This window comes from Phascolarctos cinereus, unplaced genomic scaffold (genome assembly GCF_003287225.1).
Source record: "Phascolarctos cinereus isolate Bilbo 61053 unplaced genomic scaffold, phaCin_HiC Scaffold_1;HRSCAF=81, whole genome shotgun sequence".
Classification (NCBI taxonomy): domain Eukaryota; kingdom Metazoa; phylum Chordata; class Mammalia; order Diprotodontia; family Phascolarctidae; genus Phascolarctos; species Phascolarctos cinereus.
In genome coordinates this window covers 27,610,407-27,754,585 of record NW_027555514.1, presented here as the reverse complement: position 1 = coordinate 27,754,585, position 144,179 = coordinate 27,610,407, and the positions used below count along the sequence as shown (strand labels likewise).

General features: G+C 41.3%; 1 protein-coding gene across 3 annotated transcripts; it reads left to right on the top strand.

Annotated features, from left to right (window-relative positions):
- The first annotated feature begins 36,915 nt into the window (after positions 1-36,915).
- LRRC3B (leucine rich repeat containing 3B) lies at positions 36,916-140,996 on the top strand. 3 transcript variants are annotated; one of them, XM_020993311.2, is made up of 2 exons: positions 36,916-37,405; positions 139,565-140,996. In XM_020993311.2, the coding sequence occupies exon 2, from the start codon at positions 139,732-139,734 to the stop codon at positions 140,509-140,511; it is 780 nt and encodes a 259-aa protein (XP_020848970.1). In that variant the 5' UTR covers positions 36,916-37,405; positions 139,565-139,731; the 3' UTR covers positions 140,512-140,996. The 3 variants fall into 3 exon arrangements, with proteins under 3 accessions (XP_020848970.1, XP_020848971.1, XP_020848969.1); XM_020993312.2 differs by lacking the exon at positions 36,916-37,405 and adding an exon at positions 38,009-38,118; XM_020993310.1 differs by lacking the exon at positions 36,916-37,405 and adding an exon at positions 119,402-119,877.
- The last annotated feature ends 3,183 nt before the right edge of the window (positions 140,997-144,179 follow it).

The window sequence follows — 144,179 nt, the reverse complement described above, 5'->3', positions numbered from 1 at the left end:
AGCAGCTGAGAAATGGCAACTGTGTGATTAGAGAGAAAGTCTTGGATGTAAGAAATGTTGTGGTTGTGGAAATGGTAGGATTTGACAACTGACTGGATATGTGGAGTGAGGACAATGCCAAGATTATAAACTTAGGAATCTAAAAGACACCTGAAGCAATAGGGAACTTTGAAAGAGGGAGGGGTTAGGGAGAAAGATCCATTTTCCATGCTTAACTACCCAAGGTCTTTGATTGTTGCTTGTCTGGGGTGATCGTGAAACTCCTCACCATCTCTTCTGGACACACTTCGATTTGCCCACATCCCTTATTGCAGGACTACATTGAAGAGTTCAGAGGATTGCTTATTCCCTTCCAGGTTCTAGACTTCCTCCATCTATTAATGTAGCCTGCTCTTGCATGAGTGTTTTGGCAACCAAACAACATCCTTAACTCATGCTGATCTTGTAGTCAACTACAAACCCAAAACATTTTTCACACAACAGCTGCCAAACTATGTCTGCATTAATGCTACGTGTAGAGTTGATTTTAACGAACTTAAATAAATGACTTAACAAGATAAAAATGTAACGGGGACAAATGTCATTTCAACCATTCTTCTGATGAGGGCTGAGAGGTTGAGAAGTTGTGACCCCTCAAAGACTGAAGTACACGATGGGTCGTCTGGAATGAATTCACAGACTCAATCAAGCATTCTTTAAGTCAAGGAGGCAAAGTTTGTTGTTACGCTTTTTAGCGGGCAAGGATTCTTAAGGATTCCTGCAATCTTAGAGTGGTACAGTTAAAGTTTATATAGAATAAAATACAATAAAATACTAGGGGATTCAGGGCAGGATTAGGGAGTGGTTAAAGAGTGGACAGTTCTTAAAAGAACATGCACTTCTTGTACCTACTGAACAGGCGTTTTACCCAGAGTTCACTGGGAAAAGCCCACAAGGGGGGCCACATGGAGGTGTGGTTTTAGGCCTGCTACATCACTAAGTTAACTAGAGTTCAGGGTAACTATGAGTTGTCCAGTCTGCCACTAATCAATGTCTTGTTTGACAAGATAGATGTAGGGAGTATACATATGTCTTAAGTCTAGAATGCACTTAATGAGGAGCTCAGGATATAGATAATGAGGTAGGGTGGTAGTATGTCTTTATGATCCAGTGCAAAGCCAGTCCAAACTAATAATTCCTTCAGGTGCTGTTTGTAACTGCACCAAGGAGAGAGATAAGGGGCTTGCTGGGGCCCACTCATGAATAATTGCTAGGCACAGTGTCCTTGGGCTGGGGAGAAATTGTCAGAGACAGCGTTTCTGAGGCTAGGGAGAAATTGGGGTCCAAGTACAAGCACCCAAACACAAGCACCCAAGTACCCCATCGCTTCCAGGCTGTCAATATCTTTTTGAATTCCTATTATCGTCCAATACCTTATTCTACCCCACTCCCCAGTCCGTGTCACTTAAATATTTAATAATGCATGCCTTCTATAGCTTCATCCCAATCAACCATATAAATGTTGAGTAGGACTCAGCTGAGGACAGAACCCTGTGGCACTCCATTAAAGACTCCCCTCTCCAAGTGAATGGGTCTGTGATCGCAGTGACCTGAATATTTGTGCCACCAGTGGAGTCCCTAATCCAGTCTCTACCTCTTTTAGTCCTTATTTCACAGAATCATAGAATTGGAGTTGAAAAGAGCCTTCAAGGGGACCTAGACTAGTGTGTATTGTTGTTGTTGAGTAGTTTCAGTTGTGCCTGACTCTTCGTGACCCCATTTGTGGGTTTTCCTGGAAAGATAGTGGAGTGGTTTGTACCTGAAAAGAAATCCTTTCAATAACATCTCTGATAAGTGGCCATTAAATCTCCACTAAAGCACTTTGCAAAAATAAAAGTATTTTGTAAACTATATATATATATATATGTTATATATTATATATTACATATAATTTCATGTATTTCTATTTAATAATTTCTATACATTTCTATTTAAAGTATAAGATACACAAAATACATAAAAATGTGGGTTTTTCTGATGACCAAGACAGAAGCAACAGAAGAAGGAAAAAGCCTTATTGTGACCTTCTGAATTTGACATGAAGAGACCCTGCCAGTCCCTGCTTCCACCTAAGTAAAAGGGAGTAATTTTCCCCTCTATCAACCTTGGCTCGGCCCCTTTGAAGTGAGAGTTTGTACTACTCCTAATCTTCATTGAATGAATAGTCCTTTAGCAACTGTGGCACTTGGGATTACTTGTTTCAGATACAAAACTGAATTCTGAAAGGACCTTTGGAGTTACAGAAACAAGCTTACTCGGAGGAGCTACTTTAAAAGCATTTAAGCAAGATTTTTAAACAGAATTAAAGTGAGTTCGGCATAGGGCATGATGGTTGGGTTTAAGGTTGAAGTGGAGTCTTGTTTATCTGCAGGCTAAGTGTAATAACATCTTCTGTTATTTTTATTGTTCTGAGGGAAGCTTTATGAAATGCTGTGACTAGTTTTTGTTAAACCGTCGGACTCTTTCATGGGCAGAAATGTCAGTGTTTTACAGACAATTCCATTCAATTTAATAAAGGCAAACTAAGTGTTCACTAGCCCCAACTCACTGTTTTAGGTACTAGAGATAAAAAACACAAACTACACATGCCTGCCCTCAAGAAGCTTACATTCTACTGGGAGAAAATACCACGGTCACAAATAGGTTAGTAGAAAGTGTGCTATTTCAAAAGAGGGAGGGTCCTAACAATTTGGACACGCACACTATTTCCCCAATGGGAAGGGTTTGAAAATTCATGCAGTAGAAAATTAAGAACTCAGATATGTCCCTCTAGACTTGCTGTAAACAACATTCCTAAAACTAGAGAAACTTCCACTAGCTTAGGCTATTGTAAAAGGGAGTTGAGTGTTTGTTTTGCCTCTAGCTATTTCTTATGTTCCTATCTCTCCAGAGTCTGGCAGACTCATGAAAGAAAAAAAATAAACAAAGTAAGCATCAGAGAGAATAACACGTGCTTCTTTCTCCACAGTACCACTCTTTGCCTTTTCTCTACAACCCATTGGGCATAATTAGAGATGAAAGCAAGGATTAAATGAAGCATAGGGATCTAGGTTCACAGCAGCAAAGTTTTCTTTGAATCCATCTTCTGCCTGCTGGGACAGTGGCTGTTAGGAAAGTGACTCCCCAGATTTGCCCCTTCCAGAGACTGCCAGTCCATCCCTCTTGGCAAAGAATAGAGCCCCAAAGCAGCAATGAGAATCACCCCATATCCAACTCTCATTGAAGTTAATGAGGTGAGGAATTATTCTTACTTCTTCTACACTCTGGTATTTACACATTTAAAATGTTAGCATTCACTTAAAAGTACTGCGGTAGTTTCTTAACAATATCGTCATTAAAAAAAATGAATAGAGGTGTATTAAATTGAACTTCCTTTTTTTTTTTCCTCCCTCCTTGTTCCTGATTCCTGTAATCTGATAACAAGGATGTAGGAAATGAGTGAGGCCCATTTGTGTAATCCAAATCTGCAGAAATTAAGCCAGTTATTAAACAATTAAAACCACTGTTCAGGCTGCTTTCTTCAGCATAATGCAACAGGAAATCATAGGTGAGCTGAGGAAATTCCGATAACCCTTAAGATGATGTAAAAATGCAGAACCATCAGATTGAGGGGAAACTGCTGTTTGGGCACTTCACTTTCTCTGGTTCCACCCATGCTGCCATGGGTTTTTCTTGAACTGATTTTTAAAAGTCCTTCAAAAGCATGGTGTCTGAGCTTTAAATGGTGTACTTTCTAGGTGGGGTAGGGAAGCTGTGCTTAGCACTGTGAGATAAGGTGCAAAGATTGAAGAAATAACTTTTCCAATCCCCGACCTCTATCTTGGCATCCTGGGAAAAGTTGATAATTGCCTCTTGTTCCTTAGAGCTCTTCTCAATGTTAATAATACTGTAGTCAGCAACAAAATTTAATTCACTATAATTTGACTTTAGCTTATGTTTCTTTATTGTACTAGATTAATAAAAAGACGTGGGATAGTAGAGGGCTAGGAGCTGAGCCCTGAATTCTCTTCCTGGCTGTGTCACTAGTTATTCTTTTTTTTTTAAATATAAATTTATTTATTTTTAGTTTTCAACATTCACTTCCACAAGTTTTTGAGTTCCAAATTTCTCACCCCTCCCCCTACCCCAAGATGGCATGCATTCTGAATACCCCTTCCCCTAGTCGGCCATCTCTTCTATCGCTCCCCCTCTCCTTTCTCTTATCCCCTTCCTCTTCTATTTTCCTGTAGAGCAGGATAGACTTCTGTACCCCATTTCCTGTATTTCTTATTTCCTAGTTGCATGTGAAAACATTTTTTTAAAACATGTGTTTGTAAAACTTTGAGTTCCAAATTTTCTCCCTTCCTCCCTCCCCATCCACCCTCATTGAAAAGGCAAGCACCTCAATATAGGTTGTACATGTGCAGTTATGCAAAACACTTCCTTAGTAGACATGTTGTGAAAACCTAACTCTGTTTCCCTTAATCCTATCCTGCCCTCCCATTTATTCTATTCTTTCTTTTGACCCTGTCCCTCCTCAGAAGCATTTGCTTCTGATTACCCCTTTTCCCAATCTGCCTTCCTCTCTATCATCCGCCTGCTCTCTTGTCCCCTTCTCCCCCTATTTTCCTGTAGGGTAAGACAGATTTCCATACCCAATTGAATTTGTATGTTTTTCTCTCCTTAAGCCAAATCCTATGAGAATAAGATTCCCTCATTCCCTCTCACCTTCCCCTGTTTCCCCTCCACTGTGAGAGACTTTTCTGTGTTTTTTTTTTTGTGAGATAATTTACCCCATTCTACCTCTCCCTTTCTTCTCCGAGTATCATCCTCTCTCATCCCTTAATTTTATTCTCCAGATATGACCCCTTAATCTTCAACTCACCCTGTGCCCTCTATCTATCTATCTATATATACATCTGTGCCCATGCATAATGGAAGCCCCTGTCGAGGATGTACATGGATATAGACATGGACATGGATAAGGGTCATGTAGAATGGGTCACTATCTGTATCACTGAAGGGAGTGCCCACCTCCATGATATCTGATGTCCATTGAGGTAATAAAACATTGAAATATTGAAATAAAACATAGGTTAGAATTCCACATCTGCTCCTAGTATCCACAAAACCTTGGGCAAATCATCTTTTCTCTCTGGGGCTCAGATTCAAGTCATTTCAATCCAACAAGCATTTATTAAGTGCCTACTATGTATGCTACTCTGGTCTAGGCATCAGACACAGGCAGAAAAAAGAAACAGTCTCGACCACAAGGAACTTACATTCCTCCTCTGTAGAATGAAGCAGATGGAGTGGGGGATCCAAATCTTAAGGCAGCTTTAAATGTTAGGAATTGATATTTCTGGGTGTTATTGCTTTGTCCTTGTATCTCATATCTATTCCTAGATAAAATTCCAAAATCATTGACATTACTTTCAATTGCTTCTCCTTCCTTTTGAGTTTATCTTGTGTCCCCTTTCCAGTGATTTCCTGTTCCCTGCTAGCTGCCCAGGGTCTACTCTGTGGTATGCCTGCTTTGGCCTATAGACTTTTCACTCCCTCTATCAAAACTTATATATGCTGTGACCCATTCTGTCAATATTCAACCTACTGCTGGCTTTTTCTAATAACATTCTTGATGCAGAATTGTCAGCCTCTCAACCTAAACCATCCTTCCTTTCTTTATGAATTCCCACATAAAAATGATTTATCATTCCCCAAGACAATTTATTTCATGCTTACTATATTCCTTGGTCCACAAAAATTTCATCCATATTTGTACAGTATTAGGTGGGCTTATGAATGGTAAAAATGCCCCTTAACCAGATGGAAATTATCCATATTTGTTTATCTAGCTTTCCTTTCTTTGGGAATTGACTTCCGTAAGATTTCAAGTAAAGAGTAGAGACTTAAAAGTATCTCATTAGTACAAATATAGAATTAGACTTTCTGCTGGGACTGTAGGGGGAAAAGACCAATTATAAGACTCATTTTCTAAATCCAAACTATAATTTGAAGCTGGGAAAAATTTGTAATAGGCATTCCCAGTTTCTGAAATTGCTTGTGCAATTTTTCTCTATTTATAGGGCAATCAGGGACCTACAACCCCAGCTGTCCACATATGATTTTTGTGGCCCTACTTGAATAATCTAGTCCAACCATAGTGAAATTTTTGGCTGGAGATGTTGAATGATTACGGGGGTTATTTTGCTGTAGTATACTCCTGTGCCTGATTAGAGTAGCCTGTAAACAGATAAAGCCATCATCACATCAGGCAGAAGGGTATAAAAAGGACTGCCTCTTAATTACCATGCATGACTCCAGAGAATTTTTAGAAATGTTCCCTTTAAGTAATTTTAATAAGTTCTTTTATCTATAAAGAGACTTAATGTCAGATGAGTCTATGGGCAGAACTGTACCCAGCTCTTTGCTTTTCATAGCTAGGGAAGAGCCTCAGTTATGCCATCTGTCACAGGGAGATTCCCTTAATCAGTTCCGTTTGCTGCCTGGTCAGCCCCTCCCTCTTCTGAATGCTTTTAATCACCTATCAGAATCCCTGGTTTCCTCCAAAACTCTGCTTAAACTACCTTCTATACAAAACCTTTCTGGGTGTTCTCAACTGCTAATGTTCTTTTCCTCCCAAACAAAAAAAAAAATCTGTTTTTTTAAATTTTGTATATGTGTGTGTGTGCGTGCATTTACGATTGTATATTATTCCCTCAATAGAGTCTAACCTCTTACTGATTGCAGGAACTAGTTCTTCCATCCTTCCATTCTTCCTTTTTTTCTTTCTTTCTCTTCCTTTCTTTCTCTTCCTTCCTTCTTTCTTTCTTTCCTTCTCTCTCTCTCTTTCTCCCTCCCTCCCTTCTTTCCTTCCTTCCTTCCTTCCTTCCTTCCTTCCTTCCTTCCTTCCTTCCTTCCTTCCTTCCTTCCTTCCTCCTTCCCTCCCCCTCCCTCTCTTCTTTTTAATGCTTAATACTGTGCTTGGCACATTTATTAAGTAGGTACTTAATAAGTACTTGTTAATTGATTGATCAAATAGTTTCTGCTAACTTCTTTATGTCATAAACCCCTTTGCAGTCTGGTAAAGTCTATAGAGCCCTTCTCAGAATCATGTTTTAAAGGCATAAAATACATTGAAATACAAAAGGAACTAATTATATTGAAATACAGTTTTATACACACACACACGCACACACATATATATACACACACACATACCTATTCATACATTATATCTATCTATATCTATATAGTTCAGATACCCAAACTTAAGGACCCCTGGATGTAACAAAGGGTAAGATATCTATGCCCCTCCTTAGTACCACTATGATTCAGACTGTCCCTGACAATAAAGTTGAAAAACCCAAGGGACAAAGGGGATATGGCCTACTCTCTTGGCCACTGAAAACTGGAACTGAAGAACTCTAGGTGAAGGAAGTGAGGGAGCACGATGGCAGCAGTAGTACTTCCTGCTGGGGTCCAGCCTCAAGCTGGGTTCTCCTCCTCCATGAGTAATGAACTAGCCACATCAAGGAACAGTCAGGACTCCCTGATGGCGACGGGACATAGAACAGACACATACCGACTATAGGAATTTCACTATATTTCAGATACACGCCCAATGCAACTGCGAGTGTAACATTGGCTGAGATCTGTTGTCCCCTTCTAAGAAGGGTGGCTTTGGAGAACCAAACTCAAGTTGGGCTTTCCTCAGAAATTGTGAGTCCCAAGGAACTTCTCTATTGTTGGGTAGCTGCCTGGGTCTAAGAGAGCAGAAAACATGTGGCTACACATAGATCCATCATGTTTTGTTTATTGCTACATTTGATTTTATGCAAAGAGTAAAACACTGTATTTGGTTAAGTCATGTTCTATCTCTTCCTATGGGGAAGCAATTACATTATGCCAAGATCATGAAGCCAAAACTTAATTTTTTTTTGCCAGTTGAGTGGAAGCTCAGAACTAATTGATTGTGTAAGTTTACGCTAACCCCACTTCCTCAGACTAGCAAATTGGTGTGATTGCCTAGAAAGAAGTAAAGATGGGAAATAGAATTCATCTTCCCTTCAAGGTCCACAGAGAGCCAGGGACATACCCAGGATTTCCACTCATCAGAATAGAATGTATAATCATTAGGGTAAAGATGGAACACTCAGTCCCTCATCCTTTCTGTTGAATAGGATCAGGTTAGTAGCTAGTGGCAGCACCTGTTGGTTAAACTGACATCATGCTCTAAGCCTGCTTTTCTTCACCTTTCACCCCCTGCTCCTGGTTCTGCTGTATCAGCCAAACAGAAGAAATCTAATTTTCGTTCCATGAGCCATCCCTGAAAATACTTGAAGATGACTATCGGGTTTTCTTTTCCATCTCCAAACACATCATTGCCAGTTCCTTTAATCAGCCAGTCCCCAGGCATTTGTGAAATACTTAGTATTAGGTGGGCACTGTGCTAAGCACTGGGGACACAAAGAAAAGTTAAAACAATGCCTGCTCTCAAGGAGATAACATTCTAATAATATGGCATGTTATTAAAGCTCTTTCCCACCCTGGTAACTCAAGAAATTATCAGTGATTTTCTCAAAATGTGGTGCCCAGAACTGAACATAATACTCCAGGTGTGGCTGACTGGGACTGAGTATAATGAGACTCTTATTCCTCTAGTCCTCTTTCAATATACTCCACAGGGAGAAGCCAAGTTGGTAGAGTACAGGCTGGAACCTAGCTGAACTCTCTCTCAACACTCCCCTCCATATAACTTTGAAATAATACCTTAAATCAAATTTTGGAGCTGCAGAGCCAACAAGAGGTCAGAGGGAGTTTCCATCTAGCCTAAGACAAGCAGCAAGACAGATCTGTAACACCAGGGTGAGTGCAGGCCTGGGATGTAGTAAGAGCACCAGCAGTGAGCCTTGGAGTCAGCTGTGTGCAGCTTTGGGAGTTACCCCAGAGATGATAAGTGGGTTTGTTCAACTGGTCAGAAAGAGATTACAGGGAACCCTTTGCTGACACTGGGTACAGTTGGCACTGATTGGCAACTTTATTGCCCATAAGCAATTCTGGGTCATAGTTCCAGAGCAGAGAGGAGTACTAGTGCTTCTGGCTACAGGGGAACAGTGTAAAGATCAGAGTGCAGACCAGGAGAGCAGTGACCACACCTCTCCACAGTTCACACCACCTTGGAAATATCAAAAATTTGAAGACCCCTAGCACCAGCTCTAAAAACAGCAGCACAAAAAAAGCCTGAAGCTGGGGACAGTGCTTCTCCACTCTGAGGTGAACAGAGTCCAACTTTAACATAGACCTCAAAGTCAATAAATGGTCTGGAAAAATGAGCAAACAAGAAAAAAGGAATCTGACTATAAAGAGCTACTACAGTGGCAGAGAAGACCAAGAAATAAACTTAAAAGACAATAATGTGAAAATAGTTACAAGCAAAGCCTTAAAGGCAAACACTAATTGAACTCAAGGCCAGCAAGAAAGAATTAAAGAAAGTAATAAGAATGATAGAGAAAAAAATCAGGAAAGAAATGAGAGTGATGTGCAAAAAAAAAATATGAAAAGGGAATTAATAGCTTGGAAAAAGGCACAAAAATACTGAAGAAAGTAGCACTTCAAAAAACAGAACTGGCTTAATGGTAAAAGAGGCACAAAAATTCACTGAAGAAAAGAACTGGAAAAAGAAGCACTGGAAAAAAGAAGCAAAAAACCTCACTGAAGAAAATAATTCCTTAAAAATGAGAATTGAGCAAGTGGAAGCTAAGGACTCTATGAGAATTCAAGAAATAATAAAATATAGTCAAAAGAATAAAAAAAGAGAAGAAAATGTGAATTATCTTATTGGAAAAACAACTATCTGGAAGATAGATCCAAGAGAGATCATTTAAATTTATTGAATTATCTGAAAGCCATGTTAAAAAAAAGTGCAGACATCATATTTCAAGAAATTATAAAGGAAAACTGCCCCAGTATCTTTGATATAGAATATAAAAGGGAAATTGAAAGAATCCACAATCAGCTCCTGAAAGAAATCTGAAAATGAAAGCTCCCAGGAATATTATACCCAATTTCCAGAGCTCCCAAGTCAAGGAGAAAATACTGCAAGAAACCACAAAGAAATAATTCAAATATTGTGGGGCCACAGTCAAGATCACACAAGATTTAGCAGCTTCCATGTTAAAGGAGTGGAGAGCTTGCACTATGACATTCTGGAGGGCAAAGGAGCTAGGATAACAACCAGGAATAACCAACCCAGCAAAACAGTATAATCCTTCAGAGGGGGAAATGATCACTTACTGAAAAAAAAGACTTCCAAGTATTCCTGATGAAAAGGTCAGAGCTGAATAGAAAATCTGACATTCAAAAAAAGGACTCAAGAGAAGCATAAAATGGTAAACATGAAATGGTAATCATGAGGGACTCGATAGAGTTAAACTGTTTGCATGCCTATATTGAAAGATGGTGCTTGTAACTCCTAAGAACTTTATCATTATTAGGGTGGTAAGAAGGAGTCTACATAGACAGAGGTCACAGGTATGAGCCAATTATGGTCTTGGAGATCATACTGGCATGATCTCCAAGAAAAAAAAAATGGTAATGAGAAAGAGGGATGCACTGGGAGGGAGGGGGGAAGAGAGAGGTAGAATGGTTTCCTTATTTAAATTTGTGGGTGAACTCCCACGAATGAACTCTCAGACCGGTTTTTGTAGGAAGCTTTAACTGGGTCAATTTAGTGGCAGTCAGGAATGTGCAGGAAATCTAGAATTAAAATGATGTGCTATTAATTGAGTCACAGTTTAATTAGCACTTCCTGTTCCTTCAGTTCCCTGTTGCTTTAACATGTAGTCCATGACTCCCTTTAGGCAATGTTTGTTGTACTTTGAAGACAGTATTTGGGAAAAGACTTCACCAACATCACATGCTGGAATGTGAACATGGATCTCTGCCCTTTTTATGGCCTGGAAATGCCAAGTAACAATAAGTCTCTACAGAATGATACAATAAGAGGATGAATCACTTAACCAGACTTTTTTGCTTCAGTGCTGTCAAAGGGCCAGAAGCCCACTCATTTTGGTGTATGTACTGTGTGTGGTTATCCGATTAGGCAGTGGGGCATTTTATTAAATGGACAGGTGCTTTTTATTAAATGAAAAATGAAGCAGGTCTGTGTATTTATCCCAGCATTCTGCCTTCTCTGATGTCAGTCTGTGCCAGATTCTTTTAAGGAATGCAAATCGGCTATCATGCATCTGGCCTATCTGCTGATTCAAGGAGGATCAGGGATTTCCTTCTTGGCCCTAAATGTGTGCACATTTGGAGGTTACCAAATGTTTGAATTCATTAGTTATAATTAGTAGTATTGTTGGTGGGGGAGGGGTAATGATCTAGACCTGTGATTTCATTAGTGTAAGGAGTTCCCTGTACGTAAACTCTCTCTTCTAATTTGCATTTTAGTTTTAGAGAGTTGTCTAGAGACACTGAGAGGTTAGATGACTTCCTAGTGGACACTTAGTCCATATGTGGTGAAACCCAGGTCTTACTTCAAGGCTGGTCCTCTAGCCACAGTGTGATAGGGCCTATTATTTATCGCTCATTAAATAATTATGTACATGGTGAAAGCATTTTGTAAACCTTAAAGTATTATATCGATGTAACTTATTGATTTATCTATGTATAAATCTATATTATATATACTTCATGTATATATACAAATTATATATATATACATATATATATTATAATGATAATTACTCCTCCTCTTCTTCCCACTGCTAGTACTATTACTACAACTACTACTATTACTACTACTACTACAATTAAACCATCAGATGATATAATGAATTCACAGCTCAAGAAGCAGTTACCTATTTAGCTAAGTTAGCTATATCATCTATTGATTTTAGTGTTTAAAATATTATTCCATTTTAGGGATTCCCAACCATCATTTTCTGATGAATGTTTTGTGCTTGAAGTTTAAGGCTATTATAAAATTAAAGTAGTCTGTCCCTCTCCCTGCACTGAAATCAGAGAACAAGCCCTGACAAGATAGCCATGTCCTGAACAGCCAGTCAATGCAACATAATGTTAGAAGCATGAAGAATCAGCTACTCACCCCGCTTCCCCTGAGCCCGTTTTTTTCGACATGATGTCAGAGATGGGTTTTTGGAATCGATAGCATTCATTCCTTCATTAACCATTCTTAGCCAAACTTGATTGAGAAATTTGCTTGAATACAAAACTATTGCCCTCTCTTTCACTTACTACTGAAAGACACTAAAGTATTTGGGTTCTGTCCAATCACTGCAACACAGGGAAATGAAAAGACTACTGAATTTTGAGTCAGAGGTTTCAGGTTCAAATCCTGTTCTGTTCCTTACTGTGAAACTTAAGCACCACTTTTATTTTCTTGTCCTCAGTTTCCTCATCTGTAAAATTAAAAGATAAATTAGATGATCCACAGAGCCCTTTTAAGCTCTAACTGCTATAGGAATTACAGTCCTACTGAAGTAGGGGATGGTGCTACTCCTCCCCTTGGCCATGATTTCTTGTTCAGCCACAGCCTTGACACGCTCTCTTGGCGTGGATTTCATTTCAGACAAAGCCTGGGAAGATTCAAAGGCTGTCTCAATGCCACACCAACTGGTTAGAGCAGCCCCAAACATTGCTGACTCATTGCCCAAGGAAACCCTAGTATAAGGCCTAGGAAGTTCTGAAAATGAATCAATAGCTGTCTTCTGTAGCTCTGAGCCCCCAGTCAAAGATCAAGTTCCGGCAAAATAATGGTTGTAAATATCTCTCTGTTCTCTCCCTAGACACACTATCCCCATTTCATCCTCTCCACTGCATTCTCAAGAATACATTGAGAATTAGTAGAGACAGTGAGTTAACAAATTTTATCACAATTGCCAGCTTAAGAGACAAAGTAAATATTTAAATACAGAAAAGTAATCAAACTTTTAAGAAGCATTGTAAGCCTCTTGCTTGACAAAAATAAAGTAGACTTTTGCCCTCTCTGAAAATAGAGGGGGAAAGTGGGAAAGGGAAGTGAAGGATCACCAGCTTCAGTCTCAGGAGTCCTATTCAGTTCCAACTGCTCAGTGTCTGCCCCTGGCTGTACTAACTCTCATTAATGACGTGATCATATGGCCTCAGTCAGTCTCAAGAGTTCCAGTGTTCATTTAGCATGATAGCTGCCCTCTTTCAGCAGCTTCTGCTCTCTCATTACTGTGTGGCTTCTTGGATTATCCTTTCTAAGATCACTTAGGATGATGTGACTGATCTGTCAGTCAAAGTCAGGACTTACCAGTCTCTTTCCAGAAACTATAGCTTCATACTTTAAAAAAAAATGTTGTTAGGCTAATATGACCCCATTTTCTTCTTATTTTTGATGACCCTATCATTTTCCTGAAACAAAAGACTATCTTTTTCACAACAATATTCTTCCAGTAGTTCTCTGTGGATATATTTTTGTAATACTAGTCTCCAAAGGATTAAATTTGTGGGTCATCCATAGGGCAGTGGAGAGGCACGTAACAGGTATAAGCATGTTGCAACACATTACTAGCATCATGAAGAAGAAATAGAAAAAGTACCTCATTGGAGAGATGTAGAACTAGAAAAGGAGATGGACCATTCATGGAATTTGAATAAGGGTTAGCTGATGGGAGTATTGTAGCAAGCTATAAAAGGTATTTGTCCTAAAAATAAATGCAAGTATGTATAGATTCCACTAATCTTCACAAATAAATATATTTGAAAGGGCTTCAACAAATGTTCTTTACTTAGTCTTACTTGAGCATAGAGATGATTCAGACCCCTTCTTCATAGTAAATAACCTTGTTTTGTATTGTCTCCACTGGAGATCAATTCCCTATAGAAAGTTCATTGACTATATTGTTGATGTCAACGTAGAATAATGCTGTCAAATTCAAATAAAAATAGACCCCTTATTTAGAAAACTACAAATTAACTTTACCTATATTGTATTGTATTTTTATCCATTTCATCAGATGTTTCCCAATTATATTTTCATTTGGTTTAGGCCTCACTCTTTGTGGGTTGCAAATTTGAGACCTAAAAAGATGGTCGATTGTTTTCCACTGAGCCTAGACTTTATGATTTTCCTGGCATATGAATAATATAATGGTGGAGAATGGGGATGGAGAAGAGTCTTCTCACTACATTTTACCTAGTTCCTTTGTAATTTTTCCAGTAGGATTGTGAAAAAATTACTTAATGGGACAAGAGGTTTGTTGGAATTTAAAAGAAATTTCTGATTGTAACTTAAATAAGAATGAAGTTAAGACAGCTAGGTGACTCAGTGGATAGAATTTTGGGCCTGGAATCAGGAAGACTCATCTTTCTGAGTTCAAATGTGGCCCCAGACACAAGCTGGGGGACTTTGGGCAAATCAGTTAACCCTGTTTGCCTCAGTTTTCTTGTCTGTAAAATGGATTGGAGAAGGAAATGGCAAACCTCTCTAGTATCTTTGCCAAGAAAACCCCAAATGGTGTAACAAAGGGTCAGGCACAACTGAAAGAACTAAACAACAATAACCAGAATGAAACTGAGTAATAGAATAAAGCAAAGAGAAAGGCTAGTTCAAAGGATAGAATTACAATACATAAAAGCTTTCCCTATGTTGCTGACTGGGTTTAGCTGGCTGGTATCTGAGTTTGAGGAAAAAAAACTGCCCTGGGTCTTTGGACTTTAAGAACTGAGAACCTAGCAGTAACAACCCAGCCAAGACATTGTATGTAAGCATAAATAAGCAGACAGTAGCAGACACCACTCAGTAGAAGGTGGTAAGGCAGACATATCAGACTAACAGAAAAAAGCTCAGCAGAAAAAGCAGATTACTACATTATAGACAGCTCTCCTACATCATGAGTTGTCCCTTGACATACATGTGGCAGGGCAACACATGTTCCCTATCGATGCATCCCTGTCTTTGCATACTTAGCTTGTTCACACATGTCCCCTGCATATATCCCTTCCCTCATTGGTTATATGATAATCCATGGTAAAATGTAACTTTGTGTGTATGAAGACAAATCTTTCTGTTCATTTATATTTCTATATTGTTAAATTAGATATATTTCACTTTTTTATAATGTGGCTTCTACTTAGTTGATATAAGAAACCTCTCAGTGGGGGCTTATGAGCTATGGTTTTGAATGAGTGCTTATCTATACCCACAACATACCTCAAGCCTAGAATAGCTTTCACAGACATCATGTAAATATAAGAGTATCTCTGGGTGTTACATCTACCTGAATAAGTTTTGTGGTGGATAAGTTTTTGCAGAGTCCATTTGGTCTAGGAGGTTATTGCCAGATGGCATGATGCCAATCACAGCACTAGAGTCTATGTTCAGAAGATGATGATAACTTAGAAAATTCTGCTCTTGAATATGTATAATATTAAGACTATGTCTCTATGTCATCTATTTATTCTCTTTCAAGAAAGTCTAAATAAACCAGCATAACCACTTGTACTGCTTGAATCCCAGTCTTAATATCATTCATTTTAATATAATTCATCTTAAAGCACAGCTTTTGAAGAAAGAAGCTGTTCTCTCAAGTCCTCCACCTCTTAAAATCAGGCTGCAGTGGCCCCAGGAGAGGCTGTACTGTCTATTCATATGGTATGCTAAATGTGACATTTGCAAAAAGGTCAAGATCATGGCTGCTCACTTGTCCAGGGTCACTCTATTTCCAAAGGGAGTTATTAAATTAACAAAACAGAAAAGAAGTTAGACCACTGCCAGCTTAAAGTGTGTGAAAAAAAAATTGCACCTTTGCCAAACAAATGCCTTCCTCCCCAGATTGCTTGCAGTGGGAGGTTGAAATGGTCAGGTGGGAGTCATATATCTGAAAGTCAATGTAGAATTCAACCTTTGGGCTATAAAGAGAAGAGCACGAAACTTGTTGATAAAAGTACATTTAAACTATAAGGCATTGTGAACCTGGAGCCCTAGATCTGTTTTATTTTCCTGGACTTCTTAATTATTGTAGAAATTAACATCACAGCAAAGGCCTGTGGGCAGATTGAAAAAACTATGAGGAAGCATGTTCCCATTGGGATATACCCCTAGTTAGGACAATGGACAGCAACTACTCAGCATATAGTATTCTTAGAATATTCCAATCATCACTTAGTCACTGTACCCTATTAATGATACTCTCATCAATATCCTAAATTTGTACTTCTCTGGCTCAGGATTGTATTTTTTCAACTCTATACTATCCATGTTTATTCTTTGTATCCTTAACTCATTTGTAATACTATAAATTAATCAGCTGTATTTCACTTGGTTGGGAACATGACTACGAAACCTGCTTTCATGATCATATACAGTTCTTCCCTTATGTATATAAGTAATAAAAATGTTTTGACTAACCAAGGAAAAATGTGAAGGATTGAAATAATTCTGCAGCAGTGATATAATCTAAGATTTTTTTTGGCTTAATGATGCCTTTTGATTTTATACCAGTTATTTCCTACATTCCCCAATATAATCTCTCTACCACCACATGAATTGAAGCCTCATTTGTCAATATTTAAACAGAAGTAACTAAGACAGCAGTATTATCTGACAACATAGCAACATTCCATACTCATAACTCCCCACCAATCTGCCAGGAGAATATAAGTTCTTTGAGAGCACGGATTGCTTTGTTTTTGTATTTGTATCTCTAGCACCTAGCACAGGGCTCAGCACATAATAAGATAATGGTTGAATTGAGGAAAGACTTGTGTTTCATCCTCTATTCTCCTGAATCCCTCATGGTCATTTTTTTAAGTGGTACAATAATATGGCATGGTATTCATACTGCCATTTGTTCAGCTATTCTCCCTGATGCTTTCTTTGAGCCTTCCTCCACACTGTAAGGCCCAGTAACAGGGCTAAACAAACTTAGTCTGATTAGTATTATCTGTGTTCTCATTTACTCCCAGATACTTAGTAATTGGGCAGCTAGATGGTGTAGTGGATAGACTGCCAGGCCTCTAGTTGGGAAGATTCATCATCCTGGCCTCAGACACTTACTAGCTGTGTGACCCTGGGCAAATCACTTCATTCTACATGCTTCAGTGTTCTCATCTGTAAAATGAATTGGAGAAGGAAATGGCAAACCGCTGCAGTATCTTTGCCAAGAAAACTCCAAATGCAGTCATGAAGAATCAGACATGACTGAAAACAGCAGAACAACAACAACATCTGGTCATTGGAAAATGGATTGGGAGGTTTTAGTATCTAAAACCTAGAAAATTACTCTTGATGTAATGAGCAGATCTCTCATTCTGGCAACTGATGACCCAAAGGGAAAGTCACTCACTGCCTAGGATGATACAATGTCCTTTCATTTTGTTTCTACCAGAATGTGTCACCAGGAGCTTTGTTTCTCTATGTGATAGGACCATGGTGTTCCATTTCCCCTCAAACAGGGACTAGTGTTGCCTAAAAGTGAACAAAACTTTCCCTAGGTTTAGATTGGTTGCTACCTCCTTTGACATAGTTTCCTGGTCCCCAAAGGTCATAACAAGTCCCACCCACAAGGAATTGGAAGACTACCAAATTGGTAGATATCTGAAGGAGTGGGCACTCTCTGTCCTTCTGCAGACCTGCATGGAACAACATCTGTAAAAGTTAAGCCCTACTGTATCTTTGTTGCATAGCCTTTCTTGGTTTCACCTAAGTAAATCTTTTTTTGACTGTTCAATAACTTAGGAATGGCTCATTTTGTCCCCAAATCAAACCTGAACTAACAGGGTGCTGGCATCAGGCCTGCCCCTAACACTCTACCTTTTTTTATTTGTTGGTCTTTACCGATCTTGTCTGATCATCAAACCTAAAGGTCTTTGGGGAAGTTGGTTATTCTTTAATCAGGTATGTTGGATTGTTAGCACCTCTCATTCTTGTGTTCTTGACAGATAGATGACAAGCAGATCATTCGTTTCAGCACAAGAAAATCAGAAAAGCTGTGTCCTCCCAGCAAGTTTCCACTTTGCTGAATTTCCTTCCTGTCTTAATCTAAGAAGAATGGTATTTTCCATCTTTAAAGGTAGGTCCACTCCAGTCCAACCAAGCCACACGGATCTAAAAGTGGGACATGGCTACCCATGAACAGGACTCTTTTCCTCTTTTGTGTGATCTCTAATTTTATTGAACAATTGTCAGTAGGCCATGTAGAATTGCCAACTGGGAACCAAAAATAGAATGAAGGTAATTACCTCGGCAAAGATTAACACAGAGAGCAAAACTGCACTTATGTAATGTTCATCTTCTGGCTATATGCCATAGTTTATAGTCCCATTCTGTGTATTTGATTCATAATAAAAATGAAAAAAAAATACCAGTTTCCCACTCATGGGAATTCAATCTCTAAATAATATTCTCTTTTCACTTTCCATAAACCTTTGCTGAGAACAATGCCTAAGATGTAATATCACTTTATTGCTCTCCTCACCTAAATCTCAGTAAGATGCTGTAAAGACAGCAGATGAAAAGACACGTATTTATTAATAAAATATCAACACACCCTTGGAGTTTGGAATCTGATCATCACTAAACTTGTGAATATGCTTCCTGGAATGAAGAGGTTTGAACTTCCAACTTCAACTTCTAAGGGAGGATTAATCTGTGTCAATGTAATCAGTGTGATGGAGGAGTAGTTGTTTTTTGCATGCCTCTTCAACTCAAAAAACCTTAGACAAAGAGACTATGGACAAAGCATATAATAATTAAAACTGAACCCACAAGATCAGAAGATGGAAACAGCATACAAGGTTAGAATCTCATGGGAAAAAATACATACTAGAGAATTCAAATTTCTAAAGCTCTCACTCACCATCCTCATCTTCAGTCCATCCAATGTAGTGCACAGACAGCCAGTTAAAGTAGTATTTTATGCTTTCTTTAGGGTATGGTTGCTGGGGCCCCTGCCTGGATCTCCTCATGGCAGCGACAGTCAGAAACCTACCACACCCCACATGAGGTGAGACTTTAGTTCCACCCAGCCATGTAAAAGAAGGGGACTGCAAGTGGTAATGGGTGTAAAGACCAGATGGGAAAGAGACTGGGAAACTAGCTGGGGCTCAGTCCTTCCAAACCCAAGAAGGACATTGATCCTTGAGTATCTGTGTAGTAACTGACAAATAGAAACTGAAGGATGAGGAGAGAATCCAGAGACAAGCTCCTAAACTGCAAGGCAAAGTACAAAAGGTCCAGTTTAAGAGAGAAATGCTTTTTATAAGCTTAGCTCCCAAGCAGATAAACCAACAGTTAAACTCATAAATACAGAGAGTACAATAAAGGGGAAAATTGTAAAAGCCATAAAATGTTTAACACAGGTTATACTACAAAGGAAAAATGAACCCCAAATCTCCAGTAACAAAAAGAATTCTGTGGACTTCTCAGAAACCATGAAACAACAAATGAAAAATTTTAGAATAGTCCAAAAGAAAATGAAATTTAAAAATAAGATATATGGATAGGAATTTATCAGAAAGAAGTACTTTTTAAAGAATTAAGACAAGAAACAGTTGTATTCTAATGAAACTCAGAATACAATATAGAAAATGTCTCCTAAGAATAAAGGATCTTAAAAAAGATGATCATTTTGGAACTCAAAAATACAGAAGTGAAAGAAAACTTGGCAGAAGAGAAGGAAACGATCATAGGTCCTTTAGAAGAACACAATGAATTAAAAAATCCTCAACACCATATTGCAGAAAATAATTTTTAAATTCCCATAACTTTTGAATATAAATGAAAAAGTATTGATTGATTGAATTCACAAATCAACTCCAGAAGAAAACCTTATGCTTGCAATTCCAAGGATGTAGTGATTATATTTCAGTATTTCAATATCAAATGACAAATTTTGCAAACAGTCAGAAGACTTTTGGCTATAAAAATCCAACTCTTTAAATAAGATAAGATTACTCCATAGCCATGAGAAATCAGAAAAACACATGGGATAGAATATTTCAAAAATCAAAAAAGCTCAAATTATAATCTAGAATAACATAGCCTGAAAATCTAAGCTTAATAATCAGTGGAAAAATATGGAAATTCCACCAAAGAGAAGCATTTAAGGTATTCCAACCAATCCCACAAAACAGAGGTCAGCAGAACATTTGACTTGCTAAAGTAGATACTGTAAATAAGAAAAAAAAAACAAAAGAGGTATCAGTAAGTGCAATTATCAAGAAAAAATTAAACATTGGGTTAATTGCTTCCTTTTTACAAGATGCTTTTAAAAATCAGACAAAGGGGTAAAAGAAAGAACAAAGAAGCATCACCAATAGACCAAAAGAAAAAGAAATCTAAAAGACTAAATATATAAGGTGATTTCAAAGAATAGACACACATATACTTACATATTTAGGAGTGTGAGTGTGAGTGTGAATGTGTGTGTGTGTGTGTGTGTGCATGTGAGCACACTGTACTGGATTTTATCAAGGAGGAATGGGTACAATATGAGACCACCTTGTTCAAAGAAAAATGCAGTCCCCAGAACTCTATCCTACTCCAGAAGAAGAGATAAATGGGTACTCAGAGAAAACCAGAACTAAAGATGGTTGGACAAACAAAGAACCAGAGATGGATATTTCACCTTAAGATATGAAAATGAGCATGGTAAGGGCATAAGTTTAGACCTAGGACTAAACCACATGACTTAGGATACAGAATAATTCCCAGCATACCACATCCTTTCTTTGATGAATTTGTGTATGTAACAGAAAGGCAAAGCATAAAAGGCCCAAAAAATGGCCAAAAGAAGCCCTAATCCATATAAATGTACATACACAGAACATATATGAAGTTAAAGATGGATGAAGTGAGATTTACCATTGCAGTAACGTAGAGATTATATAAAGGAGGTAGTTTCATTTTGGCATCTTAAAGCTCTACCTTCAAGAGTTTCATAAAGAAAGAAAATAACAAGTAAAGATATAGACCATGAATGGGAAGATAAAGTACAGAGAAGGCTGGAGAAGAATAAAAATAAGGAGGATGACAAAATAAAAGAAAACTTCTTGGCAAAGAGTTCCACAAAAAAAATTTTAAGCTAAGATGTTTTAAAGGGGAATATTTTTTCTGAAGATATTTTTATTTAATATTTTACTTTTCCTCAGTTACATGTAAAACAATTTTTAACATTTGTTTTTAAATTGTCTCCCTCCCCCTGTTACTGATAAAGCAAGCAATTTGATATAGGTTACACATGTTGAGTCATGCAAAACAGATCTATAATAGTCATGTTGTGAAAAAAATAGACAAAAAAACTCAAGAAAAATAAAGAAACTTTAAAAAGTATGCTTCAATCTGTATTCAGACACCATCAGTTCTTTCTCTGGGGATGGACAGCATTTTTCATCAAAAGTCTAAAGTGAAATATTTTGAAGCATATTCTTTTCTAGTTGGGAAAAGGGAAGGGCAAAAGGGGGGTGGGATAGTGAAAACAGAAAAAAAATGAATACATACTACATACACAATTCTTACAGACATACAGAACATGTTAAGAAGAGGAAAAAACACTTGGTCTGCTCCAAATGAAGAATGGAAAAAACATTTTATATGAATGTAATGCAATATTATTATGTAGGAAGAAATTATAAAAATTAGGAATTCAGAGAAACATGGAAAGATTTGCATGAACTGATGCAGCATCAAATAAAGAGATTACAAAGAACAATGTTGATTACATGATTACAACATGGAGATGAAAACAATGTGAACTAGAAACAAATGAAGATAATAATGGTCTCTATGAACAAATTCTACCTCTGTCTTCTCAGTAGCAAGATCAATGACTACTAGGGCAGAATATTGTACACATTGTCAGATGCAGTCACTCTATTGGGTGGTTTTGTTTAAATGTTTTTTCTTAGTTACAAAAGAGGGTTCATTGATAGGGAATATTTCCAGAAATGATCATGACATAAAAAAGAGTACCAATAAAATTTGAAAAATGAAAAACAAAAGTTAGTAAGGGGAGGCCTCATAAAGGAAGTGAGATGTGATCTTGACCTTGCAGTATGGTAAGATTTAGAGATATGAAGAAAAAGGAGGAAACAGATAGAGCAAAGGCACAGGGCCAACATCTTTTTTCTATAATGTATGCTTCACTGGGCTACCAAAATAATGTTTCAGGACAAAATTTTGGCCCACATTACTCCCCTTAAAAACCTTCACTGCTGGGGCAGCTAGGTGGCACAGTGGGTAAAGCTCCAGCCTTGGAGTCAGGAGTACCTGAATTCAAATCTGGCCTTAGACACTTGACACTTGCTAGCTGTGTGACCCTGGGCAAGTCACTTAACCCCAATAGCCTCACCAAAAAAACAAAAAACAAAAAACCTTCACTGCTTCCCTTTCCCTTTTCCTTCTAGGATAAAATGCAAACTTCTCAATTTGACATTTGAGATCCTTTGTAATCAAGTTCCAATCTAGTGTTCTTGTATTAGTTAAAATTACTTCCCTCATTGACTCTGTAGGGATAGCAATAAGGATGGTAATAGGGATAGTGATAGGAATAGGGATGGGCATAGGGATAAGGATAGGTATTGATTGTATGGTCAGTTGGGATTGCTATTGGGAATTCCCAGATGAGGAATTTCCCTCCGCCAATACAGGTTGGCATCTTCCCTCTGTAATTACCAGTCTTAGAGAGTTAGCTAGAGCATTGTGAGATCAAGTGACTCTTCCAGGGTCCTACATTCTATATTTATGCCAAACTGGGTTGCCTATCTCTTCCCTCTTTGTAATCGCATAGTCTGTCCCTCATGCATGAAAGACTCTCCTTCTTCCTCTCCAGTTCCTTCAAGACTTGGCTTCAGGACAACCTGCTGACAGCTTTCCTTCATTCCTCTGGCTGTTAGTGTTTTCTCCTTCCTCACATATTCTCCAGGGAATGGGAGGGGGGTGAAGAGGTCCTCCTCTTAGTTCCCTTAGTTTATGCTCTATCCTTTATTATACTGGGATTCATTGAGGACTATTGTCCTAGTAGTCCCAGGCTATCCTGGATTATAGAAACTTAGACTTAGAGCTAGAAGGTCCCTTAGAATTCATCAAATCCAACCCCTACATTTTACAAATAAAGAAGCTGAGGCTCAGAGAAAGGCATCCCAAGGACGCAAAGATAGTAAGTAAAAGAGGCAGAATCTGAATCCAAGTCCCCTGACTCCAAAGCCAACATACATTCCAATGAACTGTACTGCCTTTCAACCAAGAAGACCTTGGTTTTGGCATTGATTCATTGATTTTTTGGGGCATGCCCAATGGGTATGTGTTTTCCTTGAATATGAATATTTGTTACAAGGGTTTTGCTTATTTTTTATTTTTTTCCAGTGGGGCAGAGGGGAAAGAAAAATAAATGCTTCTTAATGAAAAAGTAAAATAAAATAAAAGTTACATATTAAAAAATAACCCTGGCACTAATTAAGGGGGTGACCCTGGACAAGTCACTTACCATCTCTCAGCATCACATTACCCATCTGCACAACGTGGGCAGTAAGAACTGTAACCCTTCATTTTGTTGTTCTGAAGCTCAAATGGGATAAAGTAAATAAATCTAAACACACAGCTCTAGGACCTGATTATTCCCAGATGTCAGTGCTGTCTTCCTGACGTGACTTGACATGTACTTTGCAGGCAGCTAGGTGGGTCAGTGGATTAAGTGTTGGATTTGGAGTCAGAAAGACTAGAGTTCAAATACAGCATCAGCTTAGTCAGGTCACTTCTGTATGCTTCAGGTTCCTCATCTGATAGGGATAGCACCCACCTTCCAGGACTGTTATACAGATCCAATGAGCTAACATATATAAAGCACTTTGGAAACATTAAAGCCCTATATAAATGCTAGCCGCCATCATCACCATCATCACCATCATCATCAGATTTCTTGTGTCTACAGGTTGAATCATCATCACCCAGTAGCATAGAAGTGCCCTGAGGGGTTGCCTCTGAAGAGGTGATGGATTTCCTGTCCTTGGAGGTCTTCAAGCAGAGTATGGATTCTTTTCCTATATAGGCTAGATTAGATGTCCAGTGAGATCCCTATCAGTTGCTGTCAGATTCTACCTAGTGGTAATTCCATGACAGAGACAGTTTGGCTTTTGTCTTTGTATCCCCAGGGCTTGATTTTGTCTTCTACCTAGTAGGGTCTTTCTTTATAATGCTATTAAATTCTAACTATTATATAATTTATATCTAACAATTTATCTATATGGCTAGATACACACATATATACACCCAGACATATACAAATATGTACACACGCATGTATATGTGTATACATGTGCATGTGTGTATATCTATATGTACTGTGTACATACATATGTACATATATGTATATATACACATATATGATAGCTAGCATTTATATAACACATTAAGGAAAACCTATTATTTATACCTAATACTTTAAAGAAATAGATGAAATATATTATATACATATTCTATACACATATGTGATTTATACATGCACTATGTGCATGTATATATGTGTGTGCGCATGTTGAATTGAATTAAAAGCACTTTATCAAAGTCAGTGTTTAATATTAGCTGTGTATTCATTGAATGTAAGGTCTATTTCCTGTTCCTGTTGACATCCCCTGAACTTAACACTAAAGTACTTTACACACAGTAGGTCTTTGGTAAATAGTTATTGAGTTAAATTAAAAGTGCCTGAAACCACTTCCTTGCCAAATCCCTGCAGTGCCCTTTCATATGATGCTAGAGAAAAGTCTTCGTACAAAAGGAGAGAACCCACACCCATAATTACCCGCAGAATTGACTCCCGAATCAAGTAACAAAAATATCTCTGCTGGCATCTATAACCATTGAAAGCCAGAGAAGAAGATGCCTGCCTTAGCAGCTCAGGGCTTAGGCACAGGTTCATATAGAACTGAAGCATTTTCATAAAGCACAGATAAATAAAAGGGCCATGACAGAGCCCTCAAAATGCAAGAACAAATAATTACTAAGGAAAGCCATAAGGCAGAATGTTTGTCCACTTCTTTTCAGCCTTAACTGCTAAGGTTTTGCAGCTATTCAAGTAAGTCTCTGGCTTTGCTGAGAGTGTGGGCTCAGGAAATCCATTAAATAGGAGGAAGAAAAGTATTGACCACAAGTTTCTGGGCCAAGGCCTGCATCTGGAACTTAGGAGGGGAAATTAAAGCACAACTGAGCTCTCAAGAGGAAATGGGCCATCTACCAAGCAGTTGCCTGAGCCAAAACTGAGGTGTTGCCATATACATAAATCATGGGATCATATATTTAGAGCTGGAAAGGACCTTAGAATTCAATCACCTCAGTGTATACGTGAGGAAACCAAGACACAGAGAGGTTAGGTGACTTTCCTAGGGTGACCCAACTAGTAAGTATCTGAGGTGGGATTTGAATCCAGGTCTCTATGTGTCTAAGTCACTGCTACCATCAACAAGCATTTATGTGCCAAGCACTGCTAAGCACTAGTGGTACAAAGAAAGGCAGAAAACCCTCTCTAAAGGGTGGAGAACCTGTGGCCCTCGGCCCCAGGCCACATGTGGCCCTCTAGGTCCTCAGGTATGTCTCTTTGACTGAATTAGGATTGACTGAAATAGGATTCCTAATAGGATTTGTTCTTTTGGATTCAGTTAAAGGTCCATACTTGAGGACCTAGAGGGCCACATGTGGCCTCGAGACTGCAGGTTCCCCACCTGTGCCTTATCTACTGCAAGCTTCCTTGAAACAACCCTTAGGTTGTTGATTTAGGTATAAGAACTGGAGGGACAAAGAGGAGGATGGGTATGAGTAATGGATTGAGAGGTGGGAGTCTACCTCAATTGGAAGGGGCATATTTGCTGTCAGGGTTCTTCTAACCAGTGATCCCTTCCCTGCTTGAATGAATGAATCAATCATTCAATCAATGGACAAGTGTCTACTGAGCACACCCTAAGTACCAGGGACAAAGAACTATAAGAGAGTCTTTGTCCATGGATCTTAGAATCAATCTGGGGAGGCAAGTCATTTACACCCAAGAAGTTCCATAACAAGACAAAAATGAAATAACAATAAAATACAAAAAATGCTAGAGATGCCTCACAGTATAGTGAAAAAGAACAGATGGAGTTCCATCATTTAGTGACTCTAGATACTTGGGCAAATTATTTAACTATCTGAGCATTGATTTCTCCATTTGCAAAATAAGGACTAAAAACATTTGCCTCCCTCCACTAATGTCCATCTTTGATGCTTCATTGGGGTGTGTTGGTGGCCCTGTATTCCAGTTCTGTCAGTCTACTATCCAACCCAGAAAGGCTTCAAGCACAGAACCAGTGACAGAAAGGCTATCCACCATTCGACAATGTTGCTTAATTAACTTTCAGAGAGGTTCATCACTTGGTTAATTGTGAGGTGAAGAAGTTTTCACCCTAAGCATCTCTCAAAGATCATTTGCCATCCACAAAATTATAGGACTGCAATCTGCATCAAGGAACAGTGGCACCTCTTTCAGGACACCATCCCAGCCCACAGATATTGTCCAGGAAACAATCCCTGCTCTGACAGTCACTGTTTGTTTAGGCATCACTATTGCTAGCTGTCACTTGTCACCTATAGGCAGATAAGCACCCCTAGCTGAAGTGGCAATGTGGCCTGAGATTAAGAGAGGAGGTCAGAATTTCTCAGGTGGCACAGAACACCACCACTACCTCAAACATCAGCTTCCCCTGGACCCTAGTGGAGATAGTGCAGGACCCAAAGACACCACACATCCACCCCTCCTACCTCCAGTCATGTTTTTTTTTTTTATTTTTTTGTGAGGCAATTGCCCAGGTTCACATAGCTAGTAAGTGTCAAGTGTCTGATCTGAGACTGAATTTGAACTCAGGTCCTCTTGACTGCAAGGCCAGTACTCTATCCACTGTGCCACCTAGCTGCCCCTCCAGTCATGTTTTTAGACAGGACCCATGGCCGTTATTATTGGTGATGGTGGTGGGCAACCCTTGTAAAGAAGGAGTCCAACATCCCTGACACCACCAACATCAATTGCTGACCAGCTACCACCAATGGACTGACAAGCCCAAGGGCCTCTGGGATAGCAGCACCCCACCTGCCTAGACATGCTCTAGACATAGTCATACTGACAACCATCTTCCAGAGGAGCAACCCTTGTGGAGGTATGATCTCTAGCCACTGCTTCTGAAGGTGCTGAAGCCTCCGCCTCCTCAGCAGCTATATCACTAGAGTCCTTCGCACTGTGAAATGGTTCAACATCAGGAACCAATCTGTTTTGTTAATAGATGAATTATCATCTATTTGCTTGGGCTTGGAATCAAGAAGACTCATCTTCCTGAGTTCAAATCTGACCTCAGACACTTAATAGTTGTGTGACACTGGGCAAGTCATTTCTCCCTGTTGGCTTTAAAATGAGCTGGAGAAGGACGTGGCAAATCACTCCAGTATCTTTGCCAAGAAAACCCCGAATGGGGTCACGAAGAGTAAGACACCACTGATCAGCAGCAATAAAACAGCAATGCACTTAGCATGTGTGGTCATCCTCGGAGCTGGCCTTCGCCCCCTAGTGGCAGACAGGCCTCAAACACCCAAAGATAGATCATTTCCCCTTAGAATGACGCTCCAAGCTTGAAGCCCAACATGTTTGTCCGAGGATTTTCCACAATTCAAGGGCAAAACCTCTGCAGTAGGTTGGTGCCCATTCTGCTAAGGGAACCCAGGGACTCAGACTAGTTTTGCTTTTCTCTCTCCAGTGCAGCTTGGGTGCTGCTACCAGACTGCATCTGCCCTGGTCTCACACTCAGGTGGCTGCCATCTCTGTTTCTCGATACTCAGACCTAGCAGGCACGTGGCTCTAATTTGCATCTCTGACCTGATAATATGGCTGGATTCACCTCTATTAAAATTGTGGTTGAAGCCATTTCTCCAGTCCTAACAGTAAATTAAACAGAGTAGTTTCTCAATAATTTTTGTTCTTTGGTCTGATCTCCAGGTCAATGTTTATTAAATGTTTCTGACATGCCAGGCTGGCGGGTACAAAGATATAAGCAAGACTCTTCGCTCTTGGGGAGCTTACATTCATTATTCTGATGAGTGGAGAGATACAGCATGTATGCAGATAAGCATAACAGAAAGTGATGGAGAAGGAGAGACGTAGAAAAGCAAAATTCTGGAAGGGAGAAAAAATGTTCATTTGGGAAGAATCCGAGCAGCCTTCCCTTCAGGGAAGCCCTTGAAGGAAGAAAGAAGTTCTCAAAGTAAATGAGGAGGAAAGAGTGTATTCCAGACTCAGAGGGCAGTGTTGGGAGAGGACTTCTTGAGTTGTGACTGACTAGCAGCTGGGATCAGTCCAATTTTCCAAGAATGTGGAGTGGATGAAGAGGAGTAATGTAAAACAAGCTTGGAGAAATATTTTGGAGCCAGATTTTAGAAGACCTTAAGCACCAGAGCAAGGAATTTGAACTTGATCCTGGAGGCAATAGGGAGCCACTGAGGATGTTGTACAGCTCTGGGAACTACAGCTTTAATCCCTTTAGAGGACTGCTATCTGGTGAGTATCACTTCCTACCGAAGCTAAAGTGAGCATCCAGGTAGGCACTGTGCCCCACTTCTCACTGCTATGAGGATTGTAGACTCCTAAAACTCCTCAGATGGTTTGAGCTCAATCTGTCTATTTTGTAGATAAGAAAAGCAAATCTCAGAGGGGGAAAATGGCTATAGTTCAAGACACAGAGGGTTACTAGCAGAAGACAAAGTCTATGCTTTGCTAAGGATTGAACCAGGATAGAGATCTTTTCTTTCCTCCTTCCCTCTATTCTTCTTTCTTCTTTCTTCTTCTTCTTCTCTTCTTCTTCTTCTTCTTCTCTTCTTCTTCTTCTTCTTCTTCTTCTTCTTCTTCTTCATTGGGGTTAAGTGACTTGCCCAGGGTCACACAGCTAGTAAGTGTCAAGTGTTTTGGTCTGAAGTCAGATTTGAACTCAGGTCTTCCTGACTTCAGGGCTAGTGCTCTATCCGATGCACCCTTCTTTCTTCTTTCTCTCTCTTTTCCTCCTCCCTTTTTTTCTTCTTACTTTCCTCCTTCCCTCACTTTCTCCCTCCCTCCTTCCTTTCCTTCCTTCTAGTTCACAAGTAGATAACTAAATTTGGGTCTCCATCTTAACAAAATGAAATTTAATTTAGTTTTGTTCTCAGATAGTTTTGTTTAAACTCACATTTGCTTTTTAGGTTAAAAATAAAGAACACAAAACTTTATTTTGATTAAAGGATGACAAAAATAAAATTTAGGGTTCCGTATTATGACCAGTTAAAAGGGGGAATTGGGGGAAAGGTGAGGAACAAAGAGACATGAAGGAAAGGAGAAAGAGGGACACAAAAAACATGGAGGAAGAAAGAAAAAAGGAGACTACCTAGGGCAGCTAGGTGGTGCAGTAGATAGAGTGCTGGGCCTGGAGTGAGGAACGCTCATCTTTCCAGGTTCAAATCTGGTCTCAGACACTTACTAGTCTGATCCTGGGCAAGTCATTGAACCCTATTTGCCTTAGTTTCCTCATCTGTAAAATGAGCTGCAGAAGGACATGGCAAACCACTCCAGTATCTTTGCTAAGAAAATCCCAGATGGAAACATGAAGAGTTGGATGTGACTGGGAAAAACAAACCAAACCAAACCAACAAACAAACAAAATAATCTGAACAACGAATGGAGACCAAGTGTGAAGGGTAAACAGAGAGAAAGAGTGAAAGTCAGGAAAAGAAGGAAAAAGAAAGACAGATATATTTAGTAAGGGAGTGAGAAACTGAAAAATGAGGAGGGGTAGAGAAAGGGAGGGAGGAGAGAGAAATTTGACAGACATGCCAAAAAAGAAGGTGATAGAAATTAGAGAGAGGCTAAATAGATTCTGAGGTACCATCGGGGATCCTGCTAGTTATTTAGAGAATGTTATCGCTGGCCTTTGAAGTTTTGATTAGCTGATTAATAACGGTTCACGGCTTTTTAACTGCTCTAATCCTTAAGCATTATGAAGCTCTGCTTTAAATGGGACAGTCACCGTAGCATAACAAAGGGAAAATTATTCTCTTTGTGTTATAGCAGAAGTAGTCATAGCAATATCATTGCACAGACCATATGAAATCAAAGAGAGGGTTAGGGTGGGGCCTCAGATAGAATTTCTCCATTCCTGCTCTCCATGTTGTTTTTCCCTGCCAAAAAAAAAAAAACCCTTCTCACTTTTATGTGGGATTGATGCTCTTAACCCAGGAACCAGAGACCCTTGTTTGTGGTATAGTCAATATCTGACCCTGCCTCTTTTTGGCTTGATAACCACACCTTGTCATCATCAAAATAGATTCCCAGACCTACATAACTTTTATACAGTCCAAACTACTGGGTTAGCTCAATATATTGAAACCCAAGTTTCATAGTGGGCCTCATTTATGAGGTGCTGGAAAGAGGAACCCATCATTATCTGTGACCAGTAGCCAACCAGATACTTTCTGACAAGCAAAATTCAAATCTCTTTCCTCCTGTGCTGAATGAGAGCCAATCAGAAACCTGCTTTCCTAATGATGATCACTTTGCTGGAGAAACATAATGATTGACATAAAGCAAATTAAAATAACAGCTTTGAAAGTGAGGAACAAGAAACCACAGTTAGTGTCAGGCCTGTATGTCTTTCACTTCATACAGGCCTTATTTGAGCAGGAATAGGCCAATGTTGTGTCAGTTAAAAAAACAAAACCCAAAGTGTCTACTCAAAACAAACACATTAAAGGAAGATTATTCAGCATCCATGTGTCAGGGAGGTAATAATAATGCCGTTATAGCATGTATGGATGTTCTTAAACACTTTCATAGGATCTCCCATCTTCAAAAATTCTCCAATTTCAGTGAATTAATTAGCTCCCCTGTGGGGCAGGCAAGGAGGATGTCACTATTCTGGAAAAGGAGAAAATGAGATGGAAAGTTGCAGGGATGTTGAATAAGTGTGAAGCCGGCTTACCAAGATGCTTCGAATTTTGTCTAAATTAGCACAAGGTACTGAAGAAGAAATTACATTCCCCAAATCATTCATGCGTCTGTCTGCTCTTCAGTTTCTTTTGCCTGGTGAGTTCCTTGATCTATTACCTGCCAGCCCTGACATCTGAGGTTAGGTTAATGATGTGTAGGAGAAGGAAGGGTGGTGAATGTACAGTCAGAAGAGCTGGGTTCCAGTCCAGGATCAGACACTTCCTAGAACATGAGGAAGTCATTTCATGTCTGTCAGCCTCAGTTTACCGGCCTACAAATGAGAATAATAACAACACATGTCTCCCTACCCCCATTTCACAGGATTGGGGGAGGAAACCATTTTGCAAATCTTAAGTACTATGAGAATGATCATTATCACCCCTAGGTATCTCCACTCATGCTGTCCTCTCCACGTGGGCCATCAGTTCCACTCCCTCCCCACCTGAGAAGAAGACTTGATCCCTGGAGTCACCCTGGGTTTGATAGGCCAGCTTTGGCCTTGTCTTCCTCTCCATATGGTCCTGGACATCTTCAGTCATTTGCCCTATATTTGTGCCCCTCTTCCCCTTATATATTGCCCTCTCTCCCTAGAAAGTAAGTTTCGGGGGAGGAGGGCTATTTCTGATGACTTGCACAGCTGGGCCTTATTTAAATCCAATTTATTTGCAAGTCAAGACCTCGCCCTTCTGGTGTCATTGGTCCTTTTTGAGAATGAAGGCCAAACAAGATGGGAATTATCTTGCTTACTTTTATTTAAATTTATTTTATTTATATTCTATGTAGCTATTATCTTGCGGTTGAGTTGTTTCTGACTCTTCATGATCCCATTTGGGGTTTTCTTGGCAAAGATACTGGAGTGGTTTGTTATTTCCTTTCTCTGGTTCATTTTACAGGTGAAGAAATTGAGGCAAACAGGGTTAAGTGACTTGCCCAGGGTCACACAGCTAGTGTCTGAGACTGAATTTGAACTCATGAAGATGAATCTTCCTGATTCCAAGCCCAGTGCTCTATGCACTGCCCCAGCTAGCTGCCCCATTTATCATTTATCTATGACCAAATAATATTAAAGGTTTACATAGTATGAATAATTAGGAAAAAAACACATATATTAAATGTTTAGTATATCTGCTAAGTGCTAGGGATATGAAAATGAAAAAAGTGATACCCTCAAGAAGCTTACATTCTAATAGAAGGATGCATCACATATCGGGAAATAGTGTCCCAGAAAAGGACTTTTGGTCTGGGGAGTCACAGGGATAGTAAAGATACAGCCTGCTGTAGTGTCTAGGACACTGGACTTGGACCTGGCTTCAAATCCTCCCTCAAATATTTACTAGCTATGTGATCCTGGGCCAGTCAGTTAACCTTCTGTGGCTTATTTTCTTTATTTGTAAAATGAGGGTGTTGGATTGGGCCTCCAAAGTCCCTCCTGGCTCCCTAAATTTATGATATGATCCATGAAGCAATGAATTGCCAAAGCCCATTTCCAAAGGCAATACTGCTGATGGTTAGATTATTGAACCTAGAGGAAAAAGATAGAAGAATAAGAGGGGAGGGAAGAGATGGATGAGATATGAATCAAAATGTGGTCTGATCAAGCCCCACTCAGTTTGACAATCTTGCTCTCATTCAAGATGACTCTATCCCAGGATAGTAATTCCAAAAATGAATCAATGATCCACTTCCCCAGGAACTGAGAGCATGGACTCTGGGGGCCTTGGTAGCAGGGGTCTTGGTCCAGGTTGGGAAAAGCTAGGCAGATGACTTGGCTGGCTGGCTAGATAATATAGGAAGCATGGTAAGAGGAGATCGATTCCCTTCTTTAAAGTTTTTTCTAAAGTCTTCATAGCTACACATCCTCAGATCCTCCAAAGCTAAGTGTAGACAGAGAGAACAATAACTCAGATGGGGCAGCAAGGGTTATTCCTCAGGGAAATCAAATTTAGGCACTGACAATGCTTACTGTCCTTTAGGAATGTAGAAAGGAAAAGAATTTGGCGGCCAGTGAACAAGAATAATTTTATGGACTAGCTCGCTACCAGACAGCAAACTGAGGTGCTATTCTCGGCCTCATACTAATCATCTAATCCTCACCCAGTTGCTTCTTGGGTGTCCAGGTATTCCCATGAGCCATGTGACAGTGTCCCCTGTCAATTTCCCACTCCAGGAACAGTCTGTGATATTTGTCCCAAGCACAAAAATCCCTTGTCACAGACAAATGAAATTAAAGCATTGTGACAATTTGCTCAGTAATTACTGCAGAAAGAGAAACATTTTAGCATCCATCATCCTGACGATTCAGTTGGAAGTAAGAGAGCTTGTGAGAACTATCTCGACTTTTGTCCCGAGAGGCTGCAGCAGCCTCCTGGCACTCTCCTGGGCTCACGTGAGATTGGCTGAGCTGTGGGACCGAGCCCAGACAAGGAGAGAACATCTTTTAACCTTTTATTTAGAGATGGCTTTTGGTTCAGGCTCACTTCATTAATTGGAAACAGTACCCAGGGGTATGCATTAGAGCATTATAAACCAGAGAAGTGATTCTGTATCGGTTTGATTTTGCCTGATTTTCAGATCCCATTCATTGGGTAATTCAGTCCATGAGCTCCCCATTTTCTGCACTTACTGTCTGTGATACCAGTAAGTGCTGCTTGTATGCATTCATTTACCCCTGAGTTTTTCATCATTTCTTCAGCTGCTTTCCAATATCCCTTCAGCCCGAGTCAACATACTCATTTCTAAAAAGCCATCAGCTTTCACAGATTACTGAGAAATTAGGTTTCACCAGCCAAAGGTATCTTCTAGAATAACTGAAGAGGGCATTAAGACCACTGAATGACTTCTATGTGGGTCCAGTGGGTCCCGCTTAGGGAAGCTGCAGTGTTTATAGCTCCTTTAAGCTATAAGGGCAACCATAAAAATTACAAGCTACTTTGCATTCATGTTTCATGACATTTTGAATACCATTAGTAATATTTTATTACAAAATCATCATTCTTCCAACAATGAATTTAAAAAATGCATTGCTATGTTACTTTGGCCAAGTAACTCAATGTTTCTGGTCTCAGTTTATCTGTAAAATGAAGAAGATTAAGGTCTTAAGGTCCCTCCCAAACTTAAAACCCGTGATCTTGTAATTGAACTTGGGGCCTAAATGGTTTTTTTCTCTAGGGGGACAAAATTCCAATTTTATAATGGAAGTTCATGAGAAAACAGAATTCAATACAGAAAAATTTGCTTTATGGGAAAAAAAATTAAAAATGTATCAGTCTGCTCCTTAAGTACTTTTGAAAAGCACCATTGAAAGGACCAGATTTGAAATCTTCTACTGTATTTACAAGACAGATGCAATGTACACAGACAAGGTTCCCTATTTAATTAAAATGACTTCACCTCTGACCCTGAGGGAACACTGCTAAGTGAAGGTCATTTTGCCTCTGTGATCCTGTCAGTGCTAAGCTGCCTTCATGATCCTACTAATCAAAATGTTCCAAATATAGCTCTCATTTCCTTCTTCTTCCCCTTCTTTATTGGATTTGAACACCAGGAAGGGAATGAAGCCCAACTATTCATATTAACATATGGTTTTGAGGTTGCCTCGGCCTCTGGTTGCTACAAAACTAATCTAGATTTGTGGGGTGCCTAGCATTTTGCTTGGCATGTAGTAGGCACTTAATAAATGTTTGGTGATTGAATGATTGATGGGAAGAGAGAAACTCACCCACTTTCCCCTTCCTCTCAATCATTGAGAGCGTCTAATGCTATGGTTGACAACCAATGTATATTACACATCAGGGGAATAATTTCCTGGGTCAGCCAACACTAGTGCTTTCTAACAGTCAATAGCCCTAATCCCATCATTAAATCATAGAATCCAAGAGTAGGGAAGTAGCTTCAAGGTCATTGCCTCAAAGTCTTTGATCTGGAAGGGATATTAGAGGTTCTGTAGTCCAATCCTCTCATTTGCAGATGAGGAAATTGACACCAAGAGATGTCAAGTAGCTTGCCCAAGGTTACACAGGTATGTTTCGGAGGGGACATTTGAACTCTGGCCCTTTGACTCTTGAGCCAACAAGCTTCCACTCCATGCCAAAATCCTTCCCCTGCAACATCCCTGATAGGTTTTCAAGTCTGCCATTTATAGGAGGCAGAAACTAGTAGGAAATTGGAGATTTTAAATTTTTCACTAAACTATTTCACAAACTCCTTTGCCTCTCTGCAGTGAAACATTTCTAAAAGAACTCATAGACTCATCCAGAAGAGAGTCGCATTCTAAAGAAGAGAAAACTTGGCAGACTTGCAGCGTGCTTGACATAGGTCACCAGGTGATAGATTTTTGGTCCCTCTCCACCTGGAATGGTTTTGCACAGCTGCTGAATTTACTGCCCTTGTTTTATGTATGTTCTCAACATTTCTTGTTTGTGGTAGCTCTGAACGTGAAGCATAGTAGGAAAAGGAGTGGGGGGAAGGAGCAGAAGAGGAAAAAAAGTCCCACAGACCCCAGGAGACCTGATGAAACTACAGAGGTAGTTTGGACTTGATGTCAGATAGTTAAGTGAGAATGAAAGGACTTTGAATGGACCACCACCAATAAATCAAAAAGCATGTGCTAGGCACCAAACTAGGTGCTGGGGATATAGGCAAGATAAAATTGTCCCTGCCTTCAAGGAGCTGACATTCTATCAGGGAAGATAACAGTGTATGTAGAAGCCCATGCAAACAGTGTATGCAAGGTAAAATTAGTGGTTAGGGAGGCATTAGAAGTTGGGGGAAGGGATTTATAGAGAAGGTGAAATCATTTTTGCCATAGATTGATCAAAGCTATCCCCTAGGTCCCTCAAATATTAGTCCTACTCACCTACTTGTCCTTGGAGGTAGGAAACTAGTTGGTTGTTTTTGTTTGTTTCTGTCTTTCTACAGAGCCTTTATAATTCAATATAAGACATAGGAATACCACAGTGACCAATCATTCATCTTTGCCTTTAAAGTTGAAAAGAAAATTCATTTTTATGGGGGTGGCTGTGGAGCCTCGGGTTACATTTCATTTGAGCAGGTGGTTGTCTCAGAGGAGAAGATGAGATTACTCATAAGGTAAGTGAGCTAGATAAGAAACCAGCTCAAACCCCAAACTTTGGGCTCCAGAGATGCCCCTGGACTATGGTGAACCTCAAAGGAGAATCAATCCAGGCTAGAGCTTGGATTGGATCCAGAACACGTTTCAACCTCACATGCAATACCTCATTTCTCCCTTTTCCCTCTTCTTTCGAATTAGTTAACATGTAAATCGATTTACAAACCTTAAAGCACTACATAAATATTTATTGTTATTATTAATATGATTATGATTCTGACAGGCTGATCTCCATAGTTCCTCTGCATAGAGGGAAAGAAGGAGAGTAAGCACATTCCATGCTCCCCCCCCCCGCCCCTTTCTCTAAGGGAGGAATTGGAGGCACATTAGGAGATGGCAAACACTGGACCACCAACTCTCCTTGATAGGTCTTTGCTACCTCCTGCGTTCTTCCTTTAAAAAAGAAAATGGGTGGGAGGGCAAAGAGGGAATGGGGAGACCTAATAGGCATCGGGCAGTTTTCTCACTTCCCTTTTCTCCTCGGAAAGAATGTCCACCACCTTGTCATTTTCACCCGACCACCCCCAGCCCCAAACCACCAGGGAAATGGGCGTAGAAAACTCAAGCCAATATAAGAATGATTCTTCAGCCCTGCCTAACCCCCTCCTCCCTTCAATCCCTGCCCCAGGTTTGAAGAGGCTCCCGCTAGTGATTGAGAAGACAGCATCTGCTTGAGGAAAGCTACCCTCTCCTCTGTCTTTGTCTCCTCCTTCTAGTCGTCTCTTTAGTTCGGGACTCTGCAGCAGCAGCAGCAGCAGCAGCGGCAGCAGCAAGCAGCAGCAGCAACGACAGGACCGAGGAGGTGGCAGAGCGCACTCCGGGAGCTGGTGGTAGCTGGAAGGAGCGATCCCGGGAGCCTCCTCCCAGATCCGCAGCCTGCCGAGATGCTCCTGCGGTTCTAGCGCTCATCGCCGGCCCTCCGCCGCGGCGGCGGAGGGAGGAGAGGCGAGCGGCGGCCCCACAACCCCAGCTGCCTAGCCTGGGTGCAGTGGACTGGCTGGCTGGCGGGCAGCAGCCATTGCACGCGCGCATCCCCCCCACCTTTTGCACACACACACACACACACACACACGCACACACACACGTCCACGCAGTCACAGACACACAGGCGCACAAGCGCACCACACACACACTCCCTCTCCCTTACCCTGCCCCCCCCCTTCAGCGTGCCCTCCTCCCCTCTTCCCCCACCTCCTCTCAAAGGCGCCGCTCCGATGGAGCAGCTAGCCTGGCACCGTGCTGGCGCAAGGTAAGATCCAGCCGCCTGTTGCTTTTCGCTGCGCCCGGCCCGACTCCTCGCGGGCGCCCCCACCGAGGGCTCGCTATTCTGCGGGGAAGGATGGCCAAGTGCGGCTGGCGTTCTCTCAACGTCTCCTAGATGGATACGGGCTTGGGCATGGCGGGGAAGGGGGGCGGGGGGGGCGGGGTGAATCGGGGCGAGCTCACTGGAGAGGCTGTGTGGGGGCCGGGCGAACTCCTTGAACTTTTGGGCTGAGCTGCGGGTGCTGGGGGCCCCCTCCTTGTAAGTTACCTGGTGAGTTTCGTTGACGTCCCCTCCCCCCTCCCCCATACAGTAGGCATCCCTTCCCCTTGGCGTGTGTAGTGCAGGGAGGCTCAACTCCGCAGGGCGTCTCGAGGTCTGCATCTGGGACTGAGCAAAACAAAATAATACTGAAGAGAAAATAGAATCCGAGAGGTGGGGCCGAGGGGGAGGGAATGGAAGGAGAGAAGGAAGGAGAGTGGGAGGGAAGAAGGAGGCGACCAGGGATTGGGAAGCAGCCCCTCGCCGAGATGGGCCAGGACCCGGCATGGGGGGCTGGGCCAAGGGAAGTCCAACCTCCCCCCTTCCCCGACATTTATTGGTTAGCCAAGTTGTAGCGGCTGGCCGGCTGAGTCTGTGAGCCTGGACCAGGGCTGATGTGTGCACCCGCAACTGCGAGAATACAAATCAGGGGGGGTGGGGTAAGTAAGTGCTTTGGGTTTGGAGAGGCTGGAGCTGGGCGGAGGGCAAGAGGGCTTGGGTGAGTCTGGAGTGGCAGCCCAAGTCAAGATGCTACCCAGTGCCAGGGCTCTTCATATGCGGGAAGGGGGGAAGGGAGTAGAGTCAGAAGTGTGCGGGCGTGTGTGTGTGTGTGTGTGTGTGTGTGTGTGTGTGTGTGTGTGTGTAAATCGCTGGAGGAAGGGGACTGCGAAGCAAAGAATAAAGGAATTAAGAGTAATCGAATTTTAGACCCCAAGGAGCCAGAGAAGTGCTTGGATAGAGGCGATAACGCCTTCTGTTTAAGGGGGGGGGGGGATCACCCCGCCGGAATAGGAGGAGAGGTGGGAATGATGCTTGTGGTGTTAGAGGTGGAGATGGTGTGAGTGCGTGGGGTGATTATACAGGGAAATAAGCCTTGTCTCTCATTGACTAAACATCATCGTGCTTTACATATCGAAACACCCCTAGTCCTCCTGGAGAGCTCCCACTTCCACACCCTGTACACCTTCCCAGCCCGTTTTGTAGTCTCCCGATCCCCCTGCCCACTAACCCACCCACCCACGGTTCTTGTCAGGGCTTCCAGGCAGTCTCCGCCCTGTGTTCCAGGTGCTTTGCCCGGCTCTGCAGGCGGAGAAAGAGAAGGAAACCCGGAGTTCCGAGCTTCTAGGACGAGGATAAGGCTGGGTGGGGGTAGGAAGTTCTCCAACACCCGGGGCGGGGCAGGGGGATGGGGGAGGGTCTGAGACTCTCTGGGTGGTGGGCTAGCGAATGGGCTACAGCTAGATACAGCACACTGTCGTCCCCCTGCAGCCCTCCTAAAGAGGATCACACCTGGGTGAAAGGAGAGGGAGAAGGGAAAGAGGAAGCCTCTAGGCTGGGAGAACATGTTTCTGAAGAAGGCAGCTTGTCTGCTGTTTTGGGCTGGGGCTTATGCAGATCTGCATTCTGAAGTGGAAAGAGGGGCTAGAGGAAGCAGTGATCTGAGCCAGGAGGGCAAAAGGTGGGATGGCCGAGAAGAAAAGTGTGTGTGTGTTTGTGGGGGGGTGAATAGCTAGGCAAGCAGCTCCTCCAAGACTTGGGGGAGGGAGGGGTTTTCTGGGGACTCTCCACTTTGTCGCCCGCCGCTAGTTGCAGGTTGCTACCGGGAGCTGGGGAGAAAGATGCTGCAGGTTGAGATTGGAAAAGGCGCGGCCCGGGTCTCCTCCTCCTCTTCCTCCTTCTCCTTTTCCTCTTCTTCCTCCGCCTCTGGCTACCTTGGAATAAAGGCACGAATGGCACCAGGCGGTGGCCGAGGCTGCAGCAGGAAAAGCTTTAGTCGCCCCTCCTCCTCCTGCCTGCTGCCTGCCTAGTCTTCCACCTGCCCCTCTCTACCAGGGGCCCCGCTGGGGCTCGGGTTCCCGAGCTGCGGCCTGGAGCTGGGCTCCCCTGGGCGGGGAAACACAGGGCTTAACCCTCCCTTTCCCAGAATCGGAGGAGGCACACACCCCTCGAGGGGCACGGCTGCCCAGGGGAGGCTCACCTTCCTCCCTCTTCCAACCCTTTGCTAGCCAGGTGTTCGGTTTTTTTTTTTTCCGTGAAGGTGAGGAATAATTGGTGGCCCGCAGGGGTGGGAGCTGTGTGCATCTCACACCTCTCAAGGTTTGGTTTGGTTTTGGCTCACCCCTGTGAGTTCTCTCGTCTCCACTTCCATTACCTCAAGGGGAAACTAGGACCGGGGAAACCTCTTCTCCTCTCCCCTCCTCCTTTCCTGTCCCCGTCCCAGCACGCCCCTGGCCCTTCTGGAAGAGAAAGCCACATCCCCTAGGCCTCCTGAGAGGAATTCCGTGGTTGCCCTCCCTCTGTCCCAGAGAGAACCCCTGCAAAGTGATTTCCTTCCATCTGATTGCCTAGGCATTTCCATGCTGCTTGGCTGCCAGAGATGCTGTGAGCTCCAGGAGACCCAAAGAAGTGGGGAAAGGGGAATTCCCATTTGCTCTGTCTTCTCCCAGTGTATTTCCTGCACATATAAACCTGATCTGTTCTGTCGGAGCTTCTGTGTAATCATCTTCAGCCCCTCCCATCCAAGGTTGATTCTAAATTGCCTAGATAAATTGAAGAAAAGGCAGGAACGAAGTAAGGCCTGAGTTACTCAGATATTTGCCTAAACCTCCCTTTTTACCTGCTCAGGCCCCAAGCTTATACTGAGTTTCTGTTATCTATCACCCTTAAATAGGTTAACTGGTGGTGTCAGCTACTAATGCTTTCTAGCACCTAGGACAGTGCCGGCTACATTGTAGGCGCTTAAAGAACGATGATTGATTGAATTTTGGCTTTAGTCATCCTGAAAATAGCCACCCCACTCTGCCTGTGAGGACATGCCCAGACCACAGCTGATTCATGAAAGCAGATTTCTTTAGAGCTAGAAGGGGCCTTAGATATCTCGGAGGCCAGCCCCTTCATTTTGCAGACAAGGAAATTGAGTCCAAGAGCAGTTTAACAGACTTGCATAGGACCGTACAACTAGCAAGTGGGGGTGGGGTGAGGAGTTTAGCTGTGAATCCAGGTTCTACTGCCTGGTTTATAAAGCATTTAAAATAATTATTTTGGTCTTCACAAACAATCCTGAGGTTAAGTCCTTCAGGTTTCTTTATCCCCATCATATAGATAAAGAAACAAGGTCAGAGAGGTAAAATCATGAATCAATAAGTATCAGAGGTGGTATAAGGACTGGAGCATCTTCAACCAATCCTTCTGGGCCTTTAAGTACAAGCTACTTGAATACTTACTGGGGATCGCATATTTGGTAGGAATGGGTTATTTAGCCTAAATGGCCTCTGAGGTTCCTGCTAACCCTGAAATTCTGTGATTCAGACTCCAAGCTCCAAATGGTCTGTCCAATGCATTCCTTACTACGACGATTATAGTAATAGCTGACATTTACATAATGCCTTAAAAACTTGCAAAGGGCTTGACATCTCTTTTCTCATTTGATCTTCAAAATATCTTCAAAATACACCCTAGGAAGAACATTCTCTCCTCTCCAAGTTTTAGATGAGGAAACTGAGGCTCAGAGAAGTTACATGACTTGTCCAAGATCCCACAGTCAAGAGACACATCTAGGTTCTCTGAGTCTCAAATTCAGCCCACTTTCCACTGCATTAGACTGATTGTGTGTGTGAGAAAAGGGGGTGGGTAGGAAAAGCACAGGGAATGGAACTCCTCAATGCAGTGCTTTTTCTGATCCCCCATAAAGCAGCTTTGCTTCCTGTGCACAGCCTGTTGCCTGGTGGAGGGGGTATGTATGGTGTGGTCAGGAACGTGGTCGCTAGGGAGGGAGCCCAGAGGCAGTAACAAACCCCGAAACAATGCATATCTAGCAAACTAGCTCTCCCTCTCTCCCTTCAGCATGCCTGGTTATGCGTAGCATAGAATTTCAGTTTTACATCTAGAAAGGACCCTCTGCAGATGTCATCAAAACTCTCCCTTTCATCATTTACAGCTAAGGACCTTTAGGCCACCATGATTTGCATTCACAACCTGTTAGTGGCTGGCCAGGCTTAAGTACACATTCCATTCACTGATTCCTGGTCCTTTGCTCCTTTTCAGAATATGCTTATATCTAGAAATGTTGTATTTCCTATAGTTGTTTTTCAACATTTAAAGACACAATGGGAGCTTTTTTTAAGGCAAATTATTATTCAGGCAATTTCACTAATATAAGTGGTTTGGGCAGGATAAGAAGGAAAACCAGCCCTTTTGTCAAACCTAAGCCTCAAAAAATTCTTGCAAGAGTTTATGAAACTGCATCAAAAAAATAATAGTGTATATAATCAACAAAAACTGAGGAGAAGCATCCTAATACGAAAGACAGGCTTTACAACTGTCACAAACTGATTCTCTTAAACAAAGAATAATCCCTGCTGTCCCCAGCCCCCTCCCTTTTTTCAGCATCACAGCATCTTAGAACTAGAATGGACCACAGAGGACATCTAATCCAATTCCTTCATCTTATTTATTAATTTATTATTATTTTTTTTTATATTTGGGTAGGCAGTGGGGTTAAGTGACTTGCTCAGAGTCACACAGCTAATAAGTGTTATGTGTCTGAGGCCAGATTTGAACTCAGGTCCTCCTGAATCCAGGGCCAGGGCTCTATCCACTGTGACACGTCACTGTCCCTCCTTCATTTTACATATGAGGAAACTGAGGCCCACAGAAGTTAAGTGACTTGCCCAAAGTCACTCAGGAAATGACAGGTGGGGTTTGAACTCAGGCCTAATGACTCTCTAAGTTTAGCATTCTTTCCATTGCCTTCTCCCTCCCTCATTCCATTCCCTTCCTCCGATTTTGTTGTTGTTATTGGGTGGGGAAAGGGTATAAATCTATATGAGGAATGGCACAATTCACAATTCACACACCAACATTTTTGAGAATATAGATTTTTAAATGATTGTATTTAATACTGCTTCTCTGATGATTTTTTTAAGAAAAGGTTGAGATAAAGGTGAGGTGAGGATGCTTCCAATGGTTGTGTGTTGAAAAAAGGAAGAACTTCCTTCCCCTCTGAATATGAAGGGAGCTTTCTCCAAGTAGCTTATTTTATGCCCATCATTCAGGTCCTGAGATCATTCCTTCAGAGCTGGCAGGGACCTCAGAGGACATCTAATTAAACTAACTCTTTAATTCTACAGGTGAGAAAACTGAGGCCTGAGAGGAAGTGAGTTGCCCAAAATATCTCATAGGGACTATTTGTATCCTCAGGTGTCTTCTGGGACCAAAGAAATAAGGACCCACTGTATAATTTCTATGGGTGTTGTTAAGGCCCCGGTAGCAGTAATGTAGTTTCCCAGCTATAGGACTGGACTTCTTGCCTTGGAGCCAACCCAATATATAGGTAAGCTGGGCTCCAGGAGAAGAGTGTGGGAGGGGGTTGGACCAGGTGCCTGTGGTTTTCGTTTCTGCAGCCTGTGCAGAGAAGTGCTGCAAGAGAGGGGATTTAAAAGCCTCATTTAAAAATTTCTACTATGAAAGGACCAAGATAAAGGAAAATGACAACTTGGATCATTTTCTATTGATTAGATGAGTTATCCCCAGTCCCTGTTCTGAAACAGTCCAAGGTAGTTCCCAGTCTTTTCAGTTTGTGATGGGAATGGAGAACTTTCAGGATTACTACCTGGGAAGTCTTGTCGGGAAGCCACCCATTGGAATTCATGCTGGAAGATTTTGAAGTCTAGGGAGATCTGACTGCAGATTTACTTCCCTATCAGGACACTCACCAGCTCTCCTAGGGAAGACAGGCAATTGTGGCTGGACTGAACTTAATTATGTCAAGGGGGTAGAAGCTAGATCACTGGCCTTGGAATCAGAAAGACCTGGGTTCAAATCTCACTAGGCAAGTCACTGGGACTCATTTTTCTCATCTGCAAAATGATTCAGTTAGATTGCATAACCTCTATAGTACCTTCCAACTCTAAATAAATCTATTATCCTTTGATCCAGTTGGGGTTGGCTAAGACCAAAATTCAATTCCGTAAGTATTTATCAAGTGCCACTAGGTCCTTTACCAGCTCTAAATCTGTGAACCTAGCCTAGAGGACAAAAATGTTCTGTATCTGGAGTGAGAAGACTTGAGTTTGAACTGTACCTCTTCCATTGTTCATTACCTATAATATCACCATGGGAAAGATACATCAACTCTTGGTCTCAGGTTTTGAATTTGTAAAAGGAGAGAATTAGACTAGATATTCTCCAAAGCTTCTTCTAGGTGGCAAAGTGGATAGAGTGCTAGCTCTGGAGTGAGGAAGATCTGAGTTCAAATTAAGCCTCAAATACTTACTAGCTATGTGATCCTGGGCAAGTCACCTAACCTTTGTTTGCCTCAGTTTCTTCACTGATAAAATGGGAATAATTATAGCACCTACCTCCCAGGGTTGTTATGAGGATAACACGATATAATACCTGTAAGTACTTTGCAAATTTTAAAGCTATTAATAATTATAATTATTACATTTATAAAGCTTTTTGAAAACCTTAAAGTGCTATATAAATGTTAACTATTATTATTACTTTAACTCTAAAGTGGTATTTATGAGCCTAAATTTGATTGTTTGGGACCCATCATGTCATTTTGGGACCCAACCAGTTATTTCTAGGGATATAAAAAATTTTTAAATCTTAAAATTAATTTTAAATTTCTCTACTAAAACGTAGGTCTTTTGGGGTAGAGTAGAGAGCGCTATATAATTGGACAATGACAGGGATGACAAGTCACCAAATGCTGAGAATTCTTAAATTTGCCAGGGTTTCCCAACCCAGTGTCCCACAGGCAAAATTTTTACTAGCCTGCAAAACTTTTACAACCAAAGGCCCTTACTTCTTAAAAACACTAATTAGAACAACAGCAGCACATCTGGCCTTGGCCTTCTCTTCTTTCTCTCTACATCCTACCCGTCCCCCTTTACTTCCCCTCCCCCCAGGCACTCCTTTGTTTCATTGTCTTCAATAAAGAATCAAAGTATTTCCTCATTCCTTGGTATTTTGTAAGCTAAGAAACATTGTACCAGACTGATGCATCTGGGAAAAGCATTATGACTTTCTAATTATCTAATGGAGAAAAAAAGGATGTGGAATTAGGTAAAGTTGGAGTACTAAAAAAATAATTATCAAAAACTTATACAAAATTTCTAAGTACTTATACATTTAGAAACTCTATTGTCTGATGGGGGACATTAGGGATTGTCCACAAAATAAATCCTTGCTATTAATATTGTAGATACCACGTCAAGGGCTAATTTAGAAAAAGAAATTGCTCTTTTTTGTTACCCTGGTTCTCTGACCCTGATGAGGTCATGGGGTAATCTTACATAGGAATAAGCTTCATGCTAAATAACAAAATTCAGAGTAATGGACAGAATGAAAATCCTCTGATTCAGGAAACAATATTTATATAGGCTCTTTCCAGGTACATGTGTCTTTTCTGATTCACATTTTAGGTTTGTCATTTTGGGAAGAAAAAAAAAGAAGAAGAAAAGGGGCAGAGTATCTGACCTTGAGCTATTTTTAATAGAAAGGCTTCTGAGAGCTTGGGTAATGAGGTTCTTAGAAAACCAAGTTGAAGAAGATGGTGGGAGAAGAAGGAACAAAATTACTAAAATTGAAGTGGGGTGCTAAATTAAATTCAAATGAGTTTGGCGGCAGGGGTTTTATCTTGGATTAAAAAAAAAGATAATATTAGAAGCTCAGTTAGAAGCAATAAATGGAATTGATCAACTTAACATGTTTAACCTGTTCAATTTAGCCTGGGTATTACCAAGTGGAATAAAAGCCTAAGCATGCTTTTAATGACTAATAATAATAATAGTTGGTATTTGTAGTTTCTTTTTTTTTTTTTACCATGACAAGGGGCTTTACAGGTGTTAGCATTCTAGGTACTAGCATTTGCGGGTGTTTGTTAGCTTTACTGGTGTTGTCTCAATAACACTTTCCTTACGGCATCTTGAAAGAGATGGTGATGCATCTTCTTATAAAGATTTGACAAACTCTTACTTTTTTAAAAAAAGTTTTTCATAAAATATGCATTTTTTTCATGAGAATTCAGCTCTAGGCTGCCAATCAGGTAAAGATACTTTTCTTCCTCAAGATTATAAATTAATAGAAGGTATCAAAGCCAGATGATAAAATTTTAAAAGGAACACCTTAGTAAGTTTAAGTATTCTTCCTCAGGGGGGAAAATAATATTAGCAGAATTTGTGCTTTCTAATTGGAAATTCTTTCTTAGGGATTTGTCAATAATTATTTGCCCAATTGTTTGTAAAACATTGTGCAAATCTTAAAGTGCTGTGCAAAATACCTTTTATTCTTATCATTGAGAGGCAACATGTTGAAATTATTTGTTTAGGAATAATAATACTAATAACTAGCATTTGTATAGCATATATGTAAAATGCTTTCCATACTTTATCTCATCTGGTTATCTCAAAATAACACTGTGAAATTGGCACTTTTGTGCCCCCCATTTTAAAAATTGAGAAACTGAGGCAGACAGAGGCTGACTCATCCAGGGTTACAGTTAGTAAGTATCTGATGCTAGATTTGAATTTAGGTTTTCCTGACCCAATGTCCAGTACTCTATCCAAGCTACCTAGAGAGACCTGAGATCAAGCTGTCTCTGACACCTACTATGTGACCTTGGACAAATGCCTTAAATTTTCTATTGCCCCAGGGAATCCTTTATGACTCTATGTTGCAGAAGGTGAAGCTCTATATCCAAGGAGGCAATTTCCTCATTTGGAAGACTCTCTTTGCCAGTGAAATCCCAGGTGTGGTCTGCCACACCTTTCATGTGATTAGCATATTACTGTCATCCTGGGGAAAGATCCCTAGGATTACAGGTAGTTAAGGAAACTTTTTTTAGTGCCTCTTTTGAGAAATAAAATCAGAATTAATATTATGAAAGAAATGTCATTTTAAGTTATATGAGAGCTCTGAAAGATACTTGCCTGACTAGAACATTCCTGAAGTTAAAGGTTGCTTAAAACCATTTCTACATCCCTATTTCTTAATTGGAGAGCTAATAGTTTATCTATGATTAACTCCTTTAGAATCAGGTTGCAAGGAAACTTGCATGGGGGGTGGAGGTTTGTCTTGTGATTGTATAAGATTTACATGGCTAGAGGGTACTTGGATCTTCCTGGATTTTGTAGTCAATATTTTCCTTGGTTGAAAGTTGGTGTAAAGGTGAAGGGCCTTCATATACTTATCTGTAGCTAAAGCATAAAGGTCAGAGATGGAGCCTGAGCTCCTCCTACCCCTTGTTCCCACCTCAGCCCTGGTCCAGCATTTCCCTTTTATAAAGAAAAGCTGTAATTTAGAGAAGGCTCAAAAAATGACTAAGCAGTCTTTTGTCTTCTTAATACCAGAGTCTGTGTGTACAGATCATGGTCATTGGCATGACTAGTGACTTTCCATAGACTCTTGGCCAGCAGAGATTTAGTGCTGACTATTCTTTGTTTTATGTATAAGGTATAAACTTGTACCTGAGTAGTGGTAGACCCAACATCTATAGCTAATTTAAGGGAGGGAGCAGGGAGAGAAGATTTTGGGTCTACTTTGATGCTTTTCAGTGGTGGCTTTAACTTGCCTCTCTGAGTCCAAGGTTAAAGAAGCAAAGAGAGAAATCCTTTCTGTCATATGGGTGAGCATCATTTTGAAACAACAGTCAATGGGCTAGACAGGTCCATCTCTACTCGACTCTACCACAAAGGTCAGACAGGCTCAACGAGTGCTGGGGAAAGAGAGGTGGATGCTTTAGGTCATTATGTATCTATTACCATCCCCTCTTCCCACAGAAGTTCATAGTTCTTTACAAAATCCTGTCTTGTTTGTATATGGAAATATTTGTTTGTTAACTTCCTAATTAAAAAAGAAAGAAAAGAAGGAAGGAGAGGGAAAGAAGGAAGGAAGGAAAGAAGGAAAGAAGGAAGGAAGGAAGGAAGGAAGGAAGGAAGGAAGGAAGGAAGAAAGGAAGGAAGGAAGGAAGGAAAAAGGGGAAGGTGGGGGGAGAAAAAGAGAGGGAGAGAGGCAGGCAGAAAGGAAGAAGGAAGAGAAGGAAGGAGGAAGGTTGCAGGCAGAAGACCTGGGATCAAATTCAACTTTTCTCACTTAATGACTTTGGGACATTCAGGCAAGCCACTTAACTTCTCTGGCACTGAACTTCCTTGTTTATTATAATTATTATTTTTAATGAGGATGTTGGACTGCTGAAATCCCTTTTACCTCTAACATCTATGAGCCTACAGAAGTGTGGTGATGTGAATAGAGAGCTGGCCTCCTGGGAAGACCTGAGTTCAAACAGCAAGTAGATGGGAGGTAACAATATTCTGGATTCCAGATACAAGGAATCTAGATGGTGAAGTGGATAGATTGCTGGACCTGGAATTGGGATGACCTGAGCTTAGATCCATCCTCACCCTAGCTATGTGACCCAAGGCAAGTCACTTAATTTCCTTCTGCCTCATTTTCCTCATCTAAAAATGGTCATAATAACAGCAACTACCTCCCATGGTTGTTGTGAGGATAAAATGAGATTAATATTTGTAAAGTCCTTTGCAAATCTGAAAGTGCTATGTAAATGCTAGCTATCATTACTGTTATTATTCTAGAGAATGAAACAACAGGAATGGGCTAGAAAAAAGTGAGAAGGAGTTTAGCCCATGGAAGTAATGGCAGAGTGGGAGAGATTTGAGAATTCGCTGAAGAATGTGTGTGTGTGTGCGTGTGTGTGTGTGTGTGTGTATGTGTGTGTATGTGTGTGTTTATTATAGACCAGGTATGAAAAAAGAAAGGAAGACAAAGGGAAAGAGTGGGAAGAATAAAGGTTCGGAAAGGGCAAAGGCAGAAAAGGTAAAGAGAACAATCTCTCGAGCTGCCGGGGATCCTTCCCGAGCTTTCTTTGCCCAGTGGAGCACAGGGAAGCCCCATTGGTGGAAATCCACTGGTACAGTCAGTTGTATGTAATTGCTCAGGAAGCACAATTTTGTCCTTCATCTTCCATGCTTTCCTTTTTTCCTCAACTTTATTTACTTTTTATTTTGAACTTAGCAACCTCTAAATAAAACCTGCGTTTTTATATGCGTTGTAGAACTGAAGGAGAGGAATGTCCATGAAACTGTGCATCTTTGTTGCAGTGAGCTTGTCTTCTTCTTAAGTGGATGATGCATTCAACATGTCGTTTCCAAAGCCATCTCGTTCATTCTTCCTTCTACCTTTACATGTTCTCTTTTAGTGGGAATTCAACAAGTTACTGGTCACTTAGAACTTCTTCTTCCTTGCTCCTCTTTGTATCCTGAGATGTTCGATTTCTTCTCACGCAATCATTCCCTGGGTGCTGCTCAGCCTCCTGTTGTCACTTTCAGTATATACCAGAAGTCCTTTTCCCAGATGGGCATTGACTCTCGTGGCACCTCCAAGGTGATTTTCATTTGTTGCTGCTTCTAATATGTGACTTGGAGATTTGCCTACTATACCCTGGTCCTGTCCCAGAAGTCCACGGAAAAATCCTTCCAGGGGGAAGAGGGGTGAGAGGAGATGTCTCTTGGATCATATAAAGCTGCTGGTAGAAGGAGGACATTATTTTCCCTTTCAATTAGATAATCCATGAAGTATATAAATCTCATCTAGATAGGCTAAGTTGAAAGACTCAAATTTCAAATTTTCAAATTTCGCATTAATCATGTGAAATTTTAAAGACGTAGTTAGGTAGTAAATAGGGAAATGACCTCTTAGGAAAAGCTGGATTCAAACCCCATCTCTCACAAATACTTATCTGTCCAATGTGGGCAAGCCACTTACCTTCCCAGCACTCTAGGCAACTTTGTAAACCTATAAGATGTAGACCACATAGCAATAAGCGATGGTTAAGAGACATTTGCTTTAGGAGCACCTTTAACAATGAAATCGCAAGTCCAGTTATAGCTATTTCAATATTGATGGAGAGAAATGTGTATATATATATATGTGTGTGTGTGTGTGTGTGTGTGTGTATATGTATATATATATATATATATATATATATATATATATATATATATATGACATCTTATAATACTTGACAGTTTGCAGATCTTTTTGTATACAGTCATTTGAGTCTTACAATAACCTGGTTGTGTAGGTCTTGTTTATTATTCCCATTGTACACATAAGGAAAATGTGGCTCAGAGAGGTAATTGACTTGCCCATGGTCATAAAAGCTATTAAATGTCAGAGATAGGATTTGAATGTAGATCTTCCAGAATCCTTTGGAGTAGGCCATGTGGCTCCTTAATAATGTCATAGCGTCACCTTCCTTCTGAATTCAGTCCATTCATAGCCATCTGGGCTGTTTCTGGTTTCATCTTCTTTGCCACAGGGGATGAGGCAAAAGAATAATGTGATAAAAAGACAGCAGGTAGCAGGAGGAAGGGGTAGGAGAGCAAAGGGTCTGGTTCTGTCGTGGGCTGGGTAATTAGCCCTTGAATAATTGTGAGGGCACAGTGGTTATGCCATTTTGGTCACCAAGTGCCACCCAACAGATGGCTCACATTTGTCCCACGTTGAGGGAAAAAAAAAGACCACAGAATGTTCTTACCATTGAGGCTCCTTCACATTGCTCTCTGCTCTGACTGGCCAAGTGGAGCTTGATTAACAGAAGACTGTGTACTCCTGATGGGTGACATCTGCCTGTTTCTTTTTTTAATAATGGAGACAAAATCTCATTCAGATGACATTTTTACCCATGGAAGTGTAGAAGATAGGGTCCAGCTCAGTGTCTGACAGCACCTAGTTAGAACTCTGGATGTGGTTGGCCTTGAGAATGTCATCTAGCCTCAGTTTCTTAATCTGTATAATGAGAGAGTGAGACGAGGTGATGCCCAAGGTTCCTTCTGATTCTGACATTCTATGATTCTCATAGCAGTTATTAGCTGCCTCCCCAGAGCTTCATAAGGCCCAAGGACCTCTATTGCAGGAAAAATGGAAAATGTCTGGTCACTGCTAGTCAGTTTCATCCTTGTGTCTGCTTGAAGATGGTTATTGTCACAGGGTTTGGGACTGTAAGCGACCTTAGGGATCAACTAGTCCTATTCCCTTATTTAAAGAATCAGTATCTTTTGTTTTAAAATCACCTACCTGTCCTAATATATCCCTACCCCCTCCGACTACCAGAGAATTGTCCCTTATAATAAAAAAAAATTACATTAAAAATAGTTCAGCAAAACTAACCGAGTCAAAAATTATAGGGTTCCACATCCATAGTCCTGCACCTCTGCAAAGAGGGAAGGAAAGCTCTTCCTAATAGTCCTTTTTCAGGGTCAGTCTAGGTCATTGTAATTTCACAACATTCAGTTTTGATTGGTTTGTTACTGTTTGTACATTACCACTGTTCTAATCCTCATGCATACTGTTTACCTGGATTTACTTCACTTTGCATCAGTTCATCTAAGTCTTCTCATGTTTCTCTTCACCTTTATTATTTCTTACATCGCAATTACATTCTCTCCCATTCATGTACCATGCATGGATGTGTTTGACTGTTCATGAATCAATGAGCATCTTCTTTGTTTCCAGTCCTTCTTATTATACAAAGTGCTGCATAAGTAGTTTGGTACATATAAGACCTTTAAAAAATCATTGCTTTCCTTGGGCCAACCCCTTCATTTTACAGAGGAAGAAATTGAGGCTTAGAGAATGGCAGTGACTTGTCCAGGGTGACGCAGAACTCAAGCAATAGAACTGGAACCTTGCCCTCTTGGCTCACCTCTGCTTTGCTGTCCTTTCTCTTGATATCCAGGTGAGAGGCAACATGGCATAATGGATAGAGACCTGGGTTCCAGTCCTGCCTAGGAGGTTGAGGCAAATCACTTGCCCTCTTTATGCTGCAGGCAACACTCCAAGTGCTTATTTATAGACAAATTGCCAATCTACATTGCTGGAGGAGTCCCCATGCTGACAATTCCCCATACCGATGACTTCAGAAGTCTAGACATTCCCCTTCCCCCGCTCTGCCAAGGACATTTTGATACAGAACACATAGAAACTTTTCCAGTAATCAGTATTAATGGGTGAGGATATTGATGTGTGAGAGAGTGATACTCAGCCCATAGAGTTTTGGGTACATTCTGTTAAAAAATGCCCAAGAACTTAATTCTCAATTTTGAGAATATGTATGTGTGTGTGTGTGTGTGTGTGTGTGTGTGTGTGTGTGTGTGTGTGTGTGTATTCCATGCATCAATAAGCATTTATTATGCACCTACTTTGTACCATGCACCATGCTTGCTGCTGGTGATACAGACAGAAATCAAAACAGTTTCCACCCTCAATTTTTTTTAATGACCACAAGAAGGAGTTTTCATCTTCTATACTAGGAAAGCTTGGCATAGTGGAGAAAACTCTGGTCTTGAAAATCGGCAAGATCTGGGTTCAGACCCTACCTCCAATACTTGAGCGGTATAAGCGTAGGCAGCAAAAATCATTTAATCTCTCTGAGCCTCAGTTTCCTTTTCTGTAAGATGAGGACAATGCAACTCCTAGTAGGTACTTTGCCAAGGTTATAAGGATCAATGCTATAGGTTTTCAAATAAAGCACATTGGAAGACTTTTGGCAGTACAGAAATGTTGGCTACTGTTAGATTGGATCTTTGCTAATTGCTGCTTTATATTTCAGAAAGAGGATTTCTATGAAAGACCAGGGAACTGCAGGAGACTTTCAGGCCATAGAAAAACCTGGACTTCCATTTGCTACTTTTAGTCTCCTTTATTTCCTTTCCGTTTCAGGCTCATTTTGATCATGCTCATTTTTCAGGAAATTGTCAGACTGTCACAGCTGAGAGCTTTTTAGGTGAGGCAGGGAATTCCCAGAGCTTTGTTTTCCCACTGAGTAGAGGTGAGACCCTCTGGCCTGGCCTCTGGTGCCTGGTCTGCTTGACTCACTTAGCCCTGGTTAGGAGGGGCACTGGGTAATTGCCTGGTATTTGAAATCTTGGGCCTCAGGTGAGTCTTCTGTTCATCTTTTGTATTCTTTGTGGCTTGCTAGATTTGAACTTGACCCTGAGAAGCTTTGAGTCTATGAAAGGCTCTAATTTAGGAACCCTTGTCTTGTGAGTGAACAGCAGGTATGAAGGGTCATCCTTTTGTCACCAGCAGATGGCTTGTTGCCACTGGGGTCCCTGCCTCTGCCCCAATTCCTTTGCCATTGGGGTTTTTACCACCACTATTAACAATGACCATGGATGGTTTCAAACACGCCCCTTCCTACCCCTATAGCCTCTGTTCAATCTTGGAGCCCCTGGCATACTTTGCTGTAAATGCTAAACCCAACTCCCCAGCCCCTGGAGCTGCTGACAGGCCACAGTCTCAGGGCCCAGGAAAGAACTCCCTGAAAAAGCTCCCACTCTCATTGCTAGAGCAGGAGCAGATGTTAGGATGACTAGAGTTGTAATACTTTTCCTCTAGGAACAATTCTGTGTCCTAAAGAATATTAATAATAGTTACCACTTTGCTTTACAAATATCACCTCATTTTACTCTTACCATATCACTGGGAGGTATGCACCATTATAGTTCCCATTTCACAGTTGAGGAAACTGAGGTAGACAGAGCTTAGGTGACTTGCTGAGGATCATACAACTAAGTGTCTGAGGTCAGATTTGTTGTTGTTGTGGTTGCATTTTTCCTTTGTTCTCAAAGAGGACCATGACATCAGGAAGATGATGATGTGACTTGCCATTGACTTTGATTTGAGTGAGGGAGGGCTGTGCAAGGTCACCAGCCTCACTTTCTCCTCCAGAGCCATCTGGGTCTAGCGGCCAGATATTCATCAGGATGACTGGAGATGGCCTAGGATGCAATGGGAGACCCTGGCCCTTTTAAGCTAAGGTCTTCTCAGTTCTCACTTTGAGTGAGGTAACACCAATTCAGTGAATAGGCCTCTTTAAGAAGTGATTCAAGGGATGGCTCCTTTAATAAAAAAAAAAAAATTAAACTGGGAGAGAAAGACCCTAAAGGTTGCTGGTTTGAATCCCAGCTCTGATGCTTATTTGCACTCTGACTAGGATCATGTTATTAACCTCTCTAGGTTATGGTGTCTTCATCCTAAAGAAAAGGTCTGACCTTTCCATGACTGTGTCCCCTCACTCAGCAAATTCCCATGGTTCCCTATTCCCTCTGGTATCAAATATGAACTGTTCAGCCTCTATTTCTCCAGTAGCACAGTGGAAAGAGCTCCTGGCACTAGCAGGAGGATTGTTGGTGTTATTCAGTCATGTCCAACTCTTCATGAGCCCATTTGGGGTTTTCTTGGGAGAGGTACTGGAGTGATTTGCCATTTCCTTCTCCAGTTCATTTTACGGTTAAAGAGACTGAGGCAAACAGGATGAAGTGACTTGTTCAGGGTCACATAGCTAGGAAGTGTCTGAGGTCAGATTTGAACTCAGGTGACTCCAGGCCTACTTCTCTATCCACTGAGCCACCCAGCTGCCCAGTGTGAGAGTACCTGGATTCAAATTTCACTTTTGATGCTGACTACTTACGTGGCCTTGGGCAAGTTACCTAACCTCAGTGGGCCTCACATCTCGAGTGTAAATTGAGTGGGTTGGACTATAACCTCTAGATTCCTCTCAGTTCTACATCTATGACCCTCAGATCATCATCGACATTACTTCCCTCCACCCTCTCCAGTCCAGCTGCAGACCAGCCCACTTGTGAGTCTTTAGGTAAAATGTGCCACCTTCCATTCCAATGGCATGACCATTTAATTCCCACAAGCCTAGAATGTTCTGTCTCCTCATCTCTCCCTCTGAGATGCCTTCCCTCATGACTCAGCTCGAACACCACCTTCCTCAGGAAGCCTTGGTCAGTCTTCCTCAGCTGCTAGAGTCTTCTCTTCCAAGGGTCCTCTCTATCTACTCCATATGTATTTATATACATGTCATGTCTCCTGTTAGACTGCAAGCTTCTTTCTCTGTGTACTCACGGTACCTTGCACATAGTAGGCGTTTAATAAATGCTTGTTGGTTGATTGATAGATTGTAAAATGGAGGCAATAAATATACTTTCTACACCCAAAGAGTTATTGTAAGCTTCAAATGAGATTATATATAAAGCTCTTTTTAAACCATAAAGTACCATATGAATGTGAATCATCGTTATTTTGCTAACTTCTGTTAATTTGTGAATTCCCAGACAACCTATCTATAGATAGGTTGTCTGGTGTGTAGACCAGTTTGGAACACAACCTGTTCTTCAGTCGGAGATCTGACAGCTTGTCATCCTAGGAGCCTTTTTACCCTGGAGATGCCTCTGCCCCTGCAGCCCCCTCCTCTTATTGGTGAGTGCCTCTGTAGATTTGCCGTTTAGGGAGCTGTCCAAGCCGTTCATGCTTCCTTCTTTGACCTCTTTGCTCCTGATTCTCTGGACTTCTCCACTTTGCCACTCCATGGGGTCCTTTCCCCCTGCTTTCTTTTATGGGTTGTTCCCCCCATTAGAATGTAAGGTCCTGAGGTCAGGGACTTTCTTTTTGTGCTTGTATTTGAATTCCCAGTGCTTAGTGCAACGTCTGACCCATAGTAAGCATTTAATGAATGCTTTATTGGCCTATCATTCTAGAGGTAGGGAGAGGGGAGAAAGAGACAGAGGGAGACAGAGACATTTGGGTTGTGTCTGATGTATAGCATCCTTGTACGGAGAATTGATTAATCAAGAGGGATTTTTTTCCCCATATGCCTTTTGGAGGTACGCTGATAATAAAATCAACATGTGTTTCCACTTACTCAGGGCAAGAAGAGACCTCAGAAACCATCTGAATTAACCAATATCTGAACTGGATTCTCCACTAGAACATATTGTACAAATGGTTATCCAAGCCCTGCTTAAATAGCTCCAGCAAAAGGAACCCACTATCTCCCAGACGTAGCTAAGTACAGTCAGGAAGACCTGAGTTCAAATCCAGACACTAGCTAGCTGTGTGGCCCTAGGGCAGACTTCTCTGTGCCTCAGTTTCCTCCTCTGTAAAATAGAAATAATAATAATAATAATAATAATAGCACCTACCTGTCGGGGTTGTTGTAAAGATCAAAGGAGATAATATATGTAAAACATTTGGCAAGTCTTAAAAGTGTTATGTAAATGGTAGCTATTACTATTAACAAGCCTTCTGCTTTTGGACAGCTCTTATTGTTAGCTCTCCATTTCTTACCATTAGTGATGTGGAGGAGTCTTCCATAATAGTTTCCAATTCTTCTTTTAGAGAAGAAAGCTGTTCCTTATTCTTTGACTACGTATCACATGTGGACAACTGTAATGGTTAGGATGTTTTTCCTTGCATCAAACCTAGAAGGCTTTTTGTGACATCCACGCATTGCTCTGTCCTCTGTGCCCAAGCAGAACAATTCCATTGTCTTTTGCATGTGACACTCCTCCCGATGCTCACAGGCTAAATCTTCTATTTTCAAGACTGATATAATTGCAGCATTTTGATTTTAATCTAGGTCTCTTGGAACCCATAGAGTAAGTGCACAGTAAATACCTGTTAAATTTGATCAGTGACTTGAATAACTTGGGTCATCGGAAGGAAGAGGACTTCGCAAATTATAGAATATTGTACAAATGTGATTTATGCTTCAGGGGAAATACATTCATTCCTTGTGATATAGTCTTGCAATTGAAAGGAAGCTTAGTGAGTTTAGCACCCAACCTTGCCTGTACTTAGAACTGTTTTTTTTTACATCTTGGACCCCTCTAGTAGTTGGGTGAAACCTATGAACCTGTCCTCAGAATCATGTTTTTAAAAGCATAAAATAAGATTATAAATTGAAAAACTGCTATCGATATTACAAAAAAAAAACCCTAACTTTGTAAGCCCCAGGTTAAGAAAACTTGATCCAGGCCGACTTTCTGACTTCCTTATTTTGTAAATGAAGAAACTTCGGCCTAAGGAGTACAAGTGACTTGCCTCTGTGTTTAGGAGAATGTCCTTATCTGGTGAACACCAGTCGAAGAAGAAAGTCACTCCCAGTGGAAGGAAAGCTCTTTGAGGAGAGGGACCATGTTTCAGTTCATGTTTGTATCCCCAGCACTCAATACAGTAGTTGGCCCACAGTTGGCTCTTAGTAAATGCTTGTTCAATTCAAAGAACCTACTGTGTGCCAGGCACTATGTAAAGAGCTGGAGATTGATTGATTGGTCAATGGATAGGACTCAAAGCTCATCCTGAATAAATTGGGCCTTAGAGGATGAAGTATGACTCCAGTGCAATACCACTGATTTTTTAAAAAAAACAAATGTACCAGAACATCCATATCTAAATGACTTCTGCCAGGTTCAAAGCAGCCCTTCTTGAGGCTTATATTGTAAGGGAGATCTGGTTGTTTGAGATGAGAACCCATTGCTCATCTTGGTTTTCCTCAGTGACATGTAACTCAATCATTGCCAAGAAGGAAAGACTCCTGTGTCTTTTCCCAGTTTAGAACGCGAGAGAACGTTTTCTCCGAATGATCTTCATCTTTATTCATACATCCATGCAGATGAATTCAGAACATGTGGGTGGGGGGAGGGGGTTGAAGAGCCTGCAGCACTTAGGTAACAGTTGTTATTCCAATTGTGCAACAAGGAATCTATATTGACAGTTTTTAATTGTGGGATGAATCTGGTTTTCAGGGTTTTTAAAAGCCCTGTTAAATTTCTGAAAGCGCTGGGGCGTTTTCGTTGCCAAGGGTGTTACTGCATGTTGGGACAACAATGTGGAGAAATCCAGGCCTCCGGGATGGGTTGTTCTAGAGCTGATTACCAGGGGCTTGCCAGGTAAGCCCCACTTCCCTGTTTTTCCAGATCAAGGGTTGTTCAAGTTTGCTATCTATGGAACTGTATTGTACGGGAGTCCAAAAAGAGATAGATCTGTGAAAAATACAGGTAAGACACATATACATTTCACAACTGGAGGAAAACAGATTGGCTTCTAGTAAAATCTGTGGCAGTTTTTTGAGTTATGAGAGATAAGGATTTGCTGCCCAGCCCAAAATCTTGTTGGTTCCAGCAGGATGTAAGATTCCCGAGGGCAGCATTTGAAGGAAATAGTGTGGTACATTGGAAAGAGCCCAGACATTGGAATCAGGAGACCTGAGTTCAAATTCCATCTCTGACATGGAATACCTGTTTGTTCTTGGGCCTCAGTTTCCTCATCTGTAAAATGACAGAGCTGGACAAGATGGTCTCTGAGGTCACTTCTGACTCTAGATTTAGGACACAAACATCTCTCTGTGGCTCAGTTTCCTCATGTGTGAAATGAAGGGTGGCTGGATTAGTCAGCCCTTCCAGTTCATGGCAGTTTTTTTCTTTCTTTCTTTTTTTTTTGTCTCTTCAGTATCTAGTGCCTTGCCCATAGTAGATGTTTAATAAGTGTTTGTTGAATTGGATTAAATTAATTCATTGACATCCTGAAGTGGAAATTATAAGACACAATTGGTTTCCAGGAATTCCCCAGTTGTCACAATGCCCTTTTTTCTTTCAAAAATAAAATCTTGTTCCTTCTTTTGTTTCATCTTTTCTCTGTCGTGTCAGCCAAGTAGGAAGATCAAACTCTTTGCTGGCAGAAACTCCCTCTCAGAGTACAAATATTAAAAAAAGAAAGAGAAAGGAATGTAGATCAGCCAAAGCAACCAGCCCACCAACTCTGTCTGACCGTAAATGCACTATTCCATACCCATAGTCACTCATATTTTAAAGAAGGCATGGAAGCGCATTTCTTCAACTGTTCTCTGGGAGCTTGCTTGTGGACTAGATTATCCTTGAGCCCTCCCCCCACTCCAGTCTTCCTACATCTTAGGACTCCCCCCTTCCCACCTTCCTCACACTCTGCAAGCCAGGGACTCTGGCCTTCTTGTTCCTCACACAAGACGCTCCATCTCCTGACTCCAGGCATTTTCCCTGGCTGTCTTCCTCCTCATCTTCCCTTCCTAGTTTTACTGACTTCCTTCAAGTCCCAGATAAAACCCTATCTTCTGCAGGAAGACTTTCCCAATCCCCTTTAATTCAGGTATCTTCCTTCCATTGATTGTCACCAATGTATCCCGTCTATAGCTTGTTTGTCCACATTTGTTCACAGGTCGTATTCCCCCATTAGACTGTGAGCTCATTCAGAGCTGGAACTTTTCTTTGTACAAGGTTTAGCAAGATGCTTGGCATGGAGTAGGTGCTTAATAAATGTTTATTGACTGACTGAAGGATTTAAGATCCTTTTCAAGCCAAGTCAACTAGCATTTATTAAGTACCTACTATGTACTAGTCATGGTTGTGCTAAGCCCTAGGGATACAAAGAAAGTTAAATCATTACTCTAAAATCCATCATCTGCTGAAGTACATTCCAGGAAGGAAATGGTCACAAAGAGGGGCTTTGTGAGTCAGGTAGGGACAGAGCCTGTCTATCAGGCACACCTTCTGATGTATTTGAGCCCTGCCACACTCTGCCGTGGACAGAGCACATCTGAGCTGTTATTATGCTCAGTTTTCTTTTTTTCTTTTTTTCTTTCTTTCTTTCTCTTTCTTTCTTTCTTTCTTTCTTTCTTTCTTTCTTTCTTTTTCTTTCTTCTTTCTTTCTTTCTTTCTTTCTTTCTTTCTTTCTTTCTTTCTTTCTTCTCTTCCCTCCTTCCTTCTTCTCTCCTCCTCCCTCCCTCCTCCCCCTTCCTTCCTTCCTTCCTTCCTTCCTTCCTTCTTTGGTAATCAGGGTTAAGCGACTTGCCCAGGGTCACATAGCTAGCAGGTGTCTGAGGTTGGATTGAAACTAAGGTCCTCCTGACTCCAGGGCCAATGTTCTATTCACTATTCCCACCTAGCTGCCCTTATTGTGCTTAGTCTTCCATGGTTTGGGAAAGACATTGTTAGACTGAGAGATGTCCAAGGAGGGGAGGGGAAGCTAGGATAGTGAAGGGTCCTAAGAATATGCCACATGAGGCTCAGCTGAAGAAACTAGGGACATTTGGTCTGAAGAGAAGACATGGAGTTAGGGTGGAGGGGACATACAATCATATGTGAAGTCCTGTTTTGTGGAAGAAGGATTAGATTTGTCCTTCTTGGCTCCAGATGGAATAAGCAGGAGCAACTGACGTAAGACCCATCTTCCCAACTGAGCCATCCCAGAATGAGGTGGGCTGCCTTGGGAGGTAGTGAATTCTCCTCCACTGGGGAGTCTTCAGGCAAAGTCTCCATGACCAATTATTGGCTGTAGAAGATTCTTCAGTTACCTCTTGAATCATATGGCCTCAGAAGACTCTTGCAATTATTAGATGCTGCAATGATGTGGTTAGCTGCTGTACATAGACTTACTTATCATTTCTCCACCCAGGAATCACCTGCTTATTATCTCATAGTATAAGGTAGGCATTCTTAATCTGGAGTCTTTGTGTGTGTGTGAGTGTAAGTATATGCATGTATAGGTATATGTAAGCATATATATGAATGTGTGCATATGTATAAACAGACATGTATACATGCCTGTATATACATGCATATGTTTATGTGTATATGCATATTTATATCATATTGTGTATATGATATCACATAATATATAAACACATATACATATATTCTCTCCATATAGGATACACATTTTTGATGACTGTATTTCAATATTATTTTCTTTTGTGATCCTTTGTATTTTATTATATGTCTTTAAAAACATGTTCTGAGAAAGCATCCATAGATTTTACCTAATTGCCCAAGGGGCCCATGATATAAAATGGGAAACTCCCCAGCCTTAATGCTTTTTGGGGGGGGGAGGGAAGGGAGGAGGGAGTCTCTTGAATGTCTTCTTCTGTTTAGTGGTTTAACTTAAACTGCTCCTTATTTGGTCAAAAAGAGAGTGGAGATTTGGTTGGCCTCTTGTTAGCTAATACCAATGACTTTTTAAGGATGTCAGTGTATATGTATGAGCGCATACAAAAGATGCTGTCACCAGTCCCAGGTAGGAACACAACCGAGAAGGATTTAGCACCAGCTACATAATGCTGACTCAGCCATCCCCACAGAGCGTGGTGTTAGTTAGGCTGTTAGTCCTAATTAGTTAGTCCAACAAACATGATAATGGCCCAGTTCACTCAGGACTTTACAATGGGAGTCAGTATCCCAGTTTAATGCTAAACTAGGAGTCAGGAACATGTAGGTTCAAATCTCATCTCTGGCACTTACTCGCTGTGTGTCCTCAGGTAAGGCATATATCTTTGCTGAGTTTCCATTTGTATACTTGTAAAACAAGGACTATAAGACCAGTATTGCCTTCCCCATAGCATGGTAATGGGAATCCAATGTTATTGTTGTTGAGTTGCTTTTAGTCATGTCTGACTCTTCGTGACCCCATTGGGGGTTTTCTTGGCAAAGATACAGGAGTGGTTTGCCATTTCCTTTTGCAGCTCATTTTACAGATGAGGAAACTGAGGCAAACAGGATGAAGTGACTTGCCCAGGGCCACTTAGCTAGTAAGTGTCTGAGACTGAATTTAAACTTACGTTCTCCTGACTCCGGGGCCATCACTCTATCCATTCTCTGATGAGAAATGTGTTTAAAGTACTTTATAAATATGTGGTCTAGGCTGTATGAGTCATTTGGTTAGAAGAGGATAGGTATATCTCGGCACTTACTAGTAAATGTTGACTTGACTTGCATGCTTCTGCTTGCAGTCAGTGGACATATGGTGAGGATGCACAACAGTTTCTCTAACCCTGCTGACAACTGCTGGCTATCCTGGCATAGCCAGCTCATGCCATGTAGACTGTCTCATCTGTATGATGGAGTTATACAGAAGCCTAATCAAAAACCCACAGAACAACCATCATTTGCCCAGGCTGACATGACGTGATGCTAGTGAGTTATTGGCTTCAAAGAATGCCATAGGACCTGTTCCAAGCGGCAATTTTCAGTAATGCCATATTGGCAACGAATGCACTGAATTAATATTGGCTTTTGCTAATGCATATGGCGGCTTTCTAAAGCAATGGAGTTCAGGCAAAAGTGTACCAGGGAGAGTAGTTAAATGGTTGGGAGGAGTGTTAGTGTGACAATGACACTCAGTCTTGAGGGATCTGGGTTCAAATCCAGGTTTTAATGCTTCCTAATTCATGTGCCTTTGTTCAAGTCACTTGACTTTTGTGTCTCAGTTGCCTTATCTTTAAAATGGAGAGGACGCTATTCACACTGTCCACTTCAAAGAATTGTTGGGAAGAAAGTACTTTGTAAGCTTTGAATGATTATATAAATGTGAGCTATTATTTCAGAGGAGAAGAAAAACTTTTGGGCAAGGAATCGGGAGGGGACAGACCTGTGAATTCACTAGTGTAGATAATATCCTGGATAGAAGCTTTCTCTATTGTTTCAGTTAACAATTTACAGGCCTAGAGAGTTGTCTGCCCCATTGAAAATCTAAGTGGCTTGCCCAGGGTCATACAGTCAAATGTATAAACGTCAGTGTCATCGTAGACATGTCACTCTGTACCTCAGCTTCTTTATATGTAAAGTGGGGGCACCTTACCCCACCAGATTATGAGGATCAGAGTGGTGTCATTCAGGGGCCAGCTCTCTGATGCCAATTCTCTACCTACCTCTCTGTCTCTCTGACTATTGCTAACCTCTCTGGGTCTCAGTTTCCTCCCCTGTAAACAGGGGACAATGATGCTTATGTACTTGCCCCACATGGTTGCTATGTTCCTTGCAGGGTTATAGGCTAATAGCATCACAGATCTGAGATATAGTGAATGTTAGAAGCAGCCCTGGAGTCAGGAAGACTTGGGCTGACATCCTACCTTACACGTAGGGACTGGACAAGTCCCTTCACCTACTCATCTCGCAGACTAAAAATTACAGAGAAGGATTGTACTGCATTAGTAAAGGTAATTTTCTTTAATGGAACTTGTAATGAAATTATAGGTCCAGTCCAATTCCCTAAATTTAGAGTTGGGAGGGACCTTAGGTGTAATTGAATTCATTTTTTTGTTGTTGTCGTCATTGGGGTTTTCTTGGCAATGATACTGGAATGGTTTGCCATTTCCTTCTCCAGCTCATTTTACTGATGAAGAAACTGAGTTAAACAGGGTTAAGTGACTTGCCCAGGGTCACACAGGTGGTAAGTGTCTATAAGGCTGGATTTGAACTCAGGTTTTCCTGATTCCAATTCTGGTGCTCTATCCACAGTGCTACTAATTGCTAGTGAGTGTCCCCTGGGATTTCAATCCAAGTCCTCCTGACTCTAATTTTATGAGTTCTTCCAATGTAGCCCTTCCTCCATTTTACAGATAAAACTTGGGCTCATTGAGGTTAAGTGACTTAACCCGAGTCATGTAGCTAGTAAATGACAGAGACAAGATATGAACCCAGGTCTTCTGACTCCAAAGCTTCAATGAAACCTTAGTACATGTCTTAGTACATTGGATGCATCCAGTGCCTTTCTGAGGCTGGTTTTTTCCTGTCGTCTTTGGAGCTTTATCTTGCTCATTCCATCTGGTCTGCAGTACTTGAATTCACCCCAAAGTCTCCAGCGATGAGAAAGAGTTCTCCACTTTTTAATCCCTTCAAGTTTCCATGGATGGGCAGAGTTTTCAGATATAACCTGTGGGATTTTGGAAACAAGAGGCTGATCTTGCCAAGAGGAAATTGGCATCCAGGAGTCTGCTTTTATGGGTATTCTCCTCTTCTTTGGGCACATCCTCCAGTCCAGATCATTCAATATTGAAACAATGCTTACCACTGTAGGATTGCCTTATTAAAGATTTAAGCCCCGTGACCATTGCCATGACAAGTTGGACTTTTGAGAAATTTTCAGCCATCTTCATGGTTCTTACCAAGCAGACGGTGCCTGCTGGGGCTCAGCTCCCAGGCAATCACAGTTTCCTGTGTTCCTTTGGAGACAACAAAGCTTATGATGAAAAGTGATGAAGTGAAGCCAGGCTGATAATGGGCTGCCACATGCTCCTGGAAAGCAGTGTGTGTGTGTGTGTGTGTGTGTGTGTGTGTGTGTGTGTGTGTGTGTACCTGGGTGGAAATTTTTCAAACTTTGAGACATAGGATATTTTCAGATTTAAATCATGATGTAGCATGTTGCCTTTGAAAAGCACTTGATTTAAACTGTGGAGGAAATTTCAGAAATCACAATGCATTATGTGTGTTGCTGGGGAAAAAAATGTATAAAGAGACTTGAAGTCTCCTCTTCTGGAAGCTGAGCTATTCAGAGGACAGCTCCCTTTAGAGACATTCCACTCAAAGCCCCCCATTTACCATTACATGCCACCTCCTAGCTCCATGATCAGATGGAGTAATCCTTTCATTTTAAAAAGGAAATGGAAAAAACTTCCTTTTGGTTTATTGTTTTATATAGAAATTGATATATGGCTTTCTAGAAAATGGAATTTACCATTTAATTTCAGAAAGTCGCTTTGTCTTAATGTTGCAAAGACAAAAGCCACCCCCTCCCCCAAACTCTAGGTAATAACCCAATGATAATACTGACCTCAGTAAGAGGAAGCTTATGGTTTGTAGATGCAGGACCATCACTTACCGTAAGGCCCTCAGAGATCATCTCCTTGCCTCCCACTGCCCATTTTACAGATACCTTGATATATTAAAGGACTTACCTGGGTTCACACAAATGTAGAGCTGATGTTTGAACCCAGAACAATCAATCAATTCATCAATGAACAGGCATTTATTAAGCATCTACTATTTGCCAGGGGGCACTGTGTAAGGCTCTGGGGATGTGAAAAGAAACACGAAGCAATCCTTGCCTTCTGGGAGCTTACACGCTAACAACCACCCCCTCGTCAGTGCCGCACTCTGTTCACTGTACCCAGGCACCATCTCGTCTGCCTGTTTATACACACAGAACCAAAGGGGGCCATCTCAAGAGATGAAGCTTTGTTCTGTGTTCAGAAGGGTACAGAGAAGAAGTGTCTTGAAAAATCTGCATTTTAAAAGTTTGCCCAACCAGATTTTAGTTGTGTATGTATGTGAGCACTTATTAAGCACCTACTACATACCAGGCACTATGCTAAATACTAGGGATATAACAAAAGGCTAAAATAATCCCCATTCCCAAGGTCCTTACAGTCAAATGGGAGACACAACATGAAAACAACAATGCACGAACAAGATGCGGATAAATGAAGAGATCGATAAAATGAAGGGATGAATGAGGAGACAACTCAGAGGGAAGGAACTATGACTTATGGAAGACTGGGAAAGCCAGCCTGTGGAAACTGAGGCTTGAAGGAAGTCGGGGAAGCCAGGAGGATGAAAGTTCTAGCATGGGGTGGGGAAGCCAGAGAAAATGGTTGGAATCAGGAGGGGCGTGTCGAAAGAGGCTAGTGTCACTGGAATCCAGTGTGTGTGTGTGTGTGTGTGTGTGTGTGTGTGTGTGTGTGTACATGTGTACCTATCTCAAAATCAGCACAGGACCTAGAATAATTATCCTGAAGGTATCTTTCCCTTTATTTGTTTATTCTGGACTGGACCCATGATGTCATCTGCAAGGAAAATTTCCTGTAGGAAACCACTGTTGCAATCACCCCCTTCTCTGCAGATTCAGCCTGAGAGGTGTGCCTGGGGGCTCCGAGAGGGACCTTCCCAGGGTCACCTGGCCAGTGTTTGTCTGGGGCAGGACTTGAACCCCAGACTTCTGACTTCACCAATGGCTCTTTATCCCAGAAGCCTCCCTTCAACTGCCATTCACCTGTGTTCTCTGGACTTTCTGCTCCTTGCAGCATCTAACTAAGAAAGGCTATTCTCTTTAATGTATTGTGCTATCTCTTTGGAAAGGCATATGGAATGTTGTGGGGAGCTTTATCAAGACTGAAGTGAATTAAATAAGCTCCAACATGAATTTGCTATCACAGCCTGAGAGTCATGCCCTCATCCTGGAGTGCAGTAGGAGATCTGCCAGGGTAGAGAAGAGATGGACATTTTACATGTGTGTGGATCCTATAGATATAGGGATAACCTATACTGTACATGTGTGTGTGTATGCGTGTGTGTGTGTGTGTGTACACAAGTGTGGGGGGCATATATAGAGTGTGTATATAAGGTATGTGTGTATATATATATACACATATATTATATATACATACATACATATATGTATGTGTAGATATAGGTGTATATGATTGCATATATGTGTATGTATACACAAGGGGTATGTATAGGTTGTGAATATATGTTATATACACATACATATATGTGTGTCTATATATGTGATATACAATGTATGTATATGAGTGTGTATATATACATGGGGTATATACAGGTTGTGCATATATGTTATATATACACATGCATATATGTGTATATGTATATGCTTATGCATACATGTGTGTATCCAATGAGTGAGAGATAAAAGAGGATGAAATAATAATAATAATAGTTGACAACAATAAGTAATACCAACCATAACAATAATGACTGACATATCGATCTTTAAAGTTTGCAGAACACTTGATGACCATTACGTCATTTGGTCCCCTCAATAACCTTGTGCTTCTTTTTCCATCACAGAGACGAGGAAACCAAGGTTCACAGAAGTTAATAATAACTAACATATATACAGCACTTTTACAAAGTACTTTACAATATTATCTCATTTGATCTTAATAACCCTGGAAGGTAGGTGCTATTAACCCCATGTTGTAGTTGAGGAAGCTGAGAAAGGCAAGGGTTATGTGACTTGCCATGGATCACATAGCTAGTCAATGTCTGAGGTTGGATTTGAACTCAGCTCTTCCTGACTCCAGATCCAGCCCTCTATCCACCGTGCCACCTATCTGTAAATAAAGTGATTTGCCTTAGGTCATACAGCTATTAAATGTCTAAGGTAGGATTTGAACGTGGGTCCCTGGCTCTGGAAGACCTGAGTTCAAATCCAGCCTTAGACAATTGACTAGCTGTGTGACCTTGGGCAAATCATTTCACCCCCTTTGCCTCATTTTCCTCACCTGTAAAATGAGCTACAGAAGGAAATGGCAAACCACTCCAGTATCTTTGCCAAGAAAACCCCAAATGGGATCTCAAAGAGCTAGACACAGCTGAACAACAACAAAAACCTTCCTTCCAAGGCCACCAGCTTCTCCACTCTACCTCCCTGCAGTGCTAAATCCACAGTCTATTCCTTTGCTGCCAGTGGGAGGGTTGCTCACCAGGAGTGAGCATCTCTGAAAGAGAATCATGGGTGGTTGTTCTTTGGAGACACTTCCTCACCTTGAGAGCATTCTTCATTAAGAACGGAATGAGTCTGGGATAACTCAGGGGAGACAATAAATCTGTGAGCCGAACTGGTCTGTGATTAACTCACTGCAGTGATGACAGCCTTTAAATTAAAAACAATAAGTTTTCTACCCGGGAGGAGCACAGATCTCTACCTTAGACTTTTATGTGATTTCTGCCCATCAGCTGGTCAGGACAGGCACGTTGCTGGTCGCTGCTATCAAAAGCCCTCTGGGGTTTTGCCCCTTCTTCTTCCCCAGCTGACACTTCCATTGATAATAAGCTTTCCCCCTGGACCTTATAAAAATTCTACTCACTCCGTCTATAACTGGATACCATGTTGTTTTGTATAGTTATTCACATATGTGGTATATCCCCTTAATAAAAAGATTTGTTCTCTGAAGTTTGGATTCAGTCAAAGGGCCACACTTAAGGACCTGGAGGGCTACATGTGGCCTTGAGGCCATAGGTCCCCCACTCCTGTAACTAGGCTGTAAACTCTATGAGGGCAAGGGTGAGGTCTAAGCTCAGCATCTGCCCTATAATCAGTAGAGTTCTGCAAACATCTGGCACTGAATAAATGTTTAGTGAATTAAAATCTAATCCATCCACTATTTTAAGCGCCTACTATGTGCAAGTCTCTGTGAATTGAATTGAAAAAAGCTAACAGTTTATACATATTCAGTGATTAGTCATGTTCCAAATGGGTTCAAGAACAGGAGAGTTCCTTGTGGGCTGGGCCAGGCGGGAAAGGCTTATGCTGTGAATTGAAGGATGGGCAGAATTCATTGAAGTTGATAGAGTGGGTCGGCAGAAGGGATGGCAGAATGCATCCTGGCACTGCTGCCTGTTGACTGATAGGATGATAGGACCATGGACTGAGAGATGGAAGGAACCTCTGTGAATGTGTTGTTTAATATGTTTCATTTTACAGTTGAGGAAACTGAGGGCCAAAGAAACTAAACGGTTACACAGGTAGTAAGTATCAGAACAATCTGGCAGTCACTGAGGTGTTTTGTTGTGAGTGAGAGGTAGCAACAAATACAGTGAAATTGAAGTCCAGAAGACCTGAGTTCAAATCCTACCCCAGGCATTTACTTGCTGTGTGACCCTGGGCAAGTCATTTGGCCACTCTGGGCCTTACTTTCCTTTTTTGCAATGTGGGGGTGACAGTATTACCTACCTCCCAGGACTGTTGTGACAATCAGTGGAGCTTTGTGCTCGGTGCATAGAAAACCCTAAAGGGCTGTGTCAATGTGAACTTGGGAATTATTATTTAGAGCCGAGAGGGCTCTTATAGATAATTTAGTCTAACCAGTTCATGCAGTCAGTAACAAAATGGACATTGAACTGTCTGAAGTGACCACCCCAATGTCATAAGCAGCAGATCTGGAATTGGAAGTCAAATCCAGGGTGCCTCCTATCCCTCACCCTTTCTTTCAACCTGAAATAAAATATCTTGGATTTTCCTAAAATGTGATTGTCCTAATTCTCTCTCTCTCTCTCTCTCTCTCTCTCTCTCTCTCTCTCTCTCTCTCTCTCTCTCACACACACACACACACACACACACACACACACACACACTTTACTTGGAATTTGGAGACCCTATCTGAGAATGTAGAATTAAAGGACGTGGGCTAATAAAAAAGGCTCACAATGGTGGTCCATCAGAGCCAGCGTCCTCTCAAGGCATTCAGCTTGATTCCTGGTTTTCTCTGGCAAACCTGGGAGGATGACCTCTCATCTTGGGGTGCTCTGCTGCAGCTTCCCTGCTGCTTCTGGAAGGGGGATCTCTCCTCCCCTTCAGCTCTGGCCCAGTATCATCTGAGAATGAAGGTGTTTGGGATTCTGTCCATTCTTTTTCCCTTTAGGTTGTCTCTCTTGTTTCTACACCTGCTCCCAATGGCACATGCTGCTGGGAGGTGTCAGATACAGCAGCACAGCTGTGAACTTAGGGAGGAAGAGAAAGAGGGAGGGAGAGGGAGTGACAGAAGGAAAAGCAACTGAAAACAAGGGAAGAAAGTGAAGAAAAGAAAGAGAATCATCTGGATAGCTCCAGCTCCTACAGGGGCAGAGGAAACCTTGTAATTCACATCTTAAAAAATGTTTTAATTGATATATTTATTCTCATATTCATTTCCAGACATATCCTCCCCCATCCTGAAAGTCTCCTTTTTTAAACACAGTACACAAATAGAAAGGGTGAGGTGGTGAAGCAGTTCTAAACTTATGATGTTAGGAGTGTAAAAATCTGGGTTTGAATCCAGACTTAATTGCTATCTACCTGTATGACTGTAGGAATATATTCCTTAACCTTCCCAGGCCTCATTCCTCATGTGAAAAATGAGGAGGCTGAATGATTCCAATTTACAGTTCCAGAAGCAGAGGTCTTGGGTTCAAATGCTGCCTCAGCTGCTTACTTAAACCTAAGAGGCCTTGGGCAAGTCAGGGCTTGACTGGGCAGGGGGTCTCCTGGAACCAATTCCAGTTGGAGAGTAAAATTTCGATGGCTAAAATGATTAACAATCAATTTAACGATATGTTTGCTCAATTGCACATGTATAACCTACATCAAATTGATTACCATCCCAGGGAGGGGGGGAGGCGAGAGAGGGAGGGAGAAAATTTGGAATTCAAAATTTAAAAAAGGAATGTTAAAAATTATTTTTACATGTGATTGAGAAAATATTATTTAAAAAAAACAATCAATTTAACAACCAGCTTGACTGTTAAATTTTCAGTGACGTACCCCAGAAATTCGCATACATATTGGGGCTTGATTTATTGGTTGTTGACTGTCTAGACTGAATTAATAAAACAGATTAAATCTAAAAGTGGGGGCACACATCTCTCCCCCTCCCCCACCTGGTTGAACAGTCTCCAGCACACCCCAATATCACTCTATAAATATTGCTGGAGCTCAGCAGAAATGTGGCTAAGTAGAAGGCCTGGAGCCTGCAGGCTAATAATTAATAATAACTGGCATTTATATAATGTTTAAGGTACGTAGAATACTTTACATCTCACAGCAACCCTGTGCATGGATCTCAGTTTCTTTCCCTTGAAAATGAGAAAGATGGGCCAGATGGCTTCGGAGGTGCTTTTCAGGCTCTAAAAACACGATCTACTCTCTCCCATCCATCGTCAGAGAGAACCAGTAACGTCATTCTTGAGTAGTGTATGCTCGGAACTAGGCAGTTAAAAAAAATTCCGAAATATGGGGAGGGGAAAATATAGGTTTACAGGGGACTTCCATGTTCAGTTCTTGAAAAACCAAAGAAGGGTTACTATCCAACAGATAGCAACAAGAGGAGAGGATAGGAGAACACAGGAGGCACTTAGTGGATTCCCCCAAATAGAATGTAACCTCCTTGAAGGCAAGGATTATTTCATTTCATTTCATTTCATTTCATTTCATTTCATTTCATTTTATTTCATTTCATTTCATTTTATTTCATTCATTCACTCATTTTACTTTTTTGGGAAGCAATCAGGGTTAAGTGACTTGCCCCGGGGTCAGACAGCTAGTAAGTGTTAAGTGTCTGAGGTCAGATTTGAACTCAGGTCCTCCTGACTCCAATGTCCGTGCTCTATTCACTGCGCCACCTAGCTGCCCCTTTATTTTTGTCATGTGTGCTCATTGTGCCTAGCATGTACCTGAACTACAATTTTTTGTTATTTTTCAGCTGTTTCAGTTGTGTCCGACTCTCCATGACTGCACTTGGGATTTTCTTGGCAAAAATACAATAGAGTGGTTTGCCATCTCCCTCTCCAGCTCATTTTACAGATGAGGAAACAGAGGCAAATAGGGTGAAATGACTTACCCGGGGTCACACATCTAGTAACTGCCTGGGGCTGGATTCAAACTCAGGAAGATGAGTCTTCCCGCCTTCGGGCCCCATGCTCTATCCACTGCGACACCTAGCTGCCTTTAATAAATGCTCATTCATTGATTCTGATTGATTTGAGACTAGAAAAGCTAAACAATAGGGGCTAGAACAGAATGGAGAATTGAGAAAGATGAAATGAAACAAGGATTAAAAAACCAAATGATGGGCTATTAACATTATAGACACATGTAGCAAGAAAAAGGCAGAACAGTTAGGCAAGAGGATGGTTAACAGATGAAGACAACTCCTTCATTTTAATGGGGGTCTTAGTCCTTGGATTAAAGATGACCAGATATTTTTTCCTGCTAGGCTTTGAGAATCCTCCTTTACTGAAATGCAGCTCCCCTGTCTATGGATGGTTGGCCCATTCAGACTCAGAGATTCTTAAGCCCTATTCTCCATGATGTTCTGATTCTCTGTCCTAATCTACAGACAGGCCCCCAGAACACTGCAGGTTTCTGAACCATTCCTGGATGGGCCAATGTACAAATACAAATGTAAAGGCTCTCAGCATTGGTGACAAATGACGTTGGTCATTTTGTTTTGGAGAGTCTGACATCTTGTCCCGACTGCTTTTAAGCCTTCTCCATGGGCTGGAAGAGAAAGCAGCCTAAAACAGCCGACTGGAGTTGTCAGAGAGAAGAGCTCACACGAAGGGAAGTTGGCATTGTCCCTGAGACGATATTAGGATTACCTGACGTCTCACTGAGATTTCGAGAACGCTGGATGACGCAGCGAGTTTGAGGCTTTTAAATCTGTCTGTGTGGAGACATTCAGTTTGGCTGGGAGGGAGACTGTTACATAAATTATTGGATGTTAAACTGTTGTTTTAGAACAGAAGCATGTATGTGTATGCCAGGCCCATGCCTATGGTGTTCCCCAAATCCCATGTTATCTTTTTATTTTCAATTTAAATTTTGGATCTGCACCTGTAATTTTACCAGTGAAGGGAACTCCCTGTGGTGAAACTCTCTCCACCAATGCAGATCAATCAGTCATTCAATAAGCATTTTAAAGTAATTTGTTATGTGCCTATTATGGCAATAGGTGGCAAAGTGGATACAGCACTGGGTCTAGAGTCAGGAAAACTTGAGTTCAAAGCTGGCCTCAGACACTTACTCGATGTGTGACCTTGGGCAATTCACTTAACCTCTGCCTCAGTTTCCTCAACTATGAAATGGAAATAATGGGACCTATTTTCCAGGGTTGTTGTGAGGGTCAAAAGATACAATGTTCATAAAAGTGTTTAGCACAGGGTCCGGAGCTTATTCCCTTCCCTTCCCTTCCCCATCATGTACTATGCCAGTCACAAATGAAACAATCCTTTCCCTCAAGGAGTTCACTTTTCTTGGGGAAAGCAAAACACACACATATACATATACATATACACACATATAGACATGTGGATAGGTATGTATATGTGGATATATGCATGTGTATATATATATATATGCAAATATAATAATAAATATATGTAAATATACAACAAATATATAAGTGTAAAAAAATATAGACCAAATAAGGAACAAGACATATGATTTTACTGGTACAGGGAACTCTTGGAAGAGGAAACTCTCTCCACCATTACAGGTAGCACTTTCTCTGCAACTTAAGTGTTTTAGAAAGTGGCCAGGAGCATGTAGAAGTTACATGACCTGCCCAGCATATGCCAGCATGATTCAGAGTCAGGACTGGAACCCGGGTCTTATTCTTACTTGAGGCTGGCTCTTTCTCTACCATACTATACCAACTCTAGACCAGGGGTTCTTGACCTGTAATACACAGAGGAAGTTCATGAATAGATTTCAGAGGGTCTGTGAACTTGGATCAGAAAAGAATTATATCTTTACCTCAACATAATTGGTTCCTTTGTGATTCAATGTATTTTATTTTACGTATTTAAAAACTTGATCCTGAAAAGGGATCTGTATGGACTGCCAAAGTGGTCCATAATACAAGAGATTAAGAACTCCTTAGACCAGGGGTAGAGAACCTGTGGCCTTGAGGCCACATGTGGTCCTCTAGGTCCTCAGGTGAGGTCCTTTGACTGAATCCAAACTTTACAAACTTCACAAACAAATTTCACAGAACAAAGTTCTATGAAGTTTGGATTCAATCAAAGGGCCACACTTGAGGACCTAGAGGGCCTCATGTGGCCTCGAGGCCCAAAGGTTACCCACCCCTGCCTTACACCAAATAACCATGAACAAAATAATCAATTAAGCATTTACGGAGGAGCTACTCTCGGCCTGGTGCTGTACAGACCAAAATAAAGCAATTTTGAGGGCGAAATGTTAGCAGTTGGGGATGAATCAGCTTATATTTGTCAGAGGCAAGACCTGAACCCAGGTCTTTCTGGCTTGGAGGCTAGCCCTCTCGTAGCTACCCAATGTACCATACTGCCTCTCAGTATGTTTATTGTTTGCTTATTAATGACATTAATGAAACATGCCATCTTGAATCTGGTGGCCAGCCAAATCCATGGTGGCCCTTTGTTTTCTTGAGAGGGGAAGTGTGTTGCCTCCTAGGTATGGATTTCTAGAAGATGGTTTACCTTGCTTTTACCCAGTGCTTCCATATGGCCATTTTCTCCATCTCTAATTAACAAGCTAAAATAACCTTCGCAGCACATTCCACCCAAGCATGGACTTCATCCAAGGGTTGGATGGAGAGCAGTGATGGATTCCAGTTCCCAGGGCTCTGTTTCTGATGAGATAAACAAGAATGTAATAAGATCTTGATTTAAAGCCACCAGAGACTTTAGGTAGCCTGGAATTAAAAATAAAATAAGACAATAAAGCAAACGTGTTGTACCTCGGCACCACTGGGCCAGGCCCTGCCCCCAATATTACTTCTGAAATGACAGCCTGTTGCATCCCTGAATTAGTGGCTGCAATCATTAAATGCTGACTTCCCAAAACAGGGATGGGTCACATCTCCCCACCGAGAGGTCTGCTTCCATCCCTTATTCACCAGCTTCTGTGTTTGGGGGGTTTTTAAACCCCCATAAAGAGCAGCATCTAAGGGCTATAGGATCACAGTTTTAAAACTGAAATATGGTGAGGGTAAGTAACTTACTCAAAGCCAGGTTTCAGCCAAGCTATCCCTGAAGTCCATTCCCTTACCCATTGTAGACTCTTCTTACACCAGAGAGAAAGATACGTTATCAGAGGAAAGAAACAACATTTTGCCTTCAGAATAAGCTCTCCTGCTTACCATTTAGAACTTATTCCAGCTCCCCCCCCCAAATGCTAATTTTAAATAAGGCATCATTGGGAAGATGATGTAATTAATTAATGTATTTAATTAACAATTAATAATAGCATTTATATACAACTTTCAAGGTTTGCAAAGCATTTCACAAATATTATCTGATTTTGTCCTCACAACAGTCCTTGGGGGGGGGGTGCTATTATTATTATACCCATTTTACAGATGGGAAAACCAAGGCAGGCAGAAGTTAAGCGGCTTTCCCAGGGTCACACAGTTATTAAGTGTCTGAAGTAGGATTTGAACTCAAGTCTTCCTGATTCCAGGTTTAGAGCTCTATCCATCCTGCCACCTAGCTGTATTTATGATAATACAATTCCTACTGTTAATTTGTGTATCCTAGAGGACCAGACAGAAGACTTAGAACTAGCAGGAAATTTAAAGGCCATTCACTCCAATTCCTTCATTTTATAGATGAGGAAATTGAGGCTCAGAGTGGGAAGGGGCTTACTCAAGGTCACATAAGTAAATCAGTGGAAGGGCCAGGGTTCTTATTTGGGACCTCAGCCTTTAAACTCCATGCTGCTTCCACTGTTTTGTGTTGGTTTTAGACCGGCTGTGTGGGAGGTGGGGATATGAAGCCCAGGCAGAGACACCCCCTCTACATTAGGCTAGACTTAGGGGCCTAGATGTTGGGACAGTGATCAGGGATTGGGATGTGGGTCTGGGAGTCATCTGTTGAGAAAGAGAGAGAGAGAGAGAGAGAGAGAAGAGAGAGAGAGAGAGAGAGAGAGAGAGAGAGAGAGAGGAGAGAGAAATAGAGACAAAGAGAGAGACAGAGAGAAACAGAGACAAAGAGAGACAGAGAGAGAGGGAGAATATGCCCAACACCCTGATCCCCACCTCCCAAGACAGCACCAGGCAGGTTCTAAGTTACTTCAAGGCACCAATAGCATCTTATGCAGCCTGCATCTCTCATCACTGAACTTGGAATCAAGAAGACATGGGTTCACATCTTGTTTCCAATAATTAATGGCTGTGTGACTCTGAACAAATTCACAACTTTCTCAGCCTCAGTTTCTCATCTGCAAAGTGAGAATAATCAGGGTTGTTGTGAAGATCAATGAGATTACATGTACCACATTTCACATGCCTTAAAATGCCATATAAATATTCATTCTTAGCATAATAATAATTATTATTACTGTAACTATCCACATTAGCCCTGTAGAATGAGACCTGGTCAGATGTAAGAGTAGAAGGAGTTACCTGGTTTTATCTTTGTGTTCCTGGAACCAGACAACGTGTATAATAGGTACTTAATAAATGATTATATGATGGATGTTGACACTGTCCCCTCATGGGTTGTACATAAAAGTGCTCAATAAATGCTTTATTAATTGATCCTAACCTGAAATCTTGCAGGGTTCAGTAATCAGATCATAGATTTAAAACTAGAAGGGACCTTAAAGGTCTAAGTTCAGCTGCCTCTTTTATAGATGAGGAGTTCAGAGATAATCAGAGAGGTTGTGACGTTCAGATTCACACAGATATGAAGTAGCTGAGACTGGTTTTGAACCCAGATTTTCTCCCTCCAAATTCAGCACCTTTTCTCCACTGCCTCCCTAACTAACCACATTTTGACCTAGGATGTTTCCTTTCTTAAAATAAAGTTTGTACTGGCAGGTTTGAATCGAGAGTTTGGTGTGATGAAAATAAATATACATGACAATTTTTTTTTTACATTGGTAATTCTATTTTGACAGGTGCTATGAATGGGGTATGTGTGTGTGTGTGTGTGTGTGTGTGTGTGTGTGTTTTCAAATACCATAGTAGAAATGCAGGTTTCCTCAAATTCATAAACATAACGTAAAGAAGGGACCCAAATCAGTAATCTTGGTTTCTTAGTCCTCACTTTGTAGCCTGCATGTCTTAAAGGCTGGACCCAGTTGAGAAGCAAATTCCTTTCTGTCTAAGCCTCCTGAAGCTTGTGAGGTAGATGACTGCTGACATCTTGCCCTGTCTGCAATCGTAAGCCATTATTAACTAAAAAAGCAATGTAGAGCCTTCCCTTAATAGTCTGAATGACTAAGGGATTTTACTTAAGTAGATGGAAATCTCATCTGGAATGCTTTGCTCATTTCTGGGCACAAACTTTTAGGAAGGACATTGATTGACTAGTGACTTTCTGGAGGAGAGAGTGACCAGCAAGTGGAAGAACTTTGAGATTATGCCATATGAGGACTTGTTTAAATGACCTGATACGTATTGCCTGAAGAAAAATAAAAAGTACTTAGGAGCAGGGCAGAGTTGTATGCTGTCTTCTCATGTTTTGAAAATCTGTCATGTAGGAGAAGGAATAGATTTGTTCTGTTTATCCCCAGAGTGCAGGACCAGGAACAATGAGTGAAAGCTGTAATGATGGAAATTTAGTCTTCTTGTAAGGATCCTGGCATCATAGATTTGTTAGTCAATCAACTGGCATTTTTTAAGGTGTTTACTAAGGCACAGTACTAAGTTATTATTCATTCATTTTCAGTCATGTCCAACTCTTTGTGACCCCATTTGGGGTTTTCTTGGAGTGGTTGGCCACTTCCTCCTCTAGCTCATTTTACAGATGAGGAAATTGAGACAAACAGGGCAAAGTGACCTGCCTAGGGTCATACATCTAGGAAGTGTCTGAAGCAGGATTTCAGCTCAAGTCTTCCTGACTCCAACCCCTGGCTCTATGCACTATGGCACCACATAGTTGACTTTGGGAATACCCAAATAAGAGAAAAGAAAGATAATCCCTGCTCTCAAAGATCTTGCATTCTAATGGTGGAAGATAACACATAAAAAGAAGATGAAAAGGAGTAGGGGAAGTTACCCAACCCCAGATCCAGGCAGAAGAATCTGGAGTGAATCTTGGTGAGAAATCAATCAATTACTGTGCTAAGCACTAGGGGTACAAAAGGAGGCAAAAGATAATCCCTGCCCTCAAAGAGCTTACAATCTAGTGGGGAAGACAACATGTAAACAAATATGGACAAAGCAAGCTCTGTGCAGTATATATTGGAAATTATTAATGGAGGAAAGGCTCTGGAATTAATTGGGGGGGTGAGGGCTTCCTGTAGGAGGTGGGATTTTAGTTGAAGATCTAGAGTTGAAAGGACCTCAGCAGTCATCTAGTCCAGTCCCATGATTTTACAGATGATCAGACTGAGGCTTTAGGAGATTATTGGAAGTGTCAGAGGTGGGTCTGAACCCATGTCCTCAGATTCCAGGGTCACTATTCTTTCCACTGTACAATTGGAGCCATTTCACTTTGATAGCTGGGTGGTGCCATAGTGCACAAAGCACTAGACTTGGAGTCAGGAAGACCTGAGTTCAACCAGCTATGGAATCCTGGGCAAGTCTCTCCACCTCTGCCTGCCTCAGTTTCCTCATTTGTTAAATGGGGATGTTCATAGCACCTACCTCCCATGGCGGTTGTAAGGATCATAGGTAATTTTTACGAAGTACTTAGTACATTGTATGTGCTTAATGAAGCCTTTGTTTCCTTCCTTCCTTGGGAGATGGTGGGTTCTTCAGGCATTAGTGTTCTTCAAAGGGACATTAGATGACCCTTCATGGGGAGGGCATTAGTTTTTGAGTAAGCACTGGACCGGCTGGGTGCCATGATCCCCCCTGACTCCCAAAGGCTAGCATTGTATGAATGATACAATTAGACAATGTGACTTGGAGCTGTTAGTCACATCCTCGGATTGTGAAAGAATATGCTATCATTCTCCTCACATGCTGCCTGCTCATCTGTCAGGTTTCTAACAACTGTGTTTAATTTTGTCTTTTGAGGGCTCTCTCACAGGTATTTTCTCCTCTAGAGTCTATGGACCGATTCATTGCTACAATTTTGAATATCAGCATACCCGTTGCAGCTCTGTTTCTAGTTGTGCCATGGCTTGAGCTGAGCTCAGTTAGGCTCGGGCTGCACGTGGGAAACAAGGCCTCAGCCCTTCAGCTCCCCCACACCAAGAAATGGGCTGGCTCCCTGGGAGATCTTGCTTGAGGGGTGCTGGCCAGCTCCCATCCCTCCTGTGTCTGACTTTGAGGACGTGCCTTGTTGGCCAGCACGAGCCCCCTGTCTTCTCTGTGTTGTGGTTCCATCATCTGTAAATTCAAAGGTTAGGCCAGACCATCTCTCTGGTCATTCCTGTTTCTGAAAGCCTAGCCTCTTATCCATGGGTCAAGCTTAGCTGTGGAAGAGGCCTTAGAGCTCATCAATTCTACTCCCTTTATTTTGCAGATGAGAACCTGGGGTCCTGGGAGGTTGTGCTTGCACAGTTAGTGTCCGAAATGGGATTTGAACTCTGATTCCAGAGACGTTATTCTTTCTATCATACCACAATGCTATGATAGGAATGACTCAACGTGGAGAACCATTTATCCTCCAGTGCTTCGAACAGAAAAATCGATTAATAATGCTTATTGATTGACTGGTTGTGCTCATTTCAAATCAATTCAGTTTTATGGGCACGTATTAAGAGCCTACTGTGTGCCAGGCCATTTGGTTCCCTGCTCACCTCTGCCTCTTGGACCCCCTCAGCCCTAAAGGACTCAGCTTTTGAAAATTGCTCATTTTAAGTTTCTTCCCAAATTCCTTGGATTTATTTTGCATATCTATAGCTATGTCTATATGTATGGATTTTCATGTGTTGTTTCTCCCCCAGAGAATTTTTATGCTTCTTGAGTCAAGTTAGTAAATATTAATTGCCTACTGCGTGCCAGGCCACTTTAGAGGGTATTGACTTGTTTTTTTCAGGGGCCAACTTCCCAGAGTAGGGAGAACATTCCGGGCAAAGAGGACAGTTTATACAAAGGCTTAGAGACGGGGAAGGAGCGTTATGTCTGCAGAGCAGGAAGCAGCCACTTTGTCTAGAATGTGAAAAGAAGGGTTGAGGCCAGATTTTAAAGGGCTTTACATCCCAAACAGAAAAGCTTGTATTTTATCCCAGAAATAATAAGGGACCATTGGCACTTCTTGGCTGGGGAAGTGACATGATCCAATCTGTGCTTCTGGAATATCAATTTGGTCAATTTATGAGGATGGATTGGAGAGACCAGTGATGAGACTAATGCAATAGTCTAGGAGAGCATTAATGAGGGCCTGAACTATGGTGGTTGAAGTGGAAAAATGACATGGTTACAAGGCAGAATAAATACGACTTGACACGGATCATTTGACCAGGTAGGCGGCCCAGTGGCTAGAGCACCAGACCTGGTATCAGGAAGACTAGAGATCAAATCAAGCCTCAGACACGTGCTAGCTGTGTGACCCTTGTCAAGTCACTTAACCTGTGCCTGCCTCAGTTTCCTCATTTGTAAAATGGAGATAACAATAGCACCTACCACATAGGGTTGTTGTGAGGAGCAAATGAGATGAGATTTGTAGAGCTCTTTGCAAACCTTAAAGCACTCTATAAATGCTAGCGATTATTATTGCTAGTTATCATAATTTAATCACGAAGACCGGTCCCATCATTTTACAGATTGAGAAAAGGAAGGCCCACAGAACCACGACTGAGCAGGGAGTATAGGGCATCCAGAAGGAGGGAGTGGTCATCAAAGTCAGATGCAGAGGTCTGAGATGTCAAGAATGAAGAGGACTAAGACAAGATCACTGGATTTAGCTCCCTGAGGACCTTGGATAGCGATTCCTGCCCATCGTTAACCAAGTGGTTTTTAACCATAGCCAATACACATTCATTCAACCCTTGCTACGTGCCAGGGACATACCTAAGTGCTAATACCTAATACCTAAGTGCTGCTACGAGCTGAGGATGCCAATATAAGGAAAAAGATAGTCCCTGCCCTCCAGGGGCTTACATTCTAATCAGGTAAGACAGTACCCAAAAAGGAGCTGGGGTGAGGAGTGACGGTAATGTTCAGAAAGTCAGGAAACATCTGGCTTTCTCAGAGAAACCCTAAACAGACCAACGTGAACAATCATTATATATGTTTCACTGTCATCATCATAAGATTATAGAATTAAAGGTCTAGAGATAATTTCACATAATTCCTTTGTTTTACAGATGAGGGAATTGAGGCCAGTGGGCTGAAGTACCTGCCCAGGGTCACATAGCTAATAAATGTCAAAGCCACTTATAAAAGCCCTATGTGCTAGCTCATCCCCATTTAGCAGGACAGGAGACTGAGGCTAGGAAGTGCTCATCGTCGCCCAGAGTTTTACCTTAGGCCTGTGACCACTGCACAATGGCTGCTCCGGTGCCTTTGGGCAAGCCTCTTACTTAGCTTCCCTAGGCCTCAGTTTCCTTCTCTGTAAAATGGACTGGATCAGATGATCAGATCTTTTGATTTCTGGGGTTTTTTTGGTGGGTTTTTTGTTTGTTTTGTTTTGTTTTTTGGCCAAGGCTTTTTTTTTTTCATTGAGGTAAGGAACTCCTTCAAACAATTCAGGCAGGCAACTCTTTGGTGACTTGTCTTAGAGTCGCCTGGGACTCTAACAAGTTAAGCGCCTTGCCTGGCTTCATGCAGCCAGTCTGTTAGAGGCAAGATGTGAACTCAGGTCTTCTTGACTCTAAAGACTTGACTCTCTACCCTCTCCTCTCGACTGGCCTCCCCACTTAGGAGTACCTGAAAGAAAGTGATAATCATGGAAAACAACACACAAGTAGAGTTATTCCCATAGCGCTGCTAGTACAGGCATCCACATAAATTGCCCCCCAGTGATGGCCCTTTGTGTTTGTGACTGCTGTATCATAGCTTAGAACTGGGAGGGATTAGTCACCCCAACTGACGATTTCCCTTTTTCTCCCGTGCATGCTGAGACCTATATGTATTTTCTGATTTCAGGAGGAAAGAGATGGATTGAGTTGTTTTTATTCTGTTGGAGTCCCTCGACATTTCTGAATTCTAGGCCAGTCTCAGCTTCTCTCCAGAGTTACCTCTTGGCCCGGCCTCCTTCCCCAGAGGTAGCACTGTTTGGCCTGGCTTTTCATTCACTTCTGGGCTCACCAGGCTCCAGACCAACAGGCCCAGCCCCTTAGTCTTAGCACAGGGCTGGGTGACTCATTACTTTGCTTCCCGGGCTGAAGAAGGTGAATCAGCATCTGCGTTAGCCAAGGTTTCATAAAGAAATAGCAAGAACTGTTAAAAAGAAACAAAACAAAAACTGCAGGTGTAGTATACTCTCTCCATGAGGGATATCTCTGGTTCCTGATGCATTATTAGAATGAAACTGAGTTCTCTCCGATTGGGCTAGTTCCCACAGAGGACCTGGGTTCAAATCTACCATCTCCTACTTGTGTGACCTTGGCTACGTCATTTATGAGGGGGATGGATCAGTCTATAGTTCCTCCCAGCTCTAATCAACAACAACAACAATAGTATCTAATGTTTATTGTAGCACTCTCTAAGTTTTCCAAAGCACTTTACTCTGAGAGGTAGGTGTTATTATTATTCCCATTTTACAGATGAGGAAACTGAGGCAGAAAGAGGTAAAGTGATTTTCCCAGGGTTACACAGCTAAGGTCAGATTTTACTCCAGATCCAATGCTCTGTCTATCGTACCTACTAACTGCCCCACAAATTTATTATCTTATGAAGTCCTCGGCTTTTTTAAGCTGTGAGCTTTCTGATCATCTGCCTCTAAGCCATTCCTCCCCCCCCCAAAAAAAAGGTCATCTCCCCACCAAAAGGTCAATGTAAATGAATCCTCAGGAAAGGCCTAAGGAAGCTCATTCTTCTAGGAACTGGCTTCTTTATTTTTATTAAGCATTCTCAGCTAAAGAGAGAGCATAACATAGTGATGAGAACCAGGAATCACTGGAGTCAGGAAGTCCTGAGTTCAGATCCTACTCCTAACACACATTAGCTACCTGGCAATGGGAATTTCACTTAATCTCTCAATGGTTCCAAGAGAATTTCCTCGTACTACAAGTTCAGAATCATAGAAACTGAGGGCTTGGAAGAGACCTTGATATGCGTCCAGCCCAGATTGCAACGGAAAAAGTATCCCCACTATGATGTATCTTATAAGGGGTCCTCCAGCCACTGGTTAAAGATGGCCTAAGATGGAGAGCTCTGAATTTCCGAAGAAAGTCCAAATCACTTGTATACAGCTGTAATTGTTAGGCAGTTTTGTTTTTGTTTTTGTTTTTGTTTTTTTACGTCCAGACTGTGCTTTAAATTGTCTACATAGCACATTCACATCTCTTGAGAGACTCCCTTACCTGGACAAAATCACGCAGATCATACATTGAGACATACAGGCAGACCTTATCTTGATAAGATCACACAGATCGTGATTGATACATACACACAGACCTTCCATTGATAAAGTCACACAGGAGTTGGAAAAGACCTTGGAAGACACTGATTCCAGTACCCTTATTTTACAGGTAAAGAAACTGGGGTTCAGAAAGTATAAGGAATTTGCCTAAGGTCACACAAATCACAGAGTTAGAATCCTGTGCCACCCCCACCCCCCAAATAAAATAAAATTTTGAAATCTTCACTTAACCAGGAATGGTCATGAGGATTACCAGGTAGGCTCACTTAGAAATACAAGCTCAAAGACTAATCCTAAAATTATGCTCAATGACAAGGTTAATTCATTTTTTTTTACAATTGTATGAATACTACATTGGATAATTGTGGTTTAGAGTAAATTAGCTCACTTTCTCTACCAAAGGTTGCATCTCCATCGGTGATAAGAGCCAAAAAATACAAATTCCAATGTGTCTGAGTGAGTGTGGCCAGGACCACTGGTCTGCATGTCAGCAGCGGGTCAGTACCGGGCTTGAATCATTCCCACATTTTAATTGAAAGTCTCTGCTGGGAGATGAAATACAAAAGTGATTGGTCATCCACAGTTATGTAAACTCTTTTTTCAGATCCAAATGAAAGCACACAAAATATTCATCTCTTTTTGAATCTGTTTCAAAGGGACATGTGAAATGGAAGAAAATAATCCATATTTACATTTATACAGCACCCCACAATAACTGTAAGACCAGTCAGTGAATCAACAAACATTTATTAAGTGCTTTCAGTGTGCTAGTGCAATTAAGTGCCCTGGGTATCTAAAGAAAGACAAAGATAGTCCCTGCCCTCAGGGACCTTGTGTTCAAATGGAGGAGACCATATGTAAATAACGAGGAAATACAGGATACTTGGAATCTGATACTGAGTAGAGATGGAAGGTTAGTTTAGAGGGAAAGGATCTCCAAGTATTCATAAGATCCCAGATTAAGAATGGGAAGGGATTGTAGAGACCCTCTCATCCATTCCTAATTTTGCAGATGAGGTTCACATTAAATCACAATGGCAGAGCTGGGATTTGAAGGCAGGTCGTCTGACTCCAGGGTGAATATTCTTTGTACTGCCAGAGGCTTACCATGCTCTCCCCATTTTACAGATGGGAAAACTGATCCTCAGAGAGTTTATGAGACTTGACCTGCTCATATAGAAATGAGCAAGATTTGAATCCAGATATTCCTGTCTCCAAATCCAGCATTCGCTACTATGTCACGCTGCATAGTTCAGGGTTGTCTCATACTTGAGCTTTTACTCATTTCTTCAACCATGTATTTTGGACAATAGGCAAGGAAGAACCAGTTTTGCTCAGTGGCTTGCATGAATGACATATATCTTTGTTGCTGTTTCTTCTCATTTATTTTGCTCAGTTTCTGAGAATAGATTCTCCATGGGAGCTAATAACTAGGGAAGTAGCTGCTCACTCACTGAAGTCATTCCCATTTTAAGAAAGATTATTCCCAACAGTATCTCCACTAAGATTGTCTCCAGGCTGGCTGGGATTTATTTCTATAGGGCTTCCAGCACCCCATCAATATTTCCTTTGGAAAAACAAAGTATTTCCTTGATGTAATCAAGATTTTTCCTTGAGCACCTAGCCCACTCTCTTTGTCTACTTTGTCAATGTCTTTGTAGTCAACCCAAGTTATTTTCTGGCTCATAGCTTATATCCTTTCTCTGTAAGTATCTCTCTCCAAGATATGTTGAGACATTTCATAGGATCATAGCCTGACAGATTTAGAGCCGAAAAGGACCTCAAAGGCCATCTAGTCCAACCTTCTCATTTTACAGATGAGGAAACTGAGGCACAGAGAGATTCAGTTATTTGTCCAAGCCCACACGTGTTGCAGTCCAGGGGTGCCGGGAACTCCAAAATATAAGGGTACAGGGCATGTGTCTGCCTCAAAAGAATTTGACTATTCAAGCCTTCCAGTCAAAGTAGTGAGTTTATTTATGATGCCAATACAAGCTGGCCAGACTCCTAGTGAGTACACATTTGATAGGGACAAGACTGATATTTTTATAGGGAAAAAAGATAGTGGGAAGATTTGGATGGGATCTAGGAATGGCAAGTAGCCTGGGGTGATTCGGAGGTAACAGAATGGAGGGCCTGGGTCTGGGCCACAATGAAAGGACAGTTGAAAGGATTATTGACTAGGATGGGCCACATGCCTCAGGTGAACCTGGGTTCCTGAAATCTGTGGGAAAGTTCAAGGATTGAGGGTCTTTTCCTTTTTAAGGGTTCAGGTCCCATACCCAGTCAGGTAAATTCAAACCCCCCATTCTCTGATGTCAAACCCTATGCTCATCCCTAGGTAGTTTTGATGTTATGTTATATCATTTCATTTTTATTAAATATCAAATCAAATACCACTTTCTATGTGAATTCTGATCTCCCCAATTGCTAATGGCTATCCTCATTAATTTGTATACATTTCATAGTAACTATATTGTGTACTTGCTTTCTCTCCCATAGAATGTAAGCTCCTAGAGGGCAGAGATTGTGTTTTCATTTCTATATCCACTGGGACTAGCAAAATACCTTCCTCATTTTCTTTTTTGGTATGGATCTATGTTTTCATTCCCTATTGAGGAAATCATCACTCCTGATGAAGTTCAATAATTATGATGCAACTCTGAATCTTTGGAAGTTAGTTGGGGCCTTGAGCCATCCCATGACCTTCCCAGCATCACCCGGTCAGGATATGTCAGAAGCAGTACTTGAACCCAGACCTTTCTGATTCTAAGGCTGACTTTATCCCCTAATCCAGTGGTACCACACTCAAATAAGAGACCAAGGCCACGGAATTGTGCATAAGAATCCCTATGGGCCACACATTGATTTCATTTTAATATGTAAAGTTATGTTTTAATCCGTGTTTTGTTGTATTTTTATTTATTTTGTGTGTTTCCCAATGACATTTTAATCTAATTCAGGTTGCTCTTGTGAGCCTCTGTCTGGAGCCCCATACCAGACCACACAGCCTCATGCCTTTCCCACAGCAGTTGCTCAATAAATACTAATTTGAAACACCTACGTGATTACTCAACCAGAGAGGTCAGTTAGCTTCAGGCCATTTGACTGCATTCTGAGAGAAATGTTCTCCAGGTAAATACTGGTTTTGGGAAGGAAAAGTTGATTCCCCTAAGGTTATGGACTGGACCACTAACACATCCATCCATGTCTGGAAGGGGAATTCGAAGGTCCTGTCTTGTTTGATTCCTATTGGCCACAGTCTCTGGAAGCATTCCCTGGCTGTGTAATCAAGGTGGTTGGGGACTTAGTTTGAATGCAAATTCGGGTTTGTTTGTGTTTGATTTTGGTCAGAAAGCTTTGGCACAGAGAATAGAGCTATGTAAATGCATTTACATCCAGATATATCACTGTGCTGTTTAAATTTTTTTTCAATTAACAAGCACTTATTTTTTCTCATCCTCCTACCACCCCCCAATTACCTCCACCACCACCATCTCCCTTGGGAAAGAAAAAAGAAAATCCTTGCAAAAATATACATAGTCCAGTAAAGCAAATTCTCTCATTGACCATGTCCAAAAATGTCTATCTCGTTTGGCACCTAGAATTCATCACTTCTCTGTCTGGAGGTGGATGACGTTCTTCATCACTGGTTTCCAGAAATCATTGATCTCAGTTCTTAATCCTTCAAAGCTTTCGGTCTGTACAGTGCTATTATTCTCCTGTTTCTGCTCACTTCACTCTGGATCACTTCATACAACTCTTCCCAGGTTTCTTTATAACTGTCCTTTTCATCATTTCTTACATCACAAGAACATTCCATCATGTCTGTCTATGATCATTTGTTCAGCCATTCCCAAATGATGGACAGACACTGCCTTTATTTCCATTTCTTTCCCATTATGAAAAGAGCTGCTAAAAATATTTTTGTTTTACCTGTACTGTTTCAGATGGCTGAGTTGGCTCATAATTCTACTGCTTTAGGCTGTTTAAAATTTAGAAAGCCAAGAATGAGTTCAATGTCATCTTTTACTTATAAAAAATAGAATTTGTTTTTAAAAAAGAAAAATTTCTAAGGGTAAGAATAAAAGTGATTTTCGAGTTGATTTCATAAAAGGCATCATCAAGCTATTATAACCACAGACCTTTAACTTTGATGAGAATTCCAACTCTGATTTTTTGAGTGGTCAATGCAGATAAATAGACCAGAACAGCACTGTATACATGGATAGCAGACAATAAACAATTTACCTGTCTAGTTGGGTCTCAGAGTAGATATTTTGAACTGGTTAATTCTTTGAAAACAATTCATTCTTTTAGATGATAAGTATGCAGATTGTCTTCCCCCATCCAGGGGGAAAGTGATAGGTCCTTAGTAAGTGTTGTTGATTTCTCATTTAAGGATGATTTTTTTCCCTGAATGTTGGGGGTAAAGATAACCAACTTTCTGGATTCGAAACAGCTCCTAAATTTGAAATCAAGTTAAATATTTCAACAAGCACTATTGTCACTGAAGCCCGGAGCATTTGTCAGCTTTTAAAGTAATTTCCTGTCATTGTTGAGTTTTATTTTTTTATTCTGAACTTAAACACTAAAAACAGAGATCATTTCCATGTATACAATAGAACATATTGAAAAGATGGTGGTATGTGAAGCTATGGACCTCCATTTCATTTTTACATATTGCTTTCTGTACATCCCTCTGGACTTTCTTCAGTCCACTTCTGTGTATTTAAAAAATGTTTTTTCAATGGTCCTCTCTGTGGTATCACTATTGCAGGTATTTTTACATTTTCTTCTATTCTTCAATATTTTGATTTTGTTCTGATATTTCTTGCTGTCTCGTGGAGTATTGATCTGTTTGGCCTATTCTCCTTTTGAGGGAGTCCTTTACTTGGCTTAGATTTGTCACTCCCCTTTATTCATCTTTCAGTCCTTTCTCCAGAGTTTTTCTTTCCTTTTTCAATCCTTTGATTCATTTCTTCTAGATCTTCATGTAGTGCTTATGGAAAATCCGTTTTTTCCCCTTTCATTGTCTAGTTCCAGTCATTACAAAGTTGCTCTCACCTTCTTTTAGGGCAAGCCTGCACAACTTTCAGCCCACCAAAGGATTTCAGGCAGCCTGCAAAAAATATAGAGGATGTAGCTATGGCTCAGGTCATCCTCAGGCCCCAAGGCTGTTCTCAGTGAGAGCTAACAGGGCTCGCTAGCCCTTCAAGAAGTGATTAAGAGGGCTAATACGCTTGGGCAGGCCTGTGCAACATACCCATGAAGGCCACTTTGGCAGGCTCCAAGTGGCCCATGGGCCATATATTGTGCAGGCCTATTTCAGGGGATCTCTAGATGTACAGTAATGTTTTGCATTGGTCAGCGGTCTTTTAGGTTGGCTCATCTCTCCAACTTTACTTCCTGAATTGTGCCAAGACCAGTCTCTACCTTCTGTTTCATTTCTGAGTGAGTCTTTCTTGGTCTTACCTTGGGTTCTTGGTCTGATCTCCATCTCCCAGGGTTAAGACTCCCATAGATCTATGACCTTCAGGGCCCTCTCTGGAGTTTCAGTAAAGAGTATTTGGAACCTAGGAGCACCTAGGCTGGCCTGCTTTGATTGCTACTGCACTGAAGTGGTTGCTGCTGACCCTTGGGGCTTCCAACATCTCCCTATCCTAGGTTTTTCTGACTACTCTGGAACTTTCTGAACTCCTTGGAACTTGGGGGTTTGAGGTGTGTGTCTTTGCTCTTGCCGTCTCTAGACACAGATCCCTGGAGGTTACATGTGTCTATAGCCTGCCTCTGGTTGAGCTGGGACGCTGCCATCTTGTCTGCCTATGTTTATTCTGGCTTTGCTGGTGACCCCCCTTTCCTGTTGTCTGTGGGCTCTGGCTCACTTTCTGTACAGTTCTGAATTGGAAGCAGTTCATTAGTTACTATCGTTTCTCATTAGCTTTCTTGATCATGATACTATCTAATATGCATTTTGAATTTTTATTTTTATTAGATTAAGTATGTGGGAACTAGGTGGTTTTCCTCTATTCAAGCAGTCATGTTTTTGGCCAAAAGCACTCCATTGCTAACTTCTGAATTAGCTTAGTGTAGTGAAAAGAGTATTGGATTCAGAGCTAAATGATCTGTATTCAAATTCAGGCTTTTCTGTTTATTATAAAGTTAATTAAACTTGGGTAGACTCAATCCTATGGATTTCATTTTCCTCATCCATAAAATCAAGGCATTTGATTTGTGGATTAATAAAGACTTTTAAGTCTGAACCTTAGGATAATAGAGCAACAATTTACAAGGAGATGTGCTTTCATGGATTTTTAAGAGAGCACTAAGCTATACCTTCCTTTCCGGGATATTCCTTCCTCACTTCTAGTATTCACGTATGGATAGAAAAGAAAACTTATTTTAATACTAAGAATAATAAAATCATGATTTTGATTATAATTATTTTATAATAATAATTTTAATAATAATAAGAAAAATATAAAAAGGCATTTGTGTATATCACATCTTCTGAGTCTCACATCAACCCTGGGAACTAAGTGTAACACATTATTTCCTCGTTTTACAGATGAAGCAACCAAGGCTCACCAAAGTTAATTGACTTTCCCAGAGTCACACAGTTTCTAAGCATCAGAGGTGAGATTTGTACCTAGGCCTTCCTTACTCAAGGTGCAGGACTCTATCCTCCAGGCCATTCTGCCTCTCATGATTTACTTTGCTTTTATTTGGAAGGAAAAGACCTCTCCCAAGAACAGATGTAATGGGTCTTGTACATCACCCATCTCAGTTGGTTTTATTGAAGAGTAATGCCAAGGCCCACACCTGCTTCTCCCGCAAACGCCCTCAAGCCCAAATGTTCTAGAAATGAATGTTCCTGAATAAATTCCCTTTTGTGATCAATTGCCATGTCTGAAAGTGATACTGGAGCATCCCCAGATAAGTGACCTCTCGTCACCATTTGCCGTCCATCTACCTAATGCCCGTGTTTTCTGTGATGGATTCATTTCCATAAAGCAGCTCTGTGCTTTTGTTTCCTAATGACACCTGATGTCTGCGTGTCTATTAAATATGAACGAGCCTACTGGAAGCCATTTCCAGCTGCCTAAGGCAATGGCTTTATGAAATGTCTCCACCTCTTCCTCTAAGACAACAAATTGGTGTCAAACCATGTGAATACTAGGGCCATGCTTCTGGATTCTTCAAAATATTTCTGCTCTCATCAATCAACCAGTGCTTTCCCCTATAGCAGGAGAAAAAGAGAGAGAGAGAGAGAGAGAGAGAGAGAGAGAGAGAGAGAGAGAGAGAGAGAGAGAGAGAGAGAGAGAGAGAGAGGAAGCCAAATGGATTAAGTCCTGGACTTGAGTTCAAATCCCACTTCTAATACTTACTAGCTGTAAGCTCTCTGAGCTTTGGTTTCCTCATCTGTAACATGGGGAACATATACGTGTGAGACTTCCTTCATAAGGTTGTTTTGAAACACAAAAGAGGTAACATATGCAAAGTGTTTTGTAAACTTTTGTTTATGAAAGAAACTCAATCTTGTCACAATGAAGGGTGTAGCTAAAATCTGAATTTTCTAGTCATTTTGATGAATAGCACATATCATCTTGAAACCCTCCTCTTACCTAGAGATGGTTCTGTCATTGACGACTGCATTTGCCCTAAAGTGCCAATAATTCCTCATACTATGTGAGTATAAATATATCAATATCTCTCTGCAACAGCTTATGCCCTGTCTGTGACTTTTGGCCTTACAAACATATCCAAGATTCAGAGAAATTAAGTGGCTTGTCTGTGGTTATACAGCTAGTGGCATTGGAATCCAGGACCCTCTGATTCCAAATCTGACACTCTGTCCTTTGTGTACATACATGGGTATGCTTCATATATGTGTGTGCCTATTAATTAATTCAATAAATGTTTATATAAAGGGCCTACTCTATACAAGGAATTTTGCTAGGTATTGAGAGAGAAACAGGCAGTTAGGTGGCACAGTGGATAGAATGCCTGGCTGAAGTCAGGAAGACTCATCTTTATAAGTTCAAATCCAGCCTCAGACACTTCCTAGCTGTGTGACCCTGGGCAAGTCACTTAACCCTGTTTGCCTCAGCTTCCTCATCTGTAAAATGGGCTGGAAAAGGAAATGGAAAAACCACTCCAGCACCTTTGCCAAGCACAGAAAACCATGGGGTCTGGAAGAGTCAGACATGACTAAAATGACTGAACAACAACAACAGAAAAAGAAACATGGATACATAAGAAACTTGCCCTCAAGCGCCTTACGGTCCAGTCCCAGAACATAAGGCATTCACAGAGGGTTATAATAAGAGTAGAATGGAAGCCCCCTGACAGCAGGGAATGTTTCTTTCTTGCATTTGTATCCCTAACGTCCAGCGCAACGCCTGGCACTTAGTAGGTGCCTCATATATACTTATTGATTAATTAAGCAGATGTGAATTTAAAATGCTGTGGCATCAGACAAAGGAGAACCCACAAAATCTCCAAGTTGGAAGGGACCTGAGAAGCCATCTATTCCAAATCACATGTGGAAAAGAATCTCTCTGCGACATACCCAACAAATGGTCATCTAGCCTTTGCTTGAAAGATCTCTAATGAGAGGGAACCCACTAGTTCCCCAAGCAGGGCATTCTACCTTTGGACAGCTTTAACCTTCAGGAAAGGTGCTGCCCATTTCCAGCGTGGGAGAGGGGGAGTGGGTCGCTAGTGGACGGAGCGGGCAGTCAAGTCAGACTTTTTGGAGAAGGCAACATTTGAAATGGACCTTGAAGAATGGACAGAATGCCAATTTATAGATGTCCCCCAAAGGTCTGGCATTAGGTGATATTCATTATTACAACTATTACCATTATTGTTATTATATAAACTTTATGTTACTATATTATATAATATATAATGATGTTATATCCTGACATGATAACATGTTAAGATGATGAGGATGATATCTAGCATTTTATATAGTGCTTTAATCCTGGGAGGTAGATGCTATTATTTTCTCCATTTTACAGATGAGGACATTGAGGCAGAGAGATATTAAATATTTTGCCTAGGGTCACACAGCTACTTAATGTCTGAGGGTGAATTTGAACTCATGTCTTTCTGACTCCAAATGCAGTGTTCTAGCCACTGCGCCACTGAGCTGCTATCTCATTATACAAATGCTGACTTTGGGGATGTAAGTGACCCTTAAGTCAGGGGGTACATGCATATCTGTGGCATCAGGAAGGTCACAGTGAGCAGTGTTTACACGTCAGAGGCCTGGGCAATATTTAAGAAGTAAGGCAGGATGTACTCCAAAGTTTCATTTTTATCATTTTCACCATTTTCCTCCTTATTTCCCATTTTAGACAGTTGCGTTTTCATCAGATTTGCAATAATAGTGCTTCCTTGACCTATGCCAGCTCTAAATATTGATTAGGATTGCTATTTGTTACACAATGCATCTGCTATCGGTTCCTCCAAAACCACTGGGTCTTGAGCGTCAATATTCCATCATCTCCAGGAAAAACTCCTAGGGTCTCCCTAGATTTTGTTGTTTATTTTTATCCAAATCCCATCTCTCTTGATACCGTATTTTGAAGGCTGGGGAGGGGGGTCTGGACTGTGTGGAAAGGGCCCCCAAATTGGAAGAGGGTAGCTCACCCTATCAGATAACCAGTTCCTGTGCCATCCCTTGGAGCAACACTGCTCAGGTCTCCATGACTCTTTCAGGACTCTCCCTCCTGAGATAATCCCCTGAGGACCTGACACCCATGTTTGAAAATCACTTGCTTAAATATGGCATCTGTCTGATGGCCCTCCTTTCAGAAAGCCAGTTGGACGAACTCTTAATGATTCTGAATATAAAGCTCAGATCTTCTTGTCACCAAATCAAACCAGACCTCTGAGATCCTTCAGACCAACTTCTTCAGTTTAGAGGTGAAGGAACCAAACAAACCAGCTAATAATCAGAGAGGCGGGATTTGAACCTGGGCTTCAGACTCCAAACGCCTACTGCCCCCTGCTGCTATCTCTCTCTTCAGATACCAGTGGAAGAGAAATCAAATGGGAGGTAAAAGAGTTAGTAAGTGTTAAAAAAAGGTTACTACTTTTGTTTTCCTTTTTTTTTTTTAAATAATCAAGCACTCATAATATGAGAAAACCATGTGTTGGAGTTGGAATCATGAAAAAATAAAATGCTCCTAACAAAGTCAAATAAAACAAATGCCAGTATTGGTCATGTCCATAATCTATGTTGCTCTTTTCTAAATTCTTTTGAAAATGGCACCCTTACCGCCAACCAATGAGTCTTACAATTCTCCTATCTTCCAGGCTGACCAGATTTGATTGACTTCTGTAATGGAGGAAGGTTCCTCTTTAACTGGAGTATTTTCATATCTGGCAGTTGGATTTGGTTTTGCTCCTGTATTAATTTTTGAAAATCATATTTTTTATTTTCCCCATTTGTAGCTCACCAATTATTTGCTCCTTTTCTAGCTACTCTTTTCCTACCAAGACATTTCATCCTGTTGGTATTTTTCTTCTTGAAAACATTATGATTTTTCTTCTTCCAAGTCCTAGAATCTGATTTCTATGACCCTCTCAATTTCCAAGAAATTGCCAAGACTTTTTTTTTCTACTTTCAGTAATCATGCTTTTTAAAAATGTCTGTTGGACAGAAAGTGCTTGCATTTTTAATCTGTGCTAATTAAGCCATCTGTAGCATTCTTAATCAACCCTTATGAATAGAAAGGGATTCCTGACAGTATTTTCCAGTGACTCCTCTGAGCTGAGCTTCTTGGAAGCATCCCCAAAGGGAAGTGGGCAGTTCTCAGTATGATCTTTCAAATCCTTCCTCAGAGCTAGCAAAAAAGAAACCGAGATCACCCCATGAGCTTCCAACTGCTTCTAATCAAGCATGTTGAAGAGCCAACCCGGGGAGATGTCTTAGACTAGGAGCCTTTGCTAATTGCCTTAAAGAGATGACCTCCCTGTTTGACACTAGCATTGCTTCCCCATCACCGTGTTTGAGTCGTGTTTGAAAGGAATGAAGCCTGTTTTGATTCACACTCCAAGTGGGAGAGGTCACTAGGGTCAGAATCCAGATTGATCTTTCTGCCGTCTTTCCCCCCTTGGCTTCTCTCTCACTTCTTGCTCATTCCTTAGTCAAACATACCTCCAGGGGGCCACCCCCTTTGCTTTTAAATTATTATTTTTTTCCTGCTCTGACAATTAAACTTTCTTCTCACGTGCTTATATGACAAGCCACCCTCAGGTCCTCTTCTAAAGGATGATTCATGATAGAAGCTGTCAATACAACTGAAGGGGTGTGTGTGTGTGTGTGTGTGTGTGTGTGTGTGTGTGTGTGTGCGTGTGTGTTTCAACATAGCATTTATTTCAATGTCTGATGGCATCCTAAATAGTGAGATCCAAGATCTTATGGCCTTATAACAACAACAAACGACAAAAGGGCTACCATTTAGGTAGGGCTTTAAGATTTATATAAAGCACTTCAGAAACATTATCTCCTTTGATCCTCACAATGACCTTAGAAGATTGATGCTATTAAGATCCTTATCTGGAAGATGAGAAAACCAAGTCAGGGGCTGCTTAAGGCTAGATTTGAACACCGGTCTTTCTAATATCAGGCCCAACCCTCTCTCCGCCATGCCACCTAGCTGCTGCTAACAGAACTTGGGTGCCATGTTGGTAGGGCAGAGTACTTTTCACAGTTGGGATCAGAGGATCACAGACTTAGAAACGAAAGGGACATCAGAGGTCACCCAGTCTGAGTTGCTAGTTTTAGAGGTGAGCAAAGTAGGTAGAGTTCTGGATGTGGAGTCAGGAAGACCAGAATCCAAATCCTGCCTTAGATACCAGCTTTGTGACCCTGGGCAAGTCACTTAACCTCTGTCTGCCTTAGTTAACTTACCTGTAAAATGGGAATAATAATATCACTTACCTCCCAAGATTATTGTAAAAAGTAAAGGAGAATATATAGGAAAATGTGTGTGTGTGTGTGTGTGTGTGTGTGTGTGTGTGTGTGTGTGTGTGTATACACACACACACACATATATACATATAAAGTGTTTTGCAAACCTTAAAGTGGTATATAAGGGCCAGATATGGTGATGGTGCCCGAGTTAGTTAATAAGTGGAAGCTGGGACTTGAACCCAAGGACTTTAGGGAAGTCCATTAGGTAGACAGTCAATAAGCATGTGTAAGTGGCTTCTGTGTATGGTGCACCATGCTAAGCACTGAGGATCAAAAGAAAGGCAAAAGACAATGCTTGCTTTGAGAAGCTCACAATCAGTGAGAGAGACAGCAAGCAAATGCATCTATACAAACCGACTTTACATAGGATAAATAGAAACCATCCAAGGGAAGAGGGATTAGAGGCGCAGTAGACAGAGTGCTGAGCCTGGCATCAGGCCCTGTCTGGCCACCAGGGCTCACCTTTGCCCCTGCCATCTTGTGATTTTCCTTAGTATTTAATTTATTAAGTAAGCGACTTATGGGAGGCGTTCCTTTGATAGTTTCACAGTTCTACAAGATTTAGGGCAGCTAGGTGGTCCGGTAGCTAGAGTTCTGGGCCTGGAGTCAGGAAGACTCATCTTCCTGGGTTCAAATCCAGCCTCAGACACTTACTAAGCTGTGTCACCCTGGGCAAGTCACTTCACCCTGTTTGCCTCAGTCTCCTCATCTGCAAAATGAGCTGGAGAAGGAAATGGAAAACCGCTCCAGTATCTTTGCCAAGAAAATCCCAAATGGGGTCACACAGAGTTGGATATGACTAAAAACAACTCAAAAAGGCAAGTAAAGTGGGGCAGATGACCTCTAAGATCTCTTCCAGCCCATAGGTCTATGACTCCACGATCCCTAAATCAATGTCCAATGCTCATTCTACCGCCCCCCCACTCCTCTCTCAAGAATCGACCTATTTCTTTATTGAGGTCACTGCCAATAACACTGAACACTAGCTGATTTCTTTGCTTTCTTGTCAGTTTTCTTTAGGCCTCATTCTTCCCCTGGCTCCACCCTGGCTTTAGAAATATTTTATCAGGGGCAGCTGGGTGGCACAGTGGATAGAGCACCAGCCTTGAAGTCAGGAGGACCTGAGTTCAAATATGGCCTCAGACCAAACACTTGATACTTACTAGCTGTGTGACCCTGGGCAAGTCACTTAACCCCAATTGCCTAAAAATTAGAAAAATTTTTTATCTATAGTTAGACTGAAAGATCAATAGGCAAGAGCCTAATCAAATCCACCTAATGGCGTCATCATGGAGGTAGCCTGAAGCAGTGGGCAGAGGCCTGGACTTGGTGTCAGGAAGACTTGGGGTCAGGTCACACCTTAGACATTCGTTAGCTGTTGAGACATCATGGACAAGTCTCATTACTCCTCTGAGCTTGTTACAAATGAGTTTCTAACAGAGCTGGTCAAGGGAATTCCCATCCTGCCAAAATGACACATCCTTGACAAATTGATATGATATGGTAATCGCCCAAGACACACAAAAGTGATCATACCATTTTGGAAAATGATGGTGTTCCCACATGGACAACTAAAAAAATATAATAATGGTAGTAGTCACTGACATGCATGAAGTAATTTATATAAATTCTCATTTGATCCTCAACAAAGCTGTATCTTAGCAAAAGTTATTATACCCATTTTATAGGAGGTTCAGTGTCTTAATGAGGAAGTGACAGGCAGGTGTCAAACACAGGTTTTCTCAACTCCAAGTAGAACTTATTGTCTGTAATATCATGTTGCCTCTCATATATACAAAACCATCATATTTACACACATGCACACATGTACATGTGAACATGCATGTATATATGTGCGTGTAGTCACACAAGTGTGTACAACATGCAGTGTAAGTGCCTAGATACTTAAACTGGCTAAAATTGTGAGCTTTAGGATCAAGTTATGTACTTTGCAGAGGTTGCATTAACAGTGTCAAACGGAAAGTGAGGAACCCTTTATTTTAAAAGAGGAGTTATTTACTTTATATTCAGCATTAAAGACTGAGCAACTTGATGTGACTTTCAGAGACTCTGAGGAGATAGAAGATCCATGCTTGCAGGCATACAGAGCCCCCAAAGGCTAGCTAGCATGACCCAGATCCTCCCATACCAATCAAGAGCCTAGTGTATCTTAGAGTATACCTCATTCCCTGCCATCTTGGAACCAGACAAAGGGCATGACCTTGAGTGTGAATATAGCCTGGCCTTGAGGCCCAGATGACTTATTGACAGACTGATACCTTGGTCATTCTCATAGTTGCTTCTCTTCACCTCCCAAGCTTTCAGAGTGAGAAGCCACATAAGGTATCAGGTATTTGTCAGTAAAACACATCTGCTGCTCCTCTGCGCCTTTTCAGCCAATGTCCACTCTGCCAAGACAGAAACGCTTCCCTGTGTTGCCTCCCACATGCAATCATCCACCTCCATTCCATAATTCCACCCGTGCCCCATCCTCCCCATTGTTGTCTCTCCCTTTCATTACTTCTTCCAGAGCCTCTCCTCTGCCTATAAACAACTCCCTTCATTCTGGATTTCATTATCTCTCTCACACTCTTTCTACCTTCTGTTAATGGAAACTTGGCTCTCTCTCTCTCTGGAAAAAAATGGGGCCCAAGGGGTCCCCAAGGTGTCTGTGAACTTGGACAGGGAAAAAGTTACATCTTGATTTTAACTAACCTTGAACAGAAACTTAGCATTTCCTTCAAATAATAATAATAATAATAATAATAATAATAATAATAATAATAATAATAATATATAATAATTAATAATAATGAGCACCTAGCACTTACATGGTACAGTTACATTTGCAAATTGTTTACTTATGTTATCTCATCTGATCCTCACAACAAGCCTGTAAGGCAGATGCTATTATTGTTAGCACTCATTTTACAGATGTGGAAACTGAGGCAAACAGCGGTTAAGTGACCTGCCCAGGTTCACATGGCTAGTGCAGGGGCAGGATTTGAACTCAGATGTTCTTGATTTTATATCCAGCATTCTATCCACTGTGCCATCTAGTTGAGCATTCTTCTGAGAAGAAGGTCTGTGGGCTTCCCCAGACTGCCAAAGTGGGTCCATGACCTAAAAAAGGTTAACATCTCCTGGTCTATATCTATGCACATACACACACACCCCATCCAAATGCTTGCTGTAATCTACCATACCCACAGGTCTTTTTGACAATTACTCTCTCCTTTTGAACTGTTTTGTGAATCACACTGCAATCCCAAAGGTTCTTGCATTCACAGCTGTGGCTTGTCTTAGAAAACCTGTGTTCTTTTTTATATTTTTTGAGGAGTAGAAGCCAACTCTGTGGTGTCTTAATTAAAAGTCTGACATTGGGAGACATCTTGCTTGTACATCATACTTTTAAGATCAGCCCCCCCCATAGTATTCATGACTAGGCAGTCCTAGTTTTAGACTACTGCTGAATCGGGAAGGGGGGAGGACCTTTACAGAAATTGGAAAGAACACGGAAGGGAGAAAATTAAGGAGAACTAGCAATTCTAAGGAAAAACCAAAGGAACATGATTTACTTAACCTGGAAAAGAGAAGACAGGGAAACTTTTAACTTCACCATCTTTAAGTATGTGCTGGGTTGTTGAAAGAGGATGGCGACCAGCTGTCCCTTATCTATACTGAGGCTAGAACAAATCTTCCTGGCATCAGAATTTATGCATAAATTTCAACATTTCATTGCTTTACTTATATAAGCATTTATTAAGTATCTACTATGTGAGAGTTACTGATCTAGGTATTGGGGAAATAGACAAAACTGAAACAGTTACTGCCCTCATGGAGCTTACAATCTATCTTTTACCTGAAAGAAATCAGTCAAATATATTCCTTTTTCTGACATATAATGATTGTGTGACCTTGGGAAAGTCATTTAACTTCTCAGGGCCCTAGACCAGTGGTCTCCAGAGTAGGGATATAGGGCAGGATGCCAAGGGGTGAATTTATGATAAATCAATTGGAGAGTGGGAATAACAGGTCTCATTCCCACCCTTCCTGTGATGGTCAATTTTGAGACTTGTGTCTCAAAACAATCCCACCCCCTCTCCCCTTTCACTCATTATTGCCCAACATTCCCCAACTCCAACCTAGCTTGGCTGTGCCCTTCTCCCCTGGCATTAGCAGTTTGAATGCAACCACATCTGGGCACCTGTATCTGAAGGTGTGTAGGCAAAATCCCCAAAGCCTTCTATCCAGCCTCCCACCTAGATCACCTCAGGGTAGTTCTAAGGAACCTCTCAGCAGGTGGTTTCTGTGGGGCTCTGCACGATGAGCCAGTGGCCAGCGCATAGAACTTCTGCCTTCCGCTTTTTATTTTGGGTGGGAAAGAGGGAATGAATAGCACACGATGAGCTGGCATGGGTAGGCTGCCATCTGCTGCATTGCCAAGCTCGTTATGTTATCTTCCCCCCAAAACTTTATCCCATTCCCAAACTTCCCTATTTCCACACCGTCCTTCCAGTGCCCCAGGTCTGCAACCTCTGCATCATCCTCAGCTCCTCATTCTCCCTCATTCTACATGTCATCGCTTGTCAGATCTGGCATTTCTATCAACTACATCTCACACATCAATCCCCTTCCCCCCACTCATATAGCCACCACTGTGGTTTGAGCCCCCATCATTTCTTGCCGAGGTTATTACAAAAGTCCCCTCCCTTGTCTCCCTCCCTCAAGTCTCTCTTCACTCCAGTCCTTCCTCCAGACACTTGTCAAATTGGTTTTCTTAAAGTGCAGATCTAATCACGTTGTTCCCCTACTCAATAAATTCTGGGGCAGGGGTTCTTAATTCAGACTTTGTGGGTGTATCTCAGTGGCTCTCTTAACCTTGGATAGAAAACAGAAGAATTACATCTCTATTTCCATCTATTTCAAACCTAGGGTGCTATCTGGTTCCACTTGTATCAGAAAGTTTTCTTCAAAGTGTTCCTTATAAATTGTCTAAACTATGTTTAAAGTACTCTAGCAGACGGAGCTCACATCTCCCAAGGAAACACATTCAACTTTTGTTTAACTCTGACTGTTGGGAAGATTTTCCTTTCAGGAAGTAAATCTGTCTCTTTGCAATGTCTATCCACCATGTCTTGTTCTGATCTTTGGGGACTTAAAGCATGAATCCAATGCTTCTTCTATTATGTGATGACCTTTCAGGTAATTGGAAGCAGCAGTCATGTTTCTCCCTAAACTGTCTCTTCTCCAAATGAAACAGCCCCATTTCCTTCAGCTCATTCATGCTGAGATCACAGTTCCCTTCCCCATCCTGGTCACCCTCTTCTTGACACTCTTTAGCTTCCCGATAGCATCCCTTAAAGGTGGTCCCCAGAATTGGACACATCTCTGAATGTAGTCTGACCTGGCCAGAGGACAATGGGACTACCCCTCCCTTGTTCTGGAAACTATGCTTCTCTTAATTTTAGCCTAAGATTGCAGTGATGAGTGTTTAAGAGTAAGACCAAGCCCTTCAGTTTGCAGAGAGGCCTGGATGGAGACTTTCCTGATATAATAACCCCTAACCAGGTGGATCATGGGTTCATTAAATTAGAACTAAAACAAACCTCAGAGACCATCTAGTCTGACACCTTTATTTTACAGATGTGGGTGGTACTGAGACCTCGTTAAATGACTTGTCCAAGGTTACAGTCAGATATGTTAGTGATATTCTACTGGGTTCTTCCTTCTGGAGGCTTATAGGGCTTGCTGAATTCTTAATGAAATGCAGCTTTCTCACCAGATTGTAAAGAATTTCAATTAAACAAAGTGTGGCTGGGCTAACTGAGGACAACAAACGAACAGCTTAGTAGAGACAAAGACAATGTTGGAATGTTACAGTATTGAAAGACTAAGGAGAGAGTGAAATATTAGCCCCATGAATACTGACAAATCCATATCAGCACCTTTTACTAATAATAATGGCTGGCATTTATATGATGATGTCGGGTTGGCAAAGAACTTTAAAATAAAACTCATTTGATTCCTAAAACAACCTGGTGAAATAGGTGATATCAGTATTATTATCCTTACTCTACAAAAGGGGAAACTGAGGTTCAGATCATTTAAGTAAGCTGAATCACAGCTTTTTCCTGATGATGATGATGATGATGATAATGACAATGACTGGCATTTATATAGTAATTTCATGTGGGCAAAGAACTTTAAATAAATTCCATTTGGTTCATAAAACAATCTGGCAAGGCAATATTCAGTATTACAGAAGGGGGAACTGAGATCCAGATCATTTAATAAGCTGAATGAGAGATTTTTTTTCTCTAATGATGATGATTATGATAATTAATAATAATAATAATAACAACTGGCATTTATATAGTGACTTCACGTTGATGAAGAATTTTAAATAAATCTCATTTGGTTTCTAAAACAATTCAGTGAGATGGGCAATATCCAGTATTACAAAAAGGGAAATAGAATCAGATCAGTTAAGTAACTTACCTAAGGTCACACAGCTAATATTCAGAATCAATAACTGATTCCCAATCAACCTTGGCTTCAGTATCAAGATCCTGTCTGGTTGACCACACAGCCTCATCAATTATATAGATATGGTTTATTAACATATGATTCTTTCTGAATCAAATATTTCAAGTTCTTGGAAAGATGAGGATGGGTAAAAAGAATCCAGAGCTATCTTCTTAGATAACTTGGGAAATGAAAGAGGTGTCTCCATTGCTTTTCTAAAGAAGGGGAAAAAACCATTTCACATCTCATTACTTTTCTTTCCCAAAAGTTGAATTGTTTAGTATTCTAAAGTCATGCATTTGGAGGTGGGAGATGAGTGTCTGGCTTTTTGATAAGCAGAATCTGCCAGTGGATGGGCCCCTCCTTGATGTTTTTTCTTTTCTTTTTCTTTTTGGCTGGTACCTAATTGAAAGCTCAAAGTCATTCTTATTCCTTGCTCCATTAAATTCCTATTTTAATTGTATTCCCTTGGGCTTGAAGGGCTCTTTCTCTTTTGTATTATTTTAGTTATTTTAGAGGATAGAGCTTTTTCTATGACAGATTGAGTTGACCCCAGGACTGCTTAGTGCCAAGATGCCTGATTGCTTTCCTCAGTTATCCCTGCCCTTTCATTCCCTGCCACCAGTGTCCATCTATATTGTAATGAAGAGACAGATCGATGTAATGCATCATTTGCATCTGGAGTTAGGAAGACCTTCATCCAAATATTGCCTCTGATACTTCCTGACTATGAGACCACGGCCAAGTCATTTCAGCCTCTGGATGCTGGGCTTATATGATGCAGAACTAGGAGAATGATATTTACAAGGACTACAACAAAAGAGCATGAAAAGGAGGCGGATCTCTGAGGAAATGTAAAAATCAATTAAATAAATAAATAAAAATGAATGAATGAATGAATGAATGAATGAATGAATGAATTAAAAAAAGCCAATCTTGGTCTGGGAGATAGGTAATGAAACCTATCTCCTTCCCCTCAACAGACATACAGTTAGAGAAGGAGAGAAGGGGGTTGTATGGGGCCAGGATGGTACATGCATTGTCAAACATAGCTACCATATTGGTTCTTTTTTTCTAACTTTGTCATTGTCACAAGAGAAGGTTCAAATCCTGAGCAAGGAAACAAAGATGAATCCAGAAATGACTGCTTTAAAAACGAATCATGTTATTAGCAACTTCAAAAATAAAAGGTGCTCACTTGAAATTTGAAAATTTCTGAACTTTCTCTCTTAGAAAGGAAAGAAATTAGCCTTTATTAAGTGCCTACTATGTGCCGAGTACTCTGCTAAGCACTTTACAAATATATCATTTGATCCTCACAACTTAGGAAGGTAGGTACTGTTATTATTCCCATTTTATAGTTGAGAAAACCGAGGAAGACAGTGGTTAAGTGATGTGCCCACAGTTACACAGCTAGTGCTTGAAAGCCAGATTTGAACTCATCTTTCTGAAGCTGGACCCCATGCTTCAGCAGGGAAAGAAGATATTTGCTACTCTCAAGAGCTCACATTCTAATTTCAGGAGACGACACATACAGGAAGGTGCAGCTGCAGGGCAGGTGGAAAGGGCTGGTGGTCCTAAGGGTTCAGAGCCAGGAGGGACGGCAAGGTCCACATATCTTTAGGGAAGAAGTAGACTAGTGGCTTTCTATTCTCCATGTTAACATCTTAAATGGGAAGCTGCTGCTTCTGTCTTACTTATCTCCTCCCCACCTACCAGGATGCCTGTTGGTATCCAACCAGCTTTTAATTATACAAATCACTCTAGTTCCCAAGCTCTAACATTCACTAATTTCTCCATCTTTTCATGAGGTGGAACCACTCATATCATTCAATAACTTTGCATATGTAAGTATTGGTCATCTGGAAAGCAAAGAGGAATAAACCAATGAGTGAAAGTAGGTTTGAGAATTAATTCTAATTCAGGGCTTTCTGTTTCAGAAAGAAAAATGGAAAAATCACTGTGTCTGTCTCCCCTAAAGTTTAAGCAAATCTGTGATAGCACCACCTTTCTTAGTGGGGTTTTCTTCATAGGGATGTTGAAAGCTTAATCTAATTTTTAGATTACCCTTGTTCCCCTCCCCCATCTTGATCTACTCAAAAGTAAACAGACTCAATGTAGAAATACAGGAATGAGCTAAAAGTAAAGTTCACATCAGTCCTATGTTTTTTAAGCTAAATTTTCTGCTTGCCTCAAGTAGCATCATGGTCCTCTGAGATCTTTGAATAGGAAAATGATAGAATCAAAGGATTTTAGCATTGGCCATAAATGGACATCATGCTCATTAGAAGTGTAAGAGATACTTGAATACCATTAGTGGAAGGAAGAAGAGGACAAAAGATCATAGAATCAAAAGGTCATAGAACTGGGAGCCACCTTAGGTGTCATTGAACTATGTTGGATTGGAAGAGTAGTGTGAGCACATTTCCCCTTGACAGCAAAGGCATCAGGATCATTAACACTGTCTCTGGAGTGAGAATAAGTGGGTTCATATCCTGCCTCTGACTCTGCATGTATGACCTTTGGAAAAGTATGATCTCCCTTTCTCAATTTCCTTATCTGTAGAATTAGGGGTTAGCCTCTGAGGTCTCTTTCAGCTCCAGACCTGTGAACTTATGATCCTTCAATCATTCTCAAGAGGGTGGACCATCTTTCTTAGCTGCCCCTAGGCCCCACTTATATTCAACTGCAACCTAGGATTTCATTGAATATCTCAAAACACACAAAAAAATCAAAGTGGCCTTATTTAAACATTTCAAGGACTGTTATGTGTGGGAGGTATTAGCTATATTCTACTTGGCCCCAGAAGGAAAAATTGGGAGCTAATAGGTAGATGTTACAGACAGAGTAACTTAGGCTTTATATCAGGAAAAACCTCTTAACAATGAGAATGATTCCACAGTGGAATGGGCTGTCTCTGGACATGGCAGATTGCTCTTTCCTAGGTGGCTTTAACATTGGATACCCACTTGTCATGGATATGGTAGAAAGGATTCTTGTCCAGGTACAGATGAGACCAGATGGCTGCTATGGACCCTGCCAGTTCCAAGATTCTGGCTCCCTCCCCCCTCCCCCGCCAGCAAATCTGCCATCTTTTCACAGGTTATTATTCTTTCTCTGTTGTCTGATTAAATAGAAATTTTCTCTTAAATAAAAATTGTATACATGTGAAAAGTCAAGAAAGACCTTGATTGTCTGGGTCTTTCTAAGCAACTGGGGATTGATTTACATGTTCTGTCAGTAACAGCTAAGAGAGGGAGCAGCAGTGATGAGTGTGTGTGTGTGTGTGTGTGCGTGTGTGCACGCGCATGCACGCGTGTGTATTTGAGTGGTGAGTTCCAGGACCAGTGACACTTAAGAGAAATAGGAAAAAGGAAAGAATGCATTAGTCATTCGCCCACTTTCTCCAGTGAAAGAGGAAGAATTTAACTCCTGAATATTTTTGATGGCTTTGTCCCTTTCTATAGAGGAAACATAGAGGATGATTCCATCAGTGCCTGATGCATGAGGACCTTCCCATTCCTCTATGGTCCATGCCCAATTTTCTATTCTTCTCATGAGGTGAGAGAGGCATTAGCATTCAGGCCAGGGGAAGCAAAGCCATCTTGAAGGAGGCCTCATACCCTGAGATCAGTTTCTCATATTAGGGACCTCTAAGCAAACACCCTTATTGGCTTGCCTAGCAACTCAGTTTGGTACAATAATTTGATGCTGTTTTTGATTTCTGAGAGATTTGCTAAAGGACACAGAGTGTGCAACAGCCAAGCTCCAGATAATATTATTCTGAAGTTGAGTCATCCTCCCTGTATTTATTTTTATAAATAAATCTCTTTTTTTGCAGGTACTATCTATTGTGATTCTCTTCACTGCTGTTTTAAGGAGGGGGAATCTTGTCTTTGATTTTTCACCTTCTTTAAAATTTGTTATTTCCATTTTAGCATTTCCCATCTTCACTGAATAGTCAAAAAATAACACAGAAAGATTCACTTTTTGAATAGTTTCTTGATGGGTTTTGAAATCATTTTAAGAAGAGGTATTTATTATCATTTCTGACATTGTATTAAAAAAAACCCAAATCTCTTTCTGTTGTTTTCTAATATTCAGCAGGATTTCCAGATGATAGGGTAAAGTGAAGGCTGGTGACAGTGTGTGGAGCAGATTGGTGTACGGTATTGTTGTGGCATGATGTGATGGAGAAAGGCTCAGGAATCAAAGGACTTGGGTTCAAATCCCATCCCTACTTCTGCAACCGATCAATTTACCACCTCAGGCCTCAGTTTCTTTATCTGTAAAATTAGGAGGTTGAACTAGATGTCCTCTGAAGTCAGTCAACAAGCAATCATTAAGCTCCTACCATGGGCCACGAACTTTGTCGGGGTTACACGAAAAGCAAAAGCACAGTTCCTGGCCTCAAGGAGCTTACCGTCTAAAGGACACAACACCCAAATAACTACGTACCAACAAGATAGGTGCAGAGCTGTTTGGAAACAAGCGAAGGCACTGGAAGGGAAATCCCTTCGAGATGTAGAGCGCAAACCCCAAATTTATTTTGGTCGTGCACACCCCCATAAATAGATAGGTAAATAGACAGCTATGTGGCACAGTGGATAGAGTGTTGGCCTAGAGTAAGGAAGATTCATCTTCTTGAGTTCAAATCCAGCCTCAGACACTTACTAGCTGTCTGATCCTGGGCAAGTCACTTCACCTTGTTTGCCTCAGTTTCCTCATCTGTAAAATGAACTGGAAAAGGAAATGGCAAACCACTCTAGTATTTCTGCCAAGAAAACCCCAAATGGGGTCACAACTGAGCAAAAATGGCAGTTTGAAGTTTATAAAGCTCTTTTCTCACCCAGTTCTGACATGACAGGAGGCTCACAGGATCAGAGATTTAGAGCTGGAAGGGAACTTGGAGGCTATGGAGTTAAAGCCCCTCATCTTCCAGATGAGGAAAATGAGGCACCAAGCGTTTAAGTGATTTGCCTGTGCTAGCAAGTTTCTGAGGCAAGATTTGAACTCAGGTCTGCCTGACTCCAAACCTAGTATTCCATCCACTGGGCCACCTAGCTGTCTGTTGTTTGTTGTACTTCCTGAGTCTTCCAGTAGGAGGGAAGCTCCTTGAGGGCAAGGGCTATTGCATTTTTTTCTCTGTAGACCCAGTGCATAGGACATAGCATTGTTGTTGTTCAGTCATGATTTCAGTCATGTCCAATTCTTCGTGACCCCATTTGGGGTTTTCTTGGCAGATACTGGTGGGCTTTGCCATTTCTTTCTCCAGCTCATTTTACAGATAAGGAAATTTAGGCAAACAGTGTAAAGTGACTTGCCCAGGGTCACACAGCTACTAATTATCTGAGGCCAGATTTGAACTCAGGAAGAGGAGTCTCCCAGAGCTCTATCCATTGCACCACGTAATGAGCATATACTAAATGTTTGCTGATTGATTGATTCAAGTGTTCTTTTAATGTCATGATTCTGCATGCCCTCCTCAGGCACACGAATGGGCAACGGGGCTGGGGACAACTAGGGACAAAGGTCTCTGCCTATATACATGTGTGCGTGTGCATGTGTGTGTGTGTGTGTGTGCGTGTGTGTGTGCGTGTGTGCGTGTGTGTGTGCGTGTGTGTGTGTGCGCGCGTGCGTGTGTGTGTGCGTGTGTGTGCGTGTGTGTGTGTGCGTGTGTGTGAGTGTGTATCCATATATCCATATATATATATATATATTTTTCTTAAATGTATGAATTTCTTCTTGCTGCCATCCCTCACGTATGCACTTACAGATATGCTCAAGACTGCCTTTCTCCATGCTGCAAAACAGTCATGGGTGAAGTCAGCCAGAGACAGCTTGCTCAGTTGCACGCTTTCAGTTCTCTGACTATTTCTGCCCAATTAAATGGGTGACTGGGTACAGTGCTCATACATCTGTGGGGAGGACCTGGCTTAGAAACTGGCTTTCTCCGTGAGATTACGTTACTCAGACACCCCATGTCCACTTCATCACCACCTACCTGTCACAGTCCAATGTTCAAATTTATAACCTCTCTCCCCATTTAATGCAGATTTAGCGACCTGAATCAGATGGTGGCCATTGTGCTCTCAGTTTCCCTTATAGGTCTTTTCATGTCTTTGTAGAGGAAAGAAATGTCAAGTATTGCACTCGCAGATCATTCACGGTGTTATGCAGTTACCAGAATGCAGAGACGACCTGGGAATGAAATTCTCTCCTTCTTCCCATTCTATTTAATCCCACAGGCATGTGTTCACCTAGATAAGAGGAGGAAAACCTTTTGGCACGTGAAGGCCAAAAGTCACCCAACTCAACGAGCATTTATTAAGTGCCTGCTGCATGCCAGGCATTGTGCTAAACACTGAGGATACAAAAAAAGGCAAAAAACAGTGCTTGCCCAAAAGAAGCACACTAGTGGGGGGGGGGAGGCAATATGCAAACAACTTTGTGCAAACAACACATATAAATAACAAATTGGGGGTAGTCTCAGAAAGAAGGCACTAAAATTAAGGAGGACCAGGAAAGGCTGCTTTACCAAAGGTGGTACTTGAAGGAAGCCAGGGAGCTAGGAGGTGAGAAGATGAAGAAGAGCATAATGGGAATGGGGGACCACAAGTAAAACTTCCCAGAAGCAGGAGATGATGTATTTTGTTTGAGGAATACCAAGGAGAACTCCAAGGAGTCCCTATCCTTCTACACACCATGATGAACAGCAGAAATTATGGTATTGAATCACAGGGTATGGAATTTCAGGGCGCTTTAGGCTCCAGGGGTTCTCCACCTTTCCTGATCCCAGTACCCCTTGGCTTTCCATAAACCTTACCATATCTCCTATTTAATATTAAGGGAAAAATTCTATATTTACACACAAGGATATTTCAATATTTTATGAGTTCTAAAATATTAAATCTATAAATAAGTTAGCCTCATGACCTTTTAAAATTCTTTAAAACTGTTTAAAAATTAACTTTATTTCTTAAATTTTAGCCTTTTGTTACTTATTTTAATTCATATTATTATTCTTTGATTTCCTACACACTTGGAAAATTCCCTATATTATGGTTTGGAATGATACATGATGATAGATAATAAATAACATAAATACATATGCATATGTATGCATGAACATATTCTCTAAGATGTAATATAGCATCTTAAAGATGCATCATAGCATCCTGGTTAGAGGGTTGACCATAGAGAGTCCAGAAGTCCTTCTGATATGTACCCTGGGTATAGTCTTGGGTAAATCTCTTAAACCCTCAATGTTCCAAGCAATCTTCTATAATTAAATTAAAAAAAGGATCTCCAAACTCAGTGGGGACCACTTGGCTTAATAGCTAGAACAATGGCCTCTGACTCAGAATGACCTGGGTTCAAGAACCTGCTTTGACGTATACTGCCTATGACCTCTCATTTCTCAGGACTGGATGTTAACTGTTTAGGAAATTATAAAATATGTGCTTTAAAAAAGGGGCTTTGCTTATTGAGAGCTCCCTATACGTATCTATAGATACATGCATACATATATATGCATCTACACACATATATACATGTACATATACATACATACATACATATGCATGTATACATATACATGCATATATGTGTGTATATGTATATCTATATTGATATATAGATATACATACGTATTTTCTTAAATGTGTAAATTTCTTTCTTGCTGCCATCCGTCACATATACACTTACAGATATGCTCAGACTTTCTATATATATTCTTACATATAACTATTCAAAGAAGCATTCAAGCTGATGTCAAGTAAAAGACATTCCCATTTTCAGCCTCGGTGACTGATTAGGTAGTTATTTAGTATTTGGACAATGCTAATTTAACCTTGATTACAGTCTTCATTGCATTACGTTTAGCTATTAAGATACAAAGGTTGAGCAGCATTCCTGCTTGATAAGCAGTGCTTCTTCAAATGTCTTCAGAACAGAGTTTTTAATACAAGACCTGGAGAGGACCAAACTTCTGCTGACTCATCTTTTTTCCTACTTTATGTTCTGCCGTTGACCTAATGTTCCAGCTTGACTACTGCATGCTTTAATCTTTTCACTCCCTACTCCCTCAAACTCCCTACCCTGACGGACCCAGCTCATCCCCATCCTCTGGCAGAGGGCCTTGGCCACTCACTGTTCCCTCATGGTGGATGTGGAAGTCTCAGTTTCATCACCTATAAAATAATGGTGCCAGATGACATGACCTCTGAGGCCTGTTCTAAGCCTAGGTCTTTGATCCCAACTTCCTACCTTGACATGCAGCAGGCTTTCTCCTACATTTTTAGTTTTTGTGTCAAGATTTCGTTGCTTCTCATTTCAGCTTGGTCCACTTCTGGCCTCTGCCATGGTCAAAGGTTGACAGCTGCTCCCCCAGCATATGGGGATGTGCTCTCAGTTGCTCTTTCCAAAGACCCCTGGGCCTTTTCCTGCCCTTCTTCTTCCCTGAGATGATTGGAGCAACCTAGCTTGAGGAAAAAAGGAGGGGGAAAATCTCCAAGAAGCCTTTGTCCTCACTTCACAGTACAGAATTTGGCGAATATTGCTGCCAGCTGTTTGGAGGCATTTCTTGACTGGGAGGCATGTTTGTGTCTGACAGAGGCTGATGCTTAGTCCACTGGGCTTGCCACTCCTGTTGTATATTCAGACTCTTTGGCTGAGTTGACTGCTGTGAACACATGCCATTTCTACTCGTGAATCAGCCAATTTTAAGGATTTGTTCAAGGTTTTCGGTTGGGATCACAGCTCCCGGAACAAGTCCTTTACAAACATTATTGTCTCATGTTCTCTTCAAATGAGGCAGTATAGTGCAAGGGAAAAGCTCTGAAGTCAAAAGACCTGGGTTCAAATGTCACCTCAGATACTTACCCACCTTTGTTATCTTCAATATGTCACTCAATCTCGATTTCTTATCCATAAAATAAAAGGCTGACATTCAGTGATATCAAATTCAAATAGAAACAGGTCTAAAATGAACAGTACCCCCTTTATATTGTATTTTTATTTGTTCTGTTAAACATTTCCCAATTACATTTTAAGCAGGTTCGAACAGCAGTCAGAAGTTTTATGGCTGCTTTGGGGCATGCCTTGATTTTGATGCCTCTGAAACGTGGCCTGTGAGGTCTTTCCAGCTCTCCGTCTGTGATGCTAAGTTTGGGGAAGGACTAATGAGTAGTTTTGAGATTATATTTTCTGTTAGGGAGCAATTACAGCACAGCAGGAAAAATGTCTGTATTTACAGTCAGAGGGCTTGGCTTTGATTCTCAGTTTGTCCTCTTACTAATGTGTTTGACCTTGGGAAAGAGGATTGAGTTCTTCGGGCCTCGCTTTTCTCATCTGTAAAATGAAAGGACTGGACTCGGTGACCTCTGAGGTCCCTTTAAGCTCTAAACCTACGATCTTGTGAAAAGGTTGGGAACCAGACGGTTCAGCTAGTGACAAGAGAAAAGAACAGGGTCTTAGTCTCTGTGCCAATGATGGGAGACGAGAGAGTTGGTCAGCAAATCCTAACGATGGCTAATTTCTGTATTTCATCTTCAGCTACCCTTATCCCTTCATGTACTTCTTTACCTATCTTACTGTAATAATAATAATAACAATAATAAATATTTATGTATTGTTCTAAGGCTTATAGACCCTCACAATAGCTCTCAGAGGTAGGTGCTATTATTATTCCCATTTTGAGGAAACTGAGGTTATGTGATTTGCCCAGGGTCACACAGCTTGTAAATGTCTGAAACCAAATTTGAACTCAGGTCTTCCTGACTCCAAGTCTGGTGCTCTGTCCACTGCAGCAAGCTGCCCAAATATAGTTTTACAAGTTCCTGGAGATTGTACAGTTGGGGAAGCATCATTCTGAGGAACGAGAAAGGTGAGCTAGGTGTCAGCCCTATTTTGTAAACAGCCCAATGAGGTTTAAAGTTCAAGAACTCACAGAACCTGGCATATAGTAGGTGTTTCATAAATGTTGATTGATTGATTGATTGATTGAAGGAACTCACATGAAATTATCCTGATATAGGGGCAGAGTCTATGCTGATCATGGCCTTGCAGCCCCTTGGCCCCTGTTTTTTCACGTGTGTGACCTTAGATAGCTGGTGGGCAACTAAGTCGCACAGTGGATAGAGCGCTGGGCCCGGAAGCAGGAAGACTCATCCTCCTGAGTTCAAATCTGGCCTCAGACACTTACTAACTGTGTGATCCTGGGCAAGTCGCTTAGCCCTGTTTGCCTCAGTTTCTTCATCTGTAAAATGAGCTGGAGAAGGAAATGGTAAACCACTCCAATGTCTTCTTTATTTATTTGTTTGTTTGTTCATTTACTTATTTGTTTATTCATTCATTCGCTCATTTATTTATTTGTTTGTTTGTTTATTTGTTTGTTTATTTACTTTTAGTTTTCAACATTCACTTTCATAAGATTTTGAGTTCTAAATTTTCTCCCCCTCCCCTTCCCGCTCCCCAAGACTGTGTGCAATCTGATATAGGCTCTACTTATACATTCATATTAAACATATTTTCACATTAGTCATGTTATGAAGAATTAGAACCAATGGGAGAAACCATGAGAAAGAAGAAACAAACAAAAAAAGAGAGATCAAATAATGTGCTTCAATCTGCATTCAGACTACATTGTTCTTTTTCTGAGTGTGGACCTAATTTTCCATCATGAGTCCTTCGGAGATGTCTTAGATCCTTGCATTGCTGAAAAGGGCTAAGTCTACCAAAATTAGTCATCGTACAATGTGGCTATTACTATGTACAATGTTCTCCTGGTTCTGCTCACTTCACTTAGCATGAGTCCATACAAGTTTGTCCAGGTTTTTCTGAAGTCTGCCTGCTCATCATTTCTTATACCACAATAGTACTTCATTACATTCATAAACCACAACTTGTTCAGCCATTCCCCAATTGATGGGCATCCCCTCAATTTGCAATTCTTTGCCACCGCAGAAAGAGCTGTTATAAACATTTTTGTAGATGTGTTTTTTCCCCCCATTTTTATGATCTCTTTGGGATATAGACCTAGAAGTGATATTGCTGGGTCAAAGGATATGCACAGTTTTGTAGCCCTTTGGGTATAGTTCCAAATTGCTCTCCAAAATAGTTGGGTCAGTTCACAACTCCACCAACAGTGAATTAGTGTTCCAATTTTCCCACATCTTCTCCAGCATTTATCCTTTTTCTGTTTTGTCATGTTGGCCAGTCTGATAGGTGTGATGTGGTACCTCAGAATTTTTTTGATTTGCATTTCTGTAATCAATAGTGATTTAGAGCATTTTTTCATATGACTATAGATAGCTTTAGTTTCTTCCTCTGAAAACTGACCATTCATATCCTTTGACCATCTATCAATTGGGGAATGACTTGTATTCTTGTAAATTTGACTCAGTTCTCTATATATTTTAGCAATGAGGCCTTTATCAGAGACACTGGTTGTAAGAATTCTTTCCCAGTTTTCTGCTTCCCTCCTAATCTTGAATGCATTGACTTTGTACAAAATCTTTTCAGTTTAATGTAATCAAAATTATCCATTTTGCATTTGATAATGTTCTCTATCTCTGGTTTGGTCATAAATTCTTCCATTCTCCATAAATCTGACAAGTAAACTATTCCTTGCTTTCTCAGTTTGCTCATAGTCTCAGTCTTTATATCTAAATTCTGTACCCATCTTGATTTTATTTTGGTATACGGTATAAGATGTTGGTCTATGCCTAGTTTCTGCCATACTGTTTTCCAATTTTACTAACAGTTTTTATCAAATAGTGAGTTCTTCCAGTGTCTTTTCCAAGAAAACCCCAAATAGGGGTCACAAAGAGTCAGACATGACTAAAAAACAATTACCTTATATAAGTCTTTTAACTTCTTTGTATCTCAATTTCTTCATTTATAAAAATGAGAGGCCTGGACCAGATGACCTTTAAAATCTCTTCCAGCTTTCAATCAATGATCCTATGATTCATGTTCAGGAAGAGCGGTGACCTTTGGAAGTTTATTTCTTGACCCTGGTAGAGGCCCTTGACTACTAAAATTCCATTTCCATGCCTTATTCCATGGTAGTTGTTGAGTGATTGATGTTAATGAAGAGTGTGCATCTCTGACCTTTAGAGGTAAGAAAGAAGACTGCCTTGGCTGTCTTCAAATCATCCTTTGGTGGCACTATTAGAGATCCATTCTTGGGCTGGACAGATTGAGAGTCTGACTCACTAAACAGTTTCGCATTTTCTCATGATCTCTTCAGTAGCCTCCATAGATCTTTAATTCATTACCTGGTGCCTGATAGCTCTAGCACCTTGGATTGTATGAAATAACTCCTCAGCCATGTGTTCGCTAGCCAGGGCAAGAACCTTTCCAAACCCCAACTCCTGGTCTGGCAAGTCATTCATAATCTAGCACATATGGCAGTTTGTCACCTAAGGTGTGCATCCATGTAGGAAGGTCACACATCAATGGGCAAATCCCCAAGTTATAGTTAGCCTGCACGTAGATGCTGCCGTAGGATGGCTGAGTCTGACAAGTCTGACAAGGATGCACAGAAGAAATCTGTGTCTGGGGTGACAAAGTTGAAAAATTTGTCTGAGCTGGATTTTTTAGATTGCTCAGAGAGAATGAGTCCAAAAGGGCAGAAAAGGAAGTAGGCAGGAATGAGAGAAAATAGATGAATAAATTGAGATATCCTTGAGCTAAACAAAAGAACTAAAGGTTGCCTACTGGTTCATTCATTCTACCAGGACTCATTAAGCCCTCACTGTATACAAAGTATTGCATGTCAAACACTAGAAATACAAAGACCAAAAACACAAAAATGGCCTCTATTTTCTAGGAACTTAAATTTTACTGGTGGGACAGGGAATGGTTCTGTTGTTTCCTTGATAGAGAGAACTTCCAGGTGAGGAAATTGCCTCTATCAGCACTTGGCACATTTTCTGCAATCTCTGGTCTTAGAGAGTTGCCTCGGTAACTCAGAAGTTAAGTGACTTCTCCAGGGGCACAAAGCCAGTTTATGTCAGAAGCAGGTCTGGAACCCAAGTCATCCTGGCCTCCACTTAGTTCTTTAATCAATATACCACACTACTTCTAATAAATTACACTTCCTCTCATATAGTTGAGTGCAAGATGATTTGAGGAGGAAGTAAATTCTAACAGCTAAGGGATCTGGTGGCACCTGCATTGTGCCTGAAAAGGACATTGCCTCTAAGAGGAAGTGCATTCTGGGCACACAGGACTTCCTGTGCAAAAACATAAAGGAAAGGGACGAATGCCAATTTTGAGAGACCAAGGAGGCCAGTTGGCTGACATAGCCGGTGTCTGAAGGGAGGCAATATGAGGGAAGTCCAGCAGGTAGCTAGATCCAAACTAGAAAGTGCTCTCAAGGCCAAGTTTTCGTTTTGTCCTAGAAGCGACATGGAGCCCTTGAAGGATCTTGAGCAGTGGAATGACACAATATTCTGGGTAACTGACTTGTGGAGAATTAATAGTCAAACATCCAGGATGAGAAAAATTTTGGAGGGGAAAGTAAGTCAAACCCTCTGTGGACTTCTATTTCTATACCTCTCTTGACCCCTTTATGAGGGATAATAAAGATATGAAGAGAATGGTACCAAGAGGATCATGGAGAAGTCTAAGAATTCTTTCTTTTTTTTTTTTTGGCAATTGGGGTTAAGTGACTTGCCCAGAGTCACACAGCTAGTAAGTGTCAAGTGTTTGATCGGAGGCTGGATTTGAACTCAGGTCTTCCTGAATTCAGGGCCGGTGCTCTATCCACTGCACCTCCTAGCTGCCCCTCTAAGAATTCTTTATGAGAGACACTGTGGCAGAGTGGAAAGAGCAGTAAAGTCAGCTTCATTACTCTTGCGCAGACCATTCCTACACCTCATCTTCATGTTCATCATATAAAATGGGAAGAAAAAAATGCCAACATTTGCTTGACCTGTCTCTCTGTGTTTTGGTAAAAATCAGGTAAGGTAATATCACTTCACCTTTCTGTGCCTCAGTTTCCTCATCTGTAAGATAAGTTTAGACTTAGAAATCTAAGCTTTAAAAGACTTCTAGGCTGTTTTTAGTTCTAGCCCCTATGATTCTTTGTAATGTTAAAGACCATATAATAATAATTTGACTGTCAGTATGATGTCCTCAGAATTTGGCTGGGACACTTGCCCAAGCTTCCCTTTGCAGATAGCCTTGAAATGAGCCCTGACACTTCTAAGCATTGCTTCATATCACAAAACTCATGCAACTGTAGCTTATGAATGCTAAGCCCATGATTAATCATTTGGTTTCCTTAAGAGGATCCCACTGCTTTTAAGAGAGAGCTGTTGTTTGCATTTTCTTTCCCCCTTCATCTTGGAGATGGTACTGCAACAGAAGGGGGTAAAAGGTAGCATGGCTAATACAAATCTGCAGAGGGTTTCACTTATTTCCCCCTCCAAAACTTGTAGGGAGATCTGCTAACAAACAGGAAAATCAATTTATGTGTATTTAATTTCTCCGCCTACCCTCTGTTGGAGTGATAATGAGCAGGGAATTGACCCAGAGCAGGAAATGAAGAGGAGGAAAAGAACAAATTATATGGATAATTCACAAATTGAATAATCAACCTCTGAATCAGGAAGATCAGGCTATAAATGCTCACTCGTATCACAGAGCAGCCATTGAGGGGTGGTGGATAGAATGCTGGATTTGGAGTCCAGATCTGGGTTCAAATCCTGCCTGGGGCACTTGTGATCCTGGGTAAGATGTTACCTTTCTTAACTCCAGTTTCCTCATCTGATAGTAATACCTACAGAAAGATTAGCCTCGTGAAAGGCTCAGTTGAGATGATGTATGGAAAGCCCTTCGCAAACCTTAAAGAACCATCATTGGACCAAACACTTGTTAAAAACTCCCATCATGCGTAACTAGGCAGTGTGCTAGGTACTAGAACTGAAAAGACAAAATGAAAGAATTTCTGCCCTCCAGCAGCTTACATTCTACTCTATAAATGTCAGTTATATTACAAGAAAAATCAACATTTATGAACAATAGTAATAGCCAGAATTCATATAGAAGGTTTAAAAGTGCTTTGCATATGGGATCTCATGTGATTATCACAGCAGTCTTGTGAGGTGGGTGCTATTGTTCTCCCCATTTTACAGATGTGAAAACTGAGGCTGAGAAAGGTTAAGGATGATACGGGTATGAATGTTTAAGGCAATATGTTAAATGGAGTCTTCTTGATTCCAATTCCAATTCATTGCATCATCTCTAATCTGCCTCTATTATTAGGCATGTGTCAGGCACTGTGTTACATGCTGGGGAAAGAAATTCACAATGAAAAAGAGTGTTCGCCCTCCTGTATAAATGTCAGTCATTATTACAACCATTCAAAAAAAAGCTGTGAAATTTGATGGCCTTGGTAAAGGGTCCCACTGTGGGTCTCGGGGCATTTCTCCCCCTTTTTTCAAGCCATAAGGATGGAGAGGACATGTCACGGAGGCTTCACGTCCCTGTCTTGCATGTCTCGAAAGGATACTTTGGTTTTCTGGACAGATGAGAATGGGTACAGGAGGAAGAAGAGTAGACAAGAGATGAATTCAATGGATGGTGTCTCTTAAAATCCTGCCATCCTCTTCAGACCCCCAAGACCCCATGCTACTAAAGTCCACTTAAAGCTGACAGTGGATTCAAATGATGCATTCTTCTCCAGAGAATGGAAATAGGGACACATTTGAGATAAAGAACTGAAGGAAGATGTCATGCCTAAGGCTGGGAGAGAAATGCAATGTGTTAAGTGGGGAAAAGGGCTAACTAAGATTCTGGGGGGCAGGATGCAGGGAATCACTCTTCCTTAGAAAGTGTCATTTTTGAGGATTTTCACCTCAGCTGAAAGCAGTGAGTATAGCCTGCTGACAAGCGTAGCCCTGTCTCCAAATGATTGGCCATCCTTGAGCAGTGCCTGCTGCATAGCAGATGCTTAATAAATGATGATTGATTGATTTGCAGCAAGCCATCTGTATCAAGACGAGGACAGAAAGGACCTTCCAGGAAGGGCTTTTGAAGATCCATCCATCATGTGGATGGTACCTCCGTTGCCTATGTTAGCTAATCTTCATAGGAATGTAGATTTAGAGGGGCAAAGAACTTCTGAAGTCATCATGTCCACCACCCTCATTTTACAGAGGAGGAAAACTGAGTTCCAGAGAGGGGAAGCTAATTGTCCACAGTTACGCAGGTACCACATACAGGTATTAAAATACCGACTTTGTTACTTGGCCCAACTCTTTGACAACGAGCATCCACTTTACCTGTCTAAACTACCTGTCCCCATCTTGCACTCTCCATCCAGCCCAGCTGGCCATGTGCTGTTCCTTTAATTTTGCCAGACATCTCCCCCCTCCATTCCTTTGCTTAGACTGCTCTATATTCCTGGAACACTCTCTTTCCTTCATCCCCACCTCTTATACTTACTAGCTTACAAGGCTCAACCTCTGTTCTATTTTATAAAGGAAGCCTGTCATGATCCTTCTCTTTGCTAGTGTTCTCCCTCCCTTCTCAAAGGATATGTTTATTTAGTAACAACAACAACAATTACAGCATTTATACAGCACTCTAAGGTGTGCAAAGTACTTTATAAGTATCTCATTTGATCCTCACATTAACCTGAGAGGTAGGTACTAATACTATTCCTCCTCCTCCTTCTCCTCCTTCTCCTCCTTTTTCTTCTACAGATGAGGAAACTATGGCTGAGAGAGATTAGTGACTTGTCCAGGGTCATGTAGCTACTGAGTGTCTGAGGGCAGATTTGAACTCAGGTCTTCCTGATTTCAGGTATAGCATTCTATCCACTGTGCCACCCATCTACCTATGCTTATAGATTCTATGTCCCAGAAGAATGCAAACTCCTTGAAGCAGGTCAGATGCCATTTTTCATCTTGTTTTTGTATCTCTAGTAGTGTTTGTACCTAATAGGTACTTAATAAATTCCTGTTGGATAAGTAGGAATTAAGTGCTAGCACCAGGATTTGAAGCTGGTCCCATGACTCCAACCCCTGCCCCTCCCCATGCTCCTCATTCATCCCTCTAGAGTCAAACAGTAGGCTGCTTGCCACCCTAGCCCTATCTGTTATTACTCATGCCATGGGGTCCATGGTCCACTCAAACTGGATTATTTCTATTCTCATACAGGTCCTTTGCTTTCTCACCTCCATGTTTTGGCTTGTATTTATATATGTACACATACATATACATACACATATACATATACATATACATATACAGATACAGATACAGATACAGATACAGATACAGATACAGATATATATATACACACACACATACATACATACAAATATATACATGCAAATACATAGATGTGTGTGTGTGTGTATACACTGTTCCCTGTGACTGGGTTATCTTCCTTTCCTCAATTTGTCCAATGAATTCCTGTCAACATTTTAACACATCATGCTTGAAACACTCTTGTTTGGTGGGAAGAAACATGGGAGTTCAATTAGCTTTGATGTTAGGAAGAATTCCTTATTAACTGGAGCTGTCCATAGGTGGAGTGGTCTGCCTTGGGTGGCTGTGGGTTCTCCCCTACGAGAGGCCTCAGGTGGAAGGTCGATGACCACTTGTAGATTGCATAACCTCTTTTTCAGGTGTGAAGTGGCCAGATAGTCATTGAAATTCCTTTCCACTCTGAGATTCTGGGAAAATATTGCAATAGCAGAATTAAGGAGAAAGGAGGATGTTTAAGTAGGGACAGGACCAGAGAAGAAGAGATTGAAGGAATCCCAAATGGCATCTCCAGGACCTGAAAGGAGGTTGCTTTGTATATATTTTCTTTCTGTGTCTCTGTATTTTCTATTTTTCTCCACCTTTTTCCATCTTCTCTCTGCTCTTTCTTTCCCTTTCCCTTCTCCTCTCCTCCCTCTCTCCTTCTCTGTCTCTCTTTTTGTGTCTCTCTCTGTTGGTCTCTCTCTGTCTCTACATCTCCCTATCCCTCTGTCTCTGCCTCTCTCTGCCCCTCTGTCTTTCTCTACATATCTCTCCTCTTCCCTCCTCTCCCTTTCCCTCAGGCCCTCCCCTCCTTTCTTTTCCTTTGCCTCTCTTTCTTCCTATCCTCCTCCTCTTCCTGTCCTCCTCCTCCTTCTCCTCCTCCTCTTCTTCTTCTTCTTCTTCTTCTTCTTCTTCTTTTCTTCTTCTTCTTCTTCTTCTTCTTCTTCTCTTCTTCTCACACACACACATACACACACAGAGTAAATTAAGACATAGAATTTCTCACCTTTAGAACATTAGTCTGTAAGTTCCTAGCAGACATTTGGTTCCCTTTCCTGCCATCCCACTAAAGACATTGACATCTCTCAAAAGTTATAAGCAAGTTGAATTTGTAAAAGATCCTTTTAAAAAGATAGAGCAGGCATTGTGTAATTTTATTTTTTCTTTTTCTTCTGGGGGTGATTCTCTCTCCTCTGACTGATTCCCTATCCTCCTTTGAGACACCATTATCTCTATTCTCTTCTTATCTGTCACTTCCATCTAGCTAAATGAAAGGCTCAGATGGAGAAGTCCAATTCTGTTTTATGCAAATGTTTATGATGTCATAATGAGGTGTGAGGGAAGTCTCTGTGTTTGGTGCTACAATTAAACAGCACTGGAAACTTTCTTTTCCTTTGTTGTTGACAAAAACTGGGTCCCTAGGTGGTTGTTAATTTTTCCGGGTGGTTCCCAGGTGAAAACCACATTTAACTTGGAGCCTGCTGGCTCCCTGTGGCATTGAGCTAAATTATGACAGGATAGAAAGGATGGGCTATGAATCTCCTGTGCTATTTTCCTTTTGGTTTCTTTCTTTTGTTGATTGGTAGAGACTTATCTTGTTGCAGAATTACTAGAAGAAGCCAAATCTGACCTTGGGAGGCAGGGGGCTGAAGTGGGAGGAGAGGGGAGAAGCAAGGTGAGGCTATTTTTAGAACGAATCCCCTCCATCTGTCGGGGAAGTGCTGACTCACAGGTATCCAGAGTAAAGTAAGCTGTTAATCTTCTGTGAGGAGCAACCCAAGTGGTGGTTCCCCATCCTCAGAAACTTAATTACTGTTGAAAATTATCAGGTGAGTTCTTTGTTATTGTTCTATTACTTTTAAGAAGGGAATTATATCTACCTTGGGGAAAAAAGCCCTTTTAAGCTATAATCAGGAAGTAACCCCTCCCTCCCAATTGACAAGGGGGAAAATATAAGGTTTGGAGACAGATCAAGTAATCCTTCCTGGTTGTATAAGAAATAAGGAAAATGAGTTAGGGAGGTCTAGGCCCCATTCCCTCAATACACCCAGGCATGAATTGGGGCATTTGGCAATGCAAAGGAGGGAAAAAGGGGCTGAATTTGGAGACACAGGACTTGGGGTCAAATCTCTGCCCTTCCCCTTGGTACTTTTGCACCTTGGACAAGTCACTTCTTTGGGCCACAGTTTATCATCTGTTAATCGAGAGGGTTGCACTAGAAGACCTCAAAGTCCCCTTAAAGCTGTAATCTGTGATACTGTTTCCTACGTTGTGAGCCCCTTCAAGAGTCTGTGGCTATGGAATGAGAGAATATGAGACTATGAATGGAAACTCCATTTTATGGATTGTTTGGTCTTTAGTAAGCCGGAGAGACTCCCTTACCTGACTACCTTCTCCTTAATACATTATGTAAATATATGCATGCATGCATGTATATGTATATATACACACCTACACATATGCATATAGATGTACATACATACATACATACACACATATATACACACACATATGTATACGTATATACATACACACAGTAGAGCTGAACTGAAAGGAGTTTGGTACCAGTAACCACAAGCAGGGCTGATCATGAGTGTGTATGTTTGGATTTGACTTTGTATGTGTGTCTGAGGGAGCTATGAGTGTTTTACCTGGAGAAGGGGAATCTTGGAGGAGACACAATGGGTTTTTTCAAACAAATAAAAGTCTATTGTGGGGAAGACAGGCACGTTGGTCAACAAGGATTTGCAAAGCACTTTGTGCTCTGCATAGCCCAAAAGGGAGAGCTGGAAATAATCAACCAATTATTCAGAAGGTTTTTATTAAAATTGTGCTATGTTATGCATTATGTCAAATTCTAGAGGTTAAAAAAAAATAAAAATGAAACAATCCCTGCCCTCAAGAGCCTTAAATTCTATATAGCAGGAGACATCTACATACAAGTAGATGTAAAATTAACAGGTATAATTATGAGGTCAGTTTTTGTAGGAGAAGTACTAGCAACTGAGGAAGACCAGGGAAGGCTTCATGTAGCAGACAGTGTTTGAAGGAAAATGGGGATTTGAGAAGCCAAGGTGAGGAAGGAGGGTATTCCAGGCACAAAGGACAAAAGCACAGGGTGGGAGTCAGAACATCATGCATGAACATAAAGAAGTCCAGTTTGGCCAACTCAAATAGTCCATTAAGTGGAGTGACATAAGATAAGTCTGGAAAGGAAATTCATAGCCTGGTTTTGAGGAGCTTTATTGCATTTTAAGGGAAATTGGGAGCCACTGAAGTATACTGATCAGGGCTGGGCTGTGCCTTGGGAATTTCCCTGTGGCAGCTTTGTGGAGGATGGACAGGAGAGGGGAGAGACTGGGCGTCAGGCCAGCTGCTAGGAGGCTGTTTGCAGTATTGCAGGGGAGAAGCGATGGGGATAAGATGGAAAGGAGCCTAAACCTTGTTTGGTCTTGCACAGATCACTTCTGTTCAATGAGATACTTGGACTAGATGGCCTCTAATGTCTCTTCCAGCTGTAATCTGTTATTGTGAACCTCTTCTAGAGTTGGTGGTTAGGGAAGGGGAGGATTTAGGCTCAATGTCAGGGAAAACAAATAAAAAAAAGTCTTAAAATTAGAACAATATAAAAGTGAATTTGACTGCCTCAGGAAGTGATGGATTCCTCCACATAATAGGTCTTCAGCTGGTCTAGATGCCTATGTGTTGGGTATGCTAGAGGGTAGATTCTTGTTCAGGTGTGGGTCAGCTTTTGAGACCATTTGCAACACTGAGGGGTGTGTGTGTGTGTGTGTGTGTGTGTGTGTGTGTGTGTGTAGCTAAAGTGAAATTTAGAGATCTGAAAATGTTATCCAGCGGCTCTCTGCCTTGTTGGCTCAGGTCATGGAGTCATCTCCACTTGATAGGGCCCTTCTAGGTTTCCAAAAGATGCAATGGATTGTGCAAGACCTCTCAAGGTCTGCAATCACTGACTGTCTTGGGAGGACATGCAATCTGTTAGTTGATTTCAGTTCACCTTCCTGGAGACAGGATCGTTCTGACGTTTTATTTCTCTCCTAAGTCAGTAATCTTCAGAACATTTCCTTCCTATGTTGTTTGCAGTAGGATTTTATTTTAGTATATTCCAGGATGGTTCTTGTGAAAGTGCCTGCCTGTTGGCTCACAGGAGCACTGGGTTCGGATATTTTACACAGGCCTCCTTTGGAGTGGCTGGATGCCCAAGAAAGGCATTGAAAAATGCCATACTCAGCAGTACCCGCAATCCGTAAAACAAAAACCAGATATTGACCTTTGGGTCAGCTCACCATCTTTCTGTCCCAGAAAACCCCTTTCATTTCTGCATGTCTCAGATGCTGAGAGTTCACCACTGAGATTTCTGAAACAGTATTTCAAATCATTGTTAGAGCAGAAGGTTCCCAACCTTTCTGAGTACAAGGGCCCTTTTTAAACATTGAGAAATTTCATGGACTGCCTCTCCCCTCCCCTCATATGATAATAGTCCTATTACCCATCATTCCATCTCCCTTCCTGAGGCCTTTGTATAGGCTGTCCCTCATGCTTGGAATGCTGTTTAATGACCTGTCTACAAGGCTCAGCTCAGCTGCTCCCTCTTACATGAAGCCTTTCCTGATCCCCCCAGCTATAAGTACTCTCTGTCTGTCTCTCTGTCTCTGTGTGTCTCTTTCTTTATCTCTCTGTCTCTGTCTCTCTCATAATTATGTATATTTCCTTACTTTTATATACAGGGGTCTCAAAATTTTAGTGCACTTTTAAACTTTAAAGTTCAAAACTGAACTAAGACTTTTGGGACATCTGGATGCTATATTCTCCTTGAGACAGATAATTTTGGTTTTGCATCTCCAGCTCCAAGCATGCTGCCTTGTATAGACTAAATCAGGGGTGGGGAACCTTTGGCCTCAAGGCCACATGTGGCCCTCTAGGTCCTTGAGTGTAGTCTTTTGACTGAATCCAAACTTCATAGAACAAATCCCCTTAATGAAAGGATGCTCTCTGTAAAACCTGGGCTCAGTCAGAAGGCTGTACCCAAGGACCTAGAAGGTCACATGTGGCCTTGAGACTGATTGAATTATATTGAATTATATTGACTAGTATCCACTGACTAAGAGAATAATATATAGTGGTTTAACAAAACAATAATTCAGTAACATAGTCGAAATCATTTGAAAAATGGAGTGGAGCAGTTCTGAACCATAGACACTTTGAACTGCAAGAAGCCTTCTCTATGGTTTATTACCTGGGTTACCTTGAACAAGTCATTAGCCTCCCTGGGTCTTGAATACTTCATCTGTCAAATGAGAAGTTTAGATTAGACGATCGCTAAGGTCCCTTCTTGCTCTAAAACAATGATCCAAGTCCAGCCTCTTCATTTTATAAATCACAAGATCCTACATTTAGAGCTGGGAAATCAGATACCATCTAGTCCAATGACTTCATTTTAGCATATGAATTGACTGAGACCCAGGGCAATTGGGATGTGCCAAAGATCACCAAGCTAATGAAGGGCAGAAGTTGGTACTTGAACCCAGGTGTCCCAGTGCCATGGTATGTCTCTGAGGGGAGGGGCCTCTCAGAGGGAGGGCATACCGACTTCTGACTTTTGAGGGGAAATGTCTCAGATCACCCTTCTGTTGGCTCATTGTATCACTGATATCCACTCGGTCTCCAGGGCTTACTTTTCAATGGCTCTAGATTGGGGGAAGAGACGAAGTATGCATTGCTGCTCACTGGCTCCTGAGAGAGTCCTAACTATGTGTCAGTCATTGACTTTCATCTCAGGCCATAGAGAAGTGCAGCTCACAAGCAGTGATGGGGAGAGGGCACTGCAGGACAAGTTTCCCAACGGAATAGGCTCATGCGCCATCTTTGGAATCACTGCCTCTTCTGAGTGCTGTGTCGGGTCATGTCCATTGTATAGGGATGCCATGTCTGCTTCTCATCTTGGTCCTATTTGGGGTCATTTTGGGGAGATCTGCCCTGTCACTCATGGGCTGGCTTTCATGATTAGCAAGCAGCCGAGTGGAGAAGATAGAACACTAAGCAGTTCATCTCCGGGATCTTCTGCTTCCCGTATCTGTAATATTAGGAAACATGCAATCTCCATGGCCTTTTTCATCAGCTGTAAATGAAGGTGATTGGCCTAAATCAGAAATTCTTAGCTTAGGGTTCATATATATATATATATATATGTGTGTGTGTGTGTGTGTGTGTGTGTGTGTGTGTGTGTGTGTATTTGGTGAGGCATTTGGGGTTAAGTGACTTGCCCAGAGTCACACAGCTGGTAAGTGTTATGTGTTTGAGGTCGTATTTGAACTCAGGTCCTCTTGAATCCAGGGCTGGTGCTCTATCTACTGCGCCACCTAGCAGGCCCAGTTTGTAAATTTTTTAAAAAATGTTTTTATAGCTATATTTCAATATAATTGTTTCTTCTGTAATTCTATGTAATTTATTTTATGAAACTCAAAACACTCTGAGAAACCAAAATATTCATCACACACACACACACACACACACACACACACACATACACACACACACACACACACAAACTAAGATGCCTCTGGACTCTTCCAGTTTGGGCATGTGGTCTCTTGATTCAAAAGGAAAGTAATTTGTTTTCTTCCTGAAACTTCCATGTTATAGTAAAGAGAACAATGTATTGGGGAGAGGGGAAAGAGAGGTCAGGCTTTCTGGGCTCTAGTCCCATGGACTGTCCCTGCATCTGTCACAAAAGCTTCCATTTATAGAGCATTTTCTAACTTACATAATGCTTCACACTTGTTTAAGCCTCGCAGGAAAGCTGCAAAATAGACAGGGAGGGTATGATCCCTGGTGTATAGCTGATGAAATGATGGCTCAGAGAGGAATATAGTCACTTGTCCAGAGCCACAGAGGAAGTTAGTGGCAGAACTGGGGTTCGAGCCCGAGATAAGGGAGGCAGTGACTAAAAGCACTTTGAATTTGGGGATTCTTGGGTTCAAGTGTATTTGCCATCACTTTGAGACATGAGCCTGCAGGGAAATTACATAATGTCTCTGAAACTCAGTTTACTCATCAGTAATAGGTCTAAAGACTGAACCTGTGTCCAGTTGCTGGGTAAGGAAACCCTTGCTACTAAGGGATGGTCAGCAACTTCTCTGCAATTTATAGTCCTACTGTGTTTCCTGAGGAGTGCTTTTCAAAGTATGGTCCAGAGGCTCCTTGGAGGTCCTGAGACCCTTTCAAGGCATCTAAAAGGTTAAAATTATTTTCATAATAATACTTATGTTTTGATTTCTAATGCAGTAAATATTGATAGGTATAGCCTACCTGAACAAAAGCCCTTTGTGGAGGGGTCTTCAATGATTTTTAAGACTATAAAGGGACCCCTAGAGTTCTGAACAGTTAAGTGTCCAGAGTTACAGAGCCAGGACATTTCAAAGGTAAAACTTAAACCCAGATCTTCCTGGCTTTGAGGATGGCTCCTTATCCACTACCCTACACTGCCTCTCACCTCACTCATTTACTCATCAATAAAATGAAGATAATATCTGTAGTTTCATTCTTGTGAGCTTGTTGTAAATATCAAATGAGTTGCTGTATGTGAAATGCTTTGCAAACCCTAAAGCATTCCATGTACATCTGGTATTATCACTGGGAAGTGTCCTGACCCTTTGGGTAGGTCCCTTACCCTCTCTCAGCCTCAGTTTCTACATCTTGCAAGTGAAAGGATTGAGTTAGATGATTTTCAGACCAGTGGTAATGTTGTAGCGTTCTTTAGGTTACTTCTTTACTAATTATCCCTAAGGCAGAGAGATTCTGAGCTTTAAAAAACATGTACCAGGCATTTTCTGAAAACAACTTAGCCCAGAAGCCTATTTATAATAAGCTTGGCTTTTTCAGAGTTACCAGTGGAAGCCTTTGCAAAGAGCAATGGGAAGGTGGTAATTTTGTGGTAGGGCAAAGCAGGGTCATTCTTCAAAATTTCTGATTGTTTCTCCTTATGTGCTACAAAGTACCTGAATCCATCATGGACTGGCTATTCCAGAAGAAACTTGTGATATCACCTCTCTGGATGATATAGTTGGAGGTGAGGGGGAACACATTAGAATGTAAGCTTCTGGAAGGCAGGAACTATTTTTGCCTTTCTTTGCATTCTCCAGAATGTGGCTCATAGTGAGAACTTAATAAATGCTTATTGATTAATTTTGAGTGATTGAAAATGCTCTGTTTGGAGTTAGAAAATCTAGGCTTCTATCTCCAGATATCATATGTGAGCTATGTGACATTGGGCAAGTCACTGACTTCCTGGAATCTATTTCTTCGCCTATGAATTAGGTGTTTGGATTAGATGGCCCTAAAGTCCCTTCCAGCGCTAAAGTCCAAGATCGCACTTGTCTTTGAAAATATTATAAGGCCATAGATTTAGAATTGGAAAAGACCCTAGAAATCATGGAGTCTAAATCTTTTGTTTTACTAGTGAGGAAACTGAGTCCAAAAGACCATAAGCAACATGCCTGTAGTTGGTGAGGTGGTAAATGCTAGGGCCAGAATTTGAACTTGGGTCCTTTGATTCTAAATCTCAGGCTCTTTCAACTGCTCTTTCTTTGCACAGTTCTTGTGTCAGGATTTGAAAAGGTTACAAGTATCTACTGGGAAATAATAATAGGGTTGAAAAAGAAAACAGAGCAACAGGGGTAGATGGGTCCCTAGGAAGTCTCACAATTAAGTTGTAACCTGCTAAATAGTAAATATAAACATTAGTAAAGAACTGTGGTTATCGTTCTTAGGGGAGTAAAGGACCAAATGGGAATGCTGACTCTGCATGAAAAGGAGTCTTTTCTCTCCTGCTTTTCTATGGAGAATCGGGTAGGAGGAATTTTTAAAATGTCATCCAAGCATTTGAGGGCATTAGAGAAGAACAATTCTTGTTCGCTGTAGGAACCATAGGTAGCAGATTCCCACCTGATTCAGTCTCTCTAAATCATGGAATTGGCTTAACAACTTTTCACAAAATAAACTTAAAAACAGGGAAAACAATTATCTTTTTTATTTGTTTACTTTTTGTGATTTTGTCAGTATACAGAACTCCCAGTAAGGAAATTCCCTCCCACCAGTAAAGATCTGCAACTTCTCTGTAATTCATTCTGTTTTAGAGAGTTTCCTGGGACACTGAGTTAAATGAGATAGAATTCAAAAAGCGCTTAGCAAATGCCTGGAACATAGTAGGTGCTTTACAAATGCTTGTTTCCCTTCTTCAACAGTAAAGTGACTTGTCTGTGGTAACCTTGAACCCAGGCCTTCCTGACTTTAGGTTGCTTCAGTATCCATGATACTCTGCAGCTCGTCTGAACTCTCTTGTGTAAAGTGGTAAAAGTACGCTTTAATAAGGCTTGCTGATGTTACGCTAATTAAACATACTTCCTGTCCACCTCGCAGAAAAACTGTGGAAGACAGTGATAGATGGCTGCCCAGTACTGCTAAAGCCTTATCAGAGAGGCACTTTATTATTGATGTCGTTATCATCAGCATTATTTTTACTGGAGCAAATATTAGAGTTCTTTCAATGATGAGTTTCTATTATTTTATCCCCTTCCCCTGCAATCCAAAATGAGAAAGGAAGGGGCAGCAGGGTGGTGCAGTAGATAGAGCACTGGCCCTGAAGTTAGGAGGACCTGAGTTCAAATCTGGCCTCAGACCAAACACTTGACACTTACTAGCTGTGTGACCCTGGGCAAGTCACTTAACTCCAATTGCCTAAAAACAAATATACAAACAACAACAAAAAAAGGGAAAGGAAAGACTAGTGGCTTCCATAATTCAGCTGACTTTGGGTAGTTTGCATAGAGAAGAACAGAAAATATGGTCCCCTTGCTCCTTTCTAGATTCAGATTATCAGTAACTTCTTGATAGAACTGGACTCTGAGAACCTGGGTCTGAGTTTAGGTTCTCCTACTTATTCGCTCAGAAGAGAGAAGGCAATGCAAAGGTCTGGTCCCAACTCCTTCACTCTGCAAATGAGGAAACTGAGGCCTAAAGAAGGGAAATGGATTCCTCAAGAATAGCAGAACTGGGTCTTCTGCCTCCAAATCAACATTCTACCATTCCATCCATGTGACCTCTGTGCAGGGCTGGATTAAGGCTTCCATGAGCTCTTATGACTTTGATTGCATATAGGCCCCTTGGCAGATGCAGTTTGCTAAGTGTATCCTATTTCACAATGAAAAAAATATCGAAACGGGGATCTTTCATGTCAATATCTTTGACTTTATGAAAGGAAGATTGATGTTGCCATGGCTCTCTTTGCTTCTTTGTATGAACACTGTGACCCCGTCCTTGAGACCTTGAGACATTTGCATACAAATGTATTCCAGTTGTATAAATATATTGTATATTTACATTGTAAATATTTATATTGTGTATATATGCATTGGAATGTATAAATCTATTCCAGTTATATATTATTAACAAAAAAGGGGGGGCATCCAAATCTTTTTATAAGTCCTAGAGCTTTCATTGATACTAAGCATTGTTCTGACTGTGCCTGACGGAGCATGAAGCTCTGTCTGTGCAACCTGCAATGAGTCACTTCATCTGTGTGGGGTTTGATTTCCTCATCTGTAAAATGGGGCAAGGCTTGATGATGTGAGCTCCAATGTCCCTCCAAGTTCTCAATCATGGATCTTGTGATTTCCTAACTTTAAGAGATGCTTCTTTTCTGGAATCATAGTTTCAGAATTGAACGGGGTTGATGGTCATCCATTCCACTCAATCTTCATATTACAGAGGAGAAAACTGAAGCTGAGAGAATTAAATGACATATTCAAGGTCACCCAGGTAGCAAATGGCAAAGCCAGGATTCAAACCCACAGACTCTGATACCAGAGAAAATCCTGTCTTCTTTTCTGTTTCAATATATGTGTTGATTTAAAAAAATACACTTTTACTGGTATCTCTTATTGTTTACTCTTCTTACACTTCTCATTGTATCTCTCAATATTCAGCAAGTATTTATTAAACACCTACTGTGTGCCACATGTACGTGGGCTCAGCTATCTCTTTCCCATGGTCATTTTGGTTCTTCCTACTGGCATCATCAGCATAGGTACGATTATTGCCCTGAAAGGCTGTCTTGACTGGGGAGGATAGAATGGAGTGCATTATGAGGAGTTATGGGTGTATTATCTGGATTGTTGAATAAACAATCACTACTTTTACCATATTGAGTCTTAAATCAGTGGCTTCCTGTTTTTGATTGCTTGTCATTCAGTTGTTTTTCAGTCATTTCTGACTCTTCGTGACCCCACGTGGGGTTTCCTTGGCAAAAATACTAGAGTGGTTTTCCATTTCCTTCTCCAGCTCATTTTACAGGTGAAGAAACTGAGGCACACAGAGTTCAGTGACTTGCCCAGGGTCACACAGCTACTAAGTGTCGGAGGCCAGATTTAAACTCAGAAAGAGGAGTCTTCCTGACTCCAGGACCACTGTACTGCCTTAGAGACAAACCAGGCTGTAGTCCCAAATGTCCCAGAGAGATCTTTGGAATTAACAGAGAACTCACCAGGCCACCCTGTCCAACCCCTTCATTCTGCAGTTGATGAAACTGAGGTCCAGAAAGATAAAGGGACTTACCCAAGGTCACATAGGTGTTAAGTCAGATGGAGGATCTCAACCTATGTTCATTGATTCCATTACCACTGTCTCATGTCACCTAGAAATGGTGTTATTCCATTCTGTCATTCCTCTCCTAAATGTGTGTAGAGCTGTGAACATTCAGAAGACTTCCAGATTGCCCTGTAAAGCCAACAGAAGGTCAGTCAGTCTACTGCCCAGATAAAACCATTTTTAGCAGTCTAGACTTCCCCTCCCCACTACAGAAAGAGTGAAGCTAAATTAAACCAGCCTTCTTTCAAAGTATGCATATTCATTCATCAGCCTGAATTGAGATGTGAAGTATGTGAGGCATGTAGACCCACCAGATGCTCCACGAAACGATCACATCTGGAAACAGAGAGTGCAGGATACTACTCTCCTATGAGAGAAGTAGTGTGGAGTGGGGAAGAGAGTACCTCATTTTAAAATATACTTGTAGGTCTACTTGTCTCCTCTGATGGAATGTTAGCTTCATGGGGCCAGGGCCTGCTTGCTCCTTAAATTCCCAGAGCTTAGCACAGTGCCTAATGTGGTAGGAGCTTAATGACTGCTTGTTGATTGAGTCCATGATGTGGAATCAGAGGAGCTGGGTTCAAATTCTCACTCTGCTTGCTTTTTTTCCTTTGTGACCTTAGATAACTGACTTACCTTCTCTGGGCCTCAGTTTCCTCATCTGCAAAATAAGGGATCTAGAATAGACTTCTTGGGTTCCATTCAGTTTTAATTCTGTAGATGTGTTCTTTGTCTCCTATTTAGTTGATCTTCCTGACTCACATTCATTCTTTGTCTGTCTGTCTGTCTGTCTCTCTCCTCTCTGTATCTCTGTCTGTTTCTTTGTATCTGTCTCTCTGTCTTTCTGTCCATCTGTCTGCCTGTCTGTCTCTCCTCTCTCTCTCTCTCTGTATCTCTGTCTGTCTCTCTCTTTGTAAATGTCTCTGTCTCTCTTTCTCTCTTCCCCTCCCTTCTTCTCTCCTTCTCTGTTTTTGTCTCTCTCTCATCAAGACACTGACTAGAATTTCTGAACTAACATGCAAAGCTGATTTCAAAAGAACAAGTGGGAGGGAGGGGAGCTCTCCCTGCAAATGAAGAGAGTGGTTGATAGATGGTTCAATAGGCTTCCAGGTCCTTCTTCAGTATCCTATGGGTTGGGTTTTGTTTTTTGTTGTTTTTTTTTTTTTTTTGGTTAGGCAATGGGGTTAAGCAACTTGCCTAAGGTCACACAGCTAGTAAGTGTTATGTGCCCGAGGCTGGCTTTGAACTCAGGTCCTCCTGACTCTATCCACTGGGCCACCCAGCTGCCCCCCCCTTTTTTTTAAGATGTTGGATTAACAAAAGTACAGCCGCTTGGCTTTGCTGTGGCTAATCTCATTTTTTTCTATGATTAACAGCCCAGTTCATTATGTTTTCTGCTCACGTTAAACTCTTCTTCTTAGAGTTTGGTAACATTTCTAGTAATTTCTCCTCTATATTTATCCTTCTTGTATCTTTAGAAAAGAGATTTAAAAAAAAAACTGTTCACTTCTCATTCCTAAATGTGAACTGAGGGGTAGATGAACAGAAAAAAATGAGAAACTCTAAACCTAATTTGGAGTTGGAAAGCCTGGGTTCAGCTGATTACCTGTATGATTTTAAACATGCTGCTTTTTTTTTTCTGGACCTCAGTTACCTAGCTAGCTAGTGGTTAATATTTATATAATTCTTAAAGACATATAAAGTACTTTACAAATTTTTATCTCATTTTATTCTTACAAGAATCCTGGTTGCTATTATTATTCCCATTTTACAGATGAGGAAACTGAGGCAGGTGAGAGTTAAGTAACTTACCCAGGATCACACATTATAATAAGTGTCTGAGGCTGGATTTGAACTCAGGTCTTCCTGATTCCAGACCTAGGGCTCTATCCACTGGGCAACCTAGCTATCTCATCTGGAGAATGAGGGGAATTCAAAAGTCCCATTCATCTCTAAAGTCTGATAATCCTTTATCTCATTGAAAAGATGGCTAGTTTTAAAGTCAGGAATATCTGGATTCAAATCTCAGCTCTTCCACTTACATGTGACTTTCTATAGATTTTTTTTTTCATCTATGCCTCTCTCGGCCTCAGTTTCCTCATCTGTAAAATGAGGGAATTAGACTATTTGACCTCTAAGGCCCCTTCCAAGTCCAAGCCTAACATGTCACAATTGTAATGCCTTTAGGGACCCCCAGGAGGTGTCTTTCTGATTTGATCAGAGTTCACAGGGTGGCATGACCATAGACAACAGGGGCCCTTCTGAAGCCAACCCCGTAGAACATGGCGGTTCTCATGTTCTTAGCTGAGAATCTGAGCCCATAGTATTACTATGGGCACAGGGGTTTTCTTATTGCCCTGGACTAGCAATAAATGTTGCAAGTAGGGAGCTATCCCATGACTCTTGATTTTCCCTGTGGAATAGACAAGGCCATAGTTTTAAAATTTTACCTTCATTGTGAAAGAACCTCATGAAATTCTAAGATATGGAACATTCAAAATGTTGCATAAATTATATCGGTTGATTCTTCTTTATTACAAAGGAAGGCTCACAGAGACGAAGAGGGGGCAGAGAATAAATCTGGAGATGCTTAGTATTTTTAGAAAGACATCAGTAAAATAATTTAAAAAATAAAACACAGCAGGAAAGATACTCCTTAACCAGACAATTTATGTTTGATGGTGGTGGGGTCTTTGGCATGCCTGAAAATCATCTCTATTTTAGGCCAAATGGCTGGTCCCCCCACTTTGTATTAGTTAGCCCAAGCTATCTCTGTCGTAAGGCAGCTGTAAGGGAAACAATCTATACATTTCCAAGCAAAGTCATTATCTGAGTCAAGATGTGATTATTACTAGTATTGGCCCCAATGACATTTTCCAGAAGTGCCTCCTGGAGGCTTAGAGCTGACTTGGCATTCCTGGAGTATTTTGGGAGTTCTATCTCTGGCTGATCTTACCAATTAATTAAAACTTCTATCATTCATAGTGTATTTGTTTAAAGCTTCCATAGCACTTTCTCTTATTATCTTACTTGATCCTCACGATGGCCCTGGGAAGTAAAGCGGCTAAGGGCAGTCTCTGACCTTCCCAGGAGGGGAGAGGAGCATAGGTTTCTAATTGGATGACTATCTGCTCCAGTTTTCTCATATTATAGATCAGGACTAGGCCCAGAGAAGAGGATTGGACTCCAGATCTATGCTTTCTCCATTGTCCCCTGATGCTGCTCTGAGGCTGAGAGAACTTTAGCTTATGGGCTCATGGCCGCGCAGCTAGTGTGTGTCAGTTAGGATTCAAACTCGGGTCTTCCTGACTGTGAGCTTTTTTGCTGATATAACAAACTGCCTCTCTCTCCATTTCTTTTCTTTCTTTTGGCTAGGCAATGGGGTTAAGTGACTTGCCCAGGGTCACACAGCTAGTGAGTGTTTTGTGTCCGAGGCCAAATTTGAACTCAGGTCCTCCTGAGTCCAGGGCTGGTGCTCTATCCACTGGGCCACCTAGCTGCCTCTCATTTCTTTTACAGTAAAGATTACTTCCTCGTGTCTTAAGGTGAACTTTTCTATTGTCCCTTTATGAATCAATTGCCCCAACATCAATGCCGCCAGAGGTAGGTAACTCTCCCAGAGAGAACCATGGTGGGGGAGTAGGCCAGGAGTCTCAGCTCTTCCTCGGCGGGGTGATTCGCCAGAGGCATCCTCAATGCTCAACTTGACAGTGCCAACCCTAATTGTTTTCTGGGAAGCAGTGACTATTTAAAATGCTTCATCCGTATCAAATCCTCCTCTATCTGTGACTCAGAGCATCAGTCAGCCGGGAAGGAGGTGAGCCTTTAGCACAGTTCTGTGCTCTGTTGGGTAACTAGCCCACAAACAATTAAAATTCTGTTGTGTTTTGGGTCTTGAAGACCATGCAGGGCTAGCCAGGTTACCTAATCCTGAGCACAGCCCTCCTGAGGCTGGTGTGGTCAGGCCAGGGGTGAAGCACAGGTCAAGAACAATCAATGACTGCAGTTTCCTGGGCTAAGGTGACCCCAGACCAAGTAAGCCAGCTCACGGCAGTCCAGAGCAGGAGAACATGGCCCTAGGGAAGTGCCCTTGTGCCTCGCTTTCCCACTGACACAGCCTTTCAAGCTGAAGATGTGACTCAGGTTAGAGGCCTCATGTTGGTAGCAATGAACTTGCTTCTTTGCCACGAATCATGACAAGGTAATTAGCACTCCTTCCCTACTCCCCATCCCCCTAACTAGGCAAGAGAAGGTGATTTAACAGGAGGAGTGACTGATTTCTATTTTTCAAATTCAGTATTTTCAGACATTGTCTTGCTTTAAAAACCAGACAGAGATTCTGGATTATTTCTGTGTGTGCTGGACCCCTTTTGACAGTCTGTCTGGGGAAGCCTATGGAATACCTCTAAGCATCACGTTCTCAAATAATTCAAGGAAATGCTAAAGTTCAGCTAGAAATGAATAATGATAAAGATTTTTTAAAACATCCAAGTTCACAGACCTTCCTGAAAACTATGCACAGACCCCTTAGGGATCCCAGGTTAATACCACATAATTTAGAATAGATTCATTTAAAAAAGAAAAGGAAAAGAAAAAGGAGAGGAGAAAAAAAATAGAGGAGAGGAAAGAAGAGGGAAGAGAAGAGGAGAGGAAAAGAGAAGAGGAGAGGAGAATTCAGAGTAGGTGAGTGATAGAAAATAGATAGTAAAAGGTCTTCCTAGGTGAGCTTCTATCTAATCTCCTGTCTATACATATTTTTCTATACCTCTGTCCCCTTCCCCCCTCCCCTATTCTACTTCTTCCACTCAAGAATCCAGGCAGTGGAATCACAAGCCTTTGGCTCAATGTTATCTTCTGCACTTATTTATTCTTTGACCAAGGGCAAATCTTGAATCTGAATCTCAAGCCCACAATCTGTAAAATGGGGTGATGCCAGCCCCAGCTGCTCTCCCTGCCTCAGAAGGAGTCTGTAGCAATGACAGTCTCCAATTCTTCCCTTTGGAAACCAGATGGTGGCTATCCCTCCACTTGATTTCTGAAAAACCTTTCTCAAGCCAACACCTGGACGAGATAAGCTGGGTTAGGAGTGAGTTGGTAGGCTGTGATTTGGCCATGAAGACTTCTGCAATGGTGGGGCAGGGCAGAGAGAGGCTTGTTCTTGAAGTCAGAAGACCTGGCTTCCTGGCCTGGGTCTGCTGTTTCAGTAGATATGTAGCCTTGGGTGAGTGACTGCCCTTTCCTGAGCCTTGGCTTCTCCTGTAAAATGGGAAGAGTAACATGTTTACCTCACAGGTGTGCTGTATGCAAAACGTTATGTAAACTGTAAAGTGCTCTATATGTGTGTTTTTACTTGATTCAACAACAATAATAGCTAGCATTTCTATGGTGCTTGAAGGTTTGCAAAGTAATTTATATATGTTGTCTCGGTACTCAGAACAATTCTGTGAGGTGGGGTGATAGCAAAAAAAAAAAAACCTCTAATCTATAGTCAAAGGACCTGGGTTTAAATCTTGGATCAACAAATTACTACCCTTAAAACTCTAGACAAGTCACTTAACTACTCTGGGCTTCAGTATCAGGAGGTAGATGGAGTCCATGATTTCAGAGATTCCTTCTGGCTCAGAATCTACAATCCTTACTTAGGCCATCCATATTACACGTGCAAGCATATGGTGGGTGAGTACTGGCACAGGGGCTTTTAAAAATCCCTGTAATCCATTGGCTGATTCTTTGTTAAATTGTTTTTTTTGGGGGGGAGGAGCCCTAAAGTCACTTGGGCCAAACTCTGTCTTCCCCTTCCTGCCATTACCGCCTCCCCACCGCTATCACCAGAGAGTTTTCACCCAAATTTACTTTCTGGGCCATTGTCAACTCCAAATGAAAAGAAAGCAAAGTGTTTTAGGGAATCATAGGAGCATTGCATGATAGATTTGGAGCTGGAAGCAACTGTAGGGGCCAGCTAATCTAATCCTTTTTACAGATGAGGAAACTGAGGCCTAGTTAATATTGTGTTGTAATAACACAAATGATATCAGAGATGGGACTTGAGCTCAGTTCTTCCGATTTCACAGACAACGCTCCTGTCATAGTCACACCTACGTAATATTTTAAGGGGTTCAAGGAGCTGAGCGAAGCCATTAGTAGCCCACATTTATGGAGTGCTTTGTGGTTTGCAGGATGCTTTACATATATTATCTCATTCCAACTTCACATTAACCCAGTAAGATGGGTGGTATTTTTATCTCTTTTTCATAGAAAAGAAAACTGAAATCAGGTAAGTTAGGTGACTTGCCCAGGGTCACAAAGCTGTGAAGTGTGAGAGTATTAAGGTGAGAAGTGGGGCTTGAACCTAGCTCTTCTTGACTCCAAGACCAGCCTTCTGCCTTTTTACCTCCTTTTCACAAAACTGAGGCTTACACAAGTTCAATGACTTGTCTAAGGTCATGCTGCTTATAAGTGTCTCAGGTAGGATTTTAACCTGACTCTTCCTAACTCCAGGTTCAGGACTCTAAACATGTATTCCATGCTGAGGCGCACTTAAAGGGGGTTTGCAAAGCCACCTGCTAGAACAGTGGTGGAACCTGTGATGCCAGTCCAAGTTTCCACATGGATAATGTGGAGTACAAAGCAGCTCATATCAACAGAGTACTTCATACCCATTACCTGCTTGAAGCCTTGTAACAGTTGTGTGAGTTTACAGGGCAAGAGCCTTCACCCCCGTTTTGTACATAAAGGAAATGGTTCTGAAATGGAAAAGGAACTCTCCAGGGGTGACCCAATCATCCTGTAAATGGCAGAGGGACTCAAATCTTCATTGTATCTTGTTGACTCTAGCTTTAACTAGGGAACTTGCAAAGGCTAAAGAAGTCATCCTTTGTAAGTTGCCTGAAACACAGAAAACTAAGGAATGAGACCTTTCCTTTGGACATTTCCGAGGCAACACATAGTAGATACAGAACCAGCCCAGGAGGCAGGAAACTCAGGTTCACATGCCACCTCTGAGCTGCTTAACCATTCACTGCTGAGAAGGTACTGATTTATATTGGTAAAGGGAGTTTCCTTACTGGGAGTTTTCATACCAATCAAATCAGAGGTCTGATCCAAAAAAAAAAAGGTAGGGGCAAGTGAATGTCAATATAGAAGGGTAGGATGGTATGTGGGGAAAGCACTGTGTTTGGAGACAGAAAAACGAGTTCAAATCTGATCTTATATATTTACCCAGCTATGTGACCCTGGCCAAGTCACTCAGCTTCTGGGCCTCAATTTCCTTATCTATACAATGAAAGGGCTGGGCTCAAAGAACTCAAAGGTCCTTTCCATTTCTAAATCTACAATTCTGTGATCCCTTCTTGACATTGTACACTAAGGATTCCCAACTGTTGAGAAATTCCAACACTCCACCATTGTTTATTTTATTTTCCCAAATTTCACTCTTTCTCTCCCCCTCCTTTGTTAAAGTGGGTGACATGCTTTATTTGTTAAAAATTTCTATTGCGTTAAACACTTTTCCTGAGGATTCCATAGCCCCATTGTGAGTGACTTGATCATTGCCTGAATGGTCGCCAAACAGGGCTTGAGAACCCCGATAGCATCTGTGACCTGCTGTTCAGCACATTTGGTGGGAGCCAGCCTCACATGGACACTACCAGAAGCCAGGCTTCTGCAAACTTTCTCACATTCTGTGGATGGTTAGAGGGATTCCTCTTTCCAGTGGGCCTCCCTGTGTCTGTCATTTCTACATAAATATACTTCACCCAGCTTGAGCTGCCTTCTAGATACAAAGGTTGAAATAGATGGACCTGCCATGATTAGAAATTCATTGCTTTTTTTTAAATAAGAAGACACAAAATTCACCTTTCTTTGAAGTTTGATAGGCCAATGGTGCTAGTATTCATGTTACATAATTCCTGTTACTGAGAAAATTGAAAAGGCTTGTGGATTTCTTGTATCTGAAGGGAGGGAGGAAGACACATACATGGTTTAGAAGAAAGAAGGATATTTTGGAAATAGAGCATCCTGTTATAATCCTTAAAGACAACCTGTACAAGGCTAGCATCCCAAGGGAAAGACTTCTTTGCCAACACTGTTAACCAACAACTTAATGTGAATATTAATGCTGGAGCCATGTACTCCCTTTATTCATTCTTTAATTCATTTAGTCATTCATTCGTTCACTCATTTAAAAAAAAAAACACCTTTCTTCAGTTAAAGATTTTCCTTTCCATATCTATTCTTAAACAATTACAAAGTATTCCTGTCTGTGGTGATAAACCACAAAATATTAGTATGATTTCTCATTGCTGTCGAAGCACAAGACTAAAGGGTATTGACATATCCATCATTATTGTGAGAAGGAGAGGTGGGAGGGGGAAGTGTGATTAAATTAAATTAAAGTTCGTTGTTGTTGTACTTTGGGGATATGGAGGGGATGGTGGAGAGACCACGTCTACCTAATATAATGGAGTCTAACCAAAGCGATAGAACTCAAAAATGTTGTCCTCTATTGACAACTCTCTTGGGCACCGGAGATTCATGTAGGAAACTCCCATAATGCAGATAACTTCCATTGGCACTGAGGAAAATTACCTGTGTAATATTCCTTCCAGCCCACATAGAATGCCAGCCACCTTGGGGCATTTTTTAATTGTAACCTGACTCTCAGAATTCTACAATGGAAAGAGTGCTGGCCCTTGAATCAAAGGACCTGGTTATCATCAGCGTTATCTCCTTCATCCTCACCATCATCATAATTTTATTTATTATTAATGGTCATCATTATTGTTACTAATGATTATAATAATAATGACTAACCTTACATAGCACTTATCTCATTTTCCTCACAACAACCTTATGAGGTAGATGCTACTGTTGTCCCCATTTTTCTGATGATATATGGGGCTATGAGAGGTTTAAAAAAAGGACTTGCTCAGGGCCATATAACTGGTAAGTGTCTGAGACAGGATTCAAACTCAAGTCTTTCTTTCTGACTCTAAGTTTAGCATTCTAACCACTGTGCCACATAGCCACATCTCTGGATCTACTCATGGAAACTTGAACAAGTCTCTTAAACTCTTTCAGCCTCATTTTTCTCATCTGTAAAATGGGAGGGGGTAAGACTGAGCCAGTCAATCAATCCACAAGCATTTATTAAATAATAGGCACTGTACTAGGTGCTGGGTCAGTCAGTCAGTCCACAAGCATTTATTAAGTACCTTCTCTGTGTTGCATACTATGTAAAGCACCAGGGATGGCAAAGGCAAGAACACGGTCTCTGTCATGAAGGAGTTCATATTCTAATGGGGGAAACAATGAATGATGTAACTAATAAATAACTAGTGGCATAAAGACATATACAGTGCAAATAGAAGTTAACCTTGGAGGGAAGCAGAGAGGGGCATGGAGGGAATACGAGGGGTGGGGGACAGCCAGAGCAAATCCACAGGGTGAGGAGATGGCCCTGCACAAGTGAGGAGCAACATGTAGGCAGTGTAGCTGAATCTCAGAGTATGGGGAGGCTAGCAAAATATAAGAAAACTGGAAAGGTGGGGATGGAGCAGGGACAGGTTGGAGAGACAGAAAAAAGATCTATTCTCCCTGAAGGTACTTAAAATCCAGCCAGCAGCATCAAGTACCTATGTGTACAGGCACCAAACAGATCCAAGGGGATTTGGGGGGAAGGACCTAGCAGCTGGGGGGAGGATGAGGGAAGGTCAGGAAAGACTTCACATTTGAGCCAAGCCAGGAAGAAAGCTCGTGACCTCTGAGGTCACTTCTAGATTTCTACTGATGATGCTTCATTATCTTCCCTTCCCAAATGAACTAATTGCCTTTGCTTCCTTCTTTCCTTTTCTTCAGTTATCTCCATAAGGAGGAGGAGAGCAAGGAAGACCAGCATATGTTAACGGCAGCCTGTTGACCCATCAGCTGACGCAAGGAAGCGTTCTTTTGACTTGGGCTGGAGTCGTTGCCACCTTTATCGGGGTAAATGAGGAATGGGCTTGTGATTATGCTGACGTCCCAGCATGCATTTGGTAGACCTGTGGTTAACTCGTTCCCTCTCCATGTGTCTCCTCCTACAAAGCTTTGTCCTCATGATACTGTGCTTTCATTCAGCCAGTATGTGTCCCAAAGGCTGCCTTTGTTCTTCCTCTGGAGGTTTAAATGTCACCTGTAGCAATGCGAACCTCAAGGAGATCCCCAGAGATCTTCCTCCCGAAACAGTCCTCCTTTACTTGGACTCCAACCAGATAACGTCCATCCCCAATGAGATTTTTAAGGACTTGCATCAGCTCCGCGTCCTCAATTTGTCCAAAAACGGCATCGAGTTTATAGACGAGCATGCCTTCAAGGGGGTGGCTGAGACCCTGCAGACGCTGGACCTATCCGACAACCGCATTCAGAGCGTTCACAAAAATGCTTTCAACAACCTGAAGGCCAGGGCCAGGATCGCCAACAATCCCTGGCACTGTGACTGTACTTTACAGCAGGTCCTGAAAAGCATGGCGTCTAACCATGAGACAGCTAACAATGTCATCTGTAAGACTTCCGTGCTGGACGAACATGCCGGGAGGCCTTTCCTTAATGCTGCCAACGATGCTGACCTCTGTAATCTTCCCAAAAAGACTACCGACTATGCCATGCTGGTCACCATGTTTGGCTGGTTCACCATGGTGATATCCTACGTGGTATATTACGTACGGCAGAATCAGGAGGATGCCAGGAGGCACCTAGAATACTTGAAATCCCTGCCAAGCAGGCAAAAGAAAGCAGATGAAGCCGATGACATTAGCACTGTGGTATAGTATTGGGAATGACTAACTTTGACATGGAAATTAGTTTTGGGTTGCATTAAACCAAGTGGTTTACTTCCATTGTATACATTTAAGAACTTTGCATTTCAGTTTAATTGAATAATGCCACTGTTGGACTTTAAATTAAAAAAACAAACAAACAAACATTAAAATGATTTTAGTTTGGGTGGCCTACACCATAATTTTTCCTCTGGTGGTATATTCCTAAGTAAGCTACTATGTAAACATTAGTTAGATTCATTTCACTATTTAATAATGAAATTTATTTTTTTAATTTAAAACCAAATAAAAGCCTAACTTTGAACCATGTAAAACAGAGTAATTTATTGGACAGGGATCAATGCTATGGATTCACCTGCCTTTTCTATACTCAGAGTTGACTTTTACGGGCCAAAAACTCTATCATAATAAAAGATGCATTAATACACCTTTCTGTAAATCGGGGAGCTGTACCTGAGGCATCTACTGAATAAAGATTCTCTCTCAGTCTTTTTAAAAAAAGAAATAAATTTTTGTTGATAACTTTTGGGTTTTGCATTGCCTAAATGTCCCTCATGTATCCTTCTCCCTATCTGCTCCCAGACTGACTTAGCTATTTAAATACTGACCCAGCAAAGAGCACCAAGTTCCTTGCCTGCTTCCAGCCAAGATCTTAAAGTTTCCAAGCATCTACTTTTCAAAGGCAAGTATATGGGAGAGGGAGCCTGGTACAGGGGGAAAAGCCTGGATTTGGAGTCCCAGGACCTCAGTTCAAATTCTTGTTCTGTCACTTAGCTACCTGTTTGACCTTGGACAAATTAATTAGCTTCTTTGGCCTCAGTTTCCTCATCTGTAAAATGAAGGAGTTGGATTACATAGACCCTAGGTCCCTTTCAGCTCTAGACCTCTGGTTCTATGACCTCTAATGTTCCTTCTGACTCTTAAAAATCTGTATCTACATATGATCCTATATATGGCATTCTTCCCCATCCCCACCTCCTCGCACTCAAAACAGGAAGTAGCTCCTGGTTCACTAGAATCATTTTATCAGAAAACCCAGAGTGGCATTTTGGTCAAGGGCAGTGGTGCCAGTGATGGGATGATCTGGACCTCATTACTCTTTCAGCTTGCGGGGCAAGGGGAAAAAGTAAAGGAAAACAATCATTTTGGGTTGAGCGTGGACCACCCCCTGGGCTCCATGATGAAGCCAAGGGAGTCCCTTAGGGGGCCTCAGAGCTCTTTCTGCAATGATGGATGAGACTCGGGCATCTCTGTAAACCCGGTAGGAGGAAGCAAAGGTTATCCCTGGAGCGTGACTTTCATGAAAACATTACTAAGAGACTGGTGCCCCCTGGGGGCCAGCATTATTAGGCACTTTTGTCAAAGTCTGTTGCGAGCCATGAAAAGCTGAGCCCAATGGGGCTGATAAGAACTTAAAGTGTTTTTTTCATACATATGTATAGATGTAGATGTAGATTATGTAGATGTATACAGATGTATGTCTATATATACACACATCTACACATGTACGTACATATATAATTAGCATGTTAGTTATATATGTGTATTTCCACATGCATCAGCATTATTGGATGTCATAACCTTTAATTTCAAGGACTTAATGATTTTTTTTGCTGATATGAGAACCTACTTTATGCACTGCAGTCCACCAGTAACTCCTCATAGGATCATAGATCTGGAGCCGGAAGAGACTCAAAATCTATTTAGTCCAATTCTCTCATTTTTACAGCTGGGGAAACTGAGTCATAGAGAAATGAAATGACTTGCCCAGGGCCACAGGGCATTTGCTATCGCAAATGGCAAAGCCAAGTTTTGAACCCTAGATCTCTTCCTCCAAATCTAGCTCTTTTTCCACTGTACTCAGCCCTAGAGAGTTGCTTAAGGCTTAGAGAGGTTACCACAGTCACACAGCTGGCTAGTAACTGTCAGCAGCAAAGTTGCAACCTAAAGTCAAGCATTCTGTCTTCTTTGCCACAGTCTGTCATGCCCTCTTTCAAAAAAGATTTTTTTAAAGAGCTTCAGCTTAATTCTTTCTTTTGAAATTTGTTCCTTTCAGGAAGGAACTTGAACAGTAGATATCGTTATGTCCGTATTAATGGGGACTAATTTTCCTGACCGCTCAAAAATTACATCAGCATTAGGCTAGTGGAAGTACTCGTAAAGGTCAAATCAAATCCCTGAATAATGTGGTAAATCACAGGAATATGGGGGAAGTTACATTTCTCAACTATTAACTTTTTAATTCTCTGCATATCTACCTCAAGGTCACTACATGGACAATTAAACATGGTCACTCCCTTATTCAGCCTACATTAAATGTTTAACCTTATACCAAGCACTCTTTCTGAAGCCCTCATACGACATGGCTGGAAGCTGGAAATAACAGCAACTTCAAGATACTATATGTATTTTTACCTTGATAGTTGCTAACGTTTTTCTATCGGAATGGGTGTGAGATCCATTGTCCGTTCTGTTGTGCCATGGCCAACTCCAGTGGGTTCCCAGGGAAGAATGCTGGTCACTTAGTCAATAATGTTCATTGAGCACACACCAGGGAGAGAACATGGAGGCAGATGCTGGGATCAACCCTGATGTGGTTCTATGATCACTGGCTCTTTCATAGTTTTGATATTTTTCATTTGCTAAAGTCTTAGAGATGTTTCTTTTGGGGAAAACATTTTGGGGCATAGGAAGCTGGAATCAGAGAGCCTGTATATAAATCCTAAATCTATTTGCTACCTGTGGGAGAAGGAATTTACTACCTTCATTGGTCCTCAGCTTCCTCATCTGTAAAATGGAGTTGAGTTAGAAAACAGGATTTAAATCATAGATTCAAAGCTTAGAGGAACCTAGGAGACAATTTGACCTAGTACTGTCATTTTAAGAAATGAGAAAAATGAGTCTCAGACAGATGAAGTAACCTTACCTAAGACCACACAACTAGTAAGTGTCAAAGGGAGGATTTTGGATGCGAGTCTTCCCAGTTCCACTTCTGGCATGCTATTCATTACTCCTGCTCTCTCTAGTCTTCAATCCTATGGAGTTCTTGAGGACTGGCTATTATCTCGCTATGTGAAGTCCAAGCCATGTTCTGCATTCATCCACTTTAGTAGCACCAGACATTTTATTTCCCTCTTGCCCCCACTACATTTTAATTGCCAAATACTTCATGCATTCTTAGTCCAGTTTTCCTGAATTGAACTTATGTTTGGGATGAGTCTAAATCTGAGAACCAACATTTCATCCAAAGAACTTAACACCTTTTTTAAAGTGATAAATGGGTAACAAGATGTATAATGGAAGATTTAACTTCTGAGAGTACTTTAGCAAATCACTACGTGTAAATGCAATGAGCCAAGTTGCTACCCCACACCACTTTGACTCACAGCAGTTGTACTATCATTTGGTCCTTCTTACTTGCAACACAACAATGATGGTTCCTGGATTAATTAACACATGGTAGTTACAATGATGAGAATGAAGTGGACACTCTTTTATTAGCTATATATTTTTTCTGAGTTATTAGCTACTTGAAAAACTCTAACTCAACATAGTTGGGGGGATGGAATTGACTTTTCTGATTAAAAGAGATGTATGCCCAGAAGAAGTCAACTATGCCAGTGAAGGGACCTTGAGTTCATGTGTGTCAGGATCAATGG

Excerpts from the sequence above, each read along its gene's own strand:
- LRRC3B (XM_020993311.2), top strand. The coding sequence starts at position 139,732 with ATGCATTTGGTAGACCTGTGGTTAACTCGTTCCCTCTCCATGTGTCTC.